Source organism: Dermacentor variabilis, chromosome 4, assembly GCF_050947875.1.
Source record: "Dermacentor variabilis isolate Ectoservices chromosome 4, ASM5094787v1, whole genome shotgun sequence".
Taxonomy (NCBI): Eukaryota; Metazoa; Arthropoda; class Arachnida; order Ixodida; family Ixodidae; genus Dermacentor; species Dermacentor variabilis.
Window position 1 is genome coordinate 200,573,748 of NC_134571.1, and position 144,179 is coordinate 200,717,926.

Sequence of the window (144,179 nt, forward strand, 5' to 3'; positions counted from 1 at the left end):
ATCCGGAATTCCTCTAGTTTCCATCTTACCGCTAACTCATTGATTGGCTTCTTGTGTACCAGTTTCTTCCGTTCCCTCCTCAAGTCTAGGCTAATTCGAGTTCTTACCATTCTATGGTCACTGCAGCGTACCTTGCCGAGCACGTCTACATCTTGTATGATGCCAGGGTTCGCGCAGAGTATGAAGTCGATTTCATTTCTAGTCTCACCATTCGGGCTCCTCCACGTCCACTTTCGACTAAGCCGCTTGCGGAAAAAGGTGTTCATTATCCGCATATTATTCTGTTCTGCAAACTCTACTAATAATTCTCCTCTGCTATTCCTAGTGCCTATGCCATATTCCCCCACTGACTTGTCTCCAGCCTGCTTCTTGCCTACCCTGGCATTGAAGTCGCCCATCAGTATAGTGTATTTTGTTTTGACTTTACCCATCGCCGATTCCACGTCTTCATAAAAGCTTTCGACTTCCTGGTCATCATGACTGCATGTAGGGGCATAGACTTGTACCACCTTCAATTTGTATCTCTTATTAAGCTTCACAACAAGACCTGCCACCCTCTCGTTAATGCTATAGAATTCCTGTATGTTACCAGCAATTTCCTTATTCATCAGGAATCTGACTCCTAGTTCTCGTCTCTCTGCTAAGCCCCGGTAACACAGTACATGCCCGCTTTTTAGCACTGTATATGCTTCTTTTGTCCTCCTAACCTCACTGAGCCCTATTATATCCCATTTACTACCCTCTAATTCCCCCAATAACACTGCTAGACTCGCCTCGCTAGATAGCGTTCTAACGTTAAACGTTGCCAGGTTCAGATTCCAATGGCGGCCTGTCCGGAGCCAGGTATTCTTAGCACCCTCTGCAGCGTCACAGATCTGACCGCCGCCGTGGTCAGTTGCTTCGCGGCTGCTGGGGACTGAGGGCCGGGGTTTGATTGTTGTATTCATATAGGAGGTTGTGGCCCAGTACTGCACCAGGGTGGCCAATCCTGCTCTGGTGAGAGAGTGCGTTACCGGTTCTGGTCACCGGGATCAGGCCGCACTCCAGGCCTGTTTGTGCAATTTTCTCAACACACGTTTTTTTTTGTATTTTCCGGTGGAGAATTGCGTTGCACCGGGATTTGAATCACGGTCCCTTTGCACTGGAGACGGATACTCTACCGTCCCTGCAGGAGTTAAATTAAAAATTGGAGAATGGGGTTTTGCGTGACAAAACCACTTTCTGATTATGCACGCCTTAGTGGAGGACTCCGAAAATTTCGAGCACCTGGGGTTCTTTAACGTGCACCAAATTCTACGTACACGGGTGTTTTCGCAATTCGCCCCCATCAAAATGCGGCCGCCGTGGCCGGGGTCCGATCCCGCGGCCTCGTGCTCAGCAGTCTAACACCATGACCACTGAGCAACCACGGCGGGTCCCGCAGGAGTTGTACGCCTCATTTAACCTACAGTGGTGCCCAATTTGATCAGTCAAGGTGGGCCAATCTGAGCTCGGTTATACCGCATGGATGGCACTCGGCTAGAGAACCTGGTATTTATGACCTGCACATGTGTGGCCACACATAATTGAGGATATATAATTTTTTCTTTTAGGAGGGTTTCCGTACAGTGATAAAATGAAGGAAAAGACATTAAAAAAAGAAAAAAAAAGGGGGAAAAAAAGGGACAGAACTTGTGATTTGAACTCGTGATCCTTCAATGTTGCCCGGAAAGGTAGCTCAGTCGGTTGGTTCGTCAAGCCAGCGGTTACTTTCAAGCGCCATAGCTCCTGCTCCGAGCCTCATACTTATGTGGAAAGGGGCTGGTGTTGTCCGCGACAGTCGATTCTGAGTGGTTGGAAGGCATAATTTCTTGGAAAAATGGCCGCCAGAGGAGCAGCGTGAACTCGAGCGGCTTTAGAGACTAGGAAAACTGCCTTAAAATATTTAGACTTGAGGGGAAGCTTCGTTAACAAACTATAACACGGCAATCAGCACTCGAATATAATTATAACCCTAATAATAATTGTAAATATTCATCTCATCTATAGGATCTAAAGCGCGCGCTATTGCTTTGTCTGTGCGTGTAGTGGTTAAGAGAGCCAGTTTATGGACGGAGAAGAGGGAAGGAAAGGAAAGTCTATGAAGCAAACTTGCAGCGCCGTGGTTTTAAAGCGCAACCGTGGTAGAGAAACGGAAAGGCGATATAAGCATGCGTGGCCATGATACGCACACGACAAACTGCCTTACAATATTTAGAATTGAGGGGTAGTTTCGTTAACAAACTATAACACGGCAATCAGCACTCGAATATAATTATAACCCTAATAATAATTGTAAATATTCATCTCATCTATAGGATCTAAAGCGCGCGCTGTTTCTTGCCTCTGCGTGTAGTAGTTAAGGGAGCCAGTTTAAGGGCGGAGAAGAGGGAAGGAAAAGAAAGCAAACTTGCAGCGCCGTGGTTTTAAGGCGCAACCGTGGTAGAGAAACGGAAAGGCGATATAAGCATGCGTGGCCATGATACGCACACGACAAACTGCCTTACAATATTTAGACTTGAGGGTAAGTTTCGTTAACAAACTATAACACGGCAATGAGCACTCGAATACGACGAGAGAAATAATTGAGACGTGGAAAATTCCCTTGAAAGAAATCTGGTTTGCGAGACAAATGCTTGTATGTATTGAATCTCTTAAAAGATGAGGGGGGAAATATGCGCTCACCGAGAGGGCATCGTCAGCACGAGACCACCACCAGGCTCCTTACGGGGATGTGGAGAGCTTCGCGGCCGGAACGAAGCCTCCCCTCTCCGCCGGCCAGGCGTGGAAAACGCGCTTTCCAATCGCTCAAGATTGCGCGGACATTGTATAGCTCTAGCGTCTAGGAAAAAGCTTAAACAGGTGCGGGGGCGGCACGCATAGCGTGGGAAGCTAGCCGCCGGAATAGCTATCTCAAGTACTGCTGCTGGCGAGGGCGAAATACCTTCGTGTAATTATAATAACCCTAATAGGACTTCTTTCAAAGAAAAAAAAAGAGAAGAAAAAGAAAAGGGAAACGGCTCAGAAGGCTATACTACGAGAGCTATGACTGATACTTTTCTATATATATATGTATTCATCTCATCTATGGGATCGCATGCGCGCGCTGTTGGTTTTAAAGCGCAACCGTGGTAGGGAAACGGAAGGCGATATAAGCATGCGTGTCCATGATACGCACACGACAAACTGCCTTACAATATTTAGAATTGATATATATATACACACACAAAAGCCAATATAGGCTGCTCGACACTATCTCGCGCGTTTTTATAGCGAAGTACATCAGAACCGACTCGTCGTTCCACAACAACCATTTCCTGAGTGATCGCCAGATATATGCCGAATAACTTCCTGTCATTCAATAAGAATGTCTCTCTTTCATGCAGCCTACCAATTCGCGCTGTTTCGGTTTAGACAAAACAATTTATCATTCGAGGCGCACTTGCCAAGTTTGCCTCCAATTAAAACTGCCTGCGATGCCTATAGTGCAGCTCTTATCTCACTCAACATACACAGTTCTATATACGTGCATCCGGTGCAATGCTTTCCGTTGTATCAGCAATTTCAATGTCATGGCCGATCATGTAAGCAAAAGTAGCTGTTTACTATTTACAATATCCAGAATTGATCAAACGTGAAGTTGTCACCGGCATTCTGAGTGGTTGGAAGGCATAATTTCTTGGAAAAATGGCCGCCAGAGGAGCAGCGTGAACTCGAGCGGATAAGAGCTAAAAGAGTTTAAATACCAATCGAGAAAAGGGTCAGACGTGGAGACAATCTTTTCAAGGCTAGTGCGCTCACACCTGTATGCAAACTTAACATTGCATACATATGTATATCTACGTTCATATATGCAAGCAAATATAGGCAGTCCACGTCATATGAATCTGTCAAAATGTCAGTACTAGGTGTAAAGTATGCATGCTCGAAGCTTAAGCCGTACTTACTTGTATTCACGATAAAAATGATGACCACGAGAAAACACAGGGCCAGACACTTTAAACTCATGATGTGCAGAAATGTGGAGAAGCGAATAAACGCTGTTGAATATATCGGACTTGATAGCTGCAAAACAATTTCAGATAGGAGATAAGTTTTCCTAAAAGAATACAGGCCCTTCTTTCTGAGGAGAACAGAGCCAACGCAAAATTCATTGGCCACAGGCAGCAATTTAAACCCAAACAGAACACAAGCATAAACAACATCAGCAGCAGAAACATCACTGAGATAAATAACTTCGTTAGCAAATAGTTTTGAAGACATGCAAGTAAATCCGGTGACGCGGCGAAGCAGTGACGTGGTGTTAGCACGCACACGAACTACAATATCTGTTTCACAAAGCCGTGATCCACTTTGTCCCGCCACCATCATGATACCGGCGCCTTTCCGGACGAAAAGTTTTCTCGCAAGTTTTTCTTCAAAATATGGACGCCACAGACGCTAAGAGCATAGGCTAACGTCGTTGGCATTCCGTTCTTGAGGAGAAACCGGCGAGGAAACACTCTGTCATGAAGAGTGCCGGTGCCATGACAGTGACGGACGAATGCGGAACACGGCTGTGGGAATCAGGCCAAGTAGTTCAGCATATATTCTGATATTCAACGATATTACGCCTAAGCAGCCGCCGAGCAGCCATGCAGATCTCAGTGTTGAAACACATGCTGGCAGAGTCTCCCCCATGCACCTTTTATCCTTGTATGGCCATTAATTCTCGCGAAAACTTAAGCAGCAACACACATTAGACGTACTTATAGGACTGGGATTTCTAAAACAGGTAATTTCATTAATTGTGCGCTTCTGTTAACTAAATTCTATGTGTTTTCTAAGCACGCAAAGATGAGCTACATATAGTGCACTGATATCCCACACTTTTGACCTATTCTGAGTTAAAAAAGAATTGATTGCAAGCTCGTGAACAATCATAGCGCAAGCACTACCTATAACTATTTCGAACACAGCAGCGTCAGCCTATTAATAGCAGCGCCGATCTTTTACTACGCCGCGGCAAGCACCAATATTGTGGGATCTCTTACCTGTATTCGCCAGTTCAGGTGGCCGAAGACCACAGAATCTCCTTCATTTTATACAGCGTTATATGCTTGCATAATTATGAATGCCAGCATCTGCAGTGACGTAAAAAATGTATCCCCCTTTGTCTTTACGCTGGTGAAGCATGGATTGGCCTAAAGTTGCAGTGTCCTGCATGAAAAATTCGTACGTATGACGTAGGGCAAAAGGAAAAATTTATTTCGCCAGCGCGCATATCATTGTTAGTTATAAATTTATGGTTCTTTTTCTGAATCATCCCACCTCCCTGGAAGCTTACTTGGACTGCAAAAATAGGTTTTAGGCAAAGTTCTGGCTTCAGATGTCAAATACAGCGTAGGAACACAGCATATTCCCAAATACAGCACATTGCGAAGTATGCTAAGAAAATGTCCACCTCTATACATTGTTCTACAGTAAGCATAGTTATCCCCACTCTTGAGGGGCAGAATAGTAATCGATGTGTTTGTCTTTACGACATTATACTAAAGACGACTTACATGTGCATATGTGCAACTGCAGTATTGTTGCATTAGAAAGTTGCGAGCAGCATTAGAGCACACGACTCAGATAATCAGACACCTCAAAGTGCACATTAGATCAGCGCGTCAGATGCTGTCTACATGTTGGCTTTAGCTCTGCTCGCGCAACAGAACATTTAGCCCAGCACACTGCTACGAGTACGACTGGTCAAATAGGAAGTATTTTAAGACACTCGTCTTTCCAGTTTTCCATGTTTCTCTGCTTATCCACAAATTCAATCTGGTTTTCATATATTTAGTGTACCAGGATTTTAGGGTGATGGTAATTGTGCATAATACTGCGGTTCTGGTCTTTTATTCCCATAACAAATGCACTTTCAGCCAGTATCACAGGCAGCTGGTCCTGTTTATTTTCACAGCATTCACAGAAACATTTATCGATTCTACAAAATGCTGTCCCAAGGCATAACGGAGCATTGCAAGTGTCATCACTATGATTTGAGGATTTACGTTTAGCAGGGCAAAACATGCTGAAAAATCACCTTTTAGCATACTTTTCAGGAATAATGAACGTTTTACGAAAAATATTGAATGCCCACCTTCACCAAGGCTCAAATAAGAGCAGAAAATATATACGTCTTCGCGTTTGCTTTAAGCACCTGTGGCGCCGCTACCTTAACCCTATTTACCGCAGTTTTAACTTGGACGTTAGATATTTTCCTGGCGCGATCTTAGCGCACTCAAAATGTATTTGGAAGAGCATAGTACTTACCTAATGATTGTGTGTGGAAATATTTTGGCCTATGTTCTCCATCATCACCACCCCATTTTTATACCTAGAGCAGGGCGGACGTATCTCCCTACGATCTTCAATTACCGTCACCCTATTTATGCGTGCAAATTATCTGATTTTATCCCACTACCTCAGTCTCTGCCATCCTCCACAGCGTTTCCGTCCTCTTGCCGCGCATTCTCTAAATATGATAGAACAGCCGCTATCTGTGACACATGTGGCCGGCTCAGCTCAATTTCTTCATTGTTATTGTCAATTACAATATCGTCTACCCTTTGCTCTCTAATCCGCCCCTGCCTTCCTGTCTCTCAACGTTACGATTGCCATTTTTTTCTTCATGGGATGGTAGGCAACGAAATGCTCACTTTAAACTTGGCCCTAACTATCAATACACAAAGATGCTTGGTCTCTGGCTGTTTTTAGATGATTTGCGATTTGTGTCTTATAGAACAAAGAGTAGCTTTCGCTTCACAGGAAGCATTGAAGTATGACTGCTAAAGAAAGAGGAGATATCTGTTTCACAGAGGAGAATATTGACACGTGTACTCGTTTTCGTCGTCCAGTGAGGCATTTCACCGGCTTAGAAATGTTAAACGTTAATGCTCGGCGCAGGACGCCCCTGCATGTATCGGAAGCTTCTCGAATATTATCTATGGTTTTATCCGTTGTCCATTGTGACCGAACCTTATTTAATTTGATTGTATTCGCAACTCAAATTGTGTAGTGCTTTCTGGAAGGCACGCAGGCGCCAGTGGCTACGCTGGAACCTCGGATGAGTCATACAATCCGACACGCTTCACCCACAGATGAGATTTTCGACGCTCGCCAACTGCGCTCACCGCTATCGTTTGGTTTGAATGTAACCTAGTTTTATGGGCACAGGTTGGAACAGTAAATATTTTAGTGATTCACAGTATGTGTTACTTTGTCTTGCACCGTTACTACAACGTGACGTGTGGTGGTGGTGCTTCGTTGTGCAAGTGAAACCTCCTGCAAGCTCAAGCGGTTAGGTTATCGTCCACGTCGCCACGGATCATAGAGCTGATCCCAGGTGGCAAGAGTCACCGCCGAACCAAGGACTTCTGTCGGAGACTTCCAGGAAGACCACCACGACACCATGCGTATGTCGGGAGGAAAATAAAGCATGATGATGATGATGATGATGATCAAGGCTAAGCGAAGAGCTGAAATGACAGAACCAGTGCCTCGTGTTGTCATGCAAAGCACAAGGAGCCGACTAGAATATTCAATTGACTAGAATGCTGAACGGAATCTGTGCGGCACGAGCTCCTGTTCATGACCGGACCTAAACTGCGATGTTCGTTGTCTTCCAACAGTGTTCGCTAAACATAATTCTCGACATGGACTTCCTGAGCCATCACGGTGCAGTCAACCACCTGAAGCCCAAGTCGACAAGGCTATACGAAGAACATGTGCTATCGTCAGAGAGCTCTGTGAGTCACCATGCTTCCAGTTTTCTTGAAGAGTGTCGGCATCCCGTCTCGCACCTGTATCATCATTTTCGTCGGCACCAAAGACACCTGAAGACGTAGAAAGTATCATCGAAGGCAACCAACATCTACTCCAAGACCACCAAATTTCCGGCCCAAGAGGAATCACTCGGCCGCTTGGAGGAAAAGCGAAATTACTGCTAACAAACTTCAACCAGGAGTACAAGCACCTGAGCAAGGGCACGGCTATCGTATATGTAGAGGAAACTGTGGAAATTAGCAATACGTTTCTCTTCTCGGATTATGCCGCATGTGCCTCGACAGCAATAGTTCACGAACCAGCATTCGACATAAACCGATTCTCTCTATGAGTAACCGGCAACAGCTCAGAAGTGTTCTTCAATGATACAAAGACTGCTTTTCGATGTCATCGAGGAGTAGACAAACACTAGCTGCTAGGCATCGCATAGTAATCGACGAATGCGCTCGGCCACTGCGCCAGACATCATGCCAAGTTTCGACGCGGGAACGAGAAGTCATAAATTTACAACTCGATGATATGCTACGCGACGAAATCGAGAAACCCGTGGAAGTCAGCCGTAGTTTTGGCGAAGATAAAAGGATGAAACCCTGCGTTTATGCGCGGATTATCGTCGCCTGAACAAGACCACGAAGAAGGACTTATACCCGCTCCCACCGATAGGAGAGGCAATGGCTGGCTTCTGGCGATATATGTCGGCGACTGGCATCGCAGGAAGGCCACCTTAATGACGGTGGACGGCCTCTAAATGTTCAACGTCATGCCATTCTGACTGTGTTCGACACCTGCAATGTCCCAGTGTGTGATGGACATGGTGTAAGTAGGGTCAAGGTGGCAGACCTCTCTCGTCTACCTAGAGGACGTTGTTGCCTTCGCCATGAATTTCGACGATCAGCTTAGGCGGCTTGGGACAGTACTAGATTCCGTCAAGTCGTCAACGCTCACTCTGAAGCCCGAAAAGTGCCGCTTCGCTTACGACGAGCTGGTATTCTTGGCCAACGTCATGAGCGAATCTGGAGTACACCCTCATACGCAGAAGACATCTGCCATTGCTGACTTTCCACCACCCGCTGACAAAAAGGGTGTGGAAGATTACTGACGGTGTGGTTATTATAGATGCTTGGTCAGACTTTTCACACAAACGCCGCAAATTGAAGCATTCGAAGAGCTTACGAAGCCTGCAGTCTGCACTAGTGCTCGTCCACTTCGATGAAGACGCCGAAATCGAAACCCACACCTATACGAGTACCGTGGGCCTCAATGCCGTCTTTGCCCAAAGATGAATTTGAAAGGGTTATTGATTACGCTAGGCGGTTACTGTCGAAAGTAGAAGCTAGTTAATCGAAGATTGAAAAATCACTTGATAACATTTGGGCTACTACGAAATTCCGCCCTTACCTGTAGAGCAGGCCCTTCGAAGTCGTAAGCGACAATCATGCCATCTGTATGCTTGCAAATTAAAGGACCCTTCAGGACGCCTCGCACGAAGGAGTGTCGAGAGACTAAGGGCTTTCATATCACTGTCGTCTACAAGTCGAGCCTGAAGCACGCCGATACCAACTGCTTATCACAGGCCCCCACTGACCCACTGCCGCAAAACGACGAGGATGACGACGCCTTTCTGGGAACAATAAGCACAGAACACCGCTGAACAGCAATGAGCAGACCCGGAGCTAAAGGACCTCGTGGAGTACTTAGAAGGCAATACTGAGGTTGTCCCTAGGGCATTTTGGCGAGAATTTCTTTCGTTTTCCTTGCAAAACGGCGTACTCGTAAAGTACTTCTCACAAGTCCACACCAACTACATTGTGTTTCTCTGTGCACTGCACACAGGGGTACTGCACGGCCTACATGGCGATCCGACCACTCTGCACGTCGGGTTGTCCCGGAGGCTATCGAGAATGCAGTAAAGGTATTACTGGCCGCGCCTCACCGCCGAGTTGCCTACTACGTCAGGATACGTAGAGACTGCCAATTACGCACGACACCACAGACAAGGCCAGCGGGATTGCTGAAGCAGATCGAGCCGCCTTGCCGACCATTCTATGAGATAGGAATGGACTTTTTTGGTAATTTAAGAAGTAAACAGATGGTAATAAGTGGATCGTCGAGGCTACCAACTACATTAGCCGCTACGCAGAAACGAAAGCCCTCTCCAATGTTCCTGCGGCCAAAGTGGCGAAATTCTTTTTGGACAGCATCATGTTACGACATGGTGCCTTAGAAGTGCCGATTACCGACCGAGGAACTGCTTTTACGGCGGATCTTACGCAAGCTGTCGTGCAATATAGCCAGACAAATCGCAGGGCAACTGCCTACCACCCGCAGACGAATGGCGCTATAGAGCGCCTGAACAAGACCCTCGTCGACATGATATTCATGCACGTCGACGTCGAACAAAATACCTGGGATGTGATCCTCCCCTAGATAAGCTTTGCTTGTAACACGGCGGTGCTAGAAAAAACACAGATTACGGCATTGAAGCTGGTTTAAGGAAGAAACTGACTCTCGATGCCACGCTACCGAGCTTCACCGAGGAAGACAACCTCGACGTCGCGGCCTATCTCCGGTGCGCCGAAGAAGCTCGACTGCTCATCCGCCGGCGCATCAATAACCAGCACAGGACCGAAAGTCGGCAATACAATGTTCGATGACGCTACGCAGAGTACAAGCCTCGCGACCATGTTTGGAGCTGCACTCCGATACGCCGACGAGGGCTTAGTGAGAATCTTTTGCGACGCTATTGCGGACCTTGCAAGATCATCCGATGTATTGTCGCACTGGCATACGAGGTAGTGCCAGACGGCATTTAGAAAATTACAGCGGCCCCACTCCGAACCTGATATAGTCCTTGTTATGCGCCTTAGGCCTTTCGGCTCCCGCTGACGAACTTTGGGACTTTGTTTCCTCGTTGCCTGGTTGTTTTTTCTTTACTACTGGTGGTTTTCTATTCGCTTTCGTATTTGTTTCGTCAGCATCGGGACGATGCGTTGTAAGGGGAGGGCATTTACACATCTACTAGTTTTCTTTCTACGGTCACCGCCTTTCTATGAGATGGAATTCGACGACGACGAAGTGTGCTGTGTGGAACGCTGCTTTTCTGTCTGTGCTAATTTCAAGCTACTTTGTGGGAGACGCCGTTCCCTTAACTACGGCGATGGACGTGGAGTCACCTGGAGGGGTGCCGAGTCCTTCCACGTCAACAGTGGCCCCTCCGAGAAAGTGGTCTAGTCGCCAGAGTGACACCGACAGCGAGGACACTGTGATCTATTCAACGACTAGTGATGAAACCTCCGATGACAGTGACTTCGTGCCCGTAGCAATGCGCAAAGCAAACAGAAGACTCGTCAGGACATCTCTTTCCACAAGTAAGACAACTGTGGTTCTGAGGCGAAAGTCATCGGACCACACAATTTTATTTGTGCCTGTGGCTGCTAGCGACAACCTAAACCGGCTCAACCGTCAAGCTAGATGTGTATCGCTCGAGGCGCTTGTTCCGGCTCAGGTCAAAGATATAAGGATCAACGCCCGAAAGAACATTCTCGCTATAGATGTCACAAACCGCAGCGCACTAGACGTTCTCAGTAACGTGAAGGTGCTGGACAGCGTCAACGTACGCTGCTACGAACAAGACGATCGTTACTCTACGGCCGGTGTGGTGTACGACGTCGACAATTCCATTAGCGATGCTGACCTACATGTACTCATTAAGCCAGCGACAGAGGGAACTGCCATATTGCAAGCCCGGCGCCTGGGGAATTCGCACTGTGTGAAGCTAACACTTAAAGGAGACAGCCTACCGTCACATGTCATAGTCGGCCACTTCCGACGCGTAGTACGGCCTTTTGTTCCAAGACCGCTTCAGTGCCGGAAGTGTCAAAAGTTAGGGCACCTTAGTGCTGTTTGCACAAATGGTGCCGTGTGCTCACGATGCTCTGGGTCGCACAGCTCCCATGCATGTCGTGCAGAAAACCAAAAGTGCGCCAATTGTCAAGGCTCTCATGATGCATCTTCAAAGAATTGCCCACGTGTGAAAAATGAGCTTAAAGTCTTGAGGCAAATGGTCAGAGATGGTTCGTCACACAGGGAGGCTGCAGCTAAAGTGCGACGTCGGCGTTCACATCATCGGGGATCTAGGAAACCCACTGCTATTGCTAAGGATGCGCCGCGTCCACTGACAGTCCACAAACTTCCACAGACAACTGGGAATACTAGCACGAGGTTCCTAAGCAGAAAGTCTCGAATAACATTGCCTCATGCGAGGAGTGGCAACCATTGCCAAGGCTAGACGAACCAGCGGAGCAGCAAGATGTACCATGCACACCGAATTATGCTTCACCTTCTGGTAGCAGCCCCGACGACGACAAACAAGTCGTCACCATGACACAGGCCCTTATGAACACGCTACGAGTACTACTGACTGCCATACACACCCCGGCGGCTCGAGCTGCACTTGAAATACTGAATGCTCTGAATCCGGTACTGTCCGGTCTTGAGAAGCACCATGGCTGCTCCTCAGCACTCCTTCCTTAAAGAAGTCAAGGAAGCGTTCATCTTCCAGTGGAATGCCAGAGGCCTTAAATCCCGCATTTGGGACTTTCGTCCGTTTGTTATCAAGCACAAATTTCCAATCATTCTCATTTGTGAGCCAAACATTGAGAGCGCCTTCCGCCTAACAGGATATGAAGCTTTCATGTCTGCCACCTACACGGACCGCAGCAAAGTCATCGTCTACGTCAGATGCGATTTCACTTATCTTTTACACCCAGTGGCACTTGATGACGACAATCAGTACGTATGTTTGGCTATAAAATGCAAGAACGTTTCACTCACGCTGGCAGGTGCCTACATTTCACCCTCGAGTTGATTTGAGAACTCAAGACTAAGTACAATTTTAACAGCGACACCTGGACCATGGATTCTTACCGGCGATTTCAATGCGCATCACCCGTTATGACGAAGCTTGTGGGGATGCGCGACTCTCGCCCGTCCCCTGATATGTTATTCCCGCATGGCGCGTCTCCTGTAATCCGGCTTCGCCGCGTGGCCTGCGTGATGCCCACGGCGGTCGATGTGGTTGGGGCGCAGTGCGAGAGACGGCGCGAGTGTTGCGTTGCTAACGCCGCCTCACGGCAGGGTTACTTGGCGGCGCAGGGGAGGACGGGCTGTCGCTTCCCCGGCGGGTCGGCGAAGGGCGCGGACATTCCGCGCGCGCGGCGACCGATGCTTCTGCGAGACCGCCTCGCGTGGCCGCCTTCGAACGCGCCACGATTCGCGTGACCATACACGCGAAGGACCAGGCGTTGGGATCCAGCATGGGGCGAACATATTCGCTCGCTTCCGGTCGCGGTGAGTCAGACTTCTAGATTTGTCGCGCGCCCATCGGCATGTTTTGTGTATAGCAACTCGGCTAGCAGGCACTGATCTATGAAAGGTGCAATAAATGCCCTTGTGATTGTTTGCACTACTGTGTTGTCGTTCCTTTGTCCCAAGAGCACGGGTGTGAGAGACCCCACATCTGGCGCCCAACGTGGGGCTCTTGGGGCATCGGACGATAGTTTTAACAGTTTTGCTTCGTTCGAGACCTTTGTTTGAACTGAAGCGTAGGCCTAGCGTGAATTTTGATCGCTAGCGTCGGCGGCGTGCTTTCTTGAGCGAGGTGATGGTGGCTGTAGTGTGTTTGAACATGTCAACACGCTAAGCCTTTTCGCAAGTGTTTTTAATTACATTCGTCAGTACGAGAGCCACGTGGTCTGCATCCTGGGAGAGCGAGGCTGAGCGCCCGCGGAGCAGTGGCAAGCCTGAAGCGAGTGAGTACGGAAGCCTCGTGGGTGGTCCGAATTTCTTATGTAAATAGCTTCTTCTATCCCTTTGACTCGGATGAAGTCGCGGCTCTGGGAGCCGGGTGGCCGCGGGCCACGGGTGCCACTACGGGCTGACTGGTATTGCGGCCTGGCACCGGGCGCTCCGACACCGTCTAGGACGGTGGGCGCCGTCAACTCGGATGTTGTGTGCACCGAGCGGAGTAGGACCACCTCACAGAGCTGACGTCTCCTCGCGGCTGCATGTTTTGCGCCCATTCTGGGTGTTGTTCTTGGATGCCGGTTGTTGTCAGGGTAGCGACGCTTTAGGCCTAAGGCTTTACGAAGCTGCCTGTCGCACGTGGAGGGTCACAACCTGGTAGACTGTGGCGTTGAGGTGTTGCAAGTTGCTTCCCTCATTCTAGTTAGCCTCGCACGAATTGAAATTACTCGTTCAACTCAAGAAAGCGAGCTTCGTTTACGTGAATTTAGCATCTGAGTAGCTGCCCGATCTTTTCCTGGCCGAGTTGAACATCGTACGACGTGGGCGATGCGCATGCAGAATTCCTCTCCCTTGCACTACTTTAGTGTTTGCCGAGTGTGTTGAGTGTACGCAGCGTGATTGGAGTCACCCCTGGTTTGCCGTCACCTGCACATCGTCTGCGCTGCTGCCCCGGACTACGATCGAGCCACCCCGGGCGAGGGTGATGCTGTGGTCATTCGGCGCAGCGACTTCGGCGGCCTCCTGTATCCAGCTCGCAACCCTCGGCGGCGGACAAAAGAGCCGGCGGTCACCTACAGCTACGGCGGCTCTTGCCAGCAGGGCGCGTCGGCGCGAGCGACGCTTGCTCGTACCGACTACTGTGTCGTCGTTTCCGGAGTCCTGGCCTGGAATCGTGCCGCCGAGTCTGCAAAGCTGCCGCTGTGACCGGCGGACGCCAGCGGTGCACCCAAGGACAATGTCGGCTCGCATGCTATAGACAGCGTGCACATTTCCTCGGCGCGGCCACTGTTTAATGTTTTACCTGGTTCGCGAAGCACCGTTTGATGTTAGACCGTGTCATATGTCTTGCCGGAATATGTAGTGATTTAAGGTTGGGGCGATGTGGGGATGCGCGACTCTCGCGCGTCCCCTGATATGTTTTTCCCGCATGGCGCGTCTCCTGTTCTCCGGCTTCGCCGCGTGGCCTGCGTGATGCCCACGGCGGTCGATGTGGTTGGGGCGCAGTGCGAGAGATGGCGCGAGTGTTGCGTTGCTAACGCCGCCTCACGGCAGGGTTACTTGGGGGCGCAGGGGAGGACGGGCTGTCGCTTCCCCGGCGGATCGGCAAACGGCGCGGACATTCCGCGCGCGCGGCGACCGATGCTTCTGCGAGACGGCCTCGCGTGGCCGCCTTCGAACGCACCACGATTCGCGTGACCATACACGCGAAGGACCAGGCGTTGGGATCCAGCATGGGGCGAACATATTCGCTCGCTTCCGGTCGCGGTGAGTCAGACTTCTAGATTTGTCGCGCGCCCATCGGCATGTTTTGTGTATAGCAACTCGGCTAGCAGGCACTGATCTATGAAAGGTGCAATAAATGCCCTTGTGATTGTTTGCACTATTGTGTTGTCGTTCCTTTGTCCCAAGAGCACGGGTGTGAGAGACCCCACAAGCTTGACGATGGATTGTCGAGGAAAACATGTACTATGCTTCGCGTCGGACCATGAACTCTACTGCCTAAATGATGGCAGTTCCACGTTTCAGCGGGGATTGACATGCAGTAGCTGGCTGGACTTAACTTTTGTTTCAAGAAGCCTCAGTGCCAGTGTGAAATGGTTTCCTGACAACGAAATACATGCTGGTGACCACGTTCCAACATACGTTAAGATCGATGGCATACGCAAGTCACACTCTACCACAGTCCTTGAACGCATCGACTGGCCTAAATACACGTTGCTCATGGAGAAGAATTGCCAAAAGATCCAACAATGTCCACTTGGCAACATCAAGGAGCTCATTAACGACGCTGCTCGAGAAGCCACAAGAGTTTTTAGGCCTATTCCTAAATTTTCTGAATTCCAAGTAGAATTGGAGCGGCTTCGAGCATTTCGCCGTCGCGCGGAACGAAGGTACAGGCGCACCAAGTCCATCTACGACCTAAGGGAAGCGAGACGCATAGAGAAGAAGATCCAGCGTCGGATCAACTCCCTGCAGTCTCTAAGATGGAAGACTTTTTGTCATTCCCTTGATCGACATACACCCTATCACATATATCGAGAACGGTTTGCGGTCTTCGAACATCACCACAACAACGCCACCCTTTCAAATGCCTGGCTCTCTGTCAAGGTCGCCGAGAGATCGACGTAGCGGAAGATTCCTGTTTAAGGGTAGCGGGTCTACCATCCTCGTTTCCCGTACATGACCCCCTTGACGTTCCGATCTCGCAGGATTCTCGTATGGACAATCTGTTTTTCATCGAAGAGTTACAAGCGGCGTTGGCAGCGTGTAGACGTTCCTCATCGCCTGGGCCGGACGGGGTGACTTACGCAGCTCTTGGCAAGCTCGGTCAAACAGCCCGGCATGCTCTTCTAGAGGTGTACAACAATTCATGGCGGGAAGGAGTGCTTCCAGCTGCATGGAAGTCCAGCCGCCTTGTGCCTCTGCTCAAACCAGGTAAATCACCCCTAGATGTGGCGTCTTACCATCCCATTGCTCTGGTCAGTTGTCTAGGAAAAGTGATGGAAATGATGGTGCTGACACGTCTAGAGTGGTATCTAGAACACTACAAGATATACCCTGACGCTATGGCAGGCTTCCGACACGGACGCTCTTCAGTAGATTACGTCATAGAGCTTGGCTCGTCTGTTCAACATAAAACAGCCTAAGGAGACTGTCAGTGGCGATGTTCCTGGACGTTAAAGGCGCTTATGACAACGCAACACATCGAGCCATCCTGGACGCCTTGGGCGATGTCGGCCTAAGGGGACTTTTGTTTCGATGGATATTCAGATACTTGACAGACAGGTCATTCTTCGTGCAAACAGAGGATGGTGCATCGTCACAACACAACACCTACCGCGGAGTACCACAAGGCGGAGTCTTGAGCCCCACGCTATTTAACCTCGTGCTGATCGACATGGTTCACACCCTTCCACAATCCGTCCATGTGTCCATCTATGCAGACGATATATACATTTGGTCATCAGGAGCGACGCGTCCACAGGTGCTCGCCAGACTGCAAAAAGCGGCCACACTAACATCCAGCTATCTTCGAGCACGAGGTTTGGAGGTGTCCTCCCGGAAGAGCTCTATGGTCGCTTTCACGCGCAAAGCAATAAGACAATACGTTGTAAGAATTAATGGACAGCCTATTGCCTACGAGAAGACACACCGTTTTCTAGGAGTAATAATAGATCGAAACCTCTCCTGCAGTCCTCACGTCACTTATCTAAAAAGGAAACTAGTGATTATAACAGACGTGATCAGATTTCTTGCAGGAAAGTCATGGGGTGCGTCCGTGAGTGCAATGCTCCAACTCTATAACGCACTGTTCTTGGGTCTTCTACGCTACAGCTTACCTGCACTAGGTGGGACCGGTAAGACCAATCTCCGAGCCCTCCAATCTGTAAAAGCTCAAGCTCTGCGAATTTGTCTTGGCCTTCCCAGGTGTGCATCAATGGCAGCAACAATAGCCATAGCGCATGACCACCCTATCGATACTTATATTCATGTCGACTCCTTAAGGGTCGACATCAGGCACTTCGCCCGACTTCCATCGCATCATCGCGCCTCCCTTCCTGCCGCTCGACCTCGTTCAGCATTTAGCAGAATTATTGCCGCCAACCAAGGAAGTTTACCGTCAAACTTCACACTTGCAGCACGACCATCTCTACCGCTGTGGTGCTTGCATCAGCTCCAGGCCCTTCTTGTTATTCCCGGCATCAAAAAGAAAACGGAGATGTCATCTTTCGCCCTCAAAGAAACCGTCCTTTCATTCTTACATGAAAAGCACAACGAACGCACCCATGTTTACACGGACGGTTCTATCTCCTCTAAAAGTTCAGCTGGAGCAGTGGTACTTCCCGCTCAATCTGTCACTATCAAATTCAAGACGTCTCACGTTACATCATGGACGGCTGCAGAACTTGCAGCTATCCGTACTGCTCATGAGTTTATAGGTCCCAAATCACCACATTCATGGTCCATCTTTTGTGATTCAAAGGCAGCTCTCCAGTGCCGGCTGTCCCCTTTCAACAACGGACCAAATGTTCAATTAGTCGCAGACATCTGACTACTCCACCATTACGCAATCGACAAGGGACACAACATCATCTACCAGTGGATACCGGGTCACTGCGGAATTTCGGGATATGACAGTGCGGATGACGCTGCCCGGTCGGCCCATGATGATGCCCAGATTGTACCCATACCACTATCAAGAACAGATGCAGTCAAAAGTCTTCGCTCCCTCGAACGCGAGCACGCTTCCTCGAATTCACGAACACACGTCTTCACAGATTGGATCCCAAGTTTGCAACTCCGTCTTCCACCGGGGTTGCCACGAGTGAAAGCAACACTTCTGTGCCGCCTATGGCTCGGCGTGGCATTCACGAACTCCTATTCCTTCCGCATTGGAATGGCCGACAGCCCTACTTGCGACACCTGCGGCTGCGAAGAGACGATCGCGCACCTCCTCTGTGACTGTCCACGTTACAATTTGCAAAGAAAAGTGCTCCTTACCATGCTCGAAAAACTGGACAATCGCCTCTTCACAGAAGGGAAAGTTCTAGGACACTGGTCCAGACGGGTTTCGGCACTCAAGGCCTTAAGGGCTTTGCTCAAGTTCTTAAGGACATGTGAATTGTGCGAACGCCTTTGACTATTGTTGCGCGTAACATCGCGTTACTGTGTGCATTTTTCTTGTTTTTTTTCTCTTCCTTCTCCTTTTATTTCCTTAACCCCTTTCCCCAGCACAGGGTAGCCAGCCGATATTTACACAGGCTAACCTCCCTGTCTTTCCTTCCCTTTTGTCTCTCTCTCACCGCCTTTCACCCGCTACCAAACGTTATCGCTCGGCGCACGACGTCCCTACATGTATCGGAAGCTTCTCGAATATTATCAATGGTTCTAACTCACGCCAGGACAGCAGATAAGCCAGTAAGAAAAGAACAGATTGTTTCGAGCGTGCTTTCTTTAAGGAGGTGAAGCGGCGCCCTTATCTGCGCTCAAGCTTGTCGATACGATAACGGCGCAAGCTTCACGGCTTCGCTGGTGCGTCACCGCAAGACGTCACTAATGCAATATCACACTATCCATTGTCCGTTGTCACTGAACCGTCTGTAATCTGGCGGCCTGGGCCCTATAACCTAAAGCTATTCCAATATATTTATTCCAATCTTCTGACGTCAAACTTGCGTAACCGCCGACGCAAGCATCGGGCAGTGGCCCGCAGCGTTGCCCCAACAGCCCAATCAAACACTCTCTTAGTTTATAGGAGGTCACTTTCCTTTGCTTTCAAAACGAATAACATTGCCTACAATGAGTGGTTTTTCGTTTGTAGTTGGCTGCCAGGAGGTGAGGAGCACGCTCATGTGGAGAGGGTTTCAATGGGGCCGAACCAGCGCACTGAAGATAGATAACCGGATGAAGAGGGTGGTGCCGGCGCCTGTGATTGGTCCGCTTTCCCTTTCTTAGGTGGTGGCGGCTTCTCTAAAATCACGGCAGCCTGCAGCCAAAGGCAATATCGCTAAAACGGATCTTCAGCAAGAGTTGGCATAGCGAGGTGGTAAACGCGCCAAAAGTGCTTGAAAACGTTACACGGCCACGCAAGAAGTTTTATTATAGAGAAATTAACCTATGGTCTCCGGAAGGTGCGAGTAGACAGTGCCTGAGCAATCGGCGGCAGCCATCTTTTATTCCTTTCGGAACGGGGCTTTCGGTTTCCTGACGCATATTAATGCATCTTTAACGCGTACACGTCACTTTGACGCTGTGAGTTTTAGCGGTTTTGTGACGTCGCGTGGCAGGCAGGTGAAGGGGGTGCAGCCCGAAAACATTTGACCAATAGCCGAGGGCTAATGACGGAAAGGCGTCGAATCAGAAGTAAATATTTTTCTTTTCCTTGGAGAAATCATGAATAATGAGTGTGTACACGTCATATCAGATGAGGAGCTATCGCGGTTTTCGTGACCTCACGTGGCAGACAAGTGAAGTGGGGATGGTCAAAAAAAGCTTTTGGCCAATCGCGGAGGGCCGCTTGCAGGATTGGAATAGAAAAGTTTGGAATATTTTTACGCTATAGCTCCCCTATAACGTAAAAATATTCCAATATGTTTTAATCCAATCTCCTGACGTCAAATTTGCGTAGCCGCCGACGCAAGCATCGGCCGGTCACCCGCACGGTTGTCTGAACAGAAAAATTGAACACTCTGCTCGTTCATAGGAGGTCACTCTTGTTTGCTTGAACAACGAATAACATTGCCTACACAAAGCGGCTTGTGTTATCTAGTTGGCTGATAAGAGGCGAGGAGTACGCTCAAGTGGAGAGAATTCGCTGGGGCCGAGCAACTGCACTGACAATCGAGAACCGGATGAAGAGGGCGGTGCGATTGGTCTGCTTTCCCTTACTTAGCTTGCGGTGGCTCATCGAAAATCGCGGCGGCGTGCAACGGAAGCTGAAGGATGACGCTCAAATGGATTCTCAGCAAATAATAGTTGGCAGAATGAGGTCATCAACGTGCCAAAAGTGCTCGAAAACGTTACACTGCCGCGCAAGAAGTTTTATTATAGGCAAATAAACTCATGCGCTCCGGCAGGTGCGAGTAGCCAGTGCCTGAGCGATCGGCTGCAGCCATCTTTTATTCCTTGCGAAACGGGGCAGTCTGCGGGTATTCAAAAGAAAATTCAGTATTGTGCGGCACATAAATGTATCTTTAACGCGTACACGTCACTTTGACGTGGTGATTTTTGCGGTTTTGTGATGTCGCGTCAAAGCAGCTGAAGTGGGTGCAGCCAGAAAACTTTTCATCAATAGCCGAGGGCTAATGGCGAAAGGCGTCCAATCAGAAATAAGTTTTCTTTTATTTGGTCAAATCATGCATATTCAGTGTCTACACGACATATGATATCAGATGGGGAGTTATCGTGGTTTTCGTGACGTCGGGTGACAGACACGTTAGGTGGGGGTGATCCAAAAAAGTTTTTGACCAATCGCGGAGTGCTGATTGCGGGATCGGAATAAAAAAAAAATTAGGCATTGTTTTACGTAATAGCACCCCTGTTTATATGTGCAACTCGACTTCTGTAGTGCTTTCTAGACGGCACGCGGGCACCAGCGATTACGCCGGAACTTTCGCCGACTCATGCATAGAAGACGACACTCTTGAACCGCAGATGAGATTTTCGACGATCGCCGACTGTGCTCGCCGCTATCGTTGTGCTTGGAGTTTAACCTGTTTTCTGGGCACAGGTTCACCCAGTAAAAAGTTAGTTTCCTAATTCAGTTTTTGCTACTATGTTTTTCACCATCATTACAACGTGACAACACGAATAACAGCTGGAAGGGTACCGTGTAGATTTAATCGGCTGCTCCACCACTAAAACAAATCTTCATCTCATTAAACAGGATATGCCCAACATTTGAACGGCAGAGCAGCTTCAAAAAAATATATATGTCTCATTTATTAAATGAAGCAGCTTAATCTACTTCGATGGGGTCGACCTTGCAAGAGCTACGTCAAACACGTTTAATGATATAACAGGCCACATGTATGTGTGTATGTATTCAATGATCGCAAATACCAGATCTCTGGTGTGCTCGAACAATATAAAAATGAAAGTTCTCGAAAAAAAGGTTTTTTTCTGCCCCAGTGGCAAGCATATTTCTGCCATGCCAACGCTGTGCAGTCCTTAAGGCAATTGGCACGGACGTCATGTCGCACAGCAACAATTTGTTAAGAATAGGGAGAATACGTGCGCCCGCGTTAGGTTGCGTCAGGTCACAATCGCAAGAATACGCGAATAACAGGCAATCTTTTCTTTTTATTTCGCATGCGTCACGCCGCAAAGCAAGAAAGCTGCTTAAGAAAGCGACAGCGTGCCAGTTTTTCACATTCTTTACTCTCACACGCATAATTTATAGGTTGCTTGGAAAAATTTTGCAGGTGTTGCTTCACACAATAGTGCTTTGCGTGTGTGCACTGCTACCTTCAGCTCTAGTCTCCTGTTCCATATGAACTATACCTCATATACTAACATAGCTGTGTCGGGAAATTTTTAAGTCACACAACTCATCAGGAACTCATGACTTTATTAATACTAAAATATCAGAGCAATGATGAAGAACGTGCTGACAGCCCCTTTCTTGTGTATTAAACTTCGTTCGTTTAACCCCGCAAACGACAAAACACAATTCGGCATCATGCAAAAGTAAAACAACTGCGAAAAGTACATTCGCACAAATAAAACATCGAAGTGTGATTTCACTAAAAATAAATATACCAGCCGCGGTAGCCCGCAGCTGTGGCACCCCGATCTTGAGCTCGAGTATGCGGGTTCAATGGCGGCCGAGGCGGTAACAGTTCGATGGGGGCATGATCGAAAAAATTCTTGTGTACCGTGCATTCTGCCAATGTTAAGTTGCACCAGGAATTCAAAATTATTTCAATATGGTGTGCCTCATACTTATGAAGCCCAAGGGAAGAAAATTAAGACTAAAGGATTTAACAGATGCACACACACGCAAACACAAGCACCCGTGTTTACTTTCGCACTGTTATGCCTCAACCCAATGGCTTAAAGCAGGCCCGAACAGCCTGAACCGAAGCTGGGTAGATATTTTCACCGTCTATTCAAGCAGTTCCACCTTTACCGTAGTTTTTACGCAACAAGCACATACTTTTTCTTCCTTGGTGTACCCCACTTTATAGCTATTCGTTCTAAGGTGGTGGTGGTAACAACTTTATTTCGTCAACAGAAAGGATTTGGTACTTTAGTGGGTTTCCAGTGTGCGTGAGGTGGCCGTCCGATCAGTTCCTCTAGTGCCATCTGAGATGGTCGTGAGGCCCTGTCTGTCGGCGACTTCCAAAGCCCAGCTGACGGCCTGCAGTTGAACCGCTGAGTCCGAGCTGTACACCGCAACCTCGCACTCTTGCTCAAAAGAGAGATGCCATTCTCTTTTCAATTTTAGATAGTCGCAGTCGAATAAACTGTATTTCATATCTGCCTTTGTGACCCCGCAGAGCTTACATTCGGGGGTGTCGACTCCTGGGTAGGCCTTGGAGTATAAATAGGGGTTGGGGAACGTGTTAGTTTGTAGCTTCCGCCAGGCCACTTGTTGATGTTTATTAAGGCTTTTGTTCAGCGGCGGGAGCGTCCTTCTGTTGTTTCTGTAATATAATGCTATCTCGTACTAGGTGGTCAAGGTCTCTGTGGCCGACCTAGGGACCGGCTCGCCCACTGCCCGGTTGACGGAACCTCGGGCTAAGTTGTGGGCCGCCTTTTTCCCAGCATGCGACGCGTGGGCCGGAACCCATACGATTCTAATGGGTCTGGCGTTGAAATTTTGCGGTTTTAGGATTTGTTTGGCGGGTTTGTGGACCCCCCCCCCCTTTGCAAAGTTTGGAACGGCTGTCTTCGAGTCGCTAAAAATCGCGTTGGCTTCAGTGCTTACAATGGCTACGGCGATGGCCGCTTCCTCCGCCTCGTATGCCTTTTATGCGAAGCATATTACTAGAGCTCAACCCAGCTCCTCAGGCGCGGCGGTGTCGCCTTCAAGGCTGACCACGTGACACCGTGACGTCACGACAGAGGAGAAACGGGGCTCCAACTCGCGCCGTCGCTCGCGGCGGTATATAAGCAGCTGCGCTTGTTTCTAGGTGGCTTTGGCTCAACTCTTGCAAGATGGGCTGGGTGGGAATCGAACCAGGGTCTCCGGAGTGTGAGACGGAGACGCTACCACTTAACCACGAGTACGATGCTTCAAAGCGGTACAAAAGCGCCTCTAGTGAATGCGGTGTTGCCTTAGCAACGAGCTGTTTCTAAGGCTCAGGTGTGCGTCGCTTGCTCAGGCGCACATTTCGTTGCCGCGCCGAACGCTGCGTTGCTCGACGCTCACCGCGTCCAATGCGGGGCGCGTAGTCGCTGCGCCGTAGTCCATTGTCTTACACCCCTTGGCGGGTCGACGGGAACGCTGTCGCGTTCCACTCTTGAAGGCGAAGCAGTGTAACGCATGAGTTGTTTCTTCGTCTAGCCGAACCAAATATAGCCAATGAACAGCAGTTTACCAGGCTAAACAGTGGTTCAACAACTAAAATAAAGGCTAGTATGCTTCGCATCCTGGGCTTAACCTTAGCTAAGCCACAGCCATTTTTTTCCTCCGCACAGAGGCGGCTGAGATTGGTTTTAGGTCCATGCTCACGACGCCTATCGAAAAGGCATCGTGATCACAGAGCTCTGCAACGTCCGTACAGACTGCCTCCTTATGGTTTGACTATGGATATTACCTGCGGAGGGCTTTGGCTCTCGCTTTCCTCCTTTCTGCGTGGTGTTTGGGATGCATGTTTTTTGGGATTGGATCTATTCTCAGATACTTGTGTATGTCTCTAGGCATTTGCACGGCATCCGTCCCTATGCATTCTTGCCTGATATCCAAGGTCCTTAGAATGTGTCTTCCCGTGGGTGTTTTTGTTAGCCTGTCGTACTGTGCGATTCTGGGCGCCTCGACTAGCTCGGAAAGCGTGTTGTGTATGCCTAACATTAGCAGCCTTTCTGTTGATGTATACTTAGGGAGATGAAGGGCTGCCTTGTACGATTGTCTTATGAGGCATTCAACCTTGTTCTTTTCCGCTGCCTGAAGTTTGAGATAGGGGAGAGAATATACAATACGGCTGAGCACAAAAGCCTGCACTAGCCTCCTCAAATCTGTTTCTTTCATTCCCTGGTGTTCGGTAGCTATTCGTCTTATGACCCTGTTGGTTTGTCCAACGCATGTGACTAGTTTGTTTAATGTAGTTGTGTTTGTGCCGTTGTTTTGAATGTGCATTCCCAGGATTCACAAGGTTTGTACTTCTGGAACTTTTGTACCATCAACCCTAACATACAATTGTGCCGGGCGATCGTTTTTCTTAGGTCTGTTTCTGATAACTCGGAGTTCGGATTTTTGTGACGAGCACATTAGTCCGACACTCCTGGCGAATCCGGTCACTATATTCGCTCCCGTCTGTAGCGTGCTCTCTATATCACCTTCGTTTCCCCTGACTCTCCAGACGATGATGTCGTCTGCGTAGAGTGCCGATAAGTTTGGTATGGCGGCGAGAAGCTTGGCCATGGGTATGAGGGTTATGTTGAACAGAAAGGGTGACAGCACTGACACCTGCGGTGTGCCTTTACTTACTAATTGTAATGTATCCGACTTGATGCTTCCGAATGTTATTTGAGCCGTTCTGTCGGTTAAGAAAGCCTTGATGTATGAGTATATTCTCTCCCCCGCGTTTAAGTCGGAGAGGGCATCCATGATGGCATTGTGGGTGATATTATAAAAGGCTTTGGTAAGGTCCAGTGCCATTATTGCTTTTGTGTTGGTTTTATTCGGTGTGTTTATTACCTCTTCCGAAAGCCTGAGCATTATATCTTGCGTAGACAGGTTGGGCCGAAAGCCTATCATCGTGTGCGGAAAGAGATTGTGCTTGCCCATGTGGTCTTGTAATCTAGATAGCGCCACGTGCTCCAATAGCTTCCCTAAGCATGATGTTAGGGATATGGGTCTGAGGTTGCTTAGTTCGCGTTTCTTGCCTGGCTTCGGTATGAGAGTTACCTTGGTGTGTGTCCACGTGTCTGGCAGCCACCCATACTTCCAGCACTTCTTAACGTACTCCAAGATCCATTGAATAGAGTCCTTAGTACTTTGTTCGTCAGCCCATCCGCTCCTTGAGCGGAGGATGTTCTAAGTTTCTGTATGGCCGCCTTTATCTCTGCTACCGTTATGCTTCCGTCAAGTTCAGGGCTGGGGTTGCTGCGATAGTTGGGAAGCGTCAGGTTTTTCGTTGTGCATAGGTATCGGTTTTTTAATTCCGTTATCATTTCTTCGTCATTAAGTGGGCTAGCGTGAATTATGCGTGCTACATCCCTCTGGTGAGCGGCTCTGCTGTTTTCGGGGTCTAAAAGATGTCTCAGAAGATGCCATGTGTATTTGAGCCCCAATTTTCCGCTCATTTGATCACATGTTTGTCCCCATTGTTGTTTAACTAAGTTTTGAGAATGACTTTCTATTTCTCTTTCTAGTTTGGCTATTCTAATTCTAAGTTTTCTGTTGTGTTTCTGTTTCATCCATCCTTTTTGTAAGCTAATATGTGCCTGTCACATGTGTAATAATCTGCTGTCGGCGGCTTTGTTTTCGGCTCCTATCTCTATCGTCTTGGTGGTGTGCTCTGCATCTTTCAAGAGTTTGTGAATCCATTCATTTAGGTTTTCAATCTTCGTGCCATCTGCGTTACCCTGTCTTCTTTCTCTGAATTTAACCCAGTCTACCACTCGTGTCACCCTTCTTCTTTCCTTCTTGAGCGTACTGCTGGGTATAGTGGTCTCTATAATGTTATGGTCGCTCCCTAGGTTTTCGTTCGTGTTGTGCCATTGTGCGTCTACTGTGTTTTTGCATCGGGTAAGGTCAGGGCATGTGTTAGCTTGCACACTGTTCCCTATCCTAGTTGGCACCAGCGGATCTGTCAGGAGCGTGTATCCTTCGTCCTGAACATGTTGCCAGAGGCTAGTTCCCTTCTTTAAATTTGTTCTGTAACCCCATGCCATGTGTTGTGCGTTCATATCTCCGACTACTATTAGGGGATTCGTTTTACTGATTTTTTTGGCTTCGTTCATGGCTTTTATTATAGTGGAGAATTCCGCCTTGGGGGTGCTATGTATGTTTAGAATGAAGAGTGGGGCCTCGCTTCTTTTAGCGGTATGACCTCTATCAGGAGGCAGTCTGCACCGTTCGATTGAATTTCGTGCTCTATTGCTGTTAGATTTCTATGGACCAAGAAAGCTGTGAGTGGTTTTTCTTCCTTGTCGTTTTCATGTGTTTTATAATCCCGAACCTTTACTTTTTTCTTTGTTTCTTGTAGGGTTATGACATTGGGGATTTTTTTTCTTTTTCAAGATTTTGAATGTGGAGCTCTAGGTTGTCCCGCTTTCCGCGGAAGCTCCTACAGTTCCATTCCCATATTCTTATCTCCGTCTGGCCCTTCCCCATGATTGGCTTTAGGGAGGGAGATGGATTGCGCTGTGGTGGAGGCCATGGGTCACGGGGCCGGAAAGAGTTTGCCCATCACCTTAACCAGTTGCTTGTCATGTTTCTGTACTAGCTCGTTTGTAGCCTTTGCTGCGTTGTTAAGTACTCTTACCTGTTCTGCTAAGGTTTGATACTGTTCCCTGGTCTCGTTTTTGATAGCTGTGAAGCGTGCTTCTATGTTTGCTTGAATATTGTTTTGCCTTTCCTCAATTTTATCTAATCTCGTTGCCACTGTTCTGAATAGGCTCATTACTTCCTCATAATTCCGTTTTTCGTGATTCTCTGAGTCTTCCATCAACCTCGTTTCTGCCGGTGGTCCTTTTGCAGGTGAGGTAGCCCTCGAGGATGCGTTTGACGGAGGGAGGGATGCCCTCCGCGGTTCCTGTGTTAAGATCGCGGGTTCTTGAGCAATATGTGTTTTACTTTCTTGCTGCCGTTGCGTTATTGCCTTCATTAGTTCCTGAATTATTCTTTCCTATTTTTTATGATTGCTTTAAGTTCTTTAATTTTAATACTCTCGCGGGAGTATTGCGGTGTCCCGCTCACCTGATGTGGTGCGCCTTTTCGCCAGGCGTTCGGTAGCGCCAGGTAGGACTCTGAGCGGTCTCGTCTTCCTCAGTCGTTACCCTGGGCTCGGTTTCTCGATCTGCTTCTGCCTCGCTGTTGCTGCTGTTGTTTCGGGTGCGCAGGTTACGCTCCCTGTCCCTCCGGTCGCTGAAATTCCACTTGAGGCTTGCCATTTCGTTTCTTGTTTCCCTTGGAGGGCGGTCTCTAATATCTGATCTTGCATTGGTTGGGTCCCGTGAAGTGTTCTCCCTTGCACAGGATGCACCTCGGCGAGCACATGGGCTCGTCTTGGACCGGATGCTCATGGCCGCACCTGTAGCAGAGATTTCTTCGTTCTTCCGGAGGCACGTCCGAGCGATGTCCCGGTCTTCTACAGTTGTAGCATGCCTCCACTTTGGGTCTGACAAGGTAGCAGTTGTGGATTCCCAAGCCGAATCGAATGGAGTCCGGGACTCTCTTGGTGATGGCGAAGGTCATGAGCAGGGCTTTTGATGATTTTCTCATCCTTCTTGCGTCCACTATATCTAGCTGTGGGTTGACTTTAACGATGTCGTCCATGATCTCGACGTGGCTTTGGTCTTCTAGAATGTGATACGCTATCCTCTTGACGCTGTTGTCCGGTGCCGCTACGTAGGCACACGTCGAATAGACTTTGTCTAGGATTTTGACATGTTGTACTTTCGCGTATGTTCCTGCGCGTTCCATAGAAGGGGTGCTCACGGTAAAAGAGTTGTTAAAAGTATTGGTCCTTACTTGGTCGTGTTGTTTGATTTGCCCAAAGTTAACTGCGATGTCCAGGCACAGGGCGTACAGCAGTATAGTGGCCGTGCGGTCTCGGAGCCGAAGTCCGCCTCTTGGCCGGTGTACGATCTTGTAGTCGCTCTCTGGAAGACCCGGGAGCGGCGTCTTATCGATGCGTTCACCCCACTGGTCTGGACGGCCTTCACGGTGGCGTCCGTCGGTGTCATAGCTGCATCATGTTGGGCATTGGCATCCCCATTCTTGGGGCGAGCTCAATCATGGGCTTTCACGGCAGTCTGTATCCGTAGACTTCGGTCTTAATAATCCTTCGGGGAGATTTCTTCTCCGTCTACGGCGTACTCTATTGCGACAGCGTTGGTGACGGCTCGAGGGGCCGGCGGCGACGCCGATAGCACTCCTAATCGCGCTAGACCTGAAGTAGGCCCAGCTCGACTAGTTGCGGCCGGTGTACGAAAGTGCCCCTTAATGGGCAACAAGGGGTCTGGCGGGCCTCGAAAAACAGCGGCAGGGTTCCAGGCACTCTCTGTGACCTTGTGGGAGCAGGTCCGGGGCTTCTGCTAAAGATAGTTTCTCGGAAAAAACCAAGAACTCGGGAGTCCATACGGAGCACATCCGCACGACTCAACGCGCCAAGCGTCTGTCTCTATTCGTTCTAAATAATCCTGATATCCCTTCGAAAAGTAACGAGGTAGCCTTTAACTTAACATAAATGTCCTTCCTGATTTCGTTTTTTACTCTTACGCAGTTACTCATAGCACGTTTCTTTTTCATTACCGCTACTCATGAGATTGTTACAGCCTCTCTGATCTTGAGTTCGCCGTTCTTTGTTGTAATGTTGCTCACTATACCGGTCGCATACTTGCAGGTAAGCTTCCAAGTCGGTTTGCTTCATTGCGATCCAATGACTTTATGTTAAAAATACTTGAACACTCGCGCAACCCATTCACTTTCTTTCTTATTCCTAATTCGTTCTTATAAATCAATTTTCAATATAAAATCACTCGTTCCCGCTGACGCGCGAAGGCCCCCGCTATCGCGTTGTGCTGCAAGGCACCCAGCGGTGCCCGCGCTCCTCTGTGATTGGTTGGCCTATTCGGCAAGAGCCAACCAATGCTTGGCCGCTGCTTCCACGGTGACGAAACTCAGCGAGGTTCCCAAAGAAAATCTTTGCTTTTAATACGAGTAATCTTATTAGTAACGGGTTCGATTGCCTACCTATATCCTAACTCTAAAATGCTGACACGAGAGGAACTGCGTTGTATTCAGCCGAATACATACTCCAGCCTGCACCACCTACATAGAAAACACTCCACGGAGTTGACTGACGAATGCCCTTGGAGCGCAGACACAGCCACACTAAAAGATCACATGTGAGTGTCTCGAGAGGCCTCCACACATAGACAGCCCCACAATACACAAACTTCCTGGGAAGAGCAATAGGCACTGGGACGCATGAATTGCGGACGAGTTTCGGGAGAGCTACTTGACTGTTCTGTGCCAAACTTTGCGAACCACTCGTGTCAAAGGAGCCCTGGAACAAGGGTCCCAACCATTCCGCCTTCTTTTATTTATTTTCAACAATGTTCTCAATCACTCACTCACTCTGCAACTGAAATCTCACTCGAGCGTGTCAGTACCATGCACAGTTAATCCAGATGTTCTGCCACTGAAACTTGTCTTGATCTCATTGAACAGAATATTCCCAACATCAACATTAGTGAGCAGCTAAAAAAAATTGCTCACTTGATCAAACGATTCAGGTTAACGTACTTCGATGGGGGCGACTTTGCGAAAAGCTTTAATTTTGACCGCTAAGGTTTCTTCAACGCGTTCACAATATATGGGTGTTCTTGCATTTTGCCCGCATCAAAATGCGCCAGCCGCGGCCGGTATGTCATTCGGCGACGTCGTGCTTAGCAGCGCAAAACATATCCGCTATGCCGCAACGGCGGATCACCGACGATCGCGATCCTCCCTAATGCGGTATTTATTTATTTATTTATTTAATTTATTGTGCACTGAATGCTTCACAGTACTGTCACGTAGCAGTGACGGTGAAGAGGGCAGCTAAACTGTTATTATAGAAACTAGCGTCTTATTAGGCGAACTTGTGCCCTCAAACGCAGGCTACACTCAAAGAACAACAATAGCGGCGAACACACTTGGCGATCGTCGAAAATCTGATGAGCGGGTCAAGCGCGTCGGCTTTTATACAGCAGTCGTCGAATGTTCCAGACTAATCGCTGAGACCCGCGTGTCTTCCAAAAAGTTCTACACCATTCGCGTCACGCGACGAAATCAGATAACACAAGGTTCGGCAACAACAGGCAGCGGATAGAAGCATCGACGACATTCCAGAAACTTCCGATACATGCAGGCGAGTCCCACGCTGTGCGATGACATTTGTTAGGCGCCCGATAAAAGAGAGTTTTAGCTCAGCGGGTTTACGTTTCGCTCCGCTCGCGGTCTCCACCGTTGCGCCAGCGGAGCGTCTCGCGAAAAAAGAATTTTAGCCCGGCGGATCACTCACCCGCTCGAGCGGAGAGAGCGGGGCGCTCTGCTTCCCCACCTAGTGGTCCGAATAGGAGTTACTGAGAAATGAATTTGAATGATGCTTGCTTTTATAATGCAAGAAATGTTGAATAAAGATATATTACGTGTTTTCAGTACATTATTTGTTAATAATATACTGAGTACTAATGTACGGGTCAGCGCCGCAGTCGCCGTCGTCGATGCAGAACTGCCGGCGTTGATGTTCGCGGCTGCCATCTTCCATTTCCCATACACGCCCGCGCGCGCTTACGCACGCTCGCGCGCTGCGTATACCCTCCGCTGGGGAGTGCTTTCCAGCGGGCGTAAACGCTGTTCCGTAAAACCGCTGGCCGCCTCAGCGTTGTGCGCATGCGCAGTCGTGTCTCCGCTCGCCCACTCCGCTCCGCTGGCCGTAAACCCGCTGGGCTAAAACTCTCTAAAGATAGGCAAGTGTACGTGTCAGTATTGTAGAGAGGAGGGGCATAGAAAAAAACTCTTACAAATTTGACAAGGAGCGCTTTAGATAAAACAGAAAATAAAAAATCACAAAAAGAAATGAACGAAATATAAGGGCATGTCGTCATAAGGTAAAGGGTGTAACCTGGTTATTTGAACGTTGCTCTATACGTGTTTTCATATCGCGATAAATTGGCTGGCGCGGACGATCTGTCACACTGTGCACATTGCAAACGGAGCGAATAGTGGCGCCACTGCCTAGCTAATATAAGATTGCGAGAGGCTGCGCGCTGGTTACCGGCAGCCGCCATTCCCAGCAGCCACCGCGGACAGAGCTCCGCTCATTCAGCGCCTTGTTTCCATATGGTTCCGGTCGACGCGGTCGCCGCATGTCATCGGTGAACGGACGACGGCTCGCTACTGTGGCGCCATCTCGTAGCGGTAGTCGTCACAGAGCCAGTCTTCTGCGGCGCAACGCTTTTCTTATCGCCCTCTCGCCATCCTCACTTCCACCGCTTTCCGCCTCGCCCTCTCTTCGCTATCCCTGCCTTTCATCCACCGCTGCTCTTCGCGGTGGTTCTTTCATCTTTCGCAGCTTGCCAACAATCTTCCACGTCATGATTGAGTGCACTGCAAACCTCTTTCCTCCCTTGCCAACTCTCCTCTACCCCCTACGCAACAAAGAGCTGTGGGACGATGCCCTCCGCGACGGACCTCCCGAGGTCCTCCGAGCAGTGATACAACGGGCTCGAAACATCGCCGGAATCATTTTAGGGACCCTGCACTGAGGGTTCCTCCCACACTGCTCTCGGCATTCAAATATTATTAATAAAGATGTTGTACTCTCTCTCGCTTTGCTCGTTCGCTCAGTTAGGAGCGACGCCTAAGCTCGCGACGCTCAGCGCAGGAACGGGCGGCTAATGCCCCAACCACTGGCACGCTTCGGAAAGCTTCGGCACGCGCCGAAGCGAAAAAAGCGTCAAAGTGTCGGTCGGGAACACGACGAAGCGTGACGACGCGCAGCGATTATGTCTACTGCCGATGCTAGAAGTTTGCCGACGCGAGGCGACGCTGCGCCAGCGTACACCAATGAGAGGCTGCGCCGCGTCGCAAGCGTCAGCCAATCGGAGGCTGCGAATCCTACGGCTGCCATGCCTATGATGACCGACCGTGCGAAGGCGCCGGCACCAACGATCGTCCGAGTTCTTTGGACGCACGACGCGCGCGACAGTGTTCCTGAAAGACTGTTTTGTAATAGTAGGCCGACAACGAGACGACCGACCGACCGACGACCGTGGGTTGTGGCAGCGTGACGTGGATACGAAGCGACTTCGAACGACGCCGACAAATCCAACCTGCCTACTGGGTTCCGCCGGGCTCGGTACGATCGTCTGCTAAAACAGCCAACCGAATCACGATTGCCGACACGTCTGTGCTTGTTGTATGTGTATTTTGTTGTGCTCAAAACGAATGGAGACATGTTTACGAGCTCCGAAGTCTGGACAATCAGCACTCGCCTATCGCCGATGTCTCTTACGTTACGCGTAGGCCTAGCGCGTCCATCGAATTCTTAACTGGCGAGTGAACGAACCCAACTTAGAAACTCTGTCGAAGGAAATTAATTTTCAGGTCCCTTTGGTGCTGCAGTGATTTAAAATATGGCACTCCTGACGTCGTGTGATGTGTGATATGGTGAATGAACCGTGTGGAACTTGGGGTGGTCAAACGCGGCGTGTTTCGTGTGGTGTCGGGTGACTCAAGTTTAACGGGCAAGCTCTGCGCTGTTTCCAGTGGCAAAGATAAGTTCCGAACGCGAAAGTCACTAGTACCCGAACAATGGGAAGTACTTACATTATCAGCCGTGCCGCCCGTTTCAGCTGACACTGCGCTCTTCTATTCGGCATGTGAATCCAGTTCAGTACAAGTTCACTGTGCTCCTTCACTCGCTTCTTTCTAGTGCATCCGTCTTTTGGGCTAGTTGGAGATAAATCGCTCGGGTAGCAATCAAGAACACTGACGCACTGAAGCATACGTGACAACGCGGTCATGTTTGATTCAGTGTGTTCTTATAGTTGAGCACTGCAAAAAAAAATCTGTTTGAAACGCGTGCCCCGTGTGCAGTGCATAGCAGTGACTGCATCATGCAAGACCTACGCATGTAGCAGCTTATAACATGATTGCTTCGATGCCTGCTTCAGAAGCAGCAAGTACTGAGTCAGTGAAAGTGTAATTGATTTTTTATCTCACTTTTTGTTTATGGAAAGTGTAGCTGGTGTGAGTGCATTGTGTGAGTGCAGTCGGTATGCTTAAACTGCTGTAATCCCTCTAGCTTCTACTAAAATGTTTCTTGCTGCGATACTATAAATTGTAGCCAGGGCAAATATCTACTCAAAACTAACTTACTAATGCATCTGCACCGAATGTGGTTGATTACCAAGTTAACACTTCCACAACAACAATATGCCGATGCACAGCATATGTGCTCGCAATAAATACATTCTGTAAAGGTGAACGACTGGGCCTACAATAACAAAATTTGTAGTAGCACTGCCAAAAGTGCTGCCATGCGTATCAGCCACAACAAAACTGCTGCACGTCCAATCTACTTCCATGGAGGCACCTCTATAAAGACGGTTCGGGCCCTTCCCATTCTGGGTGTAACATTTAGCTCTTCTCTTAACTTTTCCGCATATGTCACAAGCACTGTATCTAAGCATCGGCCCATTCTTGGGGTTGTGTCCCGCGTCTCCCTTCCCTGATGACGTAAGGTTTTCCGAGCACTCTACGCTTCTGTCATTCTGTCACGACTTGAGCTCATCAGTATAGTTTCCGTACCAAACTCGCGACGCTAACAATCTTAAGCTTGTTCAGCGCCGGACAGCATGCACCCTCAACTCTCGTCTTTTCGGTTGTCGCAAGCTCATGCCAGCCTACGAGGATTGCCTCAAACCCCTCAAGTAGCACACCCTGCAATACCAGCGCAACATTGCACTAGTCTATACTGCAGGGTGCTTGACGGCTCTCTGAACAGCACTAATCTTTCTTCAGCTCGTCTGAACAAGTGGTCAGCACAGCCTGAGCCCTCATCGTGCCTCTATGGCCCGACACCACAACTGCATGATTATATCTGGCATACAGAGCTTTCTCTTCACCCCCCTTGGCCATTTGGATTCTCCTTCCTTGGAACCAGACTGAATTGGCACTCCTGTGTGTTGTGCACCCGTTGAATGTGTGCGCGTATGCCGTGCTGTGCTATTGAGCAAGTGCGCGTGTGTGTGTGCGTGTGTGTGTGCACGTGGAGGGGGACGTGTCGTCTGCATCCTGCAAATTCCTGTTCCAGATGGCTGGTTATCAGACGCTCTAACATACAGGCATCAGCCTTTTTTTAGTCTAGTGTGCAAAGTTAGCACTAGGAATATTATTATTATTATTATTATTATTATTATTATTATTATTATTATTATTATTATTATTAATATTATTATTATTATTATTATTATTATTACAGTTATCACTACGACCACATTGATTGTGTTGAAGCCAGCGTGACACATAATTCAAAATATTTCTGGAGCTTTGTGCGCTCTCACTCTCCTTAAAAGAGTGCCAAAGATGTGCGCCTTCTTCATTGGTGTTGTCTCAAACACTGCTGATGCCTTTGCAGAACATTTATGTTTGCTATATGGTGTGAAATATGCTTCAAGTAACCTTCCTTCTCAGTCTCGCACAGTGTGTACGCTATCAGTCAATGGAAACCTTGTTTTCAAGTCTATGAAGTGCCTTAAACCTTCCCTTTCTTGTGGTGTTGATGGTATTTCTTCCGTAGAGCTTAACTCTTTGAGACGCTGTCTACACAATTGTGCACAGCAGGAGAGTGCATCAATAGCAAAAGCACTGATGAAAGTACTGGTATTTAAAATGTGCTTCATACATCTTGGAACATTTATTTTTGGAACTGTACTCCAATTTTGAATAACGTGCAGAATGTTTTAGCAAAATGAGTGGGAAGGTAGATGGCTGGATGTTTTTACTCTGTGTCAGTATGTTGTATGTAGCAGGTTCACTTCTTTCATTGTTTTTTTGCAATATCATGCACCAGGCATAATTTTCAAGTGGCTGGATAAGTGCTTTTCAAGCTTTTCAAAACACGAAATAGTACATGTTCTCATATCTTGTGTTCCTGTAGGGAGTTTTCACATGGAGTTGAAATTTTGTAAGCTTGACAAAATTCACTAAGCAATTGAAAATTCTTTGTATTTTCTGCAGCTGTACACTTTCTACGATTCTGAAAATGCATAAGATTGGGTGAAAGCAACTTTTCAATCAACGGGATAAAGTGGCATATGAAAGGGTCAGAACGTATGGGAGCATAATTGTTCCCTGTTCTCACAAACATCTTCAATAGTTCCCTAAAGTTTAGTACTTTTTCTAGAACGCGGAAAGTGGCATGGACATTGCCAATGCACAAATCAGGTGCTAGATGGGCAGTTACTAACTGCCGACCTATATCTATCCTCTGCAGTGCGTCAAAAATGTTTGAATCGATATTGGATTCCTTGCTTTCTGTTAGTGCTAAGAGCATTTTAATAAATGGACACCTTGACTTTGTGTGCCGCCAACTTAAAAATATATGAGACTGTGAACAGTGTTCACCACTGTATGGACATCCAAAAAGACACTTTTTCACTCTCAAACTGGTGCTGAAACAATAAGTACTTCTAAATGATTCCAAGACTATGACATTAGGTTATATGCAGAAAACACACTATGTGAAATTTTCATACGCCCTATGTGATGCTCCACTCCTTATGGTCATGAAATGAAAGTTCTTGGTGTGTACTTCGACAAAATGCTAAGCTTCTCTTCACATAGATAATTACACAACATGCCCTTCACGCTCTTGTAATTGCATGCCGTATATTGCATGATTTTCACTCGCCTATTGTGTTTCTGAAATTCTGTTGTGTGCCGCCAACTACTAGAGTATGCCTCTGTAGGAGGGGGTGCAACGAGCAAATCTAATTCTGACCTCAATGAACACATCCAGAATATATTGATATCTATCTTAAAGCACCACTTTTGCCATTCTGGCGACCACAGTTGAGCCTTCTCAAACATACTTCCACTCGCACATCTAGATTCAAGACTTAATCACACCTTTTGTTCCTGTATAAGGTGCTCGATGACATTATGCATTCCCTAAAGCTTCTTGATCATATGCATTTGTTCGTGCCGCAACAGTATACCAGGTAGCATTCTACATTCGTTGCCTGGCCTTGTTGCAAGATTGTGCTGTATAAGACATGCATGACAACCTCGATAACAAGCGCACATGGCAACTCTTGCGAGACTTATTAGACCCTACCACATCGCGCACACACCACAACCATAGCATAAACAAACTGCTACATGCACACAAAAACAATCTCAACGGATTCTTCGACGACCTCCGCCATAAACATCTGCTTCCCGCTCAGAAGTATGACATGCCAAAATATACTGGCGAACCCAACGACCTACTTAGCGCCGCTATCACGGAAGCAGAGGTTCGCCATGCCCTCGCTACCCTGCGCACAATGTCAGCACCAGGCCCCGACCTTATTAACAATAAAATACTCCGCAATCTAGACGACAACTCTCTCACAGCCATCACGGCATACTTCAATCACTGCTTTGACACTGGCACCCTCCCTAGTTCGTGGAAAGATGCCAGGGTAATTTTTATCCCAAAGCCAAACAAACCCCTCAACACTTCTTATCTCAGGCCTATATCACTAACCTCTTGTCTAGGTAAAACACTCGAACACGTCATCCTCAACCGGCTCAGTAAATACATGGAGGACAACAATCTTTATCCATCAGAAATGGTAGGTTTTCGAAAATCTCTCTCATGCCAAGATATCATGCTTCGAATGAAGCATGACATCATTACACCCAATAGCAGTCTAGATACGCAAGCAATTCTCAGTCTGGACCTCCACGGCGCCTTCAATAACGTTTCACATTCCGCCATCCTCCGAGAGCTTAATCTCATTGGGGTTGGCGGAAAGACATATGACTACATATGTACCTTCTTATCCAACCGTACCGCAACGATACACATAGGCACAGAGCAATCCCTTTCAAACGCTTTAGGTAGCTACGGCACGCCCCAAGGCTCAGTGCTGTCCCCTTTTCTTTTTAATCTTTCTATGATGCCGATGGCGCAAGCATTGCGGTCTATTCCCGATCTCAAGTTTTCACTCTACGCCGATGACATCACTCTTTGGACGACTGGCGGCTCCGACGGAAAGATTCAAGACACTCTACAGGCCGCAGCAGACGCCGTCGTGGCTCATGCCGGGGCTATGAATCTCACATGCTCCCCTCAAAAATCCGAGCTGCTACTTCTGCCATCCCACCGGGGGACCGGAAAACACATGTCTAGCATAGAGGTAATCCTAAACCACATCCCCGTTACTAGAGTGGACAGGCTCCGGGTGCTCGGTTTACACATTCAAAGCAACCGGCTCAACACATATACTTTACATACACTCCAGACCACAGTCGATCACACCCTGCGTCTTCTAGGGCGAGTCTCCAATAAACATGGCGGACTAAAGGAGGCCGAACTTCTCCGCTTGATTCAGGCCTTCGTTATCAGTAAGATTACATTCGCAACACCATATCTACATTTCCTTAAATCAGAATCAGATAAGATCGACACTCTTTTACGCAAAATATATAAATTCGCTCTCGGAGTCCCCATACGTACCTCCACTGAAAGGCTAATGCTTACTGGAACTTTCAACACACTTTCTGAACTCACAGAAGCCCACCTCACATCCCAATATAGCAGACTTTCTAACACCGCAACAGGTCGACACATTCTACAAACTCTTTCTATCACTCCGGCATCCATCATCAAGACTAAATACACCATTCCACATCACATACACGAGAACCTCTGCATCCCTCCACTTCCTAAAAACATGCACCCTGTGCATCACAAACAGCGCAGGAGGCAGCGAGCAAACGCTCTCCAAAAACAATTCTCCACCTCTAAAGACGTGCTCTATGTTGATGCAGCCGAATATGGGAACAGAAATCATTATGCAATATCAGTCATTAACTCTCACGGGCAGGTCGCTGCGGCCGCCTCCATTCCTGGCTCTTCCTCGGAGGAGGCGGAGGAAGCGGCCATAGCCCTGGCCCTCACAATTCCAAATTCATCAGTTATCGTTAGCGACTCCAAAGCAGCCATACATAACTTCGGAGCGGGTAGGGTCTCTAAGCCAGCTTTTTCTCTCCTCTTGGCTCATCCTTTCAATCAAACTGTGGCATTAATGTGGACTCCCGCGCATGCGGGCCTTGCCGGAAACGAGGCGGCTCATGCCAGTGCCCGAGGATTTACAGTCCGGGCTCAGGCATCAGATGCGTCGGACCTCGCCACGGAGGAGGCGCCGTTTACAGCGCGGGATCGACTTATTACTTACCACGAAATCTGCACACACTACCGATTAGACCGCTTAACCTTTCCGCCACAAATGGACAAATCCCCGCGTAGGTGTGAAGTTCTGTGGCGACAGCTGCAGACTCGCACCTTTCCGTCCCCTTACCTCCTCCACCGCATTCATCCCGCCATTTACCTTTCTCCCTCTTGTAAATTCTGTGTATCTCCCAGAGCAGACTTAAACCATATCACGTGGGGGTGCCCTAAGCACCCCCTTCCCCCTTTTCTCAAGCAATTAATATCTAGTGAGGAGCAGTGGGAGGCTGCCTTGCGCAGCTCCAGGCCCGATCTTCAGGAGGCCATCCTGGAATGGGCTGAGAGGATAAAGGAGGCCTACTTCAAGTAATTCCTCCCCCCACCCTCTATTCCATTGCCCCCTTCCCTTTAAAGAGGGATAAATAAAGTTTTTCATCATCATCATCAAAACATACTTCACAGTTCGTTTCCTCTATTTTGTGTATCTGTAGATAATCACGTAGGATTAACTCCCGTTTACTTTTCCTCTTTTCCATTTTTCCTTATTTGTTTCTCTATCTTGCAGTTTTTGTCTACCACGTTCCTGTTTTGTGTACATTTTGTCTCGCATAGCGCTCGTTAAGTGCACCAGTACAAAGGCTCTCTAGCTGTTCCTTGGCACTGCAATAAACATTTGAATGATTATTATTATCGTAGTATAAAATCGTGCTTTTCATGTATGTACTAGTATACTATTTCAGTGCAGTAGCTTTTGTGCAATTTAAAAAATGGCATGAATTAAAGAAGTGCAATAATAATATGCTATGTGCCTGATCATATGCATTGTGCTATTAATTTCGTCTGAGTAATAATAATGGTTGGCTACTGTATCCAGTGTTGTGCAATAAAATATGTCACAGCAATTATTGCGTGCCTCGCATAAGAAATTGAATATATCCTTCTCAGTCAAAACATCATAGCAGGCTGAAAACAATAAAACGTTTTTTTGTGGTGACGAAGTGTATAAATTGTGAAAATAACCTATTTAAATATTTCTTATACTATGCAAATGAGCTGCTCCCATACATTCGAATAAGCGCTTCAATAGTACTACTTGGCAAAGGGCAACGAAAGACCCCTATTAAAACCCTCCAATTCTCAAGCTTGTATTATCTGACGGTATGTCACTTCATTAATGTAAAGAAAGACAAACTTCACATGTGGAAACCAGTTACAATAAAATATGGCCCTTACACTGCGAAAATGTTTTGTAGCAATACACTCAATGTGAACGCCTCCGGATGCGGTGTTGATGCATCAAAACAACCCAAAATAATATAGGTCATCCATGGGCTAGATTTAACAGAATCAAGAATCGGGGGGAGACAAGCTACGAATTACATAAATTTTACCTATTCTAGATTTTGTTTGTGAGTGCTATAGGTGTTTCAATTCTTTTTTGCTGATTTTCTCAGAACCCACTTTTTCACGCTCCTTTCATGCACCGACAAGCATAATTATATTGACACAGATGCTTTTTCTGTATCAAGTTACCGTACTTCACCGGCTAAAAAATGTTAAACGTTATCGCTCGGTGCAGGATGCGCCTGAACGTATCGGAAGTTTCGCGAATGTTATCGGTGGTTCCGTCTGTTGTCGACGAACCCTGTTAATGTGACTGCATACTCGAAACGAATTGTATAGTAGTTTCCGCAAGGCGCGCGGGCACCAGCGAATAGGCTGTAACTTTCGACGACTGAAGTATGCAAACCGACGCGCTTGATCCGCAGACGAGATTTTCGACGATTGCCGACATTTCTCGCCGCTATCGTAGCGATTGAATCTGCACTATTGATTTGCCGTCACTACTACGTGACAATATTTCCAACATCGATTGTTTTCAGTGATACTTTGCACGCCTGATTCTTACATAGTTGGCCGTGCAGTGAGCTACCAAAAAATGAAATGGTACAACAGTTTTTGATATGATATGGCATCGTCGTGCAGGTGTCTGCAAAGCGATCTTGCAGGCAGACGACTCGCGAGCGCTGATGTCGATATTGTGTGCACTATTCTTACTTCAAAAATAAAAAAACGGTTACGGAAGGCGTATATTCATTATTCAAACGTGTTTTTTATATCTAAAAGCGCATAAAGATCACTACCTTTTTGTTTCAAGCTTAGTTTACAGCAGGCTGTTTTAGGCCGGTCTTTGACGGATGAGGGCAGGATAGTCAAGCAACAGTGCGCCGCAGCCGAGGAGCGAGCTTCGGCGCGCGTCGGAGCTTCACTCCAGTGATTGTGTGCCCTCTTCTTCCGACCAACGCGAAGCGAAGCGTTCGCTTGTCGGCGCTCGCCGAGGCTTGCCGACGCGTGCCAGTGGTTGGGGCATTAGGCGCCCGTTCCTGCGCTGAGCTTCGCAAGCTTTTGCGTCGCTCGTAACTGAGCGAACGAGCAAAGCGAAAGATGAAAGAACCAACGCGAAGAGCAGCGGCGGATAGCGATAGGAGGCAGCGATAGCGAAGAGAGGGCGAGGCGGAAAGCGAAGGAAGTGAGGATGGCGAGAGGGCGATCAGAAAAGCATAGCGCCGTGAAAGATGGGCTCTGCGACCACGGCCGCTACGAGATGGCGCCGGAGTAGCGAGCCGATGGCATGCGGCGACCGTGTCGACCGAAACCATATGGAAACAAGGCCAGGCCCCGCACACTCTAAAGTTCAACAAATGGCCACAGAGGGCGAGAAAATCGACCACGCGCTGCTGCTAAGAAAACTAGCATAGTAGAATCGCTTCGAGATGCTCACGTTAGTTTGAACATATTCCGCCAGAGGCGCCGTAATAAGCGCAATTTTATCTTGCTAACTTTCTCTTACAAATACCGAAGCATTTTTATTACATAGAAAAGAGGGCCAAATTATCATTGCTAATTAGATATTATGCTCTTTGTAAGTAAGTTTATTGTTTCTTTCTCACTATAAACGCAAATAGGCACGGATTCATTCGTTCGTGCAGTCAGATTGGTTGCTTCTCTTTTGCTAAAAATAGTTTATTGCGCTTTGATGTCTCGCTTTATTTAACCTGGGTTGAAGTGACGTTTTTTCAAGCGGACATGTAGGCCCGAAAGTTGGGTATTGGTCATGAGCCATTCGGAACACGTCTGCACCGAAACAGGAGCTGGATTCTGGTGCGGCTGACAACGGTAATAACGGTGAGTCGTTTAACACCGCTGCTTGAATCGTTATATGATATTCGTCTCATTAACTCACAGGCGGAGACAAGTTAACGAACTAGATCCTGCACAGCATATGGCAGTCGGGATCCTCCGTTGCTGTTTCCTAAATAAACCGTTACTTGCGAGGCTGTTGTTATGCACACACAATCGGGAAAGAAAGAGCGATATCGGAACGCGCGTCTCATTTTTCATCTTATTGTAGCCGTGGCCATAGGTGACTTTTTTCGAGCCCGCCGGCAACTTCTTTCATCCACAAAACCGAATAATCCTTTGGTAAAATGATGTGAAAGTACAGAATTTAATGTGTTAAACAGTTGCACGCGTGATTATTCACTCATATTTCGTATTTGTTGGTTCCAAATGTTCTTGCTGTTCAGTTTGGTTAACCGTAGGGCATGTATTTTTGCAGTAGTGAAGCAGCGCATCACGTTCGTGCAGGAAAATAATGCATCAGTTCTAATAGCTTCATGACTTTCATGCATTTGCTTGTGGAACCAGCAGTGTGATATCTTCCAGTGTATAAATGAGCGCACACATGCTCTCATTTCCGATCTTAATAATACTTAAGCTGTTGACACACATTGCAGTTAGGCAGTAATCATCTTTACGTACAGTAGCAATATTTATTGCACACGCTACTTCAGCCCCCTAGAACAAACAATGTACATTTGCATGTGTTCTGTAGTCGCAAAACATTACAATATATATGTCACACCTTTTTGCATTTCATATTGCAAAATTGTGCTTTTTCGATTTCTGATTCAGTCAAAATTTCTGTTCCAGACATGCAGTAATGAGGATGGCACCAGTATAAAGCAACACTCCCCGCACTAAACAGAAGCTGTTGCCTGCTACAACAAGGCCATTGTGTGGACATTGGCTGCTACTACAAGGTAAACAACCTGTGGTTCAGAAATAAATATGCCTGACATGCTGTATTGGCTTGCTAGTCTTGAGATACATGTAATTTGTTTGCAGCAGAAATGAATGTTCATGTTTATGGTTCAGTATAATTGGTTCGAACATAAAAGAAAACACACATGAGTTTGGCTAATCTGTGCTGTATCTCATGTGTCACCGTTCTGCCCCAACAGAGTCCATGCCAAGCATATCTCGGTCATAACAGGAGTCCTATCCACACCAACAGAAATGGGCTGGAGCCGAATTTGCAAGGCTTTTACACCAGTAACAAAGAAGCGCATGCAGAAGAATTTGCATGAGATATCAAGTCTGCAGAGCACTGTATCAAGACTGAAAAGAGCTTCAGCCACTATTCCACCAGCACGTGCAAATTGGCTGAGTCCTCCAGGTAACTCAAAAATGACTTTATAGAAATTCTTCGTCTTCAGATGCACCTGCAACTTCTGATCAAGCACGGACGACGCTGGCCAAAAGATCGAGTTCCGACAGTTTGCCCTTAATCAGCTCCCTGGCCATGTCAATTCCATTTGTACCAAGTGTAATTTTTCTTCTATAAATGAAGCTTTTTCACTGCCCATTCTCGTTAGAGATCATTCATCCTCATCCAAACATAAAGGTCAACCGATTCTTCGCTGATACTTATTACCAGTCACTGTCTAGTAGCATAACATATCTGTACCAGTACCTTTTAGTGTATGTTTGCATGCACAATTACTCTCCTGAAATATCTGATGCAGCATCGACATATCTCTTGCATTAACCTACGCCCCGTTTGCTATGCACCATTTTACTTTTCTTGATGTTTTTGGCCTTCAATGCTTGCAGAGCAGAGTGTCCTCTCTCTTGAATGCAAGCTTTCTCATTTTCAATATTCCTAGTCTCGTTGGTGATTGCTCTTCTTCCTCGATAGCCTGGGTCTTTGCGCAAGCTACACTGAAGTGATTGATTGCAGAATCTGGTTTTGCTGCCCCACTTGGTTGTGGTCGCCGTGTTACATTTCTCGGATGTGGGGGCCTGGTCAGTTGCATTAGTAAGCAGTCTATAGAAGTAAGCATTTGCTCCTGCAGTCCGCACAGCGACATAGACTCCTAGTATACACGCACCATAACTGGTGCTTCCGTTCGTTCTTTCCTGCTGCAGCCATGGGCAAATTGTACTTGTGGCCTACCTCGGTCATGATTTGCTCAGAACGGAGACCAGCATATGTGCTTACATGGTTGGAAGTGTATGAAGTTGATAGCCTTATGGGTGGAAAGGCCCGCAAAAATGGCTGCCGAAGGTGATGCCCACGAAAGCGACTTGTCCATATGGAGACAAAGTGGGACACCAAATCTGAGCCACACATTAGCGGCCCTCGACAGAAAAGAAACGTGCAGGTCGGAAAAGAGGTAACGCTAAAATGCCGGATAGTCCATTTCGATGTGTTGGTTGCGGCAGCAGATGCCTGCGTCACCTGATTGCTTCGCAATGGAAGTTGCTCATCTTCAACGGCAACTGTCAGTTCAAACAAGTGCGAAGCTCTGTCCAATCTGTTTGTACTGCTGGTTGTCGCTCGTTACCAGACCACCACATGCGATGAAGGCAAGCATTATGCCTGTAAGTAGGCGGCTGGATGTATCCTAAGGGACTCGTGTATGTGAATGCTCACTGTTGCCGTATGGTTCGTAGCCAATGTATAATGTATTCTCTGAACACTACGCGGTGAATGATTGCCGTTTATTTTTGCTCTTATCTCACTTGGTTACGGACGCCGTATTATGCTTATCGGATGTGGGGGCCTGGTCAGTTGCATTGGAAAGCACTGTCTAGAAATAAGCTTTTGCTCCTGTAATCTGCACAGCGACATAGACTCCCAATTTACACACAGCGATTCGTGCTCACCGTTAAGCCTTTCCTGCTGCAGCCATGGGCAAATAGTGCTTGCGGCCTCTCTCGGTCTGGATTAAGCACGAACGGAGAGCAGTATACGTGCTTACATGGTCCGACGTGTTTGAAGTTTATAGCCACTGAGTGGAAATGCCCGCAAGAATGGCTGCTGAAGGTGATGCCCACGAAAGCGACTTGTCCATATTGAGACAAAGTGGGACACCAAATGTGAGCCGCACATTAGCGGCCCCCGAAAGAAAAGAAATGTGCAGGTTACAAAGGAGTCAATGCTAAAATGCCGGGTAGTCCATGTCGCTGTGCAGGCTGCAGCTGCAGATGCCTGCGTCACCCGATTGCTTCGCAATGCAAATTGTTCATTTTTAATGGCGACTGTCGCAGCAAATAGGGAGACACTGTCCAATCTGCTTGCGCCGCTGGTTGTCGCTCGTTACTAGACCGCCATGGGCGACGACGACGGTGAGCCGTTTACGAGGTCGCATAAAAGATTCCAGCGTATCTCGACATACAAATTTTATTTCTGCTATTCTTTCCTGCTATTTTATTTCGCACGTTCTGTTCACTCACTTGTGGCTTGTTTGTATGGGCGTCAGTAGAGGCTCTTTGGTCTCCTGGCAATTAGAACGCACCAGCTACGCGGCAGCCGAGGCATGCCGCATAGCCGGCGGGGCGAATACGGCGCGTACGAGCGGATACAAGCGTACACGACCGGCGAAAAGCGGCCATTATGGATAATGCTCTAAAAAAAATTTCGCATTTCCGCTTTCTGTTTTAGCACAGCACCATCTGGCGTCCACCTAGGTAAGTTCCATGCGCTGCCGCTACTTATTTTCGAATCAATGCGGAAGGTACAGTTTCCCTTCTCTAAAGTTGTTCTTTATTCTATGACAAGGCGCTGAATGAGCGGAGCTCTGTCTCCGGCGGCTGCTGTGAATCGCGGCAACGCGTAACCAACGCGCAGCCCCTCGCGATCTTAGCTAGGCAGTGGCGCCACTATTCGCTCCGTTTGCAATGTGCACAGTGTGACAGATCGTCCGCGCCAGCCAATTTATCGCGATATGAAAACACGTATAGAGCAACGTTCAAATAACCAGGTTACACCGTGTACCTTATGACGACATGCCATCATAATTCATTCACTTCTTTTTTGTGTTTTTTTTTCTGTTTTATCTAAAGGACTCCTTGTCAAATTCGTAAGAGTTTTTTCTATGCCCCTCCTCTCTACAATACTGTGAAGCCTTGAGCGCACAATACATAAAGAAATGTCGCGTTAGGGAGCATCGCAAACGTCGGTGATCCGCCGCGGCGGCTTAGCGGATATGGTATTGTGCTGCTAATCACGAGGTCGCCGAATGAAATACCGGCCGCGGCTATCGCATTTTTATGCAGGCAAAATGCAAGAACACCCATAGATTGTGAGCTCGTTAAAGGTCAAAATTCATTCGGAGTCCCGTCACTACTGCGTGCCCTTTAAACAGGTCGTGGTTTTGGCTGGTAAAATCCAGAAACTCATTCTGTTTATTCGTCGGTTAACATTTTTGCAGGACTTTGATATTTATGTTTTCGGAGCACATAAGATATGTGGCATTTGCGGCCATCGCCTGCGACACCTATACTCCACACATTGCCCATTCTATACTTAAATTAGTTTCGGGAAGCTTTCGCAAAGTTGACCCCATCGAAGTACGTTAACCTGAATCGTTTGATACGAGTGATTTTATATTGAAAATTGATTTATAAGAACGAATTAGGAATAAGAAAGAAAGTGAATGGGTTGCGCGAGTGTTCAAGTATTTTTACTATAAAGTCATTGGATCACAATGAAGCAAACCGACTAGGAAGCTTACCTGCAAGTATGCGACCGGTATAGTGAGCAACATAACAACAAAGAACGGCAAACTCAACATCGGAGAGGCTGTGACGGCCTCACTGGTGGCGGTAATGAACAATACACCTGCTATGAGTAACTGCGTAAGAGAAAAAAACGAAATCAGGAAAGAAATTTATGATAATTGAAACAGAAATTAAGCTGTTTAGTTTTCTTAGTGATATCAGGATTTTTAAGAACGAGTAGTAGTTATAAAGCGGGGCACACCAAGGAAGAAAAAGAATGTGCTTGCTGCGCAAAAACTACGGTAACGATGAAACTGTTTGAATAGAACATGAAAATATATATCCAGCTTTAGGCTCAGACTCTTGGGGCCTGCTTTAAACCGCTGGGTTGAGGCATAGCAGTGCGAAAGTAAACATGGGTGTTTGTGTTTGCGTGTGTGCATCTGCTAAATCCTTTAGTCTTAATTTTCTTACATTGGGTTTCAAAAGTATGAGGCACACCACATTGGAATAATTTTGAAGTCCTGGCGCTCCTTAACATTGACAGAATGCATGGTACACGAGAATTTTTTCTATGATGCCCCCATCGAACTGCGACCACCTCGGCCGCCATTGAACCCGCATGCTCGAGCTCGGGTTCAGGGTGCAATAGCTGCGGGCGACCACGACCGGTATATTTACTTTTACTAAAATCACACTTCGATTTTTTATTTGTACGAATGTACTTTTCGTAGTTGTTCTACTTTTCCTTGATGCCGAATGGTGTTTTGTCCTTTGTGGGGTTAAACGAACGAAGTTTAATAGAGAAGAAAGAGGCTGTCAGCCCGTTCTTGCTCATTGTTCTGAGATTTTAGTATTAAAAGAGTCATGAGTTCTTGATGACTAGTGTGGTTTAAAACCTTGCCGATACGGCTATGTTCGTATATAAGGTATAGTTAATATAGAACAGGAGACTAGAGCTGGAGGTAGCAGCGCACACACGCAAAGCACTATTGTGTGAAGCAACACTTGCAAAATTTTTCCAAGCAACGTATAAATTATGCGTGCGAGAGTAAAGAATGTGAAAGACTGGCACGCTGACGCTTTCATAAGCAGCTTTCTTGCTGTGCGGCGTGACGCATGCGAAATAAAATGAAAAGGTTGCCGGTTATTCGCGTATTCTTGCGATTGTGACCTGACGCAACCTGGCGCGGGCGCACGTATTCTCCCTGTTCTTAACAAATTGTTGCTGTGCGACATGACGTCCGCGCCAATCGCCTGCAAGGACTGCACGGCGTTGGCACGACAGAAATATATGCAGAAACAATATTTTATAGCGCAGGTCTTGAGCGCCCGTCGCTGCGATGGTCGTTGGCGTGCCTCAGCATCCCTCGTAACCGAGCGAACGAGCAGAGCCAATGAAACACCGAACGGGGTGGGGGCGCAGCGAGGGATGAAAGGAGACGATATCGTAGAGAGGGCGAGGAGAAAGGCGGAGGGTGAGGCTACAGTGAAAGCATGAGGCGGATAGCGGAGGAAGAGAGGAGGGGGGAAGGGTTATAAGAAAAGCCTAGTGCCGCGCAAGATGGGCGTTACGAGATGGCGCCACAGTAGCGAGCCGTCGTCTGTTCATCACATAACAGTCTCGGTCGGTCGACTCCACTTTCACTCTATTCTCATCCCTCCCCTCGTCTACCTTGATGGGCCCCCACACGCTGCACGCTTTACCGTCGTTCTTGGCGTATCTCGCACTTCTCTTTTTCTAATGCAAGCACCGACCATTTCAAATCACGTACCTATAAGTAAATTCCGTTGTGTTTAGATCTAAAATCCTCAAAATGTCACAAAATTATTTACTAATAATATTTTAAAAGCAAAACAAAAAAGTGCGCAGCTTGCACTAGTGGTGAAATGGTGGAGTCAACAGCGGAGCTTGTGATCACCTAGCTTTCACGTGGCTTGCCCATGTTTTCTGTAGGTTTGCCGAGTTTATGCTATGTTTTGCTAAGTTTTTTGGTAGGATTGGCTAAGTTGTTTCTGTGTTTTGCGAGGTTGTGGCAGGCTTGGCTAAGTTGTTTCCTGGTTTTGCGAGGCTATGCTAGGTTTCGCTAAGTTGCTGTCTCGGCGGGCTTGACGCTGGAAGTTTTCGAGCAGTCGCACGCCTGGATCGGTTTCTCGGTGACGTCGAGTGTTCAGGCACCGACTCTCGCATTGCCGGACGGAAACTCTGTAACTTCGACTCGGTATCACCTCTACTCAGCCGCAGTTTAAGCGTGCTGTTCCAGATCGGCTCGGCGGCGAGGCATCGCTTCTCGCTTGGCAATACGGCGCTTTTCCTGGTAAGGCGCTACTTCTTCGGGTGTCAGGACTTTCTTCGGTCTTCCCACGGCAGCAGCATCTGGTGGCGCGTGGATGCAGGAGCTTTAGCAGCACCTACCCACGGAGTAGAGGAGGCGAGAGGTGTTTCGTCGTGCCGGCTTTCACCAGTTTTTACTCGCCTGTGACGTCACGACTACAGGCGTGTAGTGGGAGGAGGTTACGTGGCTTGGTGTTCTGGCAGGTGGTTGCTAGGCAACGCGAGACGGCACACAGCTGGGCTGACTTTTCTGGTAACGCTCCAAGGCGGAACTAAAGCTTTAACAGCCCCGCTGTTAGAAATTCCGCACAGATTCTTGTTACGACACCCGTTGGCACATGGTAAATCGGGCGGATGCGCGAAGGCGAGCGCCATCTGGAATTCCTGCAAAGAACCCAGTTGCGCGCGCGGTGTGCGCGCTCCGCTGTAATCGATTGGCCTATTCGGCAAGACAAGAGCCACGCCGCAGATCCCATGGTGACGAAACCCCGCGACGCTCCCAAGGAAAATCTTGCATTTAATACATGTACTTTATATTGTAACAGGTTTGCTGACCTATATCCTCACCCTAATTTAACCAACTAACAGAGGAGTGACTGGCACCGTATTCAGACGAATGGATACTAAAACCTGCACCACCTACGCAGACTACACCCCACAAGGTTCACTGACGATGCCCGTGGTGCACAGACACACCCACAATAAGACAAATCCCAGGTCATTGTGTGTCGAGAGTATGGAGCACATAGACAGCCCTATAATGCACAAAAATCTACTACCCATGCCTACCACTAGGCAGTGGGAGGCATGGCTTGCGCACAAAGAATGACAGAGCTAAGTGGCCCTTTCGGACCAAATTTAGCGAGACATTCGTTCCAGTGGGGCCCCGGTATAGGAGCTCCAACCACCATGCCTTTATTTATGCTCCAATAAGTCTTTACTCACTCACTCACTCTACAACTGAAACGTCTCTCGATCGTGTCAGTACCATGTTCAATTAATCAAGCAGCCCCACCAATGATACATATCTTCATCTCATTAAACAGCATATTCCCAAATTTCATATGATCGAGCAGCTCTAAACACATATACCTCACGTTATCAAATCAACTTCCATGGGGACGACGTTGGGAAAGGTATCCGAAATAAATACAAGTATAGAACGCACAATATGCACAGTATATGTACGCTTACGATGGCCGCAATCACCACATATCTGATGTGCACGGAAAAATGAAAAAATGAAATTCCCACAAAACGATTTGCCGACGATTACGATACTCCTTGAAGCAATATTTGGGCGCAGCTCTACAGATGTTTTCATTTCGCGATAAATTGGCTGGCGTGGGCAATATGCGTCGACCGGCACATTGTAAACGGAGCGAAGAGTGGCGCGACTATAGCTAATAGAAGATCACGACAGATGGCGCGTGGGTGACTCGTGGGCGTGAATCACTGCAGCCGCCGCAGACAGACTTTTGCTCATTCAACGTCTTATTTGCATATGGTTCTGGTTGACGCAGTCGCCGCACGCCATCGGTGAACAGACGACGGTTCGCTACTGTGGCGCCATCTCGTAACGCCCGTCTTGCGCGGCACTAGGCTTTTCTTATCACCCTTTCCCTGTCCTCTGTTCCTCCGCTTTCCGCCTCATGCTTTCACTGTAGCCTCACCCTCCGCCTTTCACCTCGCCCTCTCTACGATATCGTCGCCTTTTATCCCTCGCTGCGCCCCCACCCCGTTCGCTCTTTCATTGGCTCTGCTCGTTCGCTCGGTTACGAGGGATGCTGAGGCACGCCAACGACCATCGCAGCGACGGGCGCTCAAGACCTGCGCTATAAAATATTGTTTCTGCATATATTTCTGTCGTGCCAACGCCGTGCAGTCCTTGGAGGCGATCGGCGCGGACGTCACGTCGCACAGCAACAATTTGTTAAGAAAAGGGGAATACGTGCGCCCGCGCCAGGTTGCGTCAGGTCACAATCGCAAGAATACGCGAATAACCAGCAACCTTTTCATTTTATTTCGCATGCGTCACGCCACACAGCAACAAAGCTGCTTATGAAAGCGACAGCGTGCCAGTGCTTCACATTCTTTACTCCCCCACACGCATAATCTATACCTTGCTTGGAAAAATTTTGCAGGTGTTGCTTCACACAATAGTGCTTTGCGTGTGTGCACTGCTACCTTCAGCTCTAGTCTCCTGTTCTATATTAACTATACCTGATATACGAACATAGCTGTATCGGCAGGTGTTTAAATCACACTACTCATCAGGAACTCATGACTCTATTAATACTACAATCTCAGAAGAATGATCAAGAACGGGCTGACAGCCTCTTTCTTATCTATTAAACTTCGTTCGTTTAACCCCACAAACGACAAAACACCATTCGGCATCAAGCAACAGCAGAACAACTACAAAAAGTACATTCGTACAAATAAAACATTGAAGTGTGATTTCAGTAAAAATAAGTATACCGGCCGCGGTAGCCCGCAGCTATGGCACCCTGAACCTGAGCTCGAGCATGCGGGTTCAATGGCGGCCGAGGCGGTCGTAGTTCGATGGGGCCATGATAGAAAAAATTCTCGTGTACCGTGCATTCTGTCAATGTCAAGGAACCCCAGGAATTCAAAATTATTCCAATGTGGTGTGCCTCATACTGATAAAACCCAAGGGAATAAAATTAAGACTATGAGATGCAGCAGGTGCGCACACACGCAAGCAAAAACACCCATGTTTACTTTCGCCCTGCTATGTCTCAACCCAATGGTTAAAAGCAGGCCCGAAGAGCTTCGACTGAAAGCTGGGTAGATATTTTCACGTTGTACTCAAACAGTTCCATCGCTACCGTAGTTTTTACGATGCAAGCTCATACACTTTCTTCCTTGGTGTACCCCCTCTTCTGATATCCTGATATCCCTTCGAAAAACAACGAGCTTGCCATTCTCTTATCATAAAGGTCTTTCCTGATTTCGTTTTTTACTTTTACGAAGTTACTAATAGCAGGTTTCTATTTCATTACCGCCTCATGAGATTGTTACAGCCTCTCTGAGTTTGAGTTTGCCGTTCTTTGTTATGTTGCTCATTTCACCAGTCGCACACTTGCAGGCAATCTTCCTAGTCGGTTTCCTTCATTGCGATTCAAGGAATTTATTGTACAAATACTTGAACACTCGCGCAACCTATTCACCTTACTCTTGTATTCCTAATTCCCTCTTCAAAATCAATTTTCAACATTAAAATCACTCGTTTCCGCTGACGAGCGAAGGCCCCCGCCATCGCGTTGTGCTGCAAGGCTCCCAGCGGTGCCTGCACTCCGCTGTGATTGGTTGGCCTATTCGGCCAGGGCCAAGCAATGCCTCGCCGCAGCTTCCAGGGTGACTAACCTCAGCGAGGTGCCCAAAGAAAATCTTTGCTTTTAATACGAGTAATCTTATTAATAACGGGTTCGATTACCTATGTCCTAACTCTAAAATGCTAACACGAGAGGAACTGGCGTTGTATTCAGCCGAATACATACTCCAGCCTGCACCACCTACATAGAATACACTCCACGGATACACTCCACAGCCACACTAAAACATCACATGTGAGTGTCTCGAGAGGACTCCACACATAGACAGCGCCACAATACACAAACTTCCAGTGAAGAGCAATAGGCACTGGGACGCATGGATTGCGGACGAGGTTCGGGAGAGCCACTTGACTTTTCTGTGCCAAACCTTGCGAACCACTCGTGTCAATGGAGCCCTGGAACAAGGGTCCCAACCATTCCGCCTTCTTTTATTTATTTTGGACAATGTTCTCAATCAATCACTCACTCTGCAACTGAAATCTCACTCGAGCGTGTCAGTACCATGCACAGTTAATACAGATGTTCTGCCACTGAAACTTGTATTGATCTCATTGAACAGAATATTCCCAACATCGACATTAGTTTGCAGCTAAAAAAAATTGCCTCACTTGATCAAACGATTCAGGTTAACGTACTTCGATGGGGGCGACATTGCGAAAGCTTACCGAAACTCATTTAAGTATAGAATGGGCAATGCGTGGAGTATAGGTTTCGCATGCGATGGCCGCAAATGCCACATATCTGATGTGCTCCGAAAACATAAATATCAAAGTCCTGCAGAAATGTTAACCGACGAATAAATAGAATTAATTTCTGGATTTTACCACCCATAACCACGATCTGTTTAAAGGGCACGCAGTAGTGACGGGACTCCGAATAAATTTTGACCTTTAACGTGGTCGCAATCCATGGGTGTTCTTGCATTTTGCCCGCATCAAAATGCGACAGCCGCTGCCTGTATCGGTATTTCATTCGGCGACCTCGTGATTAGCAGCGCCACACCATAGCCGCTAAGCCGCCGCGGCGGATCCTCCGACGATTGCGATACACCCTAACGCGACATTTATTTATTTATTGTGCGCTCAATGCTTCACAGTATTGTAGAGAGGAGGGGCATAGAAAAAAAACTCTTACAAATTTGACATGGAGCGCTTTAGATAAAACAGAAAATAAAAAATCACAAAAAGAAATGAACGAAATATAAGGGCATGTCGTCATAAGGTACAGGGTGTAACCTGGTTATTTGAACGTTGCTCTATACGTGTTTTCATATCGCGATAAATTGGCTGGCGCGGACGATCTGTCACACTGTGCACATTGCAAACGGAGCGAATAGTGGCGCCACTGCCTAGCTAATATAAGATTGCGAGAGGCTGCGCGCTGGTTACCGGTAGCCGCCATTCCCAGCAGCCACCGCGGACAGAGTTCCGCTCATTCAGCGCCTTGTTTCCATATGGTTCCGGTCGACGCGGTCGCCGCATGCCATCGGTCAACGGACGACGGCTCGCTACTCTGGCGCCATCTCGTAGCGGCCGTCGTCTCAGAGCCCGTCTTCCGCGGCGCTATGCTTTTCTTATCGCCCTCTCGCCATCCTCACCTCCTTCGCTATCGCTGCCTCCTATCGCTATCCGCCGCTGTTCTTCGCGTTGGTTCTTTCATCTTTCGCTCTGCTCGTTCGCTCAGTTACGAGCGACGCAAAAGCTCGCGACGCTCAGCGCAGGAACGGGCGCCTAAAGCGCGAAACACATGGTGTGATTTTCCGTGCGATCTGTCGTACGGCGCTTCGTGTGCGACTTGCCGCATGCGGCGATTTGGCACACATTGTACGAATAGGCGAGCGGCGGGTAGCTGCGCCCAGAACCGGCGCCCCTGCGTGGAAGTTCGGAATGCTGCGTAACTTCGAAGAGAAAGTGAAAAAACGTATTTGCACAGCTCTCTTGTTTGAAACAAACTATAACAATACAAACGCGTCTATGTGATCACTGTAGACGTGTTACCGCAAGGTCGCGTTAGCAGTATCGACTGCGTTGACAGGCGCCAAAAGCTAGGAGCCGGCAGGCATCGGTCACTCGGCCATCGAATCCGACACCGGTGGCGCTTGTGACACGATCGGTTGCAGCTCGTATGACGAAGCGCTTATGTTAGTCGGCACAACGTGTACACAGTTATGCCATGCTTAAACTGCAGCATATTTGATTTCACTGGCACCGACGGAAGCGAAAGAGCATGCAAGGCTAGCTTGCGATCGCTGGGAGACGGTTTAGTCCTAGCTCGCCGGCCGTCTATCCGAGGCCTAAGGCCCTTGCGAGACGTCCGCAGCTCGTAATAAAGCGCCTAAATTCATCAGCACAATCAATGCCTGAACATTTATGTTTCTCTTAAGTGAAAATACGGTTAGATTTGCCGGCACCGTTAGTAGCGATGATGAAACACGCCAGTGAGGCGAGCCGCTTCGTATAGACGATTGCTGGCGCGTGTGCGCTGACCGCGGCCGACTAGAAATAACGCCAACGATTTACTATTTTGCACAACGTTTTCAAATGCCCCACCTACTGGCACGCGTCGGCAAGCTTCGGCGCGCCGACAAGCGAACGCTTCGCTTCGCGTTGGTCGGAAGAAGAGGGCACGCAATCACTGGAGTGAAGCTCCAACGCGCGCCGAAGCTCGCTCCTCGGCTGTGGCGCACTGTTGCTGGACTATCCTGTCCTCATCCGTCAAAGTCCGGCCTAAAACAGCCTGTTGTAAACTAAGCTTGAAACAATAAGTTAGTGATTTGTATACGCTTTTAGATACAAAAAACCCGTTTGAATAATGAATATATGCCTGCTGTAACAGTTCTTTCTTATTTTTGAAGTCAGAATAGTGGACAAAATATCGACATCAGCGCTCGCGAATCGTCTGCCTGCAAGATCCCTTTGCAGACACCTGCACGACGATGCCATGTCATATCAAAAACTGTTATACCATTTCATTTTTTGGTAGCTCATTGCAGAGCCAACTATGTAAGAATCAGGCGTGCAAAGTATCACTGAAAACAATAGATGTTGGAAATATTGTCACGTAGTAGTGACGGCAAATAAATAGTGCAGACTCAATCGCTACGATAGCGGCGAGAAATGTCGGCAATCGTCGAAAATCTCGTCTGCGGGTCAAGCGCGTCGGTTTGCATACTTCAGTCGTCGAGAGTTAGAGCCTATTCGCTGGTGCCCGTGCGTTTTCAGAAACTACTATGCTATTCGTTTCGCGTTTGCAATCACATTAACAGGGTTCGTCGACAACAGACAGAACCATCGATAACATTCGCGAAACTTCCGATACGTTCAGGCGCATCCTGCACCGAACGATAACGTTTAACATTTTTTAGCCGGTGAAGTACGGTAACTAGATACAGAAAAAGCATCCGTGTCAATATAATTATGCTTGTCGGTGCATGAATGGAACGTGAAAAAGTGGGTTCTGAGAAAATCAGCAAAAAAGAATTGAAACACCTATAGCACTCACAAAAAAAAATCTAGAATAGGTAAAATTTATGTAATTCGTAGCTTGTCTCCTAGCCCATGGATGACCTATATTATTTTGGGTTGTTTTGATGCATCAACACCGCATCCGGAGGCGTTCACATTGAGTGTATTGCTACAAAACATTTTCGCAGTGTAAGGGCCATATTTTATTGTAACTGGTTTCCACATGTCAAGTTTGTCTTTCTTTACATTAATGAAGTGACATACCGTCAGATAATAGAAGCTTGAGAATTCGAGGGTTTTAATAGGGGTCTTTCGTTGCCCTTTGCCAAGTCGTACTATTGAAGCGCTTATTCGAATCTATGGGAGCAGCTCATTTGCATAGTATAAGAAATATTTAAAAAGGTTATTTTCACAATTTATACACTTCGTCACCACAAAAAAATGTTTTATTGTTTTCAGCCTGCTATGATGTTTTGACTGAGAAGGATATATTCAATTTCTTATGCGAGGCACGCAATAATTGCTGTGGCATATTTTATTGCCCAACACTGGATACAGTAGCTAACCATTATTATTACTCAGACGAAATTATTAGCACAATGCATATGATCAGGCACATAGCACATTATTATTGCACTTCTTTAATTCATGCCATTTTTTTTAATTGCACAAAAGCTACTGCCCTGAAATAGTATGCTAGTACATACTTAAAAAGCACGATTTTATACTACGATAATAATAATCATTCAAATGTTTTACTGCCGTGCCTAGGAACAGCCAGAGAGCCTTTGTACTGGTGCACTTAACGAGCGCTATGCGAGACAAAATGTACAGAGAACAGGAATGTGCTAGACAAAAACTGCAAGATAGAGAAACAAATAAGGAAAAATGAAAAAGAGGAAAAGTAAACGGGAGGTAATCCTACGTGGTTATCTACACATACACAACACACAGGAAACGAACACTGAAGTATGTTTTGGAGTCGAGTCTTATACAGCACAATCTTGCAACAAAGCCAGGCAACGAATGTAGAATGCTACCTGGTATACTGTTGCGGCACGTAGAAATGCATATGATCAAGAAGCTTTAAGGAATGCATAATGTCATGGACCACCTTATACAGGAACAAAAGGTGTGATTAAGTCTTGAATCTAGAGATGCGAGTGGAAGTATACTTGAGAAGGCTCAACTGTGGTCGCCAGAATGGCAAAAGTGGTGCCTTAAGATAGATATCAATATGTTCTGGATGCGTTCAATGAGGTCAGAATTAGATTTTCTCGTTGCACCCCCTCCTACAGAGGCGTACTCTAGTAGTTGGCGGCACACAGCAGAATTTCAGGAACACAATAGCCGAGTGAAAATCATGCAATATACGGCATGAAATTCCAAGAGCGTGAAGGGCATGTTGTGTGATTATGTGAAGAGAAGTTTTGCATTTTGTCGAAGTACCCACCAAGATCTTTCATTTCATGACCATAAGGTGTGGAGCATTACATAGGGTGTATCAAAATTTCACATAGTGCGTTTTCTGCATATAACTTAATGCCATAGTATTAGAAGCATTTAGAAGTACTTATTGTTGCTCCACCAGTTTGAGAGTGAAAAAATGATTTTCGGAAGTCGATGCAGTGGTAAACACTGTTCACAGTCTCAAATAGGCATAAGTTGTCGGGACACAATGTCATGCTGTCCATTTATTAAAATGATCTTAGCACTAACAGAAAGCAAGAAATCCAATATTGATTCAAACACTTTTGACGCACTGCAGAGGATAGATATAGGTCGGCAGTTAGTAACTGCACATCTAGCACCTGATTTGTGCATAGGCAATGTCCATGCCACTTTACCGAGTGCTAGAAAAGGTACTAAACTTCAGGGAACTATTGAAATTGTTGGTGAGAACATGGAACAAGTATGCTTCCATACGTCTTGACCCTTTCAGATATCACTTTATCCCGTTGATTGAAAAGTTGCTTTCACCCAATCTATTGCATTTTCAGAATCGTAGAAAGTGTACAACTGACAATATATTAAGAATTTTCAATTGTTTAGCGAATTTTGTCAAGTTTACAAAATTTCATCTCCATGTAAAAACTCACTACAGGAACACAAAATATGAGAACATGTAATATTTCGTGTTTTGAAAAGCTTGAAAAGCACTTATCCAGCCACTTGAAAATTGTGCCAAGTGCATGATATTATAAAAAAACAATGAAAGAAGTGAACCCGCTACATACAACTTACAGCACAGAGTAAAAACACCCAGCCGTCTACCTTCCCACTCATTTTGCTAAAACATTCTGCACGTTACTCAAAATTGCAGCACAGTTCCAATAATATATGTTTCAAGATGTATGAAGCACGTATTAAATACCATTACTTTCATGAGTGCTTTTGCTATTGATGCACTCTCCTGCTGTGCACAGTAGTGTAGACAGCGTCTCAAAGAGTTAAGCTCTGCGGAAGAAATGCCATCAACACCACATAAAAGGGAAGGTTTAAGGCACTTCATACACTTGAAAACAAGGTTTTCATTTACTGATAGCGTACACACGGTGCCAGACCGAGAAGAAAGTTTACTTGAAGCATATTTCACACCATATAGCAAACGTAAATGTTCTGCAAAGACATCAGCAGTGTTCGAGACAACACAAATGAAGAAGGCGTACATCTTTGGCACTCTTTTTAGAAGAGTTAGAGCGCACAAAACTCCAGAAATATTTTGAATTTTGTGTCACGCTGGGTTCAACACAATCAATGTGGTCGTAGTGATAACTATAATAATAATTATTATTATAATAATAATAATATTAATAATAATGATAATAACCTTAGTGGTAACTTGGCACACTAGACTGGAAAAAAGGCTGATGCCTGTATGTTAGAGCGTCTGATAACCAGCCACCTGGAGCAGGAATTTGCAGGATCCAGACGACACCTCCTTCCCCTCCACGTGCACACACACACGCACTTGCTCAATAGCACAGCACGGAACGCACGCACGCATTCAACGGGTGCACAAAACAGAGGAGTTCCAATTGAGTCTGGTTACAAAGAAGGAGAATCCAAATGGCCAAGGGGGGTGAAGAGAAAGCTCTGTATGCCAGATATAATCATGGAGTTGTGGTGTCGGCCCATAGAGACACGATGAGGGCTTGGGCTGTGCTGACCACTTGTTCAGACAAACTGAAGAAAGATTAGTGCTTTCCAGAGAGTCGTCAAGCACCCTGCAGTATAGACTAGTGCAATGTTGCGCTGGTATTGCAGGGTGTGCTACTTGAGGGGTTTGAGGCAATCCTCGTACGCTGGCATGAGCTTGCGACAACCGAAAAGACGAGAGTTGAGGGTGCATGCTGTCCGGCGCTGAATAAGCTTAAGATTGTTGCCGTCGCGAGTTTTGTACGGGAACTATACTGATGAGCAATACTCACGTCGTGACAGAATGATAGAAACGTAGAGTGCTCGGAAAACCTTACATCATCAGGGAACCGAGACACGGGACACAAACCCAAGAATGGGCCGATGCTTAGATACAGTGCTTGTGACATATGCGGAAAAGTTAAGAGAAGAGCTAAATGTTACACCCAGAATGGGAAGGGCCCGAACCGTCTTTATAGAGGTGCCTCCATGGAAGTAGATTGGACGTGCAGCAGTTTTGTTGTGGCTGATACGCATGGCAGCACTTTTCGCAGTGCTACTACAAATTTTGTTATTGTAGGCCCAGTCGTTCACCTTTACAGAATGTATTTATTGCAAGCACATATGCTGTGCATCGGCATATTGTGTTGTGGAAGTGTTAACTTGGTAATTAAACACATTCTGCGCAGATGCATTAGTAACCTAGTTTTGAGTAGATCTTTGTCCTGACTACAATTTGTAGTATCGCAGCAATAAACATTTTATTAGAAGCTGAAGGGATTCCAGCAGTTTAAGCATACCGACTGCACTCACACAATGCACTCACACCATCTACACTTTCCATAAACAAAAAGTGAGATAAGAAATCAATTACACTTTCACTCGCTCAGTACTTGCTGCTTAACGTCTTGCTGCTTGCTGCTTGCTGCGTACTTGCTGCTTAACGTCACGACCACGTGACGTTAAACCACTGGGACCACGTGACGAGGTACGGGGATCGTTACCCCGCACCTCCACCAGATTTCAGGAGGTGGTGACGTTGAAGAACACAGTAGCAGTACTGCGAACGAAAAAAAATTACCGACGATTACGTTACTTCCTAATGCGAAATTTGAGCGCAGCAAATAAGCTGTTTCACCTTTTGGATAGATTGAGGCAAAGAAATCGAGCAACACATGTATGCGCTATCACATAATTTTTTTTTATTTTTCACACGTATTCCTTTAACAAAGACTCCACTAACAGTTCTTGACAGTCATGAAGGAAGCTTTGTGGTCGGAGAAATAGACTGATATATGTTCGACTTGGTACACCAATGCTTGATTCTCAAAGACGAGATCTATACAAGTGCCTCGCGAGGTTGTCACAGCCGTGGGGGAAGCAGAGGCTAAGCGCCGCCGCCGAGAAGACCCTGCCGTTCGCGCCGCCGAAGCGGAGGCTCATCGCCGCCGTCGAGAGCAACCAGCAGTAAGCGAGGCTGAAGCAGAAGCTCATCGCCGCCGCCGAGAAGACCCTGCAGTTCGCGCCGCCGAAGCGGAGGCTCATCGCCGCTGTCGAGAGCAACCAGCAGTAAGCGGAAGCGGAGGGGGGCGGCGTGTACACCCAGCGGCAAACGATGGGGGCAGAAGCGCGCGCAGCAAGCGGACAACACGATAAAGGGAGGAGGGAAGAGATAGCAGCGACTGGCTGATGCCGCTGACGGCGATAGTGAGTCAACCCCAGCTATCCGCCACACAAGAACAGGGGGGGGGACCATTTCCTCCTCTTTCTGCATGGCGGCGACGGTGTTCTATGCAGTCACGTTATCTTGACTCTCTAGCGGCGTCAGCGGCATCCAGCGGTATCAGTCGGTCGCTGCTAGCGCTGGGGGGATGAAAGGGGGGCGGAGCTGGTTACGAGGCCGACGACGACGCCGACGACGACGACGACGCGAAAACCAGGAACGGACGCCAAAGAGCTGCGCTCTAAAACTAACTTTTATTGGGCGAACCTGTGCCCACAAAGCAGGCTACACTTATGGCACAACGATAGCGGCGAACACGGTCGGAGATCGGCGAAAATCTGATCAGCAGGTCAAGTGCGTGAGCTTTTATACAGCACTCGTCGAATGTTCCAGACCAGTCCAGACTAATCGTTGGGCACCGCGTGCCTTCCACAAACTTCTACACCATTCGCGGCACGCGATGAAATCAGATAAAAGAAGGTTCGGCTACAACAGACAGTGGATAAAAGCATCGATAACTTTCCAGAAACTTCCGATACATGCAGGTGCGTCCCGAGTTGTGCGATAACATTTGTTAGTCGGCGAAACGTGGTCGCCCGATTAAAATAAGTAAATGTGTCAGTACTGTGGGGCTGTCTATGTATGGAGACCTCTCCAGACACTCACATGTGATGTTTTAGTGTGGCTATGTCTGTGCTCCAAGGGTATTCGTCAGTGAACTCTGTGGGGTGAATTCTGTGTACGTGGTGCAGGCTGGGGTATGTATTCGTCTGAACACAATGCCAGTTCCTCTCGTTTTAGCATTTTAGAGTGAGGATATAGGTCAGCGAACTCGTTACTAATAAGATTACTTATATTAAAAGCATAGATTTCCTTTAGGATCCTCGCTGAGTTTCGTCGCCATGGGAGCTGCGGTCAGACATTGGTTGGCCCTGGCCGAATAGGCCAACCAATCACAGCGGAGCGCGGGCGCCGCTGGGAGCCTTGCAGCACAACGCGATAGCGGGGGCCTTCGCGCGTCAGCGGAAACGAGTGATTTTGATGTTGAAAATTGATTTTGAAGACGGAATTAGGAATAATAAAGTAAAGTGAATAGGTTGCGCGAGTGTTCAAATATTTGTACAATAAATTCATTGAATCGCAATGAAGGAAACCGACTAGGAAGATCACCTGCAAGTGTGCGACTGGTGAAATGAGCAACATAACAAAGAACGGCAAACTCAAACTCAGAGAGGCTGTAACAATCTCATGAGTGGCGGTAATGAAATAGAAACCTGCTATTAGTAACTTCGTAAAAGTAAAAAACGAAATCAGGAAAGACCTTTATGATAAGAGAATGGCAAGCTCGTTGTTTTTCGAAGGGATATCAGGATATCAGAAAAGGGGGTACACCAAGGAAGAAAGTGCATAAGCTTGCATCGTAAAAACTACGGTAGCGATGGAACTGTTTGAGTACAACGTGAAAATATCTACCCAGCTTTCAGTCGAGGCTCTTCGGGCCTGCTTTGAACCATTGGGTTGAGACATAGCAGGGCGAAAGTAAACATGGGTGTTTTTGCTTGCGTGTGTGCGCAACTTGCTGCATCTCATAGTCTTAATTTTATTCCCTTGGGTTTTATGAGTATGAGGCACACCATATTGGAATAATTTTGAATTCCTGGAGTTCCTTAACATTGACAGAATGTACGGTACACGAGAATTTTTTCTATCATGCCCCCATCGAACTGCGACCGCCTCGGCCGCCATTGAACCCGAATGCTCGAGCTCAGGTTCAGGGCGCCATAGCTGCGGGCTACCGCGGCCGGTATACTTATTTTTACTGAAATCACACTTCAATGTTTCATTTGTGCGAATGTACTTTTCGTAGTTGTTCTACTTTTGCATGATGCCGAATGGTGTTTTGTCGTTTGTGGGGTTAAACGAACGAAGTTTAATAGACAAGAAAGAGGCTGTCAGCCCGTTCTTGATCATTCTTCTGAGATTGTAGTATTAATAGAGTCATGAGTTCTTGATGAGTAGTGTGATTTAAACACCTGCCGATACAGCTATGTTCGTATATCAGGTATAGTTATTATAGAACAGGAGACTAGAAGGTAGCAGTGCACACACGCAAAGCACTATTGCGTGAAGCAACACCTGCAAAATTTTTGCAGGCAAGGTATAAATTATGCGTGTGGGAGTAAAGAATATGAAACACTGGCACGCTGTCGCTTTCATAAGCAGCTTTCTTGCTGTGCGGCGTGACGCATGCGAAATAAAATGAAAAGGTTGCCGGTTATTCCCGTATTCTTGCGATTGTCACCTGACGCAAACTGGCGCGGGCCCACGTATTCTCCCTGGCCCTATGAAATTGTTACAATGCGACATGACGTCTCCAATCGCCTCCAAGGACTGCACGGCGTTGGCATGACAGAAATATGCCTGCCACTGGGGCAGAAAGAATATTTTAGCGCGCAGGTCTTGAGCGCCCTTTGCTTCGATGGGCGTCGGCGTCCCTCGGCGCCCCTCATAACCGAGCGAACGAGCAGAGCCAATGAAAGAGCGAACGGGATGAGGGCGCAGCGAGGGATAAAAGGCGACGGTATCGCAGAGAGGGCGAGCAGAAAAGCGGAGGGGGAGGCTACAGTAATAGCATGAAGCAGAAAGCGGAGGAAGAGAGTACGGGAGAGGTTGATAAGAAAAGCATAGTGCCAAGCAAGACGGGCGTTACGAGATGGCGCCACAGTAGCGAGCCATCGTCCGTTCACCGATGGCATGCGGCGATCGCATCGACCGAAACCATATGAAAACAAAGCGCTGAATGAGCAGAGGTCTGTTTGCGGCGGCTGCTGTGAATTGCGCCCACGCGTCCCCCACGCCCAGTCTCTCGTGATGTTCTATTAGCTAGACAGTCGCGCCACTCTTCGCTCCGTTTACAATCTGCCGGTCGAGGCATATTGCCCACGCCAGCCAACTTATCGCGAAACGAAAACACCTATAGAGCTGCGCTCAAATATTGCTTTAAGGAGTATTGTAATCGTCAGCAAATTTTTTTGCAGGAATCTCATTTTTTTTTCATTTTTCGGAGCACATCGGATAGGTGGTGATTGCGGCCGTCGTATGCATACATATACTGTATATTTTTATAATAAAAACAGGAGCAGCGCAACACAGGACGAGCGAGTAAACAGGACAGAGCGCTGTCCTGTTTACTCGCCCGTCCTGTGTTGCGCTGTTCCTGTTTTTATTCGAAAGATGAACCGACCAGCCCCATTGAACACACTGCTACTGTACATATTGCCCGTTCTATACTCGTACTTGTTTCGGGTAGTTTTCCCATTTGCGTCCCCATCGAAGTCGATTTGATAAAGTGAGGTATATGTTTTAGAGCTGCTCGATCATGTCAATGTTGGGAATATCCTGTTTAATGAGATCAAGATATGTATCATTGGTGGGACTGCTCGATTAATTGCACATGGTACTGACACGCTCGAGCGAGGTTTCAATTGTTGAGTGAGTGAGTGAGTGAGTGAGTAAAGGCTTAACTGAGCATATATAAAGGCAAGATGGTTGGGGCTGCTATGCCAGGGCCCCACTGGAACGAACGTCTCGCTAAATTTGGTCCAAAAGAGCCACTTAGCTCTCCCGGCCATTGTGCGCAAGCCATGCCTCATACTGCCTATTCCTCATTAGTGGATTTTTGTGTATTATAGGGTTGTCTATGAGCACAATATTCTCGACACACTGAGGTGTGATTTATCTTATTGTGGGTGTGTCTGTGCATCATGAGCTTTGGCCAGTTAACCTGTGGGGTGTAGTCTGTATATGTGGTGCAGATTGGGGTATTTATTCGTCTGAATACGGCGCCAGTCACTCTTCTTTTAGTTGTTTAAATTAGGGTGACAATATAGGATATAGATCAGCAAACCTGTTACTATATAAATTACGTGTATTAAAAAGAAACATTTTCTTTGCGAACGTCACGGGGTTTCGTCACCATGGGATCTGCGGCCTGGCTCTTCCCTTGCTGAATAGGCCAAACAATCACAGTGGAGCGCGCGACTGGGTTCCTTGCAGGACTTCCAGATGGCACTCGCCTTCGCGCATCCGCCTGTTTGAACACGTGCGAACGGGTGTCGTAGCTAAATTCTGTGCCGCCTTTTTAACAGCGGAGCTGTATAAGGTTTAGTTCCACCATGGAGCGTTACGAGAAAACTCAACCCAGTTGTGTGCCGTCTCGCGTTGCCTTGCAACCACCTGCCAGAACACCGAGGCACGTAACCTCCTCGCACCTAACGCTCGTAGGGCGGAGTCGTGACGTCACAGGAGAGTAAAAGCTCAGACGTGCCGGCGCGACCACTCACTTGTCGCCCCCTCTATTCCGTGGATAGGTGCTGCTGCCACGGGAAGACCGAAGAAAGTCCGGACGCCCGAAGAAGAAGCGGCTTACCAGGAAGAGCGCCGTTTTGCCAAGCGAGAAGCGATGCCTCGCCGCCTAGCTGATCCGGAACAGCACGCTTAAACTGCGGCTGAGTAGAGGTGATACCGAGTCGAAGATACAGAGTTTCCGTCCGGCATTGCGAGAGTCGGTGCCTGAACACTCGACGTCACCGAGAAACCGATCCAGGCGTGCGACTGCTCGAAAACTTCCAGCGTCAAGCCCGCCGAGGCAGCAACTTAGCAAAACCTAGCATAGCCTCGCAAAACCTAAAAACAACTTAGCCAAGCCTACCAACAACTTGGCAAAACCTAGTATAACCTCACCAAACCTACAAAAAACTTAGGCAAGTTACGTGAAAGCCAGGTGATCACAAGCTCCGCTGTTGACTCCAGCCTTGCATCACTAGTACAAGCTGCGCACGTTTCTTTTTTTGCTTTTAAAATTTTACTAGTAAATAATTTTAGGAAATTTTAATTATTTATTTTCTATACACAAAGGAACTTACTTATAGGTACGTGCTTTGATGTTCGGTGCTTGCCTTAGAAAAAGCTAAGTGCGAGATATGGCAAGGACGACGGTAAAGCGTGGGTCGTGTGGCGGGCGCCTCAAGGTAGACTAGGGTAGGGATGATAATAGAGTAAAAATGAAGTCGACCGACCGAGACTGTGATGTCGATGTTAGAATAAAGAAAATGTAGGATATACAAGATGAGCTTCTGAAGCAGACCGAAGAGCTTAAAAAAAGAGCTCAAGAGCTCAGCAAGGAGCGAGATGCATGGAAGGCACTAGAAGAAAGAATTCGAGCAGCCGAGGAAAAACTGAACAGGATCGATACCATGAACGGAAGTGCCAGGAACGATGGCACACCGTCTCCCGGCGTGACAGAAGAGGGAGCGTCGGCAAGGCATGCGGAATGCTTGGAACGTGGCGCGGGAGCAGCTGTAAAAAGGCTTACGTTCCTTGAAGCGGCTACAAAGAAAGACGAGGAAAGAAGCGGTCAACGTCCCGTGTCAAACTTGAGTCATGCAGAAAACGGTGTCAAAAGGATGCAAGAAGCGCGCTTGTGTAGGAGAGAGTGAAAAGGAAATTATCGCAGGCGATCAAACCAAGCTAAGTGTTCAGAGGCAATTGTGGGGAGGGTGAAAGGAGACGAAAGATCGGCGGCAGGCACATTTGCAGTGCAGACATTGGGTTTTGTCATGAAGCGAACAAAAGAAGTGCTAACGGAAAATGTCTGCAAACGCAACCTTGTAGTAGCGGTTGGGCTAAACGATGCGCTAAAAGAAAAGAAGCGGGACTAGCGCAGAGCTTGTCGAACGGTGGACTTGCACGAGATGTACCCTAGGGTGCCGATTGTGGTGTGCACGATGCCGGAGGTGTGTGTACGCGACATTAACGTACACAGAGCCGTCATGGCTGCTAAGAAGAGATATGGAGAATGAGCCGAGATAAAGGTTTTGAGGTTGCAGAAGTTAACAGGGAAGTGAGGAGGTATGGTGGTTTTCAACGAGATGAGGTCCGGTTCAATCGCAGGTTTGGCGAGAAGTGGGCTGGCGACTTGCTGGTAGCGCAGCTGCTTTTTAGGGTGTCCAGGGGCGCTCAGCAGGTGAGGGTAGGGAAGTAATGAAGAAGAGGGTCTCCTAGGGGAAGCTTAGACTACCGTCACCGTCAATAACAGAAAAAGGCGGGAAAGAAGAAAGAGGAGAGCCCGCCGTGCAATCGGCCACGTAAACATGCCGAGCGGCAAAAGAAATCAAAAGCGGCTAGAGACTGAGTAGTAAAATAGATAATAAATATGTTTGTATGCTGTTAAAACAACGCACCTTACACACTTAGAAGAGTCACCAATGAATGCTAATTATGTTTGAGAAGGCTGCAACGGAACTTAATCGGATAGAAAGAGAGTTGGAATGTCGATATATAATAAAGCTAAACGATAAAGCGTAAACTCCAAGTGTCATGAGCATCATTTGTGGCCGGGCCAGATGATTAGAAAGAAAACTTGGTTGCGGGTAACATCTTTATGAACGGAGAAAAATTGCAAAGAGGAGAACGGGGAGTTAGTTCACTGCCGTGTTGATAATAAGGGTTTCGGGAATGATGACAAATTTCTCCTGTTAGGTGACATGAATGCCTACATACGATATCTCGAAGGTGAAAGCCACAACAACGGGAAGTTAAAGCTAGATCTCAATAAGCAACCTAACTTCGTCATTGTAAATACGGCGCCAACACTCCTTGGCCAGATCAGATGGGAATGGATGGAAAAGGAGCTAGTGTTGAAAATTTTAAACTGGAAGAAAGCCGAAGACAAAATTCCTAAGCACACAGTTTAGGCGAGGTTCCCGTTAGGCTGATTAACTCTTTCGTTAGCTTGAGAAAATTGTGTTTGATAGGTCTCAAAAAAACTTTCTTTACCACTACATATAATATTGTAGCACAAATTGCAGCATAGCTTATTGTACACAATGAAATGCTCTTTACAGAAAGGTACGTTGCAAAAAGCCGCCATGGTTGCTTTAGTGGCTATGGTATTGGGCACGAGGTCGCGGGATCAATTTGCGGCTACGGCGGCCACATTTGGATGGAAGCGAAATGCGAGAACACCGTGTACTTATATTTAGGTGTACGGTAAAGAACTTCAGGCGGCCAGATTTTCGGAGTCCCCCACAACGCTGTGCCTCCTAATCAAAATCGTGGTTATGACATGCAATTGGTTGGTTGGTAACAAGTTCATTTATAGTCCTGCAGAGCTTTCGCCGACGTAATACTCCGGAATTTCATTTTAATACGTTGCAAAACACACAAAAAATATTAGGTAATGCAGAAAATTTTAGAAAGCACCATTTTTTGCTGTTAGATATTGAAAACAACACTAAAAACATTATATCTACAGAAACATTATTACCAAATGAAATTCAGAATACCCGTTTTAAAGATAAGTAACTCAGGAATAGTGTCTGCAATAATAAATGCTCAATGCACCGCCGTTCATGGGTTACAAAAAAGAAACTAAGACCAGAAGCTGCTTCATCGTTCGTACCATGCAGTGAAGCATTTCCTCGTTTTTGTGAAGGTAGATGCACTGTGCAAACGTCTTGTTATTGATGAATACTTTGTTTAGCGCAAAAATACAGACACAAGAAAGACGACAGGCGTCTTTCTTGTGTCTCTCTTTTTGCGCTAAACAAAGTATTCATGGATTCGCACCAACTAGCCCGCCAACGCATTGTGCTGAACTGTCTTGTTATTGTGCAACCTTGCGGTCTTCGTATTACATTTTCCAGTTTCGCATTTTCGGCATCTTCTGGGGATGGTCCGATATGAAGTCGAGGGAACGTACTTTCCCATTTCGTCTGGAGCCATGCACCTCTTTCCGTGACCGATCGCCGCCTGTTGCTGCTGCTGCTGCTTCTTCTCCTTCTTCTTCTTCTTCTTCTTCTTCTTCTTCTTCTTCTTCTTCTTTCAGAGGGTGTATATAGATGACAACGTGAGTAAGAGAGAAAACGCGACCGCAGAAACTTGTCTTCACCCCACCACGTTGAATGTGCACTAAGCCCTCTGGAGCTCCCGGGCCGTCGCCACATTAGCCGCTTGACAGCCGTAATTATCGGTGACTCCACTCAGAAGCATTGCAGAAACTGCAGGGCTTCCCTCTCTACTAACGTGCGAGGCCAGAGGGGACGCAGATAGAACTGTATAGAGGACGAGAAAAGGCAATTCCCATACAAGAGAGGGGGCGGGAGGTGACGTAAGAAGGCAAGGAAACCCCACTATTATATGACAGTGGTTGCTGGGAAACAGGATAAATTTAAGTTCAAGATACAGTACAGTACATTGCTGCTATTTCTGGAAAATAAATGCCATGCAAATAGCGGGCAAATTACGCAGGATGTGCAGAAGCAGAGCCGCAATAATTAAAGCGCACCGAAGGGTCCAGGAGGCACTACGGAAGCGGTCGGCCGTCAAATCAACACTTCTGTGACCGCCTCGTTAGCTTTCCGGCTATGGCATTGCCAGAGGTCGGGGCTGTGATCCCACTCATGGCAGCCGCATTTCGATGGAGGCAAAATAGAAAACGCAAGTGCACTTAAATTTTGGGACACGTTAAAGAACGTCACGGTGTCAAATTAATCTGGAGTCCGCCCCTAAGGCTTACTTCATAATCTCAGTGTGGTTTTGGAACGTACAGGCCCATCATCCAATTCATGTTTAATACTTCTGCCACAGTGGGATGTGTCATGTGAGGAATGGAACGTACAGGCCCATCATCCAATTCATGTTTAATACTTCTGCCACAGTGGGATGTGTCATGTGAGGAAATGACAACGCTCAACCCTCTCAGAAGTTCTAAAATATGGCGCACAACAACGCCTCAAGCAAACACCTCTCGCTGTGTGTTCTGTGTACTACGCAGACAAACAGCAGTGGTGCACGCAAGGTAACGTTTAACATCAACTAACCACTCTCACGTTAGACTAAATGTTGAGTAAATGAAGCTTTAGCCATCAACATCACCGCTAATTATCGTCAATCAAAGCATCCAGCACGGAAAGCTTCGCTTACATCTATTCCCACAGTGTGTGAGATCTGCATAATTTTTTTGAAGATTGTCTTTATCCCCTCCGCAGTGAAGAAGAATAGGAAGAAATACCACACTGGTGTAAGCAGTCTTGCGCTGCTTCACACTGCAGGGCCGAGATGCGCTACGGGCGGCCCTGCCTCACCCTGATGCATATATTTACATTATATAGTGGGACTGTACAAGTAAGTATATACAGATGGTTTGGTCACACCATCTGCCACAACGGCAGTATTTGTCTTCCCACAAATTGGAATTACTCGGCGTTTTCAATTTAGACCACAAATCGACATCTACGGCTACGGAACTTGCGGCAATACGGGAGGTTGTCCGTTTTATTAGAACACAGACACCTCATATATGCACGGTGTTCTGCGATGCTAAATAAGCGCTAAAGGCGCTAAATGCTTTTTAAAGAAAGGACCATATTACCTGCTCATGCTGGAAATCGCCGAACTTCATCAGAGTGCCGAGTTAAGTGGCCACGTGATCACTTTTCAATGAGTGCCTAGTCGTGGTGGTGTGATTGGCAAAAACTCGTTGACAGTGAGTCAAGATCGACCTTCTCTTCCTCTGAAGAAGTACGGATTGCCTGCTCGCGACCTAACACCAACTCTATGATCATGCAGGACCTTACCAAGGCATAGAGAGCCCACGATGACAACATCCACAGATGCCTACATATGATGGACCCAGACGACAAATTCTGTTTGCTTCCTAGGGTTACGCGGAGCAAAACGTCATTGCTACACGGGATTCAGCTGGGCTTTGCTTTCACCCATCGCTACCCACACCTCTTCGGTCAGTCGGACAGCCCTGATTGTGAACACTGCCAGACGCCTGAAACGCTGGAACGACGGACGTAGGAAAGTTCCTTAGCTAGCGTTGGCAGGCAACCACTGTCGGAGGACGCTATCCTCGGCCCATGGTCTTACACTACAACTTCAATGCGGGCAACTAAAACGCTGCTGAAGTTTCTGCCGGACACGAAGCTAGGCGAGCGGCTCAAGTAGGGCCACTGTCAATTGCTCAGTTGACATAAGCACTCACCACATGTCTTATCAACATCACGCGCCTCACTACATTCATTATCCTTCCCTCCTTCGCAGTGTATAGTAGCAGACTAGTGCACTAGCTCAGGTCGACCTCTCTGTCTCTCCTGTCAATAAATTATATCTATCTTCTTCAAAAATTAATTCGCTCTTTGAACCATTTGTTCTGAATCTTGTTAGAAGTAATAACTTCTCACAGCCAACTGCATCTCGCTTTTCTATATTATCTGGGAAGTAACCGTAGATAACCGATCTACAGATAGCGCCAGTCACTACAGAGACGTAGGACCAACGGAGAGAGACCAAGGGGGCCAGACAGCAGACATCGCAACGCCCTAGGGGCACCTTCCTTCGACCACTGACTCATCCTCATTCTCAAGTGAACCTCGAGCAGACGACTCGGGTTTCACCGCACGGCCTTTTGAACAGCTCTTGTAACAGGCCCTTCTCTGTGCACGCAAATAACACAGGCACCCCGTTGAAAAATAGATCCTGGTAACCCCGCCTAAAAGAGGTGGCACATATTGCGTGGTACTTCGCGTGAAATATCGCAGTATTTCATTCACACAATGATAAGGGCTGTTCGCGAGGCAAATAGAAAGACGCGTCTTTCTATCTATCACGTCTTTCTATCAACTTTTGAGAATTCCACTACACGACAGAACAGGCAATTGATAACAGACCATGCGCGCAGGTGTACTAGTGAAAACATCTTGTCTAACACAATTCATCAGCTTCCCTAGATCCATATATTTAATGAAAGCATGGCTAACAGAAATTCACCAACTTGCTGGTTCAATGTTGTCGTCAACAAAGCAGGCCAGCTGTGCCAAGTATACTGAAATAGAATATTTATAAACAGAGCACAACAGCTTGCAAGTTTGAAACATAACAAAAATAAATATTGTCTTGAATCCATTACCACTCTGCTGCCATGTACTATACCTTATATTCTTGTGCAATATAGCCATCCCTAAAATTTCGACCTAAACATTCAATTAAAAATGTCTAAGGACACCTAAGCACTTACGAGTTGTGAAAGTGAAAGCATTAATGTTCAATTGAACACTGCTGAGTGTTCCTTCGAGTTTTGTGCTGCAAATAATGTTTTCAAGTTGCTGCAGGGTAGGTTATCAAGTTTTCCGATTAAGTTGGTGCAGGTTATTTTTTCTACGTTGGCATGTTGGCTATAGAGAAGAATCATCTGGATGATATTGGCAAGAAAAAAGCCACTAGTGGCTCTTAGCTTCTGTTGCGTTTTTTTTTTTTTTTTTTGACGCAGACACTGTTCTTTAGACCTTTATCGTTCAACTGTTTTGTCAATTTCATTGCTTGTCACGTGGTTCGTACTTCGCGCAGTCACATGTTTTATCAATTTTTAGGTGGGTGACTATTAGAGATATTAGTTTTGACGCAGACGCTGTACTTAGACGCCTTTATTCATGTTCTTTCCGTGTTATTCGTTGATCATTATTCCCATAGCCGTGCGGCTTTTGTCACTGACTGGGCCTTAGGCGTTTGAAGTGTGTTATGTTGTGGATTGTTTGATAGTGAAGCGTAGACGGTACTTTTTATGTTTCGTTTTTTGTCCCCGTTGGCTTGGAAAATACTATACTCGATGAATTGCTTGCCGTGCTGCTCCACGTGAGGTTCTTTTTTGCTGATTTGATATTTTGTGCCAGATATGATTCCTGAGTGGTCGATAAAATGCTGTTTTTTTACTTCTAAAGTTTCATGTGTGATTCGGCTTGATTAACCTACATAAGGCATGCTTGTTGCGGAAATAAACTTAGTTGTGAGTGGCGCCGGTCCTGTCGTTTGTGTTCTTCTTCTTGAGTTCTGCTCTTCTGCGCCTTACCTTTACTAATTCAATGACCCATCTGTTGCCGCTATCAGATATTGGAAAAGGTGCCAAGAACGAATATTCCAATTTGAGCAAACAGTTTTTTCGGTACTGCGTCCGTCTGCAATAGCACAGTGGGTTTAGTGGGTGGTACTTTGCGTCACTGGCACTCGAGGCAAGTTCTAACGTGATGTTTCACCTCTGCTGCGAGCATTCGCCAGTAGTATCTTTCTTTGATTCGTGCCTATGTTTGCGTGTAACTGAGCTGGCCCGAGGTGGCTTCGTCATGGCAGACTTGCAAGATTTTGTGGTGGAGATTTTCGGGAACTACTAGCCGATAGCTCTTTCCTGTTGAAGCTCTTCGTGTAGATAATTCCATTACGCAAACAGAATGAAGGTAGGCTCTTTGAAATAATTTCCATACACTCGTTCTCTGCCCTTCCAAGAACCCTATGTGTCAGTTGCGCTCCCTCTAGTCTTCCTGTTGCCGAGAGAGCGCGGCTGCATCAACAACTCCTAAAACACCTGCGTATTCATCCTCGTCGGCGCTCGGCGCTTGAATCGGTGATCTTGAGAGGAAGTCGCCATCTAAGTGTTGCCTTCCCGATTTGTAGACAATTGTCATGGCGTATTCTCGAAGCCGTAAGCTCAAGCCTGCCAAACGTTCAGAAGGATCTTTCATATTGGTCAACCAACAATATGTGGTCACTTACGACTTGAAAGCGTGGCTGTGTAAATACGGGCGAAACTTCGCGATTGCCCATACGACAGCCGGACATTCCTTCTCCGTGGTTGAGTAGTTGGGCTCAGCAACCGACAATGTTCTGCTCGCATAGGCAAATACTCTCTCACTACCGTCTTGCCACTGAACGATAACAGCGCCAAGGCTCACGTTGCTCATCGGTGTGGATCACTGTTGATGCATCTTCGTCAAAGTGAGCGAGCAGAGGCGGAATTTGCAGACGCTGCCAGAAGCAACTGTTATAAGCTGAAGGGGAGCAGTTTTTCAATCGGCGAAGATTTTTCATGGCGTGTAAGAAACATCCGGAAGAAACTGTGGAACTACGCGAAAGCTAGAAAAGAATCTGGGGACAAGGTATCGCTGTCCTACGACAAACTGCGTATCAATGATGACCTCTACCGATGGGATGACGAAACAAATGATGTGGCTCTAATCCAAACGCATTCAGCTACCTCGAGCAAAAAAAACCAGGAAGCAGAAAGGCAAACAACGCGCACTCGGCGCAACGCGCCACGTCAGAAATAACTTTCTGCAATATTAATGCGCGTAGCATACTAAAGAAAACTGACTTCCTTGAGGCATTACTTCTTGGTATCGAACCAGATTTTGTTGCTCTAACTGAGACTTGGCTAACAATCGATATCAGGGATGCTGAAATCACACCACCAAACTACGTAATCGTACGGAAAGACCGATTAACACGTGGTGGCGGCGTCGCCTTATTGATTAAAAAGGATATCCCTTATATCGTATTACCTGATGTCACAGGAGTGGAAGGAATCTTTTGTAAACTAACATTTTCTACAAGCAATATTGTCGTCGGCTGTATTTATCGTAGTCCCTCATGTGAGGTTGAAGTGATGGAAAGACTGTGTTTGTATGCGCAAAATAACGTTTTGGGGGCCAGACTAATACTTCTAGGGGATTTTAACTTGCCTGATGTGAACTGGCAAACATTTGAACACCACTCACCAAGTGCTGATATGCTTTTCGAACTCATGCTTTCATTGAATCTTAGCCAAATCGTAACAGAGCCCACACGTGTTCAAGGAACTACTTCCAACACACTTGATTTAATTTTTTTGAGCCATCATTTTCCTTTAGAGCAAACGCGCCTTGAACTCATTAATGGCATGTCTGATCATAAGATTACTCTATGTGTTGTACCTGCTCAGAATACATTTTCTTCCCAACCACGCATCACTTACCCGGACTTCAGTAGAGCAGACGATACGAGTATTATTGACTACTTATCTAACGAACTTACCGCCTTTGAAGAACTTTCAATACGTTCCACTACAAACATCGAAACGTTGTGGCATGGTTTCAAAAAAATTATGTTTCATTGTATTTCTAAGTATGTACCTTCTAAAGTTAAAAAAACGAGAAAGCACAATCCCTGGATCTCACGTGACATCATTCATGCCAAACGTAAAGTCAAACGTCTGAAAAAATCAATGAAAACAGCACCTAAACCTTCATCTCGAAGTAATCTTACTCTGGCTATCCAAGACATGAAATCTAAAATAAAGACAGCGAAGTCAAACTTTTACACAAACACACTTCAAGGATTTCTAAGAAATTCACCGAGCAAATTCTGGAACTACCTTAATCCTAAGGCATCAAGTGATCCCCAAGTGTCACCCGAAACTAGCAAACAAACCGCTAATTCACTAAATAACTACTTTTCTTCTATCTTCACATCTGACGATGGGAAACTACCCCAAATTGACATCACCGTTAACAGCACACTAAGCCCCCTCACCGTCACGGAGGCCGGAGTACTGAACCTTCTCCTAAACCTGGACACAAAAAAAGGGCCAGGCCCGGATAAAATACCCAACGCTTTCTTGAAACGATACGCAGAATGGATGACGAAGTACCTTTGTATAATATTTAACAAATCATTATCATCATCTGTTCTTCCACAGGACTGGAAATCCGCAAAAGTTGTCCCAATACATAAGTCAGGCTCCAAAGACGACCCGTCCAACTTTCGGCCGATTTCACTTACGAGTACCGTGTGCAAACTTCTAGAACACATCATACTAAAACACATAACCGTTTTCTTAGACCAGGAGAGTATCATATCACCATATCAACATGGCTTTCGCAGAGGCCTTTCTACAGTCACTCAACTACTGGAACTAACCCACGACATATCATTTAATATCGACCAACACAGACAAACAGACCTCATCCTACTCGATTTCTCGAAGGCATTTGATCGGGTATCACACAAAAAGCTCATAAGGAAACTTCAGGCTACATTAGGTACAGGCCCCATAATTGACTGGATTTGCGACTATCTTACTAACCGTACCCAGTTTGTGGAAGTGAATGGACAGATTTCCCAGACAGCCCGGGTAACATCGGGAGTCCCCCAGGGAAGCGTTCTGGCTCCCCTTTTATTTCTAATTTTTATTAATGACCTACCCGCAAAAATCACAGGAAACATTAGGCTATTTGCAGACGACTGCATCCTTTACCGAAATATTAACTCATATGATGACCATATAACATTAAACAACGACTTGAAAGCTGTGTCTAACTGGTGCGCCCACTGGCAGATGACCATCAATACTAAGAAATCTGCTGTTCTTTCAATCACCAGAAAAAAAAATAACTCGAGCTTTATGTATACCGTTAACGACGTGCCACTAATACGAGTTCATGAACACAAGTACCTCGGATTAACGTTAACACATGACTTCAGATGGAACTCCCATATAAATAATGTTACAGCAACTGCAATGAAACGCCTTTTCTTTCTTGGAAGACACCTCCGACTAGCACCACCCGATACAAAACTTCTTGCTTACAAAACTTTCGTCAGGTCAGTCCTTGAGTACGCAAATGTTATCTGGTTTCCACATACTAAACAACTAATTAAAAAACTAGAAGGTGTACAAAGGAAAGCTCTACGGTACATATACAATAAACATAAATTAACAGACTCGCCCACCGAACTACTTAACAAAGCCGGAATCCTAACAGTACAAAACCGAGCTGTACTAGCCCGTTCTAAACTTATGTACCAGCTGTTACACAACAAGCTTAAGATTGATACCTCTAGATACATCTCCAGAAATGAAACACGGCCAACGCGGCATAAGAACACACAAACACTCAATGAGCATTCTTTTCATACCGATTGCTTTAAGAATTCATTCTTTCCTTTAGCGATAAGAGAATGGAATCAACTGAGTGAATCCATTAGTAACAGCTCCTCATTAGATACATTTGCTAATTCAGTGGAAGAACCCCTTCTTGCCTTACAGCTCTGACTTACATAGTCAGGTTTGTTACCGATCTTCATAGCCTAACACTTTAATCTATGAGTGTTCCTTTTGTATGATGCATCATACGCATGACTGCATACTGTTTGTCATGTTCATTAGGTATTGTATATCACAGGTGATTTCAGGTGTTTCTTTTTCTTTTTTCGTGTTTGGTTTCTTGTTTCCTCAGATTCTTCCTTGTTATAGTATATTGTACCCAAATATTGCATTTATGATGAACTGCTTCATTCTTTTGTTTAGTGAAACTAAAACCTTTGCAATAACACACTTATGATTATATAATCTATATATACACTTGTTCGCAAATACTACCATATGTACTTGCCCTTCCTGTTATAATCCCATGAGGGATTGACAGTATGTGAAAATAAATAAATAAATAAATAAATAAATCGTCTGTAAAAGTCTGATACGCCTAGGTCGAGGAGGTCCTCCATGAGTGCTTGTGGCTCAGGTGGAACAAGTGCCTCCGCACCTGGCGGATACGCCTGCTGAGCAGCAAAAGCCTCCTTTCGAAGAATGAGGGGTCGCAAAAACCGGAGGAGAGCAACAGCGGCCTCCACGTTGCCTGGAACCGGCGGCTGAAAGCTGGGATTGCAAAGCGCAGCGGCGGCGAGCATGGCTCGGTGGAGAGATCCCGCTTGATGAGCGCGCCAGGATATTTCCGGAACGCGGCATAAGGGGCAAAGTATACAGGCATCCATTGGCGTGTACACTGGAGGCTGCTCGGAGAGATACCTCTGTGTGAAGAGAATGTCCCGGAACGGCTCGGGAACCAGTTCCGGTGAGCCCCGATGAGTGGCCATGCCTGCAGCTCCCAATGCAGCCGCAAGACCCAAGCAGCGGAGCTGTTCGCGTGATCAAGGGCCGTCCACGTTGCGACGGTGTGACTGCCACCTGGCAGTGAACGGCGACGTGCATGAGGTTAGTAGGCGGCGCACCAGTTGTTGATCCGTGGACATAGGCGGTGCTGACATTGAAAGTGGATGTGTGGAATATGCGCAGCGCATTGCAGGAAATTGCTGGCTTGGCAATGCTATTCGGAAACTTCAAAAGTCGAGCTCGTCATCTTACAGCTTCATTGTTGAGAAAGCCAGCAAACAGGTTAACGAGAATCACATGGAGGGGAGCGAAACATTATAGCATTTGATCTCCGAGATATGTACCGGTCCAAGTAATTAAGGCGCCAGTTGTGGTGTCTTTCAAGCGGTACAATAAATTACCAAGCTAGCGTGAAATAGCAAATGCGACATCCTATGAAGGTGCTCAGGACGCCGAAAAACATTCAGCCGAATTGCTCAAACGATGCCGTAATACTAGGTCACCTGTTCCGTACTGAACGTCACAGCAGTGTGAGTTATAATGGCTTGTTTGCTTGATCCGAGCATTATGCAGTTGATCACGAGCAGCGTTGATAGCGGTTGTAAGGCTCTTACATCGTGCACTCATGAAATGGCAATTATTGAAATACGCCGAATGTGAAGCCGCCAAGGTATGGGTTAATGGAAAAGAAATTTCCCAGCTAAAGTTCAGATATGCTGGTATCATATCAATGCATTTGTTAGTTGTGGTACGCGTCACAAATGCCATTTCCGGGAGCTTAGTCTCCCACTCCGTATGATCAGTGGTATGTGCCACTAGCATGGATCTCAGTTTTCTGTTGATGGGTTCGGTTGTGTTAGCCTGTGGATAGTATGGCATTGTCTTTGTGTATGATGTTGTAGGTATAACACGTCTTCGCGAATGTGCGACTAGTGAAGTAAATGGCGTTGTCGGTTATCAGTTGTGGTGGCAAACGAAAACGCGAAAAGACATCAAGACAGCGCCAAATGTTCCGCGAAATAGGTGTATGCAAGAAATATAGGTCAAGCCACTTAGTAAAGTTGTCAGTAACCACCAATAAGTAGCGGTTGACCCGCGGAGTACGCGGACAGAGCCCTTTACGTTACATGCTACTATTTGCCAGGGTTTTTGACTAAGAACTGGCTGCATCAAGCCCGCCGGCGGACTGCCACGTGGTTTGACAAATTGAACAGTTTCGCGCATATCGTGAAACGTCCGCCCGCATTCTAGGCTAAGTAGCAGTCTCACATAATTATCGTATTTTTCGCTGCCAGAACTGTGGCCAGCCATAGCTGGGTCATGGAAGTAACTAATCAAGTCTGTTCTGATGCTTTTCAGGATCACAACGCCAAAGGGGGAATTACCGTCATCCTTGTCAACTTAAGGAATGTAGCGATGCAGAAGGCCACCGGCAGCGAGTACATAAGATCGAACTCACCGATGGTAGACACTTGTGCACTAGAGCCACATAACTGTTCGAGGACACGCAGGCAGAGGCCGTCTTTGCGTTGCGCCTCGGGGAGGCGCTTCCTACTGACCAAGGTACTCCATCGCCGGTATGTGTCGACAGCAGCAAAGAGAGAAGGTAGCTCTTGGGTGGAACAAGGCTTGGGCAAAGGCGCACGCGAGAGTGCGTCAGCAACTTTGTTTTGTGCACTAACGCGATGTTCTGTTGTGAAATGATATTTCTGCAGCGTTAATATCCAGGAGCAAGGCAACCTACTGGATTCTGTAAACGCTGCAGCCAAGTAAGCGCCATATGGTCTCTTTGGATAGTAAAAGAGGCACCGTCCAAGTACATATCAAATTCTTTAAGCGCGAATACCCACCAGCACCTCAGTACTGCATTCTTATGGGGGAGCAGTCCTCAACCCCATTGGAATTATCACGCTAAAGATGAGCATCGATAGACGGTGGACATCCCCTTCTTCGATGTTAAAAAAGGACAGCAAGCGATTCTTGACCTGCGCGCGAGGCCGCAGCTTGATTTTTTCATGAGGTCCATCAGCGAAATTACGACGAATACCAGTGAACAAGCGGAGCAGGAATACCAAGATGTCTTCACGGGTATTGGATGCATTCAACGGCAATACAAAATGGTATTACAACCAGGCAGCGTTCCTACAGCGCAAGTAGCCAGACGAGTCGCTTTGGGTCTCCAGGGACTACTGCGAGGCGAGCTCGACCCGATGCAAAGGGCCGACATAATTACAAAGGTGGAAGAGCCAACAGACTGGGCACACCCATTAGTGATCACCACAAAAAAAAGGCACATTGCGCTTATGCTTGGATCCCAGAAAAAATGACGAGTGTTTGAAGCGCGAGAATTAGGAGACGCGGCGCCGAGAGGACTTAGAGGCACAGCTTACAGGAGCAAGATTTTTCTCTTGCCTTGATGCCAGCTCTGGGTCCCCTCAGATTTCCCTTGATGAAACTTCCAGAATATGCACGTTTAATTGCCAACCCCTTTGGTTGCCAGACATTCCTCAGGCTTCCTTTCGGAATAGTGTCAGCCTTGGAGGTCCTTTAAAAGTGTATGAATGAAATATTCCTGGCGATTCCGGGCACAGGTGTACGTTGATAACCTGGTAGCGTATTTAAAATTGCTAGTAGGTACAGCGGAGCGTGCCACTTGCGGAGACGGCGGACGTTTGCGCGCATGAGCGAGTAATAGCAGGTGCGAGAGAGGAAATTTGGGGACTTTTGCTACTTGAATATAAGATTCTGCCTAGGCACTACGCAGGAGTTTCTTGGCGCGTGTTGTATGCGGTTGTCCCTAGGCGTGCCGGCACAACTCGCGGAGCACGGTAGTGCAGAACTTTGCGTCAAAAGTGGGGGCTGGACGTAATTATATTTATTCAATTGTGTCTTTTACTAATTGAAACAACGTGTCATTATTTCGCAATATTGGCGGTGCCTCGAGGACACCGAAGCGGTAACGGGGACACCACAGCTATAACGCGGACTGGTTCATGGGTTGGGCTTCGGTGAGCCCCAACCCACGGGACACCCTGCTTCCAGCTTTGATCCCCCCGCTAACCCTTAGGTGCCCTGGACATCCTGTGCCACCTGCTTTAATATAACCTGCAGGAGGGGCTCTCCTGAGGCCTCTACTTGCCGGTTACATGTGCCCTCCAGGAGCAGTGCTTGTAAAAAATGCGATCTATCGTCGCGATGAAGCAAGCGACCCGCGACTCATACAACACCAGTCAGAACCTTGCCCCTTCAGACACAGCGGTTCAACAAATGGGACGTCCGTGCCCACTGCCTCACCGCGCGGGCAGCCAGCGGCGCAGCGTAAGCAAACTCGACCGCACTCCGCAATGCCGGCATGTCTAGGGGACAAACGCACACAACACGCGCTAGGAAACCTCCTCCTAGTGCCCAGGCAGAGTCACATATTCAAGGAGCAAAGGCCCCCAGGTGTTTTCTCTCACCCCCGCTCTTACTGGCGCATGCGCAGAAACGTCGATGGCCGCGAGAGACGCCACACCCCGATGTACCTGCTAGCAATTGTGAATACGCATCCTGATATGGGGTAGCACGAGAAGAGAGCATGACGACAAGCTACGTGCAGTCCTGCAGTCCGCGCGTGCAGCGGGTCTAATGTTCCACCCTGCAAAATGTGTAGTAGGCGTCACGGAAATTTCTTTTTTGGGTGGCGTAATATCAGCGCAAGGCATACGCCCGAGCCCCCGAATCAGTCTCTTCGGTACTAGAAATGCCGCCTCTACCAGACAAGCATAAAGACAGACAAGCTGTATAAAGACAAGACAACAGACAAGCTGTATAGAGAATGCTAGAGGTCGTGAACCATTTCGCGAAGACAGGAACGTTGCATAACTGACGCAGTTGGCGTTGTTATCACACACACGGTGCACAATGTAGTACGAGAGGCTGGCTGGCTGTGTCAAATGCACGCTTTATGTCTAGAAACACTGCAATCATGAACTCCTCTCATGCTCATCACGTGATCAACGTATGTAACAAGATCTAAAATAGCATCCATCGTACATCGGCGCCTGCGGAAGCCCACCATATTTTCGAGTAGTGCGTTGATGCACTCTGTCTACCGCTGAAGCCTAGCGTCTGTAATCTGTAAACAGGGCGGAAAGCATCCAGTGATAAGGGAGTTTCACCCAGTTTTAGTATTGGAACCACTCGTGCAAATTTCCAGAAAGGAGGTAGACATTCCCATATCCACCCATCGTTCATTATATTAACAAAGTTCTTGTGGCCACAGGGCCCAGGCTTTTCAGGGCAGTACATGTGACCCCATCAGGTCCAGCCGCTGTGCTCTGACTGCATGTACAAGTGCGTTCTTTAATTCTTATAGTAAAAATGGCTGATCTAGGTCATGATGATGGTTATTGATAGAAAAATTGATCGGTGCTTTGACCTTGTCGACAGAATTACTGTATTTAGGCGTATTTACTTCTGCACTAGGGCGTGTAATAAGCTGACATAAGTCGTTTGCAACGGTCGTTTCCGGTACTTTCTGGACTAAAGCTAGAGCTCTGAATGGTTGTTGGTGCGTTACTGGCCCATTCAATGAACGCAGAACATTCCATAATTTGGATTCAGGTGTAAGGGGAGTAAATCTGACGCAATCGCTTAGTGGCTACGGAGTTGGGCTGCTGAGCACGAGGTCACGGGATCGAATCCCGGCCATGGCGGCCGCATTATGATGGGGCGAGATGCGAAAACGCCCGTGTACTTCGATTTATGTTCACATTAAAGACCCCCGGGTGGTCAAAATTCCCGGAATCCCCCACTACGGCGTGCCTTATAATCAGATCGTGATACTGGCACGTAACACCCCATAATTCATTTCAAGGGGAGTAAGCGAAGTGCAGAATTCATGCCAGCGCTTTGTGCCTATATGCGCTTTAGCTGCCGACCCATACGATCATACATCTTTTGACATTCTCCGTAACCTTCAATAAGGCCTCTGCATTGGCATTTTCATTCAGCTCTGCGGCGCATAGTTCTGAGCCTTTTATATTGAGAGCCTACACCAGCGGAATATTAGGTAGGAACCTTAACAAATTTTAAACGATGGTTTACTTTGTCTTCTTTAAGCTATAATAGTGACACTTAGACTTGTTTATCTTTTTCGGGTGAGCGATTTTCACCGTGTAACAAATGTTAAACGTTATTACTCAGCACAGGACGCCCCTGCATGTATCAGAAGTTTCTGGAATGTTGCCGATGATTCCATCCGCTGTCCGCTGTCACCGAACCTGGTGTGATCTGATTGCATGTATGCTCGACGCGAATGGTGTAGAGCTTTCTGGAAGACACGTGCGCACCAGCGAATAGTCTGGAACGTTCGATGGCTCATGTATAAAAGTCGATGCACTTGACCGGAAGATCAGATTTCGACAATCACTGACCATGTTCGCCGCTATCGCTGTGCTTTGAGCGTAACTTCCTTTTGTGGGCACAAGTTTGCCCAATTAAAGTTAGTTTCGTCATTCACAGATTTGCCGCTGTGTTATTCTCCGTCAATACTACGTGACAATAGACTGTCTGTATCACTGACCGATAAGTCGATAAGCGTAGTCTAGGAGGCTGTATTAGACTAGGAAAATGATCACTACCCTTCGTTTCAATATCTGTTTTCCATGTTGCTCCACATGCAATATCGTTTGAGCAGAGCGTGAAGTCCAGGTAGCTGGAGTAATGAAAACCCCGTAGGAACGTCACTGAGCCGTCGTTCAACAAACACAGACCACTCTTCTGAATTGCCTTTTCAAGGTCATTTCCATGACTGTCACAGTAGGCGCTTCACCACACGACATGATGTGCATTGAAGTCTCTGCAAAGTATTGCATATTTCGTGTATTTCTGAAAGAGGCCAGTCAATGTGGAAAGTGAAATACTTTTATAACGTTGTAGATAAACACTGACTATAGTGATATTTACTCGGCCAAACCGAACTCCACATGCTACGTATTCTGGTATGTCTGACGCTGCGGCGCTTAAGAACGCTGACGGCAGGTTTCCTCGAATACAGATCATCGCTCTGCCTAGTCCTAAAGATCGAGAGGACGTATAAACAACGTAGTTAGCTAGTCTAAAAGCGTTGTTTATACCGGCCTCTTTAATACATAACACTGGAAAGAAGAAGTGAGCCACCAATTTTATGAAATCCGCACACTTATAGCGAAAACTATTAGCGTTCCACTGAAATATGGCGACATTTTGATAGCTATTGCCCGTGCCTCGCCTGCGCTTTGGCTGATGTAGTCTTTTGCAATATCGCTTGTTCCATCCAAAAAGCGGCCTTGACCTCCGGGAGGTTATTAGCCTGTGGAATCGCGGCAAGTATGGCTTTTAAAGCACAAAACAATAGCTATGACAAGCTCAGCAATAGACGCAGAGGAGTTCGTCTCTTTCGTTGCACTTACTGGTAGCGGTGTGCTCGTATTCTGTCCTACACTCTTAGGCAAAGTTACACCCTTTGGCTTGCCCCTTCTGCCACACAACAATAATCGTTATCTGCCTTGATGCGTTTCCTTTCTTTAACGCTGCGAGCCCGGTACTTTCCAGTAACGAACGGCACGCGCGTTATCAGCATAGCACAGTTTACACCCTTTGGAGTGCCCCTTCTGATAACGCGCGTGCCGTTCGTTAGTGGAAAGTTCCGGGCTCGCAGCGTTAAAGAAAGGAAACGCATCAAGGCAGATAACGATTATTGTTGTGTGGCAGAAGGGGCAAGCCAAAGGGTGTAACTAAGAGTGTATGTTAGCCATGGGATTGCTCTTCTGACGAGATCCCTCCTGAACTTCTTGTCGAGCTTTACGATAACTTGGTGATGTACCAAAACATTGTCCTCGGCGTTGTAGTCCCCTTGCGACCTTTGCGTATTGCATAGAAGTGTCCTGATGCTTAGGCGCTTATGGTCGAGGTGGTTCCGCTGGGTTCATCGTATTAATGTTTGGTTCCGGTGCACCACGCTTTTGTGTGCATCCATAAATAATGCCGTGCTGGTATTGGAGAGGCCGCTTTTTTCTATGGGCATCCAGAAGATGATGCAGTGTGGGCCCCGTTGCAATGCGGGCGCTTAAATTGTCTTATAAACTTGCAGTCTTTGTGATGGTGGTCTTCTACACAAATTTTGCAGCGCCTTGTTCCTCGACAGTTTCTCCCTAAGTGACCAAATCTCTGGCAGTTGTAGCAGCGTCTGGTTGCCCCCAGATATTCCTCGAGTGGATGACTAGTGAAGCCAAGACACAGTCGTTCTGGGATCGGTCGGTCATCGTGGAATTGCGAAATTACACTTCTCACTGCGTGCGATCCCATGGTGCCATCTCCTTGATGTATGTAACGGGTCTGGCGTCTAGCTGTTGCCACTCCTGCTTCTCTTAATTACTTTGTTAATTGTTATATGTATTCTAAGGGAACGTTTCTGATTTTGCCAACACTTCATATGTATCACTCCGAAATAAAGGGCTTCACTAATAAGCCAGACATCTGCACACGTTACAACAAACTCTTGGCTGAGGCGAGTGAATGCACAGTGACTAAGGAACTTACGCCTTTGTTCACTCGTAAAGAACCTACTTTCTCTTTTGCTGGCGCAACGATTTCTGAGGCTACAAGACCTGGGTTTACTTTCCAGAAAGCTTTCATTTCTTCAATTGGTCCGAATACCACAGGACTACACTCGAACCTTCTTTTTTTATATCTCACAAGAGCAAAAGAATCTGCCTCGTCATCTCATTCAATGTCTGCTTCTTCGTTAAGGGAGTAGGCCGATATTTTCTACTTCATGTGTTCACTCTGATCTTCCATTTTCACCTTTTTCGCACAGCTTGCTTCGTCCAACATGCTCTCAGCTTTGCTCGTCGCTTTCAGGACGAGCGTTGGTGGTTTAATGTAGGATACCCTGGCGGCTCGAGGCTGGCTCACAGGCTCGTCGGTTCCGAAGCCATACTGCGCTAATGGCGGCCCTTAATTGCCACGCTTGCACATCCCCGTTTATGCCTTGCCCCTCAGCCACGGTGGCAGTTGAACAAACGCGCTTGGTGCCGTCGCGCTGCTCACAGTTATCAGTGATCGCTGCTGATGTTGCCCTCGAAGCCGTAAAAATGTTCCGCGATAGCCGCTCTTGTGATGATGGTGATGATGATGATGATGAAGCCTCAAGTAATGGCACAAACCCACTGAGGGGGATAGGCCACGAATCGGGTCGTTATATGACTCAATACATAAAATAAAATAAATTGGTGAATAAATAAATAACTCGAAAAAAGAAAGGAAAACAAATAATTCAAGATGTAAAATAAACTATGAATACATGAGATGAAGTAGTGTCTCACTAGCCTCGACAACTACACTTCTTCCTCTTCTGCGTTCATTGCAGCACCAGCAGATGGCGCTCGCCTTCGCAAATCCGCGGAGGTGAATGATTTTGATATCGGAAATTTATTTTGAATAATGACTGAGGAATCTGCAGGAAATTAAATGGGTTGCTGGAGTGTTCAGGCATTTCTACAAAAAAATACATTGACTCACAGTGGAGGAAAAGAACTACGAAGCTTACCAGCAAGTATGTGACCGGTATACTAAGCACCATGTCAAACGCAAAGTCTAGAGGCTCAGACAATATTATGGTTGGCGGCAATGGAAAGGAAACCTCCTATGAATTCTACCCAAGCGGAAAAGTGGTCCTTGATGTGTGCCATTGCGAATTTGTATTGCACGTCATCGCGAACAATATCCATTAGGCGTTGGAAAGAACTAGTCCAGTTCCTCAAGCCAAATGGCCTGCGGACTAATTTGAAGAGACCTTTATATCAAGTGAACGCTGTTTTGGGGGTGTCAGTGAGTGCCATTTCAATTTGCACAAATCCCCGAGAGCAATCGAGTGTCGTGAACACCCTTGCACTACCTAGACTTCATAGAATTGACTCAATTGAGGGAAAGGGGTAAGCGTCGCGAACAGTGGCATCGCATAAGCTACGCAGAAGCGAGCTATGCCATATTTTAGGCACTAAAACCATAAGAGAAGCGCAAAGGCTCTGTGACGGTCTCATTTCACCGGTGTCCATCATCTCCTGCAGGACAACATCCAGGAGCACCCTTTTGTACATGCTCAGTGGCCTTGGGTTGCAGCTCCAAGGTTGTGCATTTCCTGTATCGATGCGGTGACGTAGTGCAAGAGTGTAGCCGGGCTTTTCCGTGAACATTACCACGAACGGCTGATGTGTCGTTTCTGCACATCCTCAAAAGTGCATTTCTTGACAGTTTGCAATATCTGAGGCGCCAAAGCACAGGAACGTGGACGAGTCATGAGCGCTGTGCACAGAAATACAAGCCGGAGCAAAGTGACAGAATTTACCAGTGCAAGTAACTCAGAAGCCGCGTTTGCCAAGTCCAACACTTTGATTTCACGGGCAACGAAGTCCCGGCATAGTAGCTTGTATAGTATAGCGGCTTAGTAGCGTGGGCATAGTAGCGTGGACTGCCAACCCCGGGCAATAAATAAAACACTGTCGACATTTCTTTGCCATGAGAGAGAGGTTAAGACACACCACAGCTCGTGTTGTTATTGATGCTTCGTTAGCAGCTCTGAAGTGCATATTCCGATGTGCGAGTTCCATTTTACGCGTCTGACGCAAGTGAAAGATGTCATCTCCAACGAGAGAGCTACTGATTGACGATATCTCCGTCACTAAAACATGTACCTTGATATATGGTACAGGACAAGAGCTAGTAGAGCTATTGCGCTCTATGCAGGAAAAAGAAAGGTCAGTTTGCTCACCATCAGTAGTTTCGACCTTGGGTGGTGTTAGGGAGCTCGTTACTACCGCAGACAGTAACCGTTTCCGGTGTTCAGAGGATTTCGCTGCCGGTCATAAGGAGTGTACTGGGGTGGTGGTGGGGGGAAGTCGTGGTAGGCATCCCTGGTCGTGCAGGGCCCCCGCCCACGCGGAGAGCTTCCGCTAGTGTGGCCAAGAAAACCGAGTTCTCTAACCGGGCCCGCCATGGAAGTTCGTGGATGGGGACAGTACGATTGCATTGTCCCAGTATTTATCTCTATCCACGCGCAGGCTGCCTCTCATTTTACATCGGCAGATGGTGGCCAAGCGTAGTGTTGCTCCCAAAACAGCCTCTCTGTGATTTGCAAGGGAGGAAAATGAATCGCCAAAGAGATATGGCCTGAAGCGATGGTGGCACCGTAGCAAAACATGAGACCTTAGTGGACTCGGTGGCGGTGGGATCAGTACGTCGAAAGAGTTCCTGCTGTTCGACGGGGAGAAAAAGGTCACCATCGAAAAGGAAATGAAGGTACCGAACGCGGTCATGTTCACGGTCAACAAGGAAGACCGCACCTTCTTCGGGAGGAGGCCTTTGCTGCCCACCAGGCGCATCCGCCGGGTACGGAGGTACTTGTTCGACCTATGCCACAAGCTCCCATGGAGGACCTCCTGGACGTCGACATGGATCCGCGCTCCGCAGGGGAGGGGGCAGTGGGAGGGCGCCGGCCACATGACTACGCCACTGTGCCGCCATCATCCCCATCTGTGCCTGGCTCATGCGCCCGTACCACGCGCAGCCAGTCGGAGGCCTGAGCGTGAGGAACAGCGACCCAGAAGAGACCACCGGCGGCCAAGGACTTCGGGCAGTAAAGGGCGTCTCTGTGCATGAATTAATCGTATTCTGGGGTTTTACATGCCAAAGCCACGATTTGATTATATAACAGCCACGCCGTAGTGGGAGACTCCGGATTAGTTTTGACCACCAGGGGACATTTAACGTGCATCCAATGCAAGGGACACGGTCGTTTTAGCATTTCTCCTCGATCAATATGTGACCGCCGTGGCCAGGATTTTATCCCGCAACCTCGTGCTTTGCAGTCCACTTTCAAATTTAGGTTGGGCCAACCCCATATTCAAGCGAAGCTTGTATTGGCTCAGACGTTTCGGTGGTGGTCTGGTCACGCAAAAACCTAGTTGCTCCTTGCGCACAGCAGCTCCGCGAAAGGGCGGTTTGATGAGCTCGCAGCTGCGCCAGCGCCGAAGTGTGACTGATTAGCAAGGATTCCAATTGCATAGGCGCGGGCTCACGCAACGCGCGCAGCCAGTCGGAGCCGTTTCGCTTCCACGGAGGAGGGAAACGCAATGAAAGGGTTTCGCGCGCGCTTAGCCGGCTTCGTTTCCGTTCAGTTCATTCCCTGAAAACGGATTGAACGGCCACGCGTTTTACGTTCTCCTGAGGAACTGGCAGCGTTCGAGAACCAGCGGCGACAACTCGCTCGTGAAAGGGCTCGCCGTCGGCGCGCCGAGCCAGCCGTTAGAGCCTAAATATAGTCCGACGTAGCGTGAACACGCGGACGTGTTCGGTCACGTTGGCGAGAACAGCGTCGACAGTTCGACCGATAGTTCGACGCTCTGGCGCCGTCAACATAACCGCTCGCGGTCAATGCACTACAATGCGCCCGGTGCCTAACGACGCTCGCCGCGCGCCGATAACGTCGGACTATAAACGCGCCTTTAGAGCATCCCGAGCCCAGGCAATCTGACTTCAACGAGAAGATCCCGAGCTGAGGGAGCGGGAGGCCGAAGCGATCCGGCACCGTTAGTGGGGGTTACTTAGCCGTCCTGAAGGTCAGGCGCACGGAGGACAAGCTTCGCTTACCCCCATTTTTCAGTAGGGAAAGGGTTGGTAACTTTTTAGATTGGGTGACCTCCAAAGTAAGGTTGGCCTACCCCCAAAATTTTTTACATAGAGTAGACCATCCCCAAATTCAAGTTCGCCTATGCTCAAACTTTATCTTGGCCCAGCCCCAAATTCAGATTGGCTGAGCCCCAAATTTCAGTGTGGCCAGCCCTAAATATCAAGTTGGCCCACCTCTACTATTGGCTTCCCCTTGCATTTTTATTTAAAAAAATTATGGGGTTTTACGTACCAAAACCACTTTCTGATTATGAGGCACGCCGTAGTGGAGGACTCCGGAAATTTCTACCACCAGGAGTTCTTTAACGTGCACCTAAATCTAAGTACACGGGTGTTTTCGCATTTCGCCCCCATCGGAATGCGGCCGCCATGGCCGGGATTCGATTTCCGCGACCTCGTGCTCAGCAGCCTAACACCATAGCCACTGAGCAACCACGGCGGGTGCATTTTTTATGGAGCACTATATATTCCTATGGGAATTCTCTCTAAACAATTTTTTTTTGGTTTCGAATGTTCCGTCTTGCCTGTGAAACTTCCAATAAGCTTGATTTACACTATTATAACGATTAAATGTAACTTCGCAAACTGCGCATTTTGGTGCGACTACAAAGCATTACCCCTTTCGCGTGACGAGCTGGGGTACTCGTCAAGAAATACTTACGCATTACAAATGCGACATTAAGGGATGCTCTGACACGAACAATAAGAAAAGCGTCTTGCCTCGCATGGCATAGCATGGCAAGAACTTTATTTTAGTCCAGAGAAACTAGGGTCCGACGGCACAAGCCCCCAGGCTAAGTCGGTGGCTCCGCCCACGTAGGCACCGGTAGGCCAAAGGCTTTCCCGATGTCGTGAGCTCTCCGGACGGCCAGGAGTTGATCTTGGAGGACTTCGCTGGATATGCGTCGACTCCAGTCCTCCTCACTGTTGAGATCCGAAGCCCTTTGGTTGGGGCACAGCCAGAACATATGATCAAATAGACATGGAGTGTGTCCACAACTTTTACATTCCGCGGGATAATCCTGGTCAATTTTGTTAAGCACGAAAGGTGTGGGATAAGATTTAGTTTGAGTCATTCTTAATGTGACTGCCTGAGCTGGGTTGAGCTTCTGATAGGGGGGAGGAAAAGACCTCCTGTCGTCCATATAATGTGAGGTGATCTCGTGAAAAGTAGTAAGTGGGTCTTTGTAGGAGCCGCAGTCATCCTGGAGCAGTTCCTGATCTGATGTGCGGCATGTGAGATCTCGCACAGCAGAGTGAGCTTGCTCATTAGGATTGCAGCCAGTGGGGCTGACCGAGTGGCCCTGATGAGCCGGAAACCAGACTAGGTGTGAGGTATCCAGTTGGTCGTAATTATGAGTATTAATACTGTGTATAAGTAACTTGTGTGCTTCCAGTGAGACGAAGCCGGCTGAGTAATTCCTAATAGCTGTACGGGAATCGGAGAAAATCGTGGAGCCTCTCCTCATTGTAATTGCAAGTGCTATGCTTGCTTCTTCGGCGGCATGAATGGAGCTCGTTCTTAGTGACGCCGCTCTTATTAATTTACCGCTCTCATCGACCACGGCAATAGCGTAGCGGTTGCCCGATCCATGACTAGTTGCATCGACAAAAAGAGCTGAGCTGTGTTGTTGGTGCAGTTTACCGAGAATGCATTTGGCCCTGGCGTCCCTTCTGCCCTTGTTGTGGACAGGATGAATATTTCTTGGTATGGGGTCTACAACTAATTGTGTCTCCACCTCCTTGGGTATATTGAACTTAGAGACGTCTCCTCCTCGAGGCAGTATCCGGCTTCATCTAGAATTTTACACCCTGGCTTAGTGTTGGAGAGTCTTGCAATTTGCGACACATAATGTGCCTCAGTGAGCTCATCTATAGTGTTATGAAGTCCTAACTTGTTGAGGAGTTCGGCACTCGTTCCGTGCGGAAGTCCCAGAGCCCTTTTGAGTCCGGAGCGCATAAGTGCGTTTAGCTTAGCCTTCTCTCCTTTCCCCCAGTTCAGGTATGATGCACTGTACGTCACATGACTGATGAAAAATGCATGATATGCTCTGATGAGATTGTCCTCCTTGAGGCCTGCATTTCGATTTGAGACCCTGCCCAGGAGCTTTAAAGTACTGTTGGCGTGACCTGTGAGACGGTTCAGGGCCGTAGCGTTACAGCTCCTTGCGTCAATGAGAAGACCCAGAATTTTAATTTTCTCTACTCTGGGTATGACCCGTCCTGTGTTGTCTGTGATTTTAATTGGCAGAGTTTCTAAATGCGCAAGGTTTCTAACACCTTGTCTCCCCTGTCTGAAGAGCAGCAGCTCAGATTTACTGTGTGATAGCCTGAGTCCGGTGCCCTTAAGGAAGGATTCTGTGGTGTCTACCGCTGCCTGTAGTGTCTGCTCTAGTGCTGCGAGTGACCCCCTTGGGACCCACACTGTGATATCGTCAGCGTATATGACGTGTCCCGAGCTCGGGATTTTGGACAATTCCTCCGAGAGCCTGTGCATGGCAATGTTAAAGAGGAGTGGGGACAATACTGAACCTTGTGGTGTGCCGTTGTTGCCTAAATTGTAAGGACCGCCTGTGACTATCCCGAGTTTGACCCGAGCTGTCCGATTAGCTAGAAAGGACCTCACATAATTGTAAAAATTGCTTCCCAGGTTCAAGGTTGAGATTTCATGTAGGATATGTTTATGTGCAACCGTATCAAATGCTTTGATAAGATCCAGACCGAGGAGGCCCTTTACGTCCCTGCTAGGGTCGTCAATAATAGCCCGTTTGATCATGAGCATGGCGTCCTGTGTGGATAATGCCTTCCGAAAGCCTATCAGATTGTGCCTACAAAGCTCCTGGTTTTCTATGTGTTCTATTATCCTGTTATGAATAGCATGTTCGGCTACTTTGCCAATACAGGATGTAAGTGATATGGGCCTGAGGTTCTCCTTTGTTAGTGGTTTGCCGGGTTTCGGTATAAACATCACCTTGGAATCCATCCATTCCGGTGAGACAGTGCCGGATCTCCAGTGACTATTAATTTTGACCGTGATTATGTCTATGGCATCATCGTCCAGGTTTCGCAAAAGTTTATTTGTGATGCCATCCGGACCCGGGGCAGATCTCCCATTTAAATTAAAAAGTACATGCCTTATCTCAGCTGCAGTGAAGTCACTGTCCAAGTCCGGTTGCGATATTCCGGAGTAAGGTTCGCTTATTTCTTCTTCGTTTTCATATTCATTTTTAAGTGGCAGGTACATGTGTGCGAGGTCGTTTGCGACCTCTCTTGCTGTCCGCCCTATAGCTATCTGTTTATTGACGAGTCTGTTTATGGCGAGGTTTGTAGTACCTCTGGAGAGCTTTTCATTAAGTAGGCTCTTCAATAGATTTCATTTGCCTCCTCTGCGCAATCTACCGTCTGTTTCTGAGCAAGTTTCGTCCCATTGTTGACGTGAAAGTTGAGCCGCGTATGTTTCGGTATCATGATTAACTTGGGCAATCTTGGCTCTAAGTCTTCTATTGAGTCTGTGACTCTTCCATCTGGTTAGAAGGGAATTTTTCGCTTCCAGCATGTGAGCTAGCTTGGAGTCCATTTTTGGGACTTCGATTTCTGTTGAGACTGCTTTAGTAGCTTTCTTAATCGTTGCCTTTAGTTGATCTAAAGGCTCCTCATAAGATTCGTCATCTATGCTGGTTTCCTTACGCAACTTACGAGAGAGATCCCAGTCCACGTACTCATATTTCCTTAGTGGTGGTGGTTGCGTCTGTAAGATGACTTCAATTATGTAATGATCACTTCCTAAATTCTCCTGCAGATTGTCCCATGAGCCTTCAATTCCCAGAAGGAATGTTAGATCCGGGGTTGTATCTCTGGTAGTGGAGGTACCAGTTCTCGTGGGGAAGTTAGCATCTGTAATAAGAGCAAATTTTAATTCACTTGCCGTGGTTGCTAAATTAGTACCCTTGACGCTCTGATGACCATAGCCCCATTCTTTGTTGGGAGCGTTGAAGTCCCCAGCCACTATGAGTGGGGCTGTATCTGCCTTACTGGAAATGCGGCCCAAGAGGGTCTTAAAATCCCTTTTCCTATCTTGCGCAGAGCTATAAACGTTAGCTATATACACGTTAGCTGCTTTTTTGTTTTTCAGGATGAGTTCGATCATTTGTGCTTCTAAACCAACCTTGTACTTGGGAAGCTCGTGAGTGCTTGCCTCGCAAGCACTGTTCTTTGTCAGAACAAAGTTCTTTCGGCCAATGATGTGCCGCCACGAGTGCTTCTTGTACAAGCCGTCACCCTTTGGTTGTGGTATCACAAAAACTGCACAACCATCTTCAGGCTTCGTGCTGCACTTATATGCGCTACAGCACGGCACAGAGCTAGCACAACACCGCAGGAAACCCAGCGTGCAACGTTCGCTGCGCCGAGCCAGCCGAGCTGAGGAGAAAAATGGCACCAGTGAAACAGAAAAACACAAGAAAAACGCAAGACCCGAGCGTTTCTAATGGCAACGGCAGGGAGACCAATTGCCGTGCGGAGCGACGGGCGGAAAACCGGTTCACGCGGAGGGCAAGCGCAAGAGGCGAGGAGAAAGCGAGGAGGTCGCGCGGCGGCGGCAGGCTTCGAAGAGCGGCGGTACTTTCAAATTATCAAGGAACATTAGTCTCAACCTGCTGGCTTGCGCGCGAGGAATCAAAGAATGAATAAAATATTTATTGCGAAAATTATATATTATATTACAGTAATTGCTGGAGAGGTTCGGGTGGGACGTATTCCGGGACTCCGTTTGACTGGGCTACCACCCGCGCCCGCTGCACGAAGCTCCACTGGCCCTCGAGAGGAGTTGATAACCAGAAGGGGCGCTCAGGTTCACAATTAAAGAAGTGCTTAGGTGCCCTCAGATTCTTTTTTTCACTGAGTCCTCCCTGGCGTGTCGGAGTCCAAATCTAAAATAGTGTAGCGAAGTGACGCAGCCGTGAGATATCTGACTCATCAACTCACCAGGGAGACGGAAGAAGAATGGGGATGAGCTCTGGCAGGGGCAAGTCCAAATCCGCAGGTACGACGACGAGAGTAACATTTGACCAACTAGATTTATTCTCTTGGTATTTACCTTAAGTTTAAACTGTACAAAATATCTACAAGCAAAACGATGTCATACCCGTCGTCGTCGGCCTGCCTGACCGGCCTGGTCTCCCCTGGTGAAGTTGCGCCGTGTCTGCTGCGGTCTACTTGCTCACTCTAAACTACCCCAAACTATTCCTTAAGTAAGTTTCCCCAGCATCCAAGAGACACTTTTCTCCACCAATGGGCTACTTCGTTACTCTGACCAATCAGGCAAGCCGACATCATCCAATAAGCGGCAGAGTTCAAGGGGTCAAGAAATGGTCGCGTCAACACTCCTTACACAAAAGCACTCTGACCATAACTAATTGGCCTTTGACAGCCGAGCGTGAGAAGACGACGCGACATGTGCAGGTGTGACGTCAGGTGCGGCGGGGGCGGCGGCCGCGCGGCAGCACTGTCCGCGGTGCCGTCGAGGTCATTTGTGTACAAAGGTTTGCCCCGCGTCAAGGACCCCACAAAATTCCCCGAAAGACAGCAAAGAAGGCCGCGTTACATTGTCTTCGCGACACCTCCCCCCTACGAAAAAGAGTGTCCCACTCGTTACAAATCATTACTACAAAATAAAACATGGCTCAAGAAGTTAAACGCGCACATCAGGGATTCATATAAAAAACTGAAGTATCCATAAGTAAAATTGAACATCACATAAAACAAAACAAACAAGTTTTGACAAAATGGAAACAAAATTAACAAGAAAAGAAACATCAAAGTTCATTCGCGCGCGCTATACAAGAAAATTAACACTGAAGATTATTCGCTTGCGCCGCAATACACATCAGTGTCCGTGTCGTACGGAGCGATGGTTCGAGGTTCAGCCTCCCTATGAAATGTCCTCCAGTTGGAGTAAAGTTCAGTCCCGTGCGGTTTCTTGGCTTGTCCTCGATCACTAGTCGACATCTCACACACACGATTACACGTGGCATGCCTCCGGTCACCACAACTACATTGACGCACAACGCGACGAACACAACACATTTTCTTTTTCTTTGGACGTTCGTTATCAGATTTGCCGTCTGCGTCGTCATCATCGGAGCACTCCCTGACGTGGCACGGTCCTAATCGCGCAACATTAAAAGCGTCGCGTTTGTTGCCGGTTTGGTCGGCTAGAATCTGAGCAGAGTCCATTTGATGGGCCGCTTTCTTGGCATCCTCGGTTCCGCGTTGAGTTCCTTCGCCCACCTGAAGTGGTGGCTCATTTTTGAAGGTCACAAAGGGGGCGAGTGGCTCTTTCTGGCAGTCAGAGCAGGAGAGGACATACTTGGTGACGTGGCAAAACATCTTTGGCCAGAAATAGCGGCGGCGAACTTTCTCCCATGTGCGCTTGACACCGAGGTGGCCTGCCGTGATGTCGTCATGGCAGTGCCTCAGAACCTCCGATCTCAAACACTTGGGGACAACGAGTGCTGCGCGATCTTGAAAGCCTTTCGCTCTTCTGTACAATACACCGTCGACCAGCCGAAAGCTCCGTGCCGTTCTTTTCATTTTTCTGACAACGGGCGCACTCGGCTGCTCTAGGTGCTGTATTATTTCTTGCAACCAGGAATCCTCTCTTTGCTTTTCGCCGATGTCCACATGATCCAGCACGAGCAACGGTAAGGGATTTTCGTCGCTTGCTGGCGCGGAATCATGCGGCAGTCGGGGAAGCGTGCGGGAGTTGCCTTGCTCAAAGTTAGAGCGCTGCTCCTTCCCCTGGGGTCCGTTTTCCTGGAGCCATTGCCGGCACTGGGGCGCAAAGTGGCCGATGCGGTCGCATAGCTGGCAGCGTGGTCGCTCGTCGTCGTCACGGGTATTTCCCGCTGGCCAAGGCACTGGAGGACGACGTACATCTTGTTCGATACCTTTCAGGCGGCCAAATAATGAGGCTATAGAGTCCGCGATCGTCCTCAAGTCCCTGTCGCGGTCGGTGGCCTCTCGCGGGCAGTGACGCTCTGCCGCAGCGCAGGTGGCGAGACATGTTGGAGGCGGCTGCACTGTTGCTCCAGTGGGTGTCACTCCGGCGGCAGGTGCCGAGGCGAGTGAGTAGCACGACTGCTGGCCGGCAGAGAAATAGGTGCCGGTCACTTCTATCAAAAAAGCTGCCCAATCAATTCGGCGTAAAATTTCGAGGAAAGCAGAGCAGCTGTCCGGGTTTGCAATGAGAATTTTTTCCAGCACGTCCGGACGCAATCCGCGCATGAGGTGCCGCATCCGCTCCTCTTCCGTCATAGATGGATTGGCTCTGGCGCACAGCTGCACAACGTCATAATAATAATCTTCGTGAGATTCTGATGGCAGCTGCGTTCGGTTTTGGAGCCGCAAATATGCGATCTCAACTGAGTGGCGACTTGTAAAAGACGTTTTTAAAAGCGTCGTCCACTCTTTCCATGTATTAGGGGCACCCGTTAAAATTTGCGTGGTGTGCCACTTCTTTGCATTGCCCTCTAATGCCAAATATAAAAATTTTACTTTCGTCCCTTCATCCCAGTTGTTGAGGGAGGCTACGTATTCGTAGCAAAGCAGCCACTCGCATATTGACTCTTCGGGCGTGCCTCTAAAGACTGGCGGTCCGATGAAAGGTTTAGCTTGAGGGATGGGCATGGTAGCGAGGACAGTAGGGGGTTCGGTCATGGTCGAGCTGTTAGAGCTAGGTTCTTCGGGTTTGTTGCCACGGCCGATGATATTAGAGCGTGGACTTCGGTACCCAGCACACTCCACCACTTTGTAGCGAAGTGACGCAGCCGTGAGATATCTGACTCATCAACTCACCAGGGAGACGGAAGAAGAATGGGGATGAGCTCTGGCAGGGGCAAGTCCAAATCCGCAGGTACGACGACGAGAGTAACATTTGACCAACTAGATTTATTCTCTTGGTATTTACCTTAAGTTTAAACTGTACAAAATATCTACAAGCAAAACGATGTCATACCCGTCGTCGTCGGCCTGCCTGACCGGCCTGGTCTCCCCTGGTGAAGTTGCGCCGTGTCTGCTGCGGTCTACTTGCTCACTCTAAACTACCCCAAACTATTCCTTAAGTAAGTTTCCCCAGCATCCAAGAGACACTTTTCTCCACCAATGGGCTACTTCGTTACTCTGACCAATCAGGCAAGCCGACATCATCCAATAAGCGGCAGAGTTCAAGGGGTCAAGAAATGGTCGCGTCAACACTCCTTACACAAAAGCACTCTGACCATAACTAATTGGCCTTTGACAGCCGAGCGTGAGAAGACGACGCGACATGTGCAGGTGTGACGTCAGGTGCGGCGGGGGCGGCGGCCGCGCGGCAGCACTGTCCGCGGTGCCGTCGAGGTCATTTGTGTACAAAGGTTTGCCCCGCGTCAAGGACCCCACAAAATTCCCCGAAAGACAGCAAAGAAGGCCGCGTTACATTGTCTTCGCGACAATAGGTTGCCGGGCTAGGATTCCACGTAGCCTCGTCGAAGATTTTAGTGTCGGCTTTCCGTCCTTTGGTGGTTCTTGGTGCGCAGGCAGGCGTGTTCTCGGGCTTCTTCGGCGCGCTGGTGATTGACGCGACGACGATGTTGTCTTCGTCGGTGACGTGTGGCACCATGGCGTCCAGCTTTGTCGTCGGGTTCCTTCCGTAAACCAGCTTGAACCACGCCATCTGGGTCGTCTCTTGCACTGCCGTGTTGTGTCTCCTCTCCAGTGTCATCCGAAAATTGACAGCAAAGCACTGGAAGAATCCGGATAATCGCCACAGACGACTCCACAGATTGGACCCTACCATGAATTTTAGGCTACCACCGAAAATTCAACGAAACTGCGCCAATCTTCTGCACAGACTAATGTTGGGGGTAGCGTTTACGCGCGGATACGTGCACCTCATGCGGCGCACCGAGTCTCCACACTGTGAGGTGTGCAATGTGACTGAGACTATAGGTCATGTGCATTGTGACTGCCCTAAGTACGTGGAAGAGCGTGTAGGTTGGACAACGACCTTACGCGTCTCGGCAGCGCACCGTTGTCGGAGGACGTTATTTTAGGCCCTTGGCCAGATGCTCAATCGAGTTTCAAGGCCATCCAGGCATTACTGAACTTTATAAAAATTACGGGCCTGGATTGCAGACTTTGAGCATGACAAATTGCTTGCCATATGTTCTACATCTTCCTTCTATCGTCATCGTCACCCATCATGTACCTCTTTCTTCCCTCTTTATTTTCCTCTTCCCCTTCTCCCAATGCCGAGTAGCTGGCTAGAGGAATATACCTCAGGCCGACCTCTCAGCATTTCGTATCATTAAACTTCTCTCTCTCTTGTGAGAAAACGCCACTTACGAAAACATGGAATCCCACATCTTGTGTTCGATGTCGATGTGCATTGCTAACATGTCGGCGAGTCTCTTGTTCAGGTGTTCCGTTGGACCATTCGTCTGCGGGTGGTAGGCGGTTGCTTTCATGTGTTTAGTCTGGCTGTATTGCAAGATGACCTGAGTATAGCTCAGCTGTACAAGCTGTACGAGGGCTTGTGACGCACGACATCGCAGCAGGATCAGGATATTCTCAGAAAAAAATTTCGCTACTTTCGACGCACTACCCTTCGGCAGGGCTTTTGTTTCCGCGCAGCGCGTAAGGCAGTCAGTGGCCACGACGGTCCGCTTGTTTCCGGAGGTTGACGTCGAAAAGGGCCCTAACCAGTCTATCCCGATCTATTGAAATGGTTGGCTCGGAGGTTCGATCGGCTGTAGCAATCCCACTGGCCGTGTCAGTGGTGTCTTGCGTCGCTGGCATTCTCTGCAAATCTTTACGTAACGGGCGATGGCGGCATTCAGGTGCGGCCAGCAATACTTCTCCTTAATCCTCACGACTGTACGGGAGAAACCGAGGAGGCATGTCATTGGGTCATTATGAAAGGCATTAGAACCTCTGACCGCAGTGCTGAAGGTACAACGAGAAGGTTGCTCTCGCGGATTGGAGATAAGTTTTACGGGGAAGCTGTATATGACTTGGATCCCGGGATTTCTTCGCCTTCCGACCCAAAAACTCAAAAAATCACAGCTGGGACGCGCGCGCCGCTGGGTTTCTCGAAGTGCCACCATATGGCGATCGCCTTCATGCATCCGCGGCTAAAGTGCAGAGGCATGTGTACCTGAAATCATTACACAGATCGGAGCAAGAGGTCAATAAAGTGTAAATAGGCAACCAGGAGCTATCAGAAAGAAAGTGAGTGAAACCAAGACAGTGAATTGGATACAGAGGATGAAAACAAAAAAAAAACTATGGAGATTTAGTAGGATGAGAAGAAACAAATTAGAAGGGAAAATGTGTACGATAATACGAAGCGAAGTGTTTTGCTATTTGAACCTCGAGCTGGTTGCCTTAGGACAAAAACATACCGGAGCAAATATGCGCAAGTAGATTAGGCATGTATATTGTTACGTAGGAAGACGCAGACGAAAAGCTATATACAAGTATATTTACAAGAACATACGCCCCACCTGGCCCCACCTGGCCAAGAGGCCAAAAACTGTTCCGTAGCACTACCCCCGGCGGCAAAAGCGCCGTCCCGGAGCGACTAACGGCCGGACTCAGAAGCAGTGTAGTAGGCCATGAGCCTACTGACATGCACGACATCAGTAGATGCCAGAGGCGAGGACGAGGTTCAACCCACAGGAGCAGTTTCGTACGTCACAGGCGTCACCTGGCGCAGCACGCGGTAAGGCCCTGTGCATCACGAAAGGAGCTTCTCTGAAAGTCCGACTTGACGAGAGGGCGACCACAGGAGCAGGAGCGCACCAGGTGAAAACTGTACGTCACGATGGCGGGCGCTGTACTGACACTGCTGAGTGGTTTGTGAGGCCGTCAGTCGAGCACGGTCAAGCTGGCGTGCATGGTCGGCAAGGGCGATGGCGTCGCGTGCATACTCGCTAGTTGGGATCGCAGCAGGAGGAAGTGCCGTGTCTAAGGAAAAGGTCGGTTCGCGAGCGCAGAGTAGATAAAATGCAGAAAATCCGGCGATTTAGTGCCGGGAAGAATTGTACGCAAATGTGACGTAAGGAAGCGCAATGTCCCAGTCGTGGTGGCCCTTGGAAACGTATTTGGACAGCATATGGGTAAGAGTACGGTTTAACCGCTCTGTCAGGCCATTCGTTTGAGGATGGTATGAGGTAGTCAGCTTGTGTTGAATGGAGCAGGAACGCACAATGTTGGCGATAACTTTCGAGAGGAAGTTGCGACGACGGTCAGTAAGCAGCTGTCGCGGGGCACCATGAAGCAAGATAATGTCATGCAAAAGAAAGTCCGCGACGTCAGTCGCGCAACTGGTAGGGAGAGCCCGCGTGATAGCGTATCGGGTGGCATAATCAGTTGCGACGGCTACCCATTTGTTCCGAGAGGATGACGTGGGATAGGGACCGAGGAGGTCTAATCCAACACGAAAGAACGGTTCCACAGGGACGGTGATCGGCTGGAGAGGACCGGCAGGTAGCACCTGAGGTGTTTTCCGACGCTGGCAGGGATCACAGGCAGCAACATAGCGTTGGACAGAGCGACCGAGACCAGGAAAATAGAAGTGGCGGCGGACGAGGTCCTACGTGCGGGTTACCCCAAGATGTCCTGCAGTGGGTGCGTCATGCATCTCAAGTGAACTGTCTGTCGTAGATGTTTTGGCACGAGAAGAAGATCAGAGCCGTCAGGGAGGAAGTTCCTTCGATACAGAAAGCCGCCCTGGAGGACATAACGGCGAACGGATGTGTCGATAGGTGTAGAGCGTAGACGCTCGATGAGTGCTCGCAGCGATAGGTTTCGGTACTGCTCAAAGGCGATGTTAGCGAAAGCAAACACAGAGAAAATGCCGTTGGCGCTACTACTGTCGTCGTCAGGCTCGTCTACCGGGTAGCGAGACAGGCAGTCAGCGTCCTTGTGTAGTCAGCCAGGTTTATAGTTGACAGTATACGAATATTCTTGGAGGCGTAAGGCCCAGTGACCAAGTCTTCCTGTAGGATCTTTCAGTTAGTACAACCAGCAAAGCGCGTGATGGTCTGTGACAACGGAGAAGGGTCGGCCATATAAGTATGGGCGGAATTTCGCAACCGCCCAAACTAGGCCTAGCCACTCACGCTCAGTGATGGAATAGTTGCGCTCCGCGAGTGAGATGAGCCTGCTGGCGTAAGCGATAACACGGTCGTGGCCGCGCTCGCGTTGTGCCAGTACTGCGCCAATTCCGTGACCGCTGGCAGCAGTACCGACTTCGGTAGGCGCAGAAGGACGGAAATGGGCCAGAACGGGAGGCGATGTGAGAAGGTCGATTAGATGCGAGAACGCAGAGGCCTCGTTATCGCCCACTGGAAAGGGGCGTCTTTTTTCAAAAGCTCGGGTAGTGGTCGTGCTATGGCGGCGAAATTTTTCACGAAACGGCGGAAGTACGAACAAAGGCCGATGAAGCTGCGCACATCCTTGACACATTTAGCAACAGGGATGTGGGTAACAGTATGGGTCTTGCCTGGGTCCGGTTGCACTCCGCTCGCGTCAACGAGATGTACAAGGACGGTAATCTAGCGACGGCCGAATTGGCGCTTCGATGCGTTGAGTTGCAGAGCGGCTCGACGAAAAACGTCCAGGACTGCTAAGAGGCGCTCAAGGTGCGTAGCGAACGTTGGGGAGAATACTATAACGTCGTCCAAGTAGCACAGACACGTTGACCATTTGAAACCGTGAAGGGAGTCCATCATGCGTTCAAAAGTGGCAGGGGCGTTACATAGACCGAACGGCATCACTTTGAATTGATAACGACGGTCGGGTGTTACAAAGGCAGTCTTCTCGCGGTCGAGATCGTCCACGGCAATCTGCCAGTAGCCGAAGCGAAGGTCAATAGAGGAGAAATAGCGAGCACCGTGGAGGCAGTCAAGGGCGTCATCAATCCGAGGTAGGGGACACGCGTACTTTTTGGTAACCCTGTTAAGGTGCCAATAATCCACGCAAAAGTGCCATGAGCCATCCTTCTTTTTGACCAATACAACAGGTGACGCCCATGGACTACATGACGGTTCAATAATGTTCTTGGCAAGCATTTTGCGAAAGTCTGCGTGAATAACTCGACGCTCAGCCGGTGACACTCGATACGGGTGGCGATGAATAGGAGGGGCATCGCCGCTATTCATGCGATGTTTAACAGCTGTAGTTTGGGCCAAAGGACGATCCTTAAAGTCAAAAATATCGTGGTAGGAAAACAGAACGCGGTAGAGCTGACGAGCGTGCTCGGACGGCAAGTCGAGCGCAATCATTTTCTGTAAGTCGGTGATGGTACAGAATGCTGACTGAAATGGTAGAGGAGGATCGGATGAATTGTCGTTCTACTGCAATAGATGCTACTGAGTGATCCTCGAATGAGCAATGCTGGGCCAAAGACATCCCGCATGGCAGCACTTGTGTCGTCAAGCAAAAATTGACCACTGGCAGGCAGACGCAATTCGCCGTAATGGGGTGGAACTGTGGTGGGTAAGAAGATGCGCGACGGGGTGGAATCGAAGAAGCCGGGCGGATATCAGGGTGATCGGCCGAGCAGAAGGTGTGAAGACCCGTGTTTTCGAACTCCTGGCAGACAACCACCTGGATCAGGGAAACCGTGACTGCAGATGCGTTGGTGGGACTGGAGTCGAAGGCAGCCGGATAGGCGGCCTCGATCTCACGCCGGACGATCCTGATAACATCGGCATTGTTGTTGGGACGAGGAGCGTCGGTAAAGGAAGATGTCGCTGGGGTGTTGGGCAGACGGGCAAACTGCTGGTCAATACGTCGGCTTTTAGCGAGTTCCAGGCGGCAGCCCTCTTTTATAACTGCATCCACTGTAGCCACGTTGTTGCAAACGAGCAAGTTGAAGGCGTCATCGGCAATGCCTTTTAGGATGTGGGAAACCTTGTCTGACTCAGTCATGTGTGCCTCAACTTTGGGGCACAGAGCCAAGACGTCCTGAATGTACGTGACATAGAGCTCTGTTGACGTCTGCACACGGCCGGAAAGCGCCTTCTGCGCGGCAAGTTGGTGACCGTAGGGTTGGCTGAACATGTCTTGAAGTTTTTGCTTAAGTGAATCCCAACTAGTGAGCTCATCGTAACCACACTAGAGGTGTGCTACAGAGGTAAAAGACTATGTTGGCGAGCATGATACTAGGGTCCCACCGGTTATTGCGGCTGACGTGTTCGTACAGGCTGATCCAGTCATCGACGTCTTCCCTATCTTTGCCCGAGAATACGCCAGGATCACGGGGAGCGGGGAGAGTGATGTAGGTCGTCGAAGTGGCAGCAGGTGGCGGAGCCGGCGGAGTCGAGTTGTCGTCACCGGGAGCCATGAAAGAAGGCTTGACGTACCGTCCACTGCGAAGCTCCGTGACGAGGTTCAGGGAACGTCCACCTCCACCAGATATATTACGTAGGAAGACGCAGACGAAAAGGTATATGCAAGTATATTTACCAGAAAATACGCCGCACGTGGCCAAGAGATAAACAGCACGCGCTAGCCTCTAATCGTCCTCGTCGTCTTCACACTGCTCGCCTCTTCGTGACCGCAAATACTGTTCCGTAGGAATATGGTGCAGTAAAGGTTCTAAAACCACTCCTCCCATTCTAATGAAGATTCAAGGGATTCTCACCAGTGAGACTCATAGCTAACGTGAAATTTCCAGAAACGCTTTGGAATTAAAGTGAACGAAAGCATCAACCAGTCATCGCTCAAGATAATCAAAAGACCTTTGGAAAAACTGGCAGAGAAAAAATGCACGAGAAAGAGCGATACAGCCGGATTTGTTACAGGCATAAGCAGCGGTGTAGACGGAGGAGTTTTGAGGAAGCAAAATTAGATTTAAAACATGTATATAAAAATACTAGAATGAAAAGCACGTATAGCGTACCTGGGTAACTCAAGCAGGCTAGGTTACTATTTATCACCGCTGCGTTTCAAAGATGATGCCAATAAATTATCATCATCATCACCGCGGTGGCGCCAGCCGCGCGAGGGAAAGAAAAGGAACCAGAAAGCACGCCTTCGCGCATAGCGTATGCTGCTGCAATTGGCCAGGAATCCGCAACTATACTTTCCTATGTAAAAGAAGAACCCGCTGATTTCATTTGTGTCCTGATAGCGTTGTGGAAAGACCGTGCATATATAGGACTACTGAAGAACAGCGTGAACACGATGTGCGGTAACGGAAGCCGCAACATCAGCATGAACAAGGGTGCCGTGCTCAGGCTAGACAGGCACTTCCTGGCCAAAACAAGCCACACACAGTTAGGACGCCTGAAAGTCAGCGCGAATACGATGAGCGAAGAAAAGAACAGCAACGCCACTATGCACAATGGTGTCGTTCTCAGGCTCGGTAGAACACAGTTCAAGGCTGCGTCACATTGGTCTATCGGATCAGGTAATACCACAGCTTCGCTGGTCAATCACCTTCACAGCGTAGATAGGAGCCCATCTTCTAAAGCGAACCTTTCTTTGCCTCCTTTCCCGACTCTCCAAGCGCTGCTGCTGCTGTGGTATCGTTCGCAGGCACCGTTGGGTTTCTTGCAACACCACCAGATGGCGCTCGCGTCCGCGCTGTTGTGCCATTACCACAAGCCCGGATTCCGAATCTGCAAGATGGAGAATTTTCCTGCGAGCGCCCTTTGGACAAACCCGGGGCTGCGCCGAAAGGCACAGCGCCCTAATTCTCCCTTGACAAGTCAAGATGCTGAGCCGTCAGGCAGTGGTGTCCTCCGGAGAAGCATCGGCGGGCAACATGTTCAAACGTGTCGCCAAGTGCCAGACAGCCCGGCGCCGTACCTCCCCTTCCCTGGAGGTCACCGCGCCCGCCAACTTTGAACGGGGTGGCCAGCGTGGTCGCTGGTTGGACCTCTTCGACGACCGTCGAGTGCTCACTTTGTATTGGGCCGTTTGAGTGACAATGGTTTCTGGGGGCTTATAAGCCGCGGCGCGCCGCCTGGAAAACCGGATCCGCCGACCCACCGGGAGCAGAGTGCCGCTCTCGACTGGAGTGAGATGTGTCACGCGTTTTCGCCGGACGTCGCCGTGCGAGAACAGTCGCGTTTGCTGTGAGCTCTCGGCCCCAGTGCCGATCCCTTCATGTCCTGTATAATGACCTGTATATAGTGTATAAAGTCCCTTTTGTTATTCTCACCGACGCCTGACTCGGAGTCTTCGCTACCAACGCTCTGTCACGAAACGGGTGACGAGCGCTACGGGACCACCTCGAAGTCGTAACAGTGGATGGCAGCTACGGGATTGACCGGCATCAGCTACCTCGGCGCGGTGAGGGCCTGAAGTTTACCTCAAACACCAGACTTTCTCTGACACAGGTTATAGTAGCTTAGGGAAGGATTTGGTATTGCATTGTGATAACCTTGTGTGTTTCAAGCCTATTAAGAGTGTTTTGAAAACCAGGGGATGCTGAGGGGGTAAACAGGGCAGTGTGTGAAATACTTGCATATGTCTTACTAGTAGCATTATAGTAGCGTACGGCAGGTATATTCAAAAAGGGTAAACAGCAGGAGGACAGTGTGAACGATGGAGAAGTACAAGGTGAAGGAACTTCTCGAAATTTGTGAGGAGTTGGGCATTGAGTTGGGCTCAACCAAAAGAAAGAATGCGATCCTTGAGGTCATGAGGACTGGGGACGTAACGGCTGAGGAAGCCGCAGAGGCCTTGGCGGGTATCAATGAATGTCGGGAAAGGGAGGAGAAGGAACGTTGCGAAGAGGAAAGGAAAGAAAAGGAACGTCGGGAGTGGCAGGCAGAAAAGGAACGTCGGGAGTTGCAGGCAGAAAGGGAACGTCGCGAGCACGAGCTTAAAATGAAAGAGTTGGAGACTCGAAACAGCTCGCCGGCGCCTAGTCTCACTTCTAACGTTCCAAGAATACGCGATCAACTTCCACCCTTTGTCGTCGGAGAGGATATGGCCAAATACCTCGTGAAATTTGAGCACGTGTGCGAACGGAATAGCATTGAGCGATCCCTCTGGGCACAGAATCTGTTAGCCTTGCTTCCTGGGGAGGCATCAGACGTAATAACTTGCTTATCGAAAGAGGCGTTTGAGAGCTACAGTGATGTGAAGGAAGCGCTACTGCGGAAGTACAAATTGTCGCCCGAAGATTTCCGGCAGAGGTTCCGGTATGCAAAAAAGGGCAAGGAGTCGAATGTTGACTTCGCGTTTCGTCTAAAAGCCGATCTGGTGGAATGGCTGAAGGGCGAAGAGGTTTACGACGACCGCGACAAAATCGTCGAATGCATCGCGTTGGAGCAGTTCTACCGTTGCATTGATGAGGATGTCAGGCTCTGGCTGCAAGATAGGCTAAAAGAGGTTAAGCTAAACAAGGCAGCAGAGTTAGCGGAAGAGTATTACACCCGCCGCAGCTTGCACAGCAAGGCAGTGCGCATAGAAAAAGCAGATAGGAGAGATGGGTTTTCCGGGAAGCCCGACGAACGGAAGCAAATCACGCGTCGCGAGTTTCGGAAAGACGAGTCCCTTACCAAAGAAACTGTAAGGGAAGGACAGAATACGTCTCAGAATGCTAACGATGGTCCCAAGCAGCGAAACGATACGACGCGTTCTTTTGAAAAACGGAAGCCGTTAACTTGCTACAATTGCAAAAAGCAAGGGCACATCGCTGCGAGCTGCCCAGAGAAAATTGCTTTTGCAACAATACGGGAAACTAACAAAAACATACAACTCTTGGAGCCATATATGCTGGAAATTAAGGTAAACGGCAAGAAGTGCCGAGCACTTCGGGACTCTGCAGCAACTATGGACGTTGTTCACCCGTCTTTCGTCTCCTCGAGTGATCTTACGGGAGAGTGCGCTTGGATACGGCAAGTGGCCGAGGAGGAGAGTGTCTGTTTACCGATCGCAACGGTTATCATTGAAGGAGAGTTTGGGAAACTGAACACAGAAGCCGCTGTGTCTGCCGCCCTCCCGGAGCACTTTCCCTACCTCTTCTCAAATAGCTCGGAACAGCTGCTGAAGGATCAGGGCAAATCATTCTTTGCCGACGTGGCGTACATGGCCCTCACGCGATCCAAAGCGCGCCAGCTGTCGAGGGAACTTGACTTTGAGTCGGTGAGCGAACAGAGGTGCGGCACACGGACTGATCAAGGTAACTTGAGTGGCGAGCAGGCACGGGGGAGGCAGAGCGCGGAGGCTAGCCTGGTTGAGCGTGTCCTGGAAGTGACTGGGAGTGACACGTCCCGTGCTAGCCGCGATATGGACACGACGCCGCAGTTAGGCGACGCAGGCTCCATACTCGCTCCGGTTTCCGCCAGCTGGCAGGAGCTAGCTGCAGTTGAAAGAGAAACTCTGATTCGCGAGCAAAAGGAAGACTGTTCAATAGCCGATCTGATGAAGAGCGTCAAACTGGGAGTGAAAAAAAAGAGGGTTTCATTTTACGAGGAGTCTGGCTAATTGTACCGCCGCTACACGGATAAGCAGGGTCGCAAATATGAACAGCTTCTGATTCCTCGGAAATATCGCCGACAGTTACTGGAACTCGCGCACGAAAACGCGTGGGCAGGGCATCTAGGCTTGAAAAAGACCAAGGCTAGAATGGCTTAGGAGTTTTATTGGCCGTATTGTTGGAAGGATGTCGAACAATTCGTGCGCTCTTGCGACACCTGCCAGAGAATCGGCAAATCCACTGACAAGTGGAAGGCACCGATGAAGTTGGTGCCAGTCATATCCGAACCTTTTCGGCGACTAGTAATCGATATTGTAGGCCCTCTGCCAGAATCAACGAACGGTTGTAGGTATGTTCTGACCGCCCTGTGTGTCGCGACCAAGTTCCCCGAGGCAGTACCTCTTAAGGAGCTAAATTCCTCCCAGGTCGTGGACGCTCTGCTCTCAATATTCGCACGCGTCGGGTTCCCTTCCGAGATTCAGTGCGACAATGGCAGCGTCTTCACCAGCTGCCTAACTTCTACTTTTTTGGAAAGATGCGGCATTAAGGTAGTGCACAGTTCCATCCATCACCCGCAATCTAACCCAGTAGAGCGTATGCACTCGGTGCTGAAGCGAATATTGAGAGCCCTGTGCTTTGAGCGTCACTGTGACTGGGAGGCCTGCATTCCCGCCGCTATGTTCGCCTTGAGATCGGCTCCCCATGAGAGCACCGGCTTTAGTCCCGCGGAGCTTGTATATGGCCGGAGCCTAAGAACTCCGTTGCGCATGCTGCGAGAGTCTTGGGAAGGCAGTGACGACGACCCAAATGTAGTCTCGTACGTCCTTGACCTCCTCCAGAGGCTCGGGAAAACCAAAGATATTGTAGAGAGCCACATGAAGGCGGCGAAAACCTTGTCAAAGGAATACTACGACAAGTCAGCAAAAAAACGCACCTTCGAAGAAGGTAGCCAAGTGATGTTGCTGCGACCGTCAAAAAAAAACAAGCTCGAGGTTCATTGGGAGGGGCCCGCAAAGGTTGTAACTAAGCTTTCCGATACCAACTACGAAGTTAAATTAGGGAAACGGCACAACAAAATTTACCACAGTAACTTGATGAAACCCTACATTCAACGTCGCGCGATTATAAGCATGACGATAAATGCTGACGATGAGGAAGGGGCCGAAATCCTGACGACGGCTGATATGAAGGTATGTGGTTTAGAGCTAATGGTGGAACAGCTGACGTTGGAAGCGCGTCTAAGTGCCGCCCAAAAGGAGGACTTAAAGGGAATCATTTCAGAGTTTAGGGAGGTTTTTTCGAACCGTCCCGGAAGAACAACGGTCCTAGAGCATGACATCGAGTTAACCTCTGATCAACCGATCCGCAGTAAACCGTACCGTTGTTCGCCCGTGCAGAAAAAAATCATGGCTGAGGAGATTCAGCGCATGCGTGACTTGGGGGTTATAGTACCAAGTGAGAGCGACTACACGTCGCCCTTGATACTAGTCCAGGCTCCAGGAAAAGATCCTAGGCCATGTGTCGATTATCGGCGTCTGAACGCGATAACCCGAGATCAGACATATCCGATACCGAACCTGGAAGAAAGGGTAGAGACAGTGTCGAAGGCAAATTATATATCTACCCTGGATCTCGTGCGAGGCTATTGGCAAGCACCCCTTACGGAACGAGCTAGCCGCTATGCCGCCTTCGTTTCCCCGCTTGGAACGTTCCGGCCACTCATGTTGAGCTTCGGCCTCAAAAACGCGCCTTATTGTTTCTCTAGCCTGATGGACAGAGTGCTTCATGGTTTAGGCGAGTTCGCATTGCCGTACCTCGATGATGTTTCCATATTTTCGGACACTTGGGAATCACATCTGGAGCACTTGCGAGTCGTGTTGAGCCGGTTGAAAGAGACAGGTCTTACTGTGAAACCAGCTAAATGTCACCTAGGTTGCGGTGAAGTGACTTATTTGGGCCATGTGGTGGGGCGCGGCCGGCGTAGACCGTCCGACATCAAGGTAGCTGCTATTTTGAACTATCCCCGGCCAACCACGAAGACGGATATACGGGCCGTTTTAGGTTTAGCTGGATATTACCAACACTATGTGAGAGACTACTCTGACCTTGCCAGCCCGCTAACCGACGCACTTCGGAAGTCGGAGCCCGTTAAGGTGACGTGGGACTCAAAGAAAGAAAATGCGTTCCAAATGCTGAAGCGAGCATTAAGCCATAAGCCGGTTCTGACGGCACCAGACTTTTCGAAAGGTTTCATCATTCAATGCGACGCGAGTGATCGCGGCATGGGAGCGGTACTATGCCAAGAAGATGCTAGTGGTCATGAACGACCAATTTTGTATTTAAGTCGCAAACTAAGTTGTAGAGAAGAGGCATACAGTACCTCTGAGAAAGAGTGCGCCTGCGTTGTGTGGGCCGTTCAGAAGCTGGCTTGTTATGTCTCCGGTTCTAAGTTTGTTGTGGAAACAGACCATTGCCCTCTAACTTGGTTAAGTAGCATGTCCTCTAAAAGCGGCCGTTTGCTGAGATGGAGCATGACCCTCCAGCAGCACAGCCTCGTTGTCCGTTATAAGAAGGGAAGGTTGAACGCGAACGCTGACGCTCTAAGTCGTGCATTCTAGGCCTCGCTTCTTTCAGTGGCCTACTCGTTCCTACTCGTTACTTACCTTCTCTTGCTTCGCGACGACCTGTCCTGTTCACAGGGAGATCGGGGGCAAAATGAATGACCTCATTGGCTTCCTCAGTAGTATGTTTTCGGTCCAAGTGATTTCAAGGGGACCATTCTATTTGTCATTGTTATTGCTGATTATTAATTGTTCCTGATCTTTTGGTGTGTTGTTCATTTGAAAAAGGGTGGTTTGAGCCTTGTATACTAGATCGTACACCTGCCTCTTGTTGCAGCGGGAGCAAAAAGGGGGATAGCAATTCAGTTAGGTTGATTTGGATTATAGCCTTGTCTGGTGTTTGACGGGAGACAGAGGGCACTTGTTCGTGTTGGGTGTTGCCTTTTGCCGGTCGGTTTTGCAAGCTGCAGAACGACCAACCGGGACCAGTGGCGAGAAGCAAGGGCTTAGGAACGACCCGAGCGGAGCTGGTTGAGGTGCCTTGGCGACAACGCGGTGAGCCGAGCTCCTGTCCTGGCGAGTGGGACCTGGGCACGTGAAGTGACCTGGCGCCCCGACACTGGACGCAAACTTGGACGAGCCTGACGAACGTGCGCGCCTGGCATCCGAGCCACGTGGAGGCAGCTCGTCTTCCCGGCGCCTTATCTGAGGGCGGGGATGCTGTTGTGCCATTACCACAAGCCCGGATTCCGAATCTGCAAGATGGAGAATTTTCCTGCGAGCGCCCTTTGGACAAACCCGGGGCTGCGCCGAAAGGCACAGCGCCCTAATTCTCCCTTGACAAGTCAAGATGCTGAGCCGTCAGGCAGTGGTGTCCTCCGGAGAAGCATCGGCGGGCAACATGTTCAAACGTGTCGCCAAGTGCCAGACAGCCCGGCGCCGTACCTCCCCTTCCCTGGAGGTCACCGCGCCCGCCAACTTTGAACGGGGTGGCCAGCGTGGTCGCTGGTTGGACCTCTTCGACGACCGTCGAGTGCTCACTTTGTATTGGGCCGTTTGAGTGACAATGGTTTCTGGGGGCTTATAAGCCGCGGCGCGCCGCCTGGAAAACCGGATCCGCCGACCCACCGGGAGCAGAGTGCCGCTCTCGACTGGAGAGAGATGTGTCACGCGTTTTCGCCGGACGTCGCCGTGCGAGAACAGTCGCGTTTGCTGTGAGCTCTCGGCCCCAGTGCCGATCCCTTCATGTCCTGTATAATGACCTGTATATAGTGTATAAAGTCCCTTTTGTTATTCTCACCGACGCCTGACTCGGAGTCTTCGCTACCAACGCTCTGTCACGAAACGGGTGACGAGCGCTACGGGACCACCTCGAAGTCGTAACAGCACATCCCTTCCGGCGCTGCCGCGGCAACGTTTCACAGTTAGTGCGTATTGCACGTGCTAGGCTTGCTTCCCTATGCAACAAAAATCAAAGTGCTTGGCTGTAATAGTATAAAACATTGCAATCGTCCATAGCTGAAAAAAGCGCTTAGAGCTGGCGTCGCAACAGCGTGCTGGCCACGTATGCAGAAGCAGCATGTAAACACGCATCACCAACATGGTTCCAGATTGTGCATTCAGCTTCCAGGACGCACAGGTGCGAAAGAAGCGTGGCGCGGAACAGGAACGTCTTCGCTACGCCGCGAAACGCGGTGCCGGCCGCGAATACAACGTATACATACAGTTATAATAATTAATTGAGTTACGTGCAGCGCCATAATTCAGTTGAAGTTCAACACTTCTGCCAGGATGCGATGTGCCATGTGATTCAATGATAATGCTAAAGGCTCTCAGAAATTATGAAAAATTACGCACAGCAACGCCTCAAGCAAACACGTCTCCCTGTGTGTTCTGCGGGCTGCGCATACAAACAGCAGTGATGCATGCAAGGTAACGTTTAGCATCAACTCACCACTCTCATATTAGACTAAACACTGAAGGAATTGCACATTCACCGCCAACATCACGCCTAATTATCATCAATCAAAGCAAACAGCATGCAAAGCTTCGCTTACATCGATTCCCACAGTGCATGAGATCCGCATATGTTTTATTGATTTATCCTGGCTCTCTTTTGCCGCGTTACTATATGACCTGTGAGAAGTGACCGTTTTTACCCTAGTGCAAGGCATGTGATAAATATCTGCCTTCTGCCTTGTATTATTTTGCGAGGTGGGAATTACTTGCACCAGTAGCCACGATGTTCAATTGCTACTAAAATATCACTATTTGACTTTTTTATTTTATTATGTTGCTTCAAATACAACTGGCACCCGCAAACGCCCAATGAGCTCGCTTAAACACTGTGCGGCGTTTGGAACGAGTTACAGTAAACCCACCCCCAACGTATGTCATCACATTGCTGTTACACTTCGCTGTGTCCCGCTATGTTTGAGAAAGGATTTTTAAGGAAGCGCGTAATTGGGACGCGAATGCATTTCGTCAAATTCTGTGACTCGTATGTATTCGAAGCGGTTTCCAAGTTCCTCGCTTATTGCTCAATGAACACGATCTACAGCCTTGCCCTGCTTGGCTTGCGCACTCACTCTGAGCATGCGCCTAAACTGATAAACATTTATTTAAAAAATGTCCTTTATCACAAAACTAATTCCTGCTTTCTAAGGCAAGCGATTACGTAGTAAATATGCCGTAAGAAGTCCACCAAAACTAATACCCTATCGTCCTCGCTCACATAGCAACGTCTACTAAGAGTAATCTTTTTCCCGCTGCCCTAACGCTAGTGCTGAACCAGCACTTGAAACTACAGACAGTGTTGCATTGTTGCACCTTCCATCAACGACAGCATCCTCCATAGCCAAGGTTCATGCCTAGCGCGAGAGAACATTCAGTGCATAGGCGTATATACCAGGGGGGAGGGGTTAAGCGGGGCACTTGCCCCCCCCCTTTTTTGAAACCCGGAAATATATGCGACTAGAGTCCAAACCAAAGTCACTCGGGTCTACAGAAAGCGGCTTGAAGCACTGATAACGGGTGTCTGCCCTCTCCACCAACAGCACGTGGAGTCTCGGCCACATTAGTTCTTCAGCGCACTCATCACTCGTACTTATATAGCACACAGGGTCTACACGGTAAGAGTTCGTAAATTTCCGCACCTTTGCAAGTCTGCAGCAGTCTTACAAATCTTGATCTGGACATTGATTCAGGCTACTTGGCCTGTCAATAGGGAACTTGAACCTCAATAGTGCAGTTGAGGTTCACAGAACATTCAAGACTGCTTTCACTTATTTGGTCGTAGAAGGTGTTCTCGCGGTGAAACTTAGGCAGCACGAAGCGTTCGCTTTCCGCTGCCGGCGGTCTTCATCACGTCAGCGTTGTGACAGCGTGTGCTCGTGATCATCGAGTGAGATGTTTGTATTTGCCTGTACATGCGTGGAACCATGCTTGTTATAGGTGTATCTACCGGTTCGAGGAGGGGTGTGCCCCTGCCCCACAGTCAAAATGGAAAAGGAAAGGTATCCCATTTTTCCGCCCTCCCCCTCCCTCCCCCCCCCCCCACGCACACACACTTGTGAAAGTGGGCACTATCGGCTGCACACTGCACAAATACAACAGAACAACAGCTGAGGCCAAGTTTTCTCCCAGAACTGGGTCCACATAGGTACGATTTATTTATTATGCATCCCCTCCTCTCGGGACTCGCCTCCGCGTGCTGTAGCAGATGACGGGTTACTCCGTACTTTGCGGTGCGGGATGACTTGCAAGCCTGCATTGCTGAGAAATGTATCGCTAGGCTGTCCAAAAAAGTTTAATCGACCATCACTTGCATCATCCCATGTTTGTTGGGGCCGTCCAACCTAATCGTCTTTGAAAACACAAAATCAAACTTGCTTTTATAATTTACCGGTATTTTATCAGTGTTGCCATTTTAGCGGTTTTGACGCTAGATTTAGTGACTTCTTTGTCTGTTTACGGCAAGGTTTGCTATTTAGCAATCGGTTACATTTTAGGAACTTGAATGAACAGTTGGCGATATTTTATGGACTGATAAGTTGGAAAGACTACTTGTAAAATGGCCTTTAAGAGGAAGCTTTAGCTCGGGCCAACTCCGACGCGCCCTATTGAAATACATATAAAACGCAAAAACATTTTTCTGAGATAGCCCCTGGACCGATTTTAATAAAATTTGTTGCAGTTGTGACAAACGGTCAAATTATAGTGATTGTTGGCAGCGGAACTTCGATTTAGGCCCGCATTTGGTTACAAGAATATTCAAAAATGCTAAAGTTTGAAAAAAAAATAGAAGCACAAAGTTTACAAATTAATAGTTATGCATCAATAAGAGATATCGCGGTTGTGTAAACGCCACCCATTATATCATTTAAAGCGGACCAATTCAATATGTCATCTTATATCTTACGTGAATTTGGTACGGTGTGCACAAGGGTACTGCAAAAGCTGCATTTCCATATTTTTTCTTTAGATTCATCTGTAACATTTCAATTTTGTCCGCTTTAGATGTACTACTAGATGCAATTCATAGAATTGATATTTTCATTGCTTAGAGTTGTGAACTTTCGTTTGGTTTATAGATAGTTATAGTTTCTTTTCTGAATATTTTCGACTTTTGCCAATTTTTAATAAAAAATTGACGACCTGAATCAAAAGTTCAAAACCAACAGTCACTACACTGAGTTTTTTTAAATGCAACAAACCTCCCGAAATTTGGTGGAGTGGTTGCCGAGAAAAATTAATTCTCCTTTTACATGTATTTAGACAGGAGAACCCTAGCTAAAGCTTCCTCTTACGAGGAACCTTAAGGATGGGAGGAAGCGAACATTCCTCCCACCCGACTCCTTCCAGGCGGGAGATGGCGCTAACTTAACCTCCGCTCCGCTTGGAATGAGCCCTCCGTGTGGCGCTTTGTGGTAAAGCGTACGAAAAACGAACAAGTACTGCAGAAGTCAAAGGGCATACTATACGTATGCAAGGTAGTGCAGCTGCTGTTTGTTGGCGTGGGGCGTCAATGCAGGCAGAGTAGCGGCGGCAGAGCGACCCCAGGTGGCACGCACTGCGAAGATCACTTATATATATATATATATATATATATATATATATATATATATATATATATATGTATATATATATATATATATATATATATATATAGAGAGAGAGAGAGAGAGAGAGAGAGAGAGAGAGGTGGCTAGGCCCCCCACTCTAAGAATAGTGTTGGTACGTCACTGATTCAGTTGTTTCATAATTGCGTCTCCTAGTAGTTACCTATAGTGGGGCTCAAAGCTTTAGCCAGTAAATGCACTCTCTTCGCTAGTGCTGTCAAATGTTCTGTTCCCGAATCCTTAGAAAAAGACACTGGCCGCTTGCGGCCGGCTTCCGCAGAATAATTTTCTCACAGGTACACTTCCGTACTTTATGGCGCACCTTGACCTAAACGACCACTATTTTCAACCTCTAGAACGTTTGTTGCCGGAATTTTTTGTCTCCGTGCGCAATTTCGAATGCCGTGACATCACGGTATTCCCTGCTGACGGAGCGTTCATCGCTTGTGAATGCGGTGCCTCCTGTCGGTTGGGGTCAAAGCTGTGCAATGCTCCGACGACAACCTCGTCTTCCGCTCGAACCGTCATCGGGTGTCCACCGTCATTAGCAGAGGGACGACCACCTACGGCAATGTTGAGTAAAGCGTACAGTGTGAGGAAGGCCAGCAAACCGGCGCATCCGATGCACATGGCGAGCCTGGTGTTGTCCGTCGGCTTCTTCGACTTACCCGCCTCGCTGGACATCTCGCTTGTGGTGGTGCTCGCGCTGGAAGTACTCGGGTTCTCCTTGGCTGTAGCGAGCGAATTGTTTCGCCACCTGCGGCTGCCGTCGTTGGCCCGAGAAACGTAATGGCGTAGAATACCGTTTGGCACTGAACCAGGCGGATAAACAGCCTGATCTTGCGAAGTAAAGTGACCGTAACCTGGCTCCAAACGCTGCCCACTTACGTTGTATCCGTAGACTGTCCCATACGGTGACGGAGGCGCTGGCAGAGTGTCACCTGCGTAACTCATTTGCGGCATAGTGCTTTCATGCAGGGGCAGGGGCAGGGGCAGGTGTCCTGCTTGTTCAGAAAAAGGCGGGAAAGTTTTGTGTTCATAGGTTGGAGCCCGGTGCGTCGGAACCGAGTTGAAGTCCCACGGAATTTCGGAAAATTTGGGAAACGTCTCGCACTTTTGATTGTGGCACGGGACGTACGTAGTAGCCGGCGCACATGGCAGCTGCGGCGGCTGCAGTGGAGGGCCGACGAGCGGAGCGGTAATCTCGGTCGGAAGGAGCCAGGGCGGAGAAGTGGAGCTGCGCCTCTGATGCGCAGGACCGGAGTCCTGCAGGATGTAGCGCCCAGGAGGCGAGGCATCGGTTCTATGCTTCCGGCTTCTCGGCGAAGCGAGCACCTCACTTTTCCGAGCGAAAGCTTTTGGCGACTTCGCTGACGGCGACCCGCTCGTTTTCCGTCGTGTGCCCCTGTGGCTGCGATCTTTCTGAAGTTTGGAGCCAGTAGGCCGCGTTGGCGACCGTGACGGAGAGCTGCGCCGCTTCGGACTTCGCCGAGACTTCGAGTCCCGACGCGGTGCTCGTCCGGACGCAGTCCGCTTGTCTCGTCTGGACTTGTCCTGCCTTGCCGTTCCTGTGGAGAAGGTATCCAGATATAAAATGTCCCGCTTCCTGACAGAAAATTACAGGCGATGAATCAAAGTATGCGATAGAGCCAGGACAAACATTTCCGAGCTTTCACACTGATTCATGTCGTATTGTTGATTTCTTTCAAAAGCCTGACCACTCCAAACGTATTGTCTGCCTTTAGGCCACTTTTGGAGCTGATACTTAAACTGTTATGGAAGAGGCACCGCTAAAAACAGGACACAAAACGACAGGACACAGGACGATGCGGTCCTGTTTCGCATATTTAGCATTGTTAGTTTCCAAAGCATCTGCAAACCTCACCTAGTTGCGTTAATATTTTGTTAGGAAGCGCTACCAGATCAGCATGTACCTCCAAGCCAGAAACTGGGAGGTTAAAGGCGAGAGTTGAAGTTTGCAGTTCCACCCTCGCCAGTTCGCGCTATACATGTTTCAGCAAAGCACTAGCGACAGCTAACGGAAAAGCCAACAGTGCCCCATGCAAGTTCTCTAGAAACAGGGAATTCTTGGTTTGACACCAGGCAAACCTGTTTTGATGTCTTTTTTTTTCCTTGCGCTGTGTCGTGACTGCACCAAGCGCGAAAGGTGAATCAATGAACGAACGTAATCTTTTATCGTAATCGTCCAACAAATTGTTCGCAGTGATAAAATAATGCCGAACCCTTGCGTTTTATGAACGACAGCCTTGGCTTACCGAAGCAATGCGCGGCTCCACCGCTCCACTGTACCTGAAGCCCAACGCTTAAATAAGTATATACGCCAAATTAAGAGGCTAAGTTGACTACACCATAGGCTTTGCACGCTTACTAGGAACGCATTCGCGAAGTGGTTGACAGCAGACGGCGAGAAAGTAATTGATTTCTATTTCAATTTTAACATCTTTAAATGAAACGTAGCTCCCTCCTCCGGACTCGCGGCGATAGCCATCACAACTCCATCGTTGAAAGCAAAATAGTGTGACGTTAAAGACGCTGGTGGCGACAGTTTCAGAGCGGCTGCACGTGCATTAGCGTAAACATGGCCACGAGACCCAAGTGCGCATCTTCTTTTATGTATCTCCGGCGTCACCGAATGTTCGCGCACGTGTGAAATTGATCAAACTACGGGTGAGTTCGTAGTCGTCAGCGCTTTGGTGGTTCACTTGAACTCGGTGACGTCGGGTACTCACGATTTACGTAACTCAAATGTTGTCCCTCCACCCCTACTGCCGCTGTTAAGCGTGAACTGCTTCTAGCTCCCGATCTCCGCGACCTTCAAAATGCCTTGAACCAAAATGCTAAGCCGTTATCCGGGCACACAAAACGAGAATAACCGCGCGACCAGTCCAAACTTAAGAAAATGCGGGCTTGGGCCCCCAGGACCGCATGCATACGCTAGTTAGTGCCCAAACCAGTTACAAAAAATGTTGCTTCCGAGTTATTCTTCCTAATGTTAGTTCACAATATCAATCAAGCTGTAGCGTCTATAGTGCGCTGAAGGTTGGACTTGTCATTTCCAATAGCGACGTTCAAAAGGCAGATACAGGCCACTATACACTAGATTGACACCTTTTGGTTGCGTCTGCTTTTTTCAACGCCAGCGGTCCGTGAGTTCTGCGGCGCGTCCGGCAGCGTCCGGCTCGCCGCGGATGGCTCTTTGGGAGAGACAAGTTATGAATGACGTTCTGTCTGTGACAGAAAGCTATTGCATCCATATGGACAAGTGCAGAGTATGGCGTGGTGCAGTGCGGTACGATGCGGTGTGGTGGAAAGGGGTGTGCCGTTGCGAGTATACACTACAGCCTTAAGATTGAGCCTAGTATCATCTCCAGTCAATCTGCTCTGCCGGTCGCCATTTCATGCTTACATCTGCTCTCGATTACGGGAGACCTAGCACTTCTTTTAAATCCAGAACTGTGCGATGGAAATTGTTTTATTATAAACGACTGGGGACATGCTCCCTTATATTCCGTTCCATACATAGCAGTCAACGCTGCGGAGGCTGGAGGGACTTCCAGTGGCTTCGTTCGCACTTGGATATAGTTCGATGTTTTAACGCGACAGCATTAAGGGCCCCGTGTCGCAGAAAATCCGGCGTCAGGCGGCGTTTGGGCAGAAAGATTTTCGAACCACTCATACCCATGCCCTCCATGTGGCGCAAGGAAGCTACTGAATTAATTTTATTTCTCAAGCCAAAATACGTAGAAAAATCGTGAAGTGCGACTTACACACGACCTACAGGCATGATATCTTCGCGTTGTAATTTGACTACACGATAAAACAGTTCTGTTACGGTAAAAGCCAAGGAAACACGTTTTCCAGCGTTTCTCCCCTATATAGACCGGCCACGGCGTCCGCGATTTGCGCGCTTCGGCGCGTGAGTATTCCACGGAGTGGCGCGCCCGGTTCCTTGCAGTACTTCCAGATGGAGCTCGCCTCCACCGCATCGAGGCACACGCAAGAGGCCGGGTTTCTACCAGAAAGCCCGTCTTCGTGCATAGCATTCGCGGCCAGCGTTTCCCGCTAAATATTACGGTTACATACGCACCAGTTGCCATGAAGCGTGAGATGCAGTCCGGATCTTTGAATGCTGTCGCCTTACACTCTTAAACGCACGGAGGAAAGAAACAAAATAAGAGAGGCCTTGACGTCACGTTTTTGAAGCCGGAAATGCAGTCATGTTGGTGTGCCATTTCTCTTTGTGCCTCCAATCAGCTCGCCGGAGCAGATAGGCGCGTGCCTTGAACTTGCATTGCAACGAGCCGCGGGAAGTATGCGCTGCCGACGTGCGTCAGAACAAGGCCTACGAAACTTCTGTAGCAGTTTTGGTCAAGAAGACACGGTCCTTTGCTTTTCTGTGGCACGTTGAAGACGACGACGCAGATTCGCGCCATAATTACTTGGGTTGGTTGCTGGCTCACACTAACGCCCATAAACCCTAAACACAACTTTCAAGCCTACACACCACGCTTCAAAGTCGGCTTGTCTCGCGAACACAATGTGCTGCGAGGAAGACACGAGTCGAAAAATCTTATCTCATATTTCGGAGGCCGAGAGCAGCAGCGAGCGCTTCAGAAGCGCGGTTGCTATGGCAACGTTCACGTTTGGGGCATTAGTCCTTGTGCTCCTTTGCGAGAAACAGCACATGACTTCCGCAACACTTTCTTCAACACTCCCATGCAGGCCGGGTCCTCCCCTACGCTTTCCTTCCTACGTGCTTAAAGGCGAAGCTTAAGCGTCCTCCATCTTTCCCACCGCACTTGTGCGCAACTGCTGTTTATATGGGCTCAGTATTGAATGAAAGAAGTTTTAATCCTTAGAAATAAACACACTGTGGTATATGGCTGGTAATGCATTGTTTTAAATCATGTTTATTGTTGTTGTTGTCTTCGTGTATAATTCTTTTTTTCTTTATTTGCAACCCGTCACCAGCAACCTCACGTGCATGCTCGCGCGATCGAACGCTGTAGCCGCTCAGCGAAGCATGGACGGAACGCGCGGAGTGATAACTTTTCTTGACCGAACTTCTTGCGTAGCTTTCACAGCGTTGACTGCTATATATGTATGGAACGGAGTATTGATGCGGTGTACTGCGCTCTTTTAACGCAGCAGCGCGGAGAACAGAATTCGTCAGTCAGTAAGACTACAACTAGGCGGACTTCGAGCTGGTGTTTTCCCTTCAGAAGGAAAGCATATCTATGAGCAAGAAAAGAAACAAAGGAAAAAAAAGACAAAAATCGAAGCAGGGCCCCCAAAATGCAGCCGAAAAGTAGGCAATGTTGGTTTCAGTGATGTACGCGGTACGAAGTACCGACAAGATTTCGGTCTAGTTCTTTTCCATGGCTGTTGGCAAAATACCTATCTCCGTGTTACTTGTGATACAAGCGTTCACCTATTTTTTTACATTGCTGCACCCGATGGTGCATGCCGAAGGAAGACTCTTGTTGCCCGTTTCAGCCTTGAATTATGGTGAGCTGTTGTTAATGCGTCAAATTTACATAACTTTACTTCAATGCAAAGCAGACTCCATCCGAAGGAGCTCTAAGTGGTGTGATGATCGTTTGCGTATCTTGCTGGTAAACAAAGCAATTTGCTGTAGCTTTATTGTGCAGTAAATCCTGGCCATATTTATATACATCGTATAAATTCAACCCCCGATTCAAAGCACATGCACAAGTTACTTATTGGCTGCAACCATTACAAGAAAATAAGAAACCCTATCTTCACCAGTGCTGGTGGAACCCACGCATCACGTCGAACAACAGGCCAAACACGTTACTGGATTTAGTTTTAACACGGTCGAGTGTATAGAAATATCCTGCCCAGTAAAGCGGCATAGAGCCACGTTACGTAAGCAGAGAGTTCAGTTCAGCCCTAGCTTAATGTTCACATTTTAATGCAATTAGCATTATTTGGGAATTTCACACACTTTCCTATCTACGTCCGTGTGTATCTAACCTCTTCCACGCCAACTAAGGCATTTGGGTATGTGTAATTGGGCATGTGACGCTGGGTATGTGGACGCTCTTGGGCAGTCCCTCAGATTGGATATGTGTGCCACTCGGTAGGTGCCCGGGCAGACAAGCAGATGAAGTGGAGAAGTCAGCTACAGGGAAGTGATAAAGTCATCATTAAAAGCGGCCGAGTGAGGGGAAAGAAGTGAGGCGAACAAAACAGGACCAGAGCGCGCATTGAGTGAGGAGTGTCGAGCTACAGGGAAGTGAGCAATTTGGCAATAAGATGCGTCACTAAATTGTTTCAATGCTAATCGCATTGACGTCGATACTCACTACGACATAAGGTTCTGCCTGATTTTTCTTTTTCCTTCTCGCCACGGTACAGAACGGGCCAAAGCAGGTTACCGACACAGATGCGAGCACCGTCACCACAGGCTCCGTGTATGCGATACAAGCTATGGGTCTCGCACACGCGAGCAGCTCACCCTGAGGCGCTTCCGTTTTCGTCGTTGCGGTCAGCGGCGGCTGGGCGCACTGCAGCCGCACGGGGTATGACATGGCGCCTATGGCGCCAGCAGTGAGGGCCGCTGGTTCTGCGCACCGAGGCAGTTGCACAGCTGGCGGCGCACTGCTAAAAGGGCTCGCGTCTCCATGCGTCGGAAGCCGCAGACCTTGCAGCACCAGCGGTGCGCCGTACGAAGTGGCAGCCATGATGATGATTATGATAATGAGCTTCAGACTTGGCTCAAACCCGCATTCGGACGTGTGCCGATAATAGTGTGGTGGAGAGAAACAAAGAAAAAAAGCTTTCATTTTCTGAAGCGGAGCGTAATTATGGCGACAGCAAAATTATCGCAGGAATTAAACAATATTAGTAAGAAGGAATGTTTGGGAAAGAAAAGCTGATTCATAACTGAGTAATCGGGAAGAACGAACAACGAGAATAGACTAAACGTAAACAGAAACTGCAACTTTAAACAATTTGGAAGAAACAGAGTACTGACAGGCAAGAATAAAAAGAAATTAATATAGGAGTTGATTTGTAGCTTGACGGAGACTGCACACAGCCTCAAAGACATCCCTGGGGCTATGAAAGGAAGAAATTGTCATCCATCCCACTGTATCGCACCAAGCTACAAAGGAAACCCACACGACTTTTTCACAGTAGAAGAAAAAGAGGGGAATAAAACATTTATTTGAGGCGATGCTACGCAAGCATTTATATTATATACACATTTCTTTTTTTTTTTTTTTTGAATGACTGTCTACCTAATCGTTTTGCACGTTCCCCGCTTCAGTTTAATCATCAGAAATAAATATTTTTATATTTATTACCTTAAGAAATACGTAAAATTTCCCTGACTCTTGGCCAATCCCCTTGAGTGGGTATGTGCCAAACACATCCACGTCGTCGTCGTCGTCGTCATCATCATCTACGCAAGCTATGCAACAGTCGGTCGGCGATGCGGGGTGAGCCACTTCTGATTATGTACAAAATGTATGTGCGGCCAATTTTAGAATTTAGATGTGACTATTGTCTGAAGCGCTAGCTTATAAATTAAGCCCCTTTGTTCTACTTGCACGGGACGCCCTGTGATTGAGATGCGGTCTACAGAAATTTGTTGACAATAACGTGTTAGATCAAGAAGCCACGTCGCCCTCAATAATACGCAGATTTCGTTTGCTGGCGGTACTAACATTCCCAAGTATGTGTGACTCTCTTATTAGAAGATTGGAACGCATATTGATTTCCCAGCCTGCATTACTGGACTGTAAAACTTAATGATGGTCAAGTAAGACGTGGTAAGCGTATCAGGAGTCTCCCGCGTAGGGACCGACAGGGAGTACCTGGCGGCCGCTTCGCGGGCCTGCTGGATGGCCCATTGCTGGTCGGCGAGCAGTGAACTTCTGAGGGACTTTTCCCACTTGTCCGAGGTAGAGACGGGATGAGCGTTTCTACACTCCCAGAGCATATGTGCGAGTGTCGCCGTGTCTGAGAGTCACGTGGCGCTGGGGTTACGCGTCGGGATAGAAAACGTGTAATTGGGCGGGATTTGGCTACATCTGTCTCTCTAGTAAGCGTAGTGTTAGCGCCTGCGGCCTGTTAAGTTGGAGGTGTGATGGCGAAAAGATGCGGCGCCCAAGGTAGGAGTGTTTTGTGATTTCGCTGTACGTAATGAGTGCATCCCGGTTGTCCTCTAGCAGGACGAGATGGGGTTGCCCAGGGATGGCGTGGTCGGTAAGCGCTCCCGCTGCGTCGTGGGCGTTCTCGTTGAGGCTGGGCGGGGCGGCCGGCACCCGACAGAGAGGGGCGGCGAACCAGATGACAGTGAGGTGCTTGAGGGTGCTCGCATCCGCGCTACGAAGCATGCGTAACGCCTGGTCGGAGACGACGCCACGTTTGAAGGCTTTGATGGCCGGCCTGGAGTCGCTGTAGATCACTTCTCATTTGCCATCGAGCACGGCCAGGGCTACTGCTACTTCCTCCGCCACCAGGTCTCCGGTGAGGATTGTGGCGGAGTTTAAGGTCCGCTGCGTGGATGAGACCGCGACCGCGATGAAGGCTCGGTTTTTGGTTTTCGTGTTCCCAAACAATAAAAATAAATTAAAAATAGAATGGGGAAGCCCGCACCACCAGAAAGGTACAGCAGGTGTAAAGGCCAATAAAACATAAATGAAAAGGGGAAGCATGAGCATCCCAAATGAAATTTACAGATAAGCTAAATATAGGAAGAAAAAGTGGAGGCCAGCCTGAAGTCATACGCCTTAGAAAATGAGCGAAATGTCTCTCAAAGTCGTGAAGCGTGCTCCTATTGGAGTAACAACCAAACAGCCCCCCAAAGCCGCCCAACTACCGCCCCGGCAATCACCCGCAGCATTCGCATATTTTATTTAAATCAAGTCCGGAGGTGGCAGCAGAGCGCTCTTTGGACCGTGGGCTTTTTCAGGAGCCAGGTGAAAGCAGGTGACGGAGCTTAGGCAGGCACCATGGTCACACAAAGCTCCCACAGCAAACGACCAGGTAGGTTGTGCCGAAGCCTTGTGCTGCAAGCATGGCTATACATAAATCATGAGTAACGGCCAGTGGGCACGAGGACACAGAAAGATGACCAGGGCGAGGTATGAAAATGATAGGAAAAGGATTGGATAAGATATGAAGAAGCAAATGAGATAAGAAAGATGAAGGATGCAGCTACAGTCATCTAACACGGGGAAACCCCGCCATAGTAGGCTAAAACAGTTCAGTTGACAATAACAGGCATGCAAAAGTAACATGAGGCGGAACAATAAAAATACAAAAATAAAAATGAAGTGAAAGAGGCGAATCAGGAGGCATCGGGAAAAATGGAAAAGGTAGGAGAAGGTGAGAACGGCGAGATGCGCGAGCTGCAACAGTAGGGCGCGCGCGACCGTCTAGAATTTAACAGGGCACAGTAACAATCGGGTGACAAAGATTGAACGCGTGCCTTGGCGCACAATTGACGTACTATGTGTGCCGTGTGGGGGCAGGAGATAAAGTAATGCGACACATCGTCGCACACGGCGCCGCACGCGCACAAATCTGAAGTACGATGGCGGAAGCGGTGTAAATAAGAAACAAAATGATGATGGCCCGTAAATAAATGCCCAAGGAGTTTGTTCGGCGGGAACCATTCAGGAATGATATGGACGCTGGGAATCCAGCGGTAAAGGCGCGTGTCGCCGCACTCCCGTTGTCAATAGGTATGCCACTGGCTCCGCGCTATACGATAATGTCGCGCTCACACTGATTTGATGGAGGAAAAGGATGTGCAAATCAGGCCCGAGTTTGCCGCCGACGACGCAGCGGAGTCCACCAACTCAATGCCCACCACATCCCTGTGGCCAGGCACGTGATACAGGCAGATTCGGCGACCCTCACGAGCCTGCAAATTGAGCGCCCGCTTACAGCGCCAGACGCGGGAGTCCGTGTCGCGTAGATGGGATACCGCGGACAGCAATGAAAGGCAGACTGTGCACAAGTGAACGGGCGCTCCCACAGGCAACAAAGCAAGGAACGCGAGTGCCTCAGCGAAGGCAACCACTTCGGCGCTATACGCACTTGTGGGGCTTAAAACCTTGAACCGGTGTACGGCCGCCAAGCGTCCGCGAGGGTCAAAGACAATAAAAGCCGCCCCCGCCAAGGCATTTGTGAATGCGCCGTCAGTGAAGACGTGATAAACAAAAAGGGCAGCGATTCGATCAGGCTCTGTAGGAGTGAGTCGCGTGACGGAGAAGCGAGAGATTTCACGAGGGTTACGGGACCACGGGTTGAACGGGCAGTCGATGCCACGCGGATGGAACGTCTCAGAGCCGTTATGAGTGACCTGACGGAGCGTGAAGAGAGAAAACTCAGCGCTCAGGCGGTCCAACTCCACCGTAAGGGGCGGAGAGTCGGCCGAAACCTGCAGCGCCGAAATTCTGGTGGTATAATAAGCTCCGGTCAATGCCATCAATAGAGAGCGTTGCACCGACAGCACGCGTGTTTGAAGGTGCGTCGTCAGGAAAGGTGGCCACCGAATCGACGACGCGTATGCAACCGCAAGCAGCAGAACCTGTCTATATAAACGACGTAAAAGTACTGGGCGCAACGTAAAATGCATGCGGATAAAATTAAGCAATCGGATGACCAATATCTCGGCTTTAGTCTTAAGTTATATATAGTCAACGTGGGCGTGAAAGTTCAGTGTCATCGAAGACCATGCTAACCAATTTAATGTGGTCCTGATGTTTTAGAAAAGCGCCGTCCAGTCGGATAGACGGATGGCGCTTAGAAGTGTCAATGTGCCCGTTGTTGAAAAAGAGAAAGAAAAATTTGATGTGTCTGATATTGACCTTGTTTTGCCGGGACCAATCGCAAATCAAGGTTAAGACTGATTGCGCTAAAGCCTGCAATTGCAAACGCGATGAAGCGGAAAGTAAGACAATGGTGTCATCCGCATAGGCTTGTATGGGAACACCCGCGGGCAAGGGGAGACTAAGCAGAGAATGTATTACAAAATTTTAGAGCAGGGGGCTAATAGACGAGCCCTGCGGACCGCCAGTGGAAGAGAGAGCCGAGACTTCACCAGTGTTTGTCCGAAAAGCCACCGCGCGGCCAGTAAGAAACGACTGAAGAAGACGATAAAGGTTCGCCGGGCAACGGTGTTTGCAGAGAAAGAACAACACCGCATCATTCCAGATGCTGTAAAAGGTTCCAGTGAAATTCAAAGAAATTAACACCGCCGGTGCATTCGCGGCCTTAAACTGACTGAGTTGCTGCTTTAGAGCGTACAGGGCCAGAGGGACACTCCCGGCATGAGTGAAACCAAATTGGTTTTCATGAATAAGGTGATAAGAATGAAGGAAATAATAGAGGCGGGAGTTGAGAAGGCGTTGAAGAATTTTACCAAACAGAGAATTCGAGCGCTCTATGGGCGAAAGGAAGGTGAGGCGAACAGCCAGGCTTAGGTATAAAAATGATGGGGCCCGTCATGCAGGCAGGGGGAAAGTGGCCCAAGCGAAGGGCTGCGTTGAAGATGGGAAAAAAGAAATGAAGGTGGATGGTTTTTGCGGTAGGAGGCGTCCACGTACATGATGTCGTCCGCCTTCATGTCTATACGCTAGAGAAGGGCTGTCGCCCGGGCAAGGCGCCTGCCTCTGTTGTCGTCAAGATCTACGTTCCGCGGAATAGGAGCGATCGGGATGAAGTCTCGGATCTCGCGGGGAACCTGCCTCAACTTCGGTGGATCCCTGGTCGCCGAAGAGAAGCCGAGCTCGCGCAGAATGTGGCGGCCCGTCTTGGTGGTCGTGAGTTGGATCACCTACGTTTGCTTCTGAGCCTCGGCGATCTTTGCCAGAGTGTTGTGCACGCCGAGCTGGAGGAGTTTCTACGTGGAAGCGGTGATCGGAAGGCCGAGGGCCCGTTTCACTGCCTTTCTAATGAGGACGTTGAGTCTATTGCGTTCAGCGCGTAGCCAATTGTGCATGACAGCGACGTAAGTGGCAGAGAACAAACGCGTGTACGAGACGTCTTCTTTGAGGCCGTGGTGACAGTTGGCCACTCTGCGTACGAGTCGTATGGCGTTCTTCGTCTTGGTCTTGAGCTTCTGCACCGTTTGGGTGTTGGTTCCACGGGACTCGATGATCATACCCAGGACCCTAATGTAGCCTACCTTGAGGATCGTACGGCCGTCCCTGGTGCGGAGGGTGATGTTGCCTTCAGCCGGGGGTTTCCTCCCTCTGGGCTTGGCACCCCAGCGTTTGGGCGAGTACAGCAACAGTTCCGACTTGGTGGGGGAGAACTTGAGATCATTGTGTTCGAGGCCTACCTCGGTGGTTTCAACGGCGTCCTGCAGGGCGGATTAGATGAAGCCATCCGACCCTGCGGAGCACCAGATGGTTATGCCGTCCACGTAAACGGTGTGGGTTGGCCCGTCGATCATGAAGAGTCGTTCGGAGAGCCCGATCATCATTACATTGAAAAGCGCCAGCGTGACAACTGATCACTAGGGGGTGCCCCGCTGTCCGAGCTCTTCTTCGTATACAACGTCTCCTGCACGTAGGACGGCCTTTCGCCGGGTAAGGAAGAAGCGGACAAAGTCATAGAACCGACGCCCGAGCTCAAGGTATGTGATCACTTTCAGGATGGACGAGTGCACGATGTTATCGAATGCCTGTTCCAAATCGAGGTCGAGTATGGCAAGGGTGTCCCGAATGTTGCCTCCGTCAAGAATCTTATGCCTTAGGAGTAACATGGCGTCCTTTGCAGATAACCTGAGTCAGAAGCCGATCATGTGGTGCGGGAGGCATTCGTGGTCCTCGAGGTATCCACCGATCCTGCTGAGGACGACGTGTTCGGCCACCTTACCCACGTATGACGTGTGCGAGATAGGGCGGAGGTGATCTAGAATAGGCGCCTTGCCCGGTTTGGAAATGAAGATCGCATGGGCAGGTTTCCAGGCGTCGGGTAGCTTGCCTTTCTTCCACATTTCGTTGATGGTGTTGGTGAGGCAAATGACGGAGGGGTCATCCGCGTTGCGCAGGAGCTTGTTGGTGATGCCATCGGGACCGGGGCCGGAGCGGCCGTTGAGTTCGTGGAGAACCCGGCGTACTTCTTTGGCGGACCGGTGTATTCGGGATGAGGAGTCGACGTACCCGTGGGAAGCGCGAGATATTTCTGTATGAGGGTCTTGGTGACGTTTTTCGATGGTGCGGTCCGTTTGGCTTGATGTAGCATCTACGCGAGCGAATGGCTTTCGTTAGTACGGGTGTTGGTGTCGTCGAGCAGGTGCTTAAGGAGGTCAAACGTCTTACCGTTACGGGCCTGCCCGTCCATTGAGTTACAGATCTCGTCCCACTGCTGGTAGGAAAGGGTGTGGCAGTGATCTGCTATGCTCTTGTTTCACTTGGATATGCGTTTGCGGAGCCTGCGATTGAGGCGCTGGCCTTTTCAGCAGGCCAGGAGGGACTGTTTGGCCTCAAACTGGGCGAGGCGACCGTCCATCTTCTCGGTGGGCAGGTCCGTTTTGATTGCCTTGGTGGCCTTAGTGACGTCCGCTTTGAGCTGAGCCGTCTACGTCTCGAGGTTCGTGGCGTCGTCGGGAGGGAGTCGTTCTTCGCGAGTCTTACGGAAGAGGTCCCAATCGACCCAGGCGTGTACGACTTAGTCGTCCTGCCGACGATTGGGAAGTGTACGGCCAGTAGGAAGTGGTCGCTGCCAAGATCTTCCTCAAGGTTGGACCAGCGGCCGTCAGTGATGTTCTTGACGAAGCAGAGATCCGGGGTGGTGTCTTTTTGCGTGGAAGTGCCTGTGCGGGTGGCAAAAGCCTTGTCCGTAAAGAGGCTAAGGTCCATGTCGTTCACGTTCTGCCAGAGCTCGTTACCCTTGGGGGTGCCGTACCCGTACCCCAAGTGGGATGCGCGGCGTTAAAGTTGCCTGCGATCATTAGGGGGTTGGAGCTGGCGAGGCGGATTGCTTTCTGTAGCAGGTGTTTGAACCGTTGTCTGCGCTTGCGGGGGCTACTGTACACGTTGAGGACGTACACGCTTCCACGAGACACGTCCAAGGAAGAATCTCTACAATGACGTATTTGATTTAGGGCCTGTCGAGGTTGTACGCTAGGCAGGAGATCTTGTTAGAGACCCGCGTGATGGTACTGTGTCCTCTCGAGGGTCCGGGTAACCACTGGTATTCGGAGAACGTGGCAGGTGGTATTACGGTTTCTTGTAAGAGGATGACGTGTGGATTGGCTTCGTGGTTGCGGAGGTATTGCTGCAGGGAGGCCTTCTTCAAGGCGAAGCTCCTGCCGTTCCACTGCCAAATGCGAAATGCTTCATTTGGCGTGGCCATCTTGAATCATGTGAGGGTCGGCCCGGGCACCAGGCGGATTGAAGAGGGCCGCGTCAAGGGGTGGACAGGGCGTGGTTGTGCGTTTCGAGACTGGCTTACCCTTGTTGATGGCGGGAGCGACTACGTGCTTGAAATAGTGATCTACTTGGCCCAGTTGATTACCATGGTCAGTGAGGGTGGACTGCACGAGGGCCATGTTCTCGCCAAGGAAGCGGATGCTCTCGTTAATAACCGAAAGCGTGCTCCTACTATCGTCTAATTCGTGCTTTACATCAAGGCAGTTGCGGGCGATCATGCGTTTCTTAGGTGCGCTCTCGCCATCATCCTTACCGACACCTACGGGTAGCGGCATCTACGGGAAGACTGTATTGACAGCATTGGCGGCCATTGGTGTAGTGGCATGCGCCCTCCTGTCATTTTTCAGTTCAGCGATAGGGGCTGTAAGGAAAGGCTTTTTAGGAAAGTTATCTCGGATGTTATTTGTGTGTCGTGCTCCGGGAATGAACCGGACCCTACCTATGATGTAGCGCTTCCTCTTCCCCGGACGGTCTCCGGCCAAATGAGGCTGCCTCTCTTATTCTTATTCGCGTTGCTTGCAGGTGGTAGTGTCAGCTGGCTTAGCGATCGTTGGGAGCCAGAGCGGGACCCAGGGCGGGAGGCCGAACGGGACCTGTGGAGTCCCCGCGTGGCGCACTGCGGGAAAGGGGCCGAGGACCGCTGCAGGATCTCGATGCGCGCTTGAAGGAGCTCCCGGAAAGGCCTCTAGGCCGGGACCGGGTTCGTGTGCTAACGGATCGGCCATCTCTCGGAAGTTGCATGAATTCATCGTCGTCGGCGCCGGCGTTGGACTTGGACGTTGTAGCACGATAGCCATCGCCTCGCGTCGAACGTGCTCGCTCCCATCGCATCATTGCACTATCTAGGGAGTGTGGTAGGGTTCTTTACGTGCCTTGTCGGCAGTCAGTGGGCTCCGCCACACAGCATATATTTTGGTGTACACTGATGCTCCCTATAGGGGTTTGGGGCACCGCAGCCTGGGCAGATAGCATCCCCAGGGTTCGGGCAAACGTCCGCGCGATATCTATGTGCCTGCGGTACAGCGTGCACTGCACCAGCACCGACCCACATCGTACGAAACTGGGCACGCGATATCCGACGAAGGCCACGATTACTGCGGTGGTACTGCCGATTCGCTTAGCGGCCAGGGCTAGTAGATTTCTGTCGTTGACGATTCCTACATCAATGTCCGTCGAGCCGTCTTGCACGAGGATCCCACGGATGAAGATTTTACACGTGGACTGCTATGCCGCTTCGTAGGCACTAACCTCGAAGATCTTCTCACCGGTGCAGATTTGTTTTACCCCTACGTGGTGGTTAGCGTTCTTTCTTATTGGCGTGCTCGTCACTAAGATGTTCTGTTTTTTGTTAGGGCAAAGCGTGTCCGGGTGTTTCACAGGGCTGATACCGGCCGAGGTGGCAATGGCGTCTGCGATGGCCGTTGGGCCAACCCTGGCAATATTAATTCCCCTCTGGGTCTGATACTGATGGTCTTTTGGTAGTTGCGGCATTCTGCTCGCTCGGTTGATGTTGTTTTTAACATTTTCTCTACCGCGGGCATTATTCTCTCCGTGTTTCAGCGCGCCATATGTCGGAGTGGAGCTAGCGCGTACATTGGGAGATATTCTCGGGGAGACGTGGCGATTCGCCAGCCTTGATCTGATGTGATTTTCTCCGCGGCAATGTCCTCCCCCAACACTTGATATTCCATTGTTTAGCTAGAAAACTCAGCCAAAGCCGCGGCAACGGCGTGGAGAGAGAGAGAGCGAGAAACGAAGAGGGAAAGGTAGGGAGGTTAAACAAGGGCGTGCATGGTTGGCTGCCCTACGCCTAGGGAGGGGGGAAAGGAAGGGCAGATAAGAAGAGAAAAGAAATATAATGGTCAGTCATTCACAGTCAGTCGCAGAGGAATTTCCCCTGTAACAAGCGTTCATACAGTCAGTGTCCTTGAAGAAACGCAGAAGGGCTTTTGTGGCCTTTTGCATGCAAGAGCGCATAGGCCATGGCCCAAGGAGCTTTTCTTCAGAGAGCGCTCTGTTGTCTAGCAGGTTGAGTTTCGCTTGTAAAGTACGTCGTTGAGCGTCAAAAGATGGGCAGTGACACTGAAGGCGCTCCAGATCGAGTGTCATCGCACCCGCACAAATTCAACGCCGCACTAGTTTTCCATTCCTATCAGGAATGAATAGGAATTTTTAAAGGCGACGTCCAACCACATGTGACAAAGTAAAGTTGTTTCGCGACGGGAGATTCCAGGTGGCAGGCGAAGTCGCAAGCTAGGGTCGATAGAGTGCAAGCATCAATTGGTGAAACCTGGTGAATTCCATCGTAGAAGTGTGATGTGGCGAGCAAGTGATTGAAGTTGTCGCGCAGCCTCAGTGCTTGTAAGTAGTATAGGAAAACGTTGATGTTTTTGGTGAGTCGAACGCGCAGCGTCATCCGCGCTGTCATTGCCAACAATTCCGCAATAGCTTGGCAACCATTGAAATACAATGTCGTTGCGTGGACGAGAGCACTGTGTAGCTGCGGCGCCGCGCTAGAGAGGGCGCGCCTCGTCGGAGTTTGCACTCGCGAGGCCTAGCGAGGCGGTGGTTGTGCGACGGTGGTAGAGTCGTTCAAAACGTGGAAATAAACGCTCACTGCGTCCGAAAATGTTTCCACGCAGTCCTTGTGTCTTTACGATGCCGTTGTACACAGATATAGCGTTGGAATCATGGGAAAGTGCCGCGAAAACGTTGAGTAAAGCGGGAGCCGAAGTGAATTGAGCAATGGCTCCTGCGTTGGCTTCTCCTTCCCTAGCCTGCATTATTCTTCGGAGTACACTGGCCTCGGTTTGATACAGCACAGGTGCTCTATGTACAAACAATAAATAATCCCTTAAATGAACGTATCTGGTAGGTGCCATCTATTTGTGATGTGCGAGAGTTTACAAATAATTTATGATGACATCTCCCCATACCGCACAAAATATCCCCCTCGTAAATGGCTTATTACAAGACTATTTATTGAGCTTATCTGTAGATACGATCATTGCAACAGACGCCTCACAGTCTGAAGAAAAATATTCAGTCATTCCGCCCTGCGAAAGTTCATGACCATCGTAGCTGTAACCATCGTGATAAGAAACGTTCGCAATCACAGACAGATCATTTTCAAACCGCAATCGGTCCCACACACGACGACTGAAGCCAAACCTTTTGTCCACGAAGTCTCGGCGGAATCGCGCATCCGCACCACTGTATCAGCCCGCCGAGCGTCGTACCTCTGTCGTTGCGCGCATTAATCGCTCCGCGATGTGGCGGCCTTCCCCATCGAGCCCGCCGCTTACGGGCGGCCTCCTCAGCACGCGCCTCGCTGGTTCGCGCCGCCCGCCACTCTCGCTCACGTCTGCGGTCCCGAAGTTCGGCGTCGTGAGCAGCTTGTTGTTAGGCAGTACGCACTACACGCGAGCTTCCCATAACAGCGCACACAACATACTAACTGCCTATTCGGTTCTTTGCTCACGCGCGGAAATGCAGCAGGCGGCTTGTTAGCAACTACCTGTCACACCAAAGGATCGATGCGGGCTGCAGCCATTGGCGCTCCATCGGCGCAGCCAAACCGAGCGGCTGGCTTAGTGAGGCGTTTTGGAGTAGCTATCAAGGCCGCATTACCTTCACGCTTCGCGACATTTTGAACGTTACCAATCATCATCAAATCCTTCTCGAACCGCAGTGTTATCATAAGAAGCCGACAAACGCTGAAGCGAAAGACAACATAGGGGAAATTACTTGTGCCTAATAAATGAAATAAAGACATGATAAATTAATGGAAATGAAAGTGGATAAAAAACCTCATTTATTACGGGACGAGGGTCTCGCACGAATCCGGCAACATTGATGCCTTCAGGTAGCATGTGTGGGTTTATTGACCAGTTGCCTTCACCCAAAAAGATAACGTTCTCGTGTCCCGTGCAGCAACAAAGCTGTTCCACAACCGCCGCCAAGGTTTGTGAGTTGTGGCACTGGCTAACACTCCCAGGCCTCTACTAGGAAACAAATATCCAAGAAAGTGTATCGGGAAACGGCGCCGCGGTAGCTCAATTGGTAGAGCATAGCACGCGTAATTCCAAAGACGTGGGATCGTTCCCCACCTTCGGCAAGTTGTTTCTTCATGCACTTTCATTTTCATTTATTTATCATTTCTTTGCGTAATTCATTAAGCACAAGTAATTTCCCCTATGGTGTCCTTGGTGTGAGTGTTTGTTAGCTTCTTATGATATGATATGAAAAACGCGCCCATAGGTTAACCCCCTTTCTTCCTAAACCACCGTCTGTGGCACAGCGCACAAACGAATCCAAAATGTCTGTCCAGAATGTCCCGCTGAAAATTCGCATGCATACCCTTGAGATCATGCAATTTACTGGCGTGGTACATCCGTCGCTTCGCCGTATTCTGCGATCCGTGGCATCCGTCTTCTTGTCGAGCTCGCCGCTTACGGGCAGCCTCTCGGGCACGATCTTCGCTGCTACTCGTCGCCTGTTTCCTAACTTCCCCCTTACTACGCCAGCTCTCAGCACTTGCCTCACTGGTTAATTTAAAATTAAATTATGGGGGTTTACATGCCGAAACCACGATCTCTATGTGAAGCACGCCATAGAAGGGGGGGGGGGGGAGCTCGGGGAAATTTTGACAAACTGGAGTTCTTTAACCTGCACCTAAATCGGGTGTTTCGCATATAGGCCCGATTGAAATGCGGCCGCTCTGGCTGGGATTCAATCGCGCGACCTCGTTCTTAAAAGCCTAATACTGGTTTGTTCCGCCTCCTCATAGAAGCCAGCGTTATGCAGTGTGGGGGGAGGGGGGGGGGTCTTAGCTTTCCTATTGCTGCGCCGGGTGTCAGCACATGCCTTACTGGTTTGTTGTGCCTCCTCATAGAAGGCGCGGGAGTTCTCAGGAACGGACATTACAAAATGTATGGAAGGGTAGTCATATACAGCTCCGCTGCAATATCTGCAATTGGCATTTTCATTGTTGCCCTTGACTGGTCATTCTCAATCAGAATCCCGGACTTCTTATCCGTATTTCTGGCCGTATTTCTTGCTGCAGTGTTAGCCTTACGCGAACAAAATTCATCATTATCAACGGTAGCCATATAGAAGGATTCTTTATCTTTATGTTCTTCGCTCACAGAACACAGTGCAGCTAACCTTTTACGGGCATTTCATTGTCTAGTGCCTGCCCACGTAAATTTAGTTATATTGGTTTGGGCCCTTGACGTAAGGTATTCATGAAGAAAATGACCGGCAGCGGCCCTCAATGGCCCTGTACTATCGATGGCAGCGGTAAGGGCAGTGCAAGCAGGTTGTTAAGCACGCTCTGAATTTTTTGCAGATATCAGCCGACTAGCGCAATATTCAAATCTATAAGCAAAATACGAAAACGATATTGTGACAAAGATTACTTAAGGAAGCTGAAGACCAAGCTGCCGCTACAAAAAGGCCTGGATGGATGGATGGATGGATGGATGGATGGATGGATGGATGGATGGATGGATGGATGGATGGATGTTATGAGCGTCCCCTTTGGAACGGGGCGGTGGGTTGCACCACCGAGCTCTTCCTATTATTACTGCCTAATGTCCTACCAAGGTTAAACAATAAAAAAGAAAAAAACACTATGAAATCCCACAACCAAATTTTCTGGTCCCCTATTGCGAACTGTGCTTTTGTACGTCCCCGTTTTTTTTTTGTCGGTTCCCTTCTTTTATTCCATCAATCATCCAATCGCCTCAATCGCCTGCATCACCGTTGGGACGTCACCTGGCGGCAGGAAGGGCAGCGCAAGCAGGCTGTTAAGCTCGCTCTGTACTTTTTTACAGACTAGCATCTTTTTCTTTGTTGCTATTTCCAGGTCCTCAGCTCGCTGTCGTTTCCTGCCTCTATTGCTGCCCTCCTAGAAACTTTGTGCATGTAATATTAACTTTGTACCGTTGTTCGAAGCAATGCCGAAAGATCTACGCGAGCAGCTTAGGGAGGAAATGCGCGACTTCGAAAGAAATCGGGAGCTTGATGTGGAGGTAGAAATTCGGAAATTTCGAAAAAGTTTAGAATTAATTAATGATGAACATGAGAAAAGAAAACAAGCGACGAAATAACTTCTCAATGAAAACACGGAGCTAAAAGAAACTAATGTGAAGCTAACTGAAGAGTGTGAAATGCTGAAAAAGTAGAGCTGCGAACATGAGTAGCGGCTCACTGCGTCAGAACAATACTCATGAAACCGAAATATTGAAATGAAAGGCATACCTCAGCCGAACAATGAAAACCTTTCTAAGACACTCCATCATTTTTGAGAAGTTTTGAATGTCCCAACTGAAAGTGATGTTCAAGTGTGACCACGTTTCTTCGAAAAATGCAAAGGACCTTCCGGACGTCGTTGTGGAATTCGGGGACCGTTCGAAGTACGAAACGATACTTCAAAAGGCAAAGAGAACACGCATATCAACTGAAGATTTCCGTCACTCAGCAAGAACGCCAGTGTTTATAAACGAGCACCTAAGCCAAGCCGCGAAGCAGCTGCTTCGCGGCTTGGCTTAGGTGCTCGTTACTGAGAACTGGCGATTCGCACGGACGAGTGGCGGGGACATTCTTGCCACAGATGCGGAATCAGTTCCAGTAGTGTAGATTCGCACTGCTCAAGATATAGAAAAAATTGTGTGGTCTGCACCACCCACATCTCTGTGTTTTTGTCAGCTTGGAGATGGCTGAGTCACACCGTGGCGTCGATCAGTTGTTAAAATTTCACGCGGATGTCACACTCACTCACTCTCATTATAACATTCGCTCGGCAAAGCATACAGAGCACGAATTAACGGTTCTTCTGGATTATTTCGCTTTCCTGTGCGACATAATAACGCTAATTGAGACTTGGTATGATCCAAAAAGCCACGTCAGCGTAATGGGTATCAGAGTTTCTTGTATTAACCGAGCTAGGCGACAAGGTGGTGGCGTGGCCATCTTAGCGAAAAACGTACGGAATTCCAAAATTCTCACAAACATTCCTCTACAACGAGCGAGATTGAGTGTCTTTGTATATTGCCCCACCCATCCGTTTACTGCGGGGCATACAGACCGCCATACGGAAACATGGTTTGTTTCATTTATCATTTAGATAAGCTTCTGTCCTATGTAAACGAAAACAGGTGTACATTCATACTTGGAGGCGACATTAATATAGATTTATTACAGCATTCTTTAAATCGAACGACCCTTTTAAGCACCGTGCATTCGAATGGGTATCCGCTTTTAGTTAACACAGCGACTCACTGCTTGACGTTGTAGAGTTCTCCTCCGTACTTTTGGGACAAAGGAACCACAACACAGTAGTGCAAACAATCACAAGGGCATTTATTGCACCTTTCATAGATCAATGCCTGCTAGCCGAGTTGCTATCCCCAAAACATGCCGATGGGCGCGCGGCAAATCTAGGAAGTCCGACTCACCGCGACCAGATAGCCAGCGAATATGTTCGCCCCATGCTGGGTCCCAACGCCTGGCCGTTCGCGCGTACGGTCACGCGAACGGTGGCGCGTTCGAAGGTAGACCACGCGAGGCGGTCTCGCAGAAGCTTGGATCGGCACCCGCGCGGGACGTCCGCGCCGCTTGACGATCTGGAACCCAAGAGGGAGCGCCTTGTATTGCCCGCACCCAAGAAACCCCGCAGCAGCGCGACACTCGCGCCATCTCTCGCACTACGCTTGTAGCACTCCGACCGCCGCGGGCGCCAGGCCACGCGGTGAAGCCGCACTGTTGGAGCTATGCGGGAAAACAAGATATCAGGGGACTCGTGAGAGTCGCGCATCCCCACATCCCCCCAACCTTATATCACTTCTTATTCCTGCGAAACATGTGACACAGTCTAACATTAACCCGTGCTTCGCGAATAAGATAGTACATGCAACATTGGCCGCGCCGAGGAAATGTCCACACGCTGTCCATAACATGCGAGCCGACTGTCCTTGGGTACACCGCTGGCCTCCGCCGGTCACAGCAGCACCTTTGCAGTCTCGACGGCACGATTCCAGGCCAGGACTCCGGAAACGACGACGCAGTAGTCGGTACGAGCAAGCGTCGCTCGCGCCGACGCGCCCTGCTGGCAAGAGCCGCCGTTGCTGTCGGTGACCGCCGGCTCTTTTGTCCGCCGCCGAGGGTTGTGAGTTGAATACAGCAGGCCGCCGAAGTCGCTGCGCCGAAACTGGCCGCAGCATCACCATCGCCCGGGATGACTCAATCGTAGTCCGGGGCAGCAGCGCAGACGATGTGCAGGTGACGACAAACCAAGGGTGGCTCCGTTCACACTGCGTACACTCAACACACTCGGCAAACACTAACGTAGTGCAAGGGAGAGGAAGTCTGCATGCGCATCGCCCACGTGATACGATGTTCAACTCGGCTAGCAAAAGATCGGGCGGCTAGGCTACTCAGTTGCTAAGTTCACGTGAACGAAGCTCGCTTCCTTGAGTCGAACGAGTAATTTCAATTCGTGCGAGGCTAACTAGAACGAGGGAAGCAAAGTGCAACGCCTCAACGCCACGGTCCACCAGGTTGTGTCCCTCCACGTGCGACAGGCAGCTTCGTTAAGCCTTAGGCCTAAAGCGTCGCTACCCTGACAACCGGCATCCGAAAACAACACCCAAAATGAGCGCAAAACAGGCAGCCGCGAGCAGACGTCAGCTCTGTTAGGCGGTCCTTCCCCGCTCGGTGCACACAGCATCTGAGTTGACGGCGCCCACCGTCCTTGACGGTGTCGGAGCGCCCGGTGCCAGGCCGCAATACCAGTCAGCCCGTAGTGGCACCCGTAGCCCGCAGCCACCCGGCTCCCAGAGCCGCGACTTCATCGGAGTCAATGAGATAGAAGAAGCTATTTACATAAGAAATTCGGACAACCCACGAGGCTTCCCTACTCACTCACTTCAGGCTTGCCAATTCTCCGCGGGCGCTAAGCCTCGCTCTCCCAGGATGCAGACCACGTGGCTCTCGTACCGACGAATGTCAGTAAAAAAAACACTTGCGAAAAGGCTTAGCATGCTGACATGTTCAAACACACTACAGCCACCTCGCTCAAGAAAGCATGCCGCCAACGGTAGCGATCAAAATCCACGCTAGCCCTACGCTTCGCTTCAAACAAAGGTCTCGAACGAAGCAAAACTGTTAAATATATCGTCCGACGCCCCAAGAGGTCCACGTTGGGCAGCCAGATGTGGGGTTCTCCTCCGTACTCTTGGGACAAAGGAACGACAGCACAGTAGTGCAAACAATCACAAGGGCATCTATTGCACCTTTCATAGATCAATGCCTGCTAGCCGAGTTGCTATCCCCAAAACATGCCGATGGGCGCGCGGCAAATCTAGGAAGTCCGACTCACCGCGACCAGATAGCGAGCGAATATGTTCGCCACATGCTGGGTCCCAACGCCTGGCCGTTCGCGCGTACGGTCACGCGAACGGTGGCGCGTTCGAAGGCAGGCCACGCGAAGCGGTCTCGCAGAATCTTGGATCGGCGCCCGCGCGGGACGTCCGCGCCGCTTGACGATCTGGAACCCAAGAGGGAACGCCATGTCTTGCCCGCACCTAAGAAACCCAGCGGCAGCTAAGGTCCCTCTATAATCTTCAAGGTAGCGACAACTGCCGCGCGTGCCACCTAGGAAGTTCCTGTAACAGACGGCGCCCACGCTAAACCGCGGCGCCGCGGCATTCTTGAGGTGAAAAAATATCTGCATACGCGCGGAAATAAAACCTACTGGTGCCTGACTGTGGCGAAAAACGAAAGGAGGACCCGAACTGCTAAATTTAGTCCTTTAATTTCAAATGAGCGCTACAAGAAAATAGCTCAAGAGAGCGTAATGAGGGCTTGATCGCCTCGATTCCGCATGTTTACATTTCGTTCGTTTGCGCTCAATCACCGCGCGAGCCTTGGTGATTGCTTGCGCTTAATCCCGTATGCTCTGTGAAATCTTTTGCATGTAAGTGTGCTGCGTACACATAGCGGTGCATTGGACGAAGAAGTCGTGTAAAAATGAAGGCTAACAGTCGTTTGGACCGAAAAACTTTCGACATAACGTCGCTCAAACGTGCGACTCTCAAAGCGCGCCACCCTCACGGCAACTAAACAACATCCTGTGTGTGTGTGGAAACGAGTGCGCCAACAGTCTTCTTGCCGCTGAGTGTGTATGTGGTGTAGCGATTACACGACGACGGCTGTGTCTTGTGGTTCAATGCTACGAGCCAGTGCAACTGTCGTGACATGATGAAGAGGCGGTATGGATCATGTCAGCGTGTCTCCTCGATCATGTTCGGGGTGCCAGCGCGATCTGATCTCGCGGCGCACCAATATCAAGCGTATTGTGTGCGCGTGTGTGAATGCGGTTGACTGTGCTCGTGAACCGTGCGACGTCGCCGCGTAAACTCGAATCATGACGCGCATTGTTGTGTTTATCCCTTTTCGCCTCCGTGCACCGCTAAAGCCCCGTAAGAATTAGAGGGCCCTTATACGAAACGCACGCTGATTGGCCCAGCTATTACTGCACTGTGTTTTGCTGGCAATCCGTGTATCGCTTGTGGCGTTTTTCTTATGTTCATTTGCAATTGTGTATTTTTCATCAGTAAAATGGCATTGCCGATTACTGGAACATCTTCGAGTGTAAGGGAAACTTGGAAAGAGCGAGCTCGCAGCTGTATGTAATCTACTTTGATATACTGTATTACGCTTTATTATTTGACGGCCAGTAGCTGTGGCTATGCAGTATTCGTTTTTAAAAGCAGAGTAATGCAGGCACTTAGCAATATATTTATTCACATATGCAATGCACAAAATACGATTAGGATATTCGAAATTACATTTTGGACATGTTGTAAAGCGCAGTTAACAACGCGCGCACAAACACAGGAAAGTGTAAAAGTAGAATTCGCTGCTGAATTTTATTTTTTATCGCACGTAACGCAATGCGGATACTTGTCAGCGAGTTAATGCGTTTCTGCCCCACTGTTTACTTGCATGCTAGGTCATACTGCACTTGCTAAGTCAAGGGGCTTGTAATGCACTAAAATCAGTAATCTCCACAAACTTCGGCCGTCAATTTCATGCGCGCGAATGAAATAATACTGCAGCTCTGCACATACAGGTGTATGCTTTCTCTCGCACCTTCGAATCGCTCTACGTTACTTTCCTCGCATAGTCGTGCAGTTACCGACGGTTCAGTCTTTCCGTCCATTTCTATGCAACCACAATTACGTTCTGGTCAGGTTTGGTTTGCTGCGCGGGATGCAAAATAACTTCTTGTCGTCCTCCATCTGATCTCGGCACCCATCCGCACAGCAAAAAGGCATTTCGGTCCTTCGCATCCTAGGTCATAACGATCTATTCAGCGGGCTCACAGCGAACTAACCAAACTTCGGCCCTAAACATGCATGCACGCGAGTGAAATACTAACACCGCTCGACACACGCACGTGAATACTTTCTATCGCACCTTTGTATCGTTTTATGTTACTTGCCTCGCATAGTCGTGCTGTTACCGACGGTTCAAAGTCCGTCCGTGCAATTCTGTGTAACCATACTTTTCGTCTGGTTAGGTTCTGGTTGCCGCGCGCGATGCAAAATAACTTCTTGCCATCCTTCGTCCGGTTTCGGCACCCAACCGCACAGCAACGCATTTCGGCCCACCCGGAACGAAATTATCGCAGCGATGTGCATAGCACAACAGGCGAAACGCGCGCATTTCGCCCGGCGCGCAGGAACTTTCATGGCGGCAAAGGGGCGGAGCAAGGTCACATGTCACCGATCAGCCTATCGCAGGCGTTGTCTGCTGGATCAAAGCCTGCCGGTACTTTTAAATGATTGAGGGACTTTAGCGGCAGCTAAGGCCCCTTGATAATTTGAAAGTAGCGACACTCTCCTCCTCACGGCGCTATCCTCCTCGATTCTCCTCGCCCGCCGGCTGCCCACGGCACGCTTTTCCTCCTGTGCTCCCGCGGACGGTCCGCAGGATTCTATGGAGGCGTGTTATTTTGGGCCAGTTGCGCGCCCCGGTGGGGTTGAAAATTTTGAGAAATGCTAATAACAGCATCGATAATGCTTGAGGCAACGTTTATGAGGAGGTTGGTTTTTGCTTAAAGCCGTATGAACGGGGTATACCGATGTAAAGGGAGCTCTGAGGCGAGTTCTATACAACAGACAATTTTTCAGCCACATGATCAGATGCTTTACTTCATGCGTCTGATCTAGTATTGCTTGTGACACATCCCTTTGTGTGTGGCTTATTAAGCGAAAGCCTCAGACCTCTGTTTCAAGGTCCCGTTGTGAGCTGCAGAAGATATCACTTCACCGAAGGAAGGCGGGAAGCGAACCAAAGCATGTGCAGCTGCGTATAAGAGATGATTAATGATTAGCAAAGTAATGATTGATTAGTGATTGGATTAAGATGAATTCGGGTGTATTACGGAGGCTTAAGTGGATTAAAGTTGATGATGGCGCATTAGGGTGAATGAAGTGGATTAAGGTGCATAAAGAAGGACTAGGTTGGGTTAAGGTCGATGAAGGTGTATTAGGGTGGATGAAGGTGCGTTGAGGTGCATTAAGGACGATTATAGTGGATTAGGGTGGATTAAAGTGCATGAAGAAGGATAAGGGTGGATTAAGAAGGATTAAGGTCTATTAAGGAGGATTATGGTGGGCTAGGGTGAATTAGAGCGAATGAAGGAGGATTGGGGTGCATTAATGAGGATTAGGGTGCACTAAGGTAGATTAATGTAGATTCGGGTGGATTAAGGTGAATTAAGGACGATTCTAGAGGATTAGGGTGGATTAAAGTGAATGAGGGAGCATTGGGGTTGATTAAGGAGGATTAAAGTGCATTAAGGTTGCTGAGAGTAGATTAAGGTTGATGAAGGTGGATTAGGGTGCATTGAGGAGGAGTTTCGTGGATTATGGTGGATCAAAGTGAATGAAGGAGGATTAAGGTCGATGAATGTGGATTCAGTGGATTAATGTGCATTAGGAGTAGGTAGACTAATCTGCCTTAATACTCAATGAACACTAATTCAGCTTAGTACATCCTAATCCACCCTAATACAACCTAATCAACCTACGTCGCCCCTAATGCACCATAGCCTATACTATATGGTCTTAATCCGCCTTTATCAATACTAATCCATCATAATCCGCCTTAATCCTCCTTCATCCACCTTAATCCTTATTCATGCACCTTAATCCAACATAATCCTGCTTAATAGTCCAAATCTACCTTAATACACCCCAATCCACCTCTATCAAACACAATCCAGCTCCATGGTCCCTAATCCACGTTAATCTACCCTAATCCATCCTAGTCGGTCTTAACCCTCATTTATAAACCCTAATTCACCTTAATCCACATTATTCGGCCTTAATCTCCCTTACCCACCTTAATCCTCCCTAATCCTCGTTCATGCACCCTAATCGGTTTTAATACCCTTTCATGAACCCTTCACCTTAATCTACCATAATCCGCCTTAGTCCTCCTCCACCCACCTTAATCTTTATTCATGCATCTTAATCCTTCTTAATGCACTCTAATCAATCCTAATCCTCCCTAATCCACCTTATGTCAATCACTAATGATTCATTAATTAACTTGGGTAATCATTCTCTTATACAGGGGTGGACATGCTTTGGGTCTCCTCTGGCCTTCCTTAGGTCACGTGAAACTCCCAGTTTACAAGGCGACCTTTTTTAAGTTTTAAGGCGAAAGCCTTTAGATCTCTGTGTGTCAAGGTCGCGTTGTAAACTGGAAGTTTCACGTGACCTTGACACACAGAGGTCTAAAGGCTTTCGGCTTAAAATTTAAAAAAAAATTCAATGTTGACAAGCTAACGCTCATTACGTGCAATACCACGGGTATACTTGCCACTAATTTTTTCAGGGCGCAAAGCAGAATCTATAATGCTGCACTTCCGACTGAATAAGAACAGTTAGCGACGTGCGAGGTGATGGAGCCGCCCCAGAATATTAAGCATACTTAGGAGAACTGCAACAAAAACGCTGGTGAGCAGGCCGGAGGAATGAAAAAAAAATGCAGCATTACGGGATGCTTTTCTACGAGCTATAAGAAAGACGCCTCAGATCGTAAACAATGCTGTTCTTTGTCGGAACAAAGTTCTTTCGGCCAATGTCATGCAGCCACTGCTTCCTGCGTAAGCCGTCACACTTTCCTTGTGGTATCATAAAAACGTCATAACCATCTTGAGGCTTTTTGCTGTAGTTATATGTGAAAAAGCACGACATAGCGCTAGCACATAGAGCAGGAAACACAGCGTACAACGTTCGCTACGCCGAGCTAAAGCGCCGAGCCAGTCGTGCTCAGGAGGAAAATGGCGCGAACGAAAAAGAAAAACACAAGCAAAACTCAAGATCCGCGCGTTTCCAAGGGCAACGGCGGGGAGACCAATTGTCGTGCAGAAAAACGGGGGCAAAGCTGGTTGCCGCCGGGGGAACGCACAAGGGGCGAGGAGGTCGCGCGGCGGCGGCAGAGTTCAAAGAGTGTCGCTACTTTCAAACTA

The 144,179-nt window shown here is 48.5% G+C and overlaps 1 protein-coding gene across 1 annotated transcript; it reads right to left on the reverse strand.

The window, feature by feature from the left end:
• Window positions 1-127,980: 127,980 nt before the first annotated feature.
• LOC142578500 (uncharacterized) lies at window positions 127,981-129,903 on the reverse strand. The gene is made up of 4 exons (XM_075687881.1): window positions 129,651-129,903; window positions 128,831-129,009; window positions 128,468-128,558; window positions 127,981-128,315 (listed from the first exon to the last, which is right to left on the reverse strand). The coding sequence occupies exons 1-4, from the start codon at window positions 129,901-129,903 to the stop codon at window positions 127,981-127,983; spliced, it is 858 nt and encodes a 285-aa protein (XP_075543996.1).
• Between the last annotated feature and the right edge of the window lie 14,276 nt (window positions 129,904-144,179).

Coding starts and splice junctions, on each gene's coding strand:
- LOC142578500 (XM_075687881.1), bottom strand. CDS start 129,903: ATGCCGCTACCCGTAGGTGTCGGTAAGGATGATGGCGAGAGCGCACCT. Junction 128,559..128,830: donor GGTCGATTGGGACCTCTTCC/GTAAGACTCGCG, acceptor TCCTACCAGCAG/TGGGACGAGATCTGTAACTC. Junction 128,316..128,467: donor GCTCGACGACACCAACACCC/GTACTAACGAAA, acceptor GGTCCGCCAAAG/AAGTACGCCGGGTTCTCCAC.